This window comes from Haliotis cracherodii, unplaced genomic scaffold, assembly GCF_022045235.1.
Source record: "Haliotis cracherodii isolate W230 unplaced genomic scaffold, xgHalCrac1.p SCAF_1, whole genome shotgun sequence".
Classification (NCBI taxonomy): Eukaryota; Metazoa; Mollusca; class Gastropoda; order Lepetellida; family Haliotidae; genus Haliotis; species Haliotis cracherodii.
Genome location: NW_027266264.1, coordinates 70,945,808 through 71,064,268, shown reverse-complemented (window position 1 = coordinate 71,064,268; position 118,461 = coordinate 70,945,808). Strand labels below are relative to the sequence as shown.

General features: G+C 40.8%; 5 protein-coding genes and 1 pseudogene across 6 annotated transcripts; 3 read left to right on the top strand and 3 right to left on the bottom strand.

Moving 5' to 3' along the window:
• Positions 1 to 4,036: 4,036 nt before the first annotated feature.
• On the bottom strand, positions 4,037 to 12,037 carry LOC139467411 (neuronal acetylcholine receptor subunit alpha-10-like). The gene is made up of 7 exons (XM_071248997.1): positions 11,998 to 12,037; positions 10,615 to 10,754; positions 9,454 to 9,498; positions 6,120 to 6,229; positions 5,407 to 5,942; positions 4,820 to 5,049; positions 4,037 to 4,294 (listed from the first exon to the last, which is right to left on the bottom strand). Exons 1-7 carry the CDS (start codon positions 12,035 to 12,037, stop codon positions 4,037 to 4,039), a joined length of 1,359 nt encoding a protein of 452 aa, XP_071105098.1.
• Positions 12,038 to 19,006: 6,969 nt separating this feature from the next.
• LOC139457306 (uncharacterized) lies at positions 19,007 to 19,747 on the top strand. The gene is made up of 2 exons (XM_071238717.1): positions 19,007 to 19,342; positions 19,427 to 19,747. The coding sequence occupies exons 1-2, from the start codon at positions 19,007 to 19,009 to the stop codon at positions 19,745 to 19,747; spliced, it is 657 nt and encodes a 218-aa protein (XP_071094818.1).
• Positions 19,748 to 25,577: 5,830 nt separating this feature from the next.
• On the bottom strand, positions 25,578 to 49,437 carry LOC139467610 (neuronal acetylcholine receptor subunit alpha-10-like). Its single transcript, XM_071249162.1, has 7 exons — positions 49,350 to 49,437; positions 39,532 to 39,671; positions 38,383 to 38,427; positions 32,421 to 32,530; positions 31,010 to 31,545; positions 28,304 to 28,533; positions 25,578 to 27,048 (listed from the first exon to the last, which is right to left on the bottom strand). Exons 1-7 carry the CDS (start codon positions 49,408 to 49,410, stop codon positions 26,761 to 26,763), a joined length of 1,410 nt encoding a protein of 469 aa, XP_071105263.1. The 5' UTR covers positions 49,411 to 49,437; the 3' UTR covers positions 25,578 to 26,760.
• Positions 49,438 to 63,596: 14,159 nt separating this feature from the next.
• LOC139467182 (neuronal acetylcholine receptor subunit alpha-10-like) lies at positions 63,597 to 86,159 on the bottom strand. Of its 2 annotated transcripts, none has more exons than XM_071248919.1 (8): positions 86,100 to 86,159; positions 73,356 to 73,661; positions 73,000 to 73,145; positions 72,591 to 72,635; positions 69,931 to 70,037; positions 69,156 to 69,688; positions 65,831 to 66,027; positions 63,597 to 64,785 (listed from the first exon to the last, which is right to left on the bottom strand). In XM_071248919.1, the coding sequence occupies exons 2-8, from the start codon at positions 73,420 to 73,422 to the stop codon at positions 64,411 to 64,413; spliced, it is 1,470 nt and encodes a 489-aa protein (XP_071105020.1). In that variant the 5' UTR covers positions 73,423 to 73,661; positions 86,100 to 86,159; the 3' UTR covers positions 63,597 to 64,410. The 2 variants fall into 2 exon arrangements, with proteins under 2 accessions (XP_071105020.1, XP_071105027.1); XM_071248926.1 differs by having other exon boundaries at positions 69,156 to 69,685.
• Positions 86,160 to 95,276: 9,117 nt separating this feature from the next.
• LOC139467509 (uncharacterized) lies at positions 95,277 to 96,039 on the top strand (annotated as a pseudogene).
• A 2,264-nt stretch (positions 96,040 to 98,303) lies between these two features.
• On the top strand, positions 98,304 to 108,206 carry LOC139467080 (neuronal acetylcholine receptor subunit beta-3-like). The gene is made up of 6 exons (XM_071248835.1): positions 98,304 to 98,412; positions 101,402 to 101,538; positions 102,744 to 102,788; positions 104,444 to 104,553; positions 105,578 to 106,125; positions 107,395 to 108,206. The coding sequence occupies exons 1-6, from the start codon at positions 98,334 to 98,336 to the stop codon at positions 108,027 to 108,029; spliced, it is 1,554 nt and encodes a 517-aa protein (XP_071104936.1). The 5' UTR covers positions 98,304 to 98,333; the 3' UTR covers positions 108,030 to 108,206.
• The last annotated feature ends 10,255 nt before the right edge of the window (positions 108,207 to 118,461 follow it).

The following is a 118,461-nucleotide window of genomic DNA, read 5'->3' as shown; positions in this document are numbered from 1 at the left end:
AATGGCTCGCAGACGCTCATTTTCGGACAGGCGTGGCATTTCGTAATGTTGGATAATTGCGTCATTTCGTTGTTGTTCTGAGTGGTTATTGTTGGCACGATGCTAAACAATGCATATGGAAACCCGTTAACGCACATGTTTTTATACCCATTCTTGGGTAGTGAAATGTATGGGGCTTGGATAAAAGTCAACTTTTGCATGGCATGCATGCTTTTCTGTAGCAGTTGCGTTTTTGTGACTTGATTCCATACATGTACTACAATATTATATGATACAAGGATCACAATATATATATCATACTAATTTATTTGTGTATTTATCTTGTATTTTATATGGATCTAACCAGTATTATTATTATTTTATTAACGATGACAAAGGCAACGCGGGACACGTTGATAACTCTCTCGTGTCATTTTTGCGCATTAAGAATCCAGGTGGTCTGTATGGCGATTCGACAATAACTTCAATCAATTTTATCATTTTCAGATCTGTTTCGTCAGACTGGTTCTTGTCTGGCGTTGACGTTATATGGTTAGAATTGATGTAAATTTGTGCATTTATATGTATTTCCAAACCCGAACGGGGCAAGATTTTCAAGCAGTGATGTATATATATATATATATATATATATATATATATATATATATATATATATATATATATATATATATATATATATATACCTCATCATATACAGCTCCAGAACAGCCTTTCACTTACCTAACATTCCAACGAATATGACAAATCCTACAAGCGCCATTTCAGTGCACCTTCCAAAAGGTCCCCTCTCACAGAACGCCAGATGTATAATGTATCTGTTCCCCTTCTTTTACCTCAACTTGTTCAATGTTATGCTCTAAAAGTCTCCAATTAAGATACGCATGGAGCGGTTTACACGCACTATGCACACAGATAACATAAGATCTGGTTATTACATTGCTATGATTTCTTCTGCTTTGAGCTAGGGCGGTGGGGTAGAACAGTGGTTAAAGCGTCCGCTCGTCACGCCGAAGACCCGGGTTCGATTACTCAGAAGGGTACATTGTGCGAGGCCCATTTCTGCCGTTCAGAGCCGTGATAGTGCTGAAAGCTGCGTAAAGCAACATGCAATCAATCACTCTGCTTAGAGTTATTGAAATAGCCCCAAACATAATCTTTCTGATCACTATCTGTGAAATAAATTATGGGTGTGTAACAATCACAATACTATAAAACATCACAATGGAATACACAAATAATGCTGTGCGGTTGCCTCCTGGTGATGTTATACAGACCGTAGCATATTTGGCCTACAGTCTTATAACACCCATTCAGAAGACTATTGGTGTGTAGGCTGCAGTCAAACAAAACTAGAGTCGACTGGAGCCCACACACAAGAGCTTGTTATCAATGAACCTGCCCACTTGGAAGTAGTTTTACTTTCTAACTATGGCTCAGAAGACGGAGAGATAGGGATAAGCCTATGTATAATGCCAGCTCTCTGAGATACCTTGCCGCGGTTTAACATGAATCCCCAATCCAGGCATAGTATACTGACTCCGAGATGACGAGTCCTTGTTTGAACCCCTTAATGCAGAGCGGGTAACAAGAAGTACTATCTTTTAACGTCTTTTGGTATTACGTGTCCGGGGATCGAACCCCGGACCTTCCGCTCTCCGGGCAGACGCTCTACCACTGGTTATATATATAGTCCAGTGGTAGAGCGTCTGTCCTGAGAGCATATATTTATACTGCCCTCCGTAGTCCAGTGGTAGAGCGTCTGCCCGGAGAGCATATATTTATACTGCCTCCGTAGCCCAGTGGTAGAGCGTCTGCCCGGAGAGCATATATATATACTGCCTCCTTAGTCAAATGGTAGAGCGTCTGCCCGGAGAGCATATATTTATACTGCCACCGTAGTCCAGTGGTAGAGCGTCTGCCCGGGGAGCATATATTTATACTGCCACCGTAGTCCAGTGGTAGAGCTCCGTAGTCCAGTGGTAGAGCGTCTGCCCGGGGAGCATATATTTATACTGCCTCCGTAGTCCAGTGGTAGAGCTCCGTAGTCCAGTGGTAGAGCTCCGTAGTCCAGTGGTAGAGCTCCGTAGTCCAGTGGTAGAGCGTCTGCCCGGAGAGCATATATATATACTGCCTCCGTAGTCCAGTGGTAGAGCTCCGTAGTCCAGTGGTAGAGTGTCTGCCCAGAGAGCATATATTTATACTGCTTCCGTAGTCCAGTGGTAGAGCGTCTGCCCGGAGAGCATATATATATATGCTCTCTATATATACCACAACTGCTTCAAGACGCCTCCACATTCTTTGGATCAATGTCCGGATTTGATACCGAGGAATTCTGTCCCATTCTGTCCCATTTTAGGCCGTCGTGTTTGACAAAGAGAACACACCTGTACATACGCTCAATGAGTTGACTGCTGCTTTGCATGAGAAATTGGACAGCATTTCTCAGAATCAAATCCAGGGATTGATCCAAAGAGTGAAGAGGCGTCTTGAAGAAGGTGTTCGAGTTCAGGGAGGTTACACAAGATACTGATAGAAAGTCAGTATTTGGACTTGCAGGAAGTTGTTCTTCAATTGCGTGAAGCAGATGTGTGCATGGTACTGACAATTAATTCTGTGCAACAAAAGTGACATTCGTAAGTTTTTGGATGAAATTAAGTCATTTTCCAAATCTGTAACATCTCCAAAGAAAACTCACATTATTTCATGGTAATCCTCCTCAACCCTTTCTTTTCACTAAATAATTTATTTGGTATGGAAATCCTTTACACATTTCCTGCGCTAGTTCATTAAAGTTGCCCGGTCTGAGAATATGCGGGTGTTGCTTAATGTCCATGTGAATATATGCAGATTTACTAAAGGATACGGAAATTAATACACCCATATCTCGGCGTGAAGTGCCAAAACAAAGATACTTGCTCATTGTTATCTAACTCAGTGAATGCTTTTAAAGAACCGTGGAACTCATGAAAGTAGTTGTCACGTGGGCCAATCACGTTGTCTCAGTTGGCCAATGGGACTGGACACCTATGTGAAACACCTGAAACTAACTTCTGTAACTAGATAAGAATCCAACACGAATTAAAATGTCCCGAAACGTTATAAATACATATTTTAAATTATTAGATTGTTATAAAGACACATGACATCTCCAAATGTACATTAAATTTGGTTTTCTATTAATCCTATTATTTTCAGTCACTGAGTGATGAAATTATACATCATAATGTTTCAAACTCGTTATCATCATAAAATAAATGGACAAATTTGCCAGTCAATTTTTACAAAAAGTGAAATATTTAGGCGTTTTATAAACTGCCTTAGTGAAAATATCAGTCATTTTACACATTGACTGTAGCGTACTGACATACACAAATTTATTCAGCAATAAAGACCAACTGCCCACAATACAAAACATTTGTAATATAGATACTATTAGTTTTATTGTAACCTGCATATAAGGGTATTTATATCAAATAAGTGCTTCTGATTTCTCATTGCAAAGGTTTTAACCAAATATTGCTATGTGTACCAAGTCTCTCAGTGTCTCTCGATTTAAAATAATTTTCATTTTTTAAGTTGTTTGACTGGAACATATACACACAATAAAATGAGCAATGCTCATGTGAAATCATTTGTTAGTGTTACAAGTAAAAATAGTGTAAGCTACAATCGCAGAATACCAAGAAAGTGAATTATCAAAACTTCGTAACCATTACCGATGCGACCCCCAAAGATGCCTGCCATACCTAATTCTAAGAAAAAAATGCATTTCACTTTGTTGATCAATGTGGCGATATACATTGAAAAAAAGCGACAAATGCACTTGCGACTGGCGCGGCACATTTTGCGATTTAGTCGATATGTCTGGAATATTATCCACGTAAAAAAATAACAAAAGCAACATCACGTACCGGAGAATTGAGGAAATTGAGATCTGTGTCCCTTTAAGCTTTCACGCCGTGATATAACTGGAAAACTGTTCAAAGCGGCGTTCAACCCAACTCACTTACTTACTGTCAGCGAGTTTGTCATAAACTTATCCACTTGCAACAATGCACTGCAGCAAAATACCTAAAGTACAAAGCACAGACAAAGTGGAGAACAAGACAAGGCATAATCTGTCCATCACGACTGCCACTTTCTTCCACTCGTCCTCAAGGGCTGCGGCTTCATCCTTCTCTGCGTGCCGATGGTTGATCTCTTTAAGAACCGCCAGCTGTTCTTTCATTACTTTGTTCAAAGGAAGCAGGTCGTTCATTTCGGTGTCATGATGTTTTCCCTTTTTGAAATCACCCTGAAACAATTGGAAACATATGAGCTTGACGAAGTGGCTACATATATGGATTTATACCATAGGTGCTTAACTGATTTTATGTTTTATCATAACGAAAAGTCATTTTCAATCAGTAATGTATAATCATCATTTTCCCTCTGTGCTTTTCATAATTAATGAATTTTGTATAGTCTCTTTTGCAGGTTCTTCTCCCGCACTTAGATTTGTGTTTTAAAATGAAGTAGAATTTTTTTAACTTTTAACGTGAAGTAGAAAGTGTCTTTACTGGAACACGTGACAATTACCACATGACCCTCGAGGCGAAGGTCAGGGTTGCATCTAATGAACTAAATACTTATAAAGACTTTGGTGTAAAACGTATTTGATTATTAAAGTACAACCTTCAAAGTTCAATCATATTGCATCTGGTCCTAGCGACATAAACCGGTGAAAGTATTTTGTCTGTAATAGGAGAGGTACCAGTTTAATATTACAAATAAAAGGTACAGTTAATGTTATTGTAACGATCGGCTTGACCTTTCTTACCATACAATCTTGGACGTGAAGGTCACTGTCATCGCGGATCGGTGTCTTGATTGGGTGGACTGGCGTTTCTTTCCTGACACAAAGGAGCTTTGCAAGTATCCCAAGAACCAGACTCCTCACCCATCGAGGCACAGCGATGCCATGTTGACCTTTGAAGTGTACGTTCAGAACGAACACAGTGAGGATCGTAGAGACGGTCACCAGCATCAGGGAGAGACAGAAGTAGATTCCTGTGGAGGGCAAAGGCGTTACATAGGAAAACCACTGAGGATGTCAGCTGGTATTGGTTTGTCAGGTAGATTCTTGTGGGGGACAAGGGCGTGTACTGGACACATAAGGGTATCACAGGAGGATTGGCTGCATCCTAACGTAAAAGCAGGTTATCGAGTCATCCTTACATTTATAAAGTCTTAAACTGGTATTAAAGTTGGATCATGTCCAACTCTCAGATCGTCCAGTTGAACATAATATTCATTCATGGTGTCGTTTGTTTTATACTATCCCCGTCAGGAATGATTTTACAAATTTAACACACTGATTTCAAAGTTATGAATAACGTAAGAACGAACGTGGGTTATAGCACGTACCTATAAACGGAAAGGTTTCCGACGTTGGCGGTAAGGTGTCAGACACAACTAGCATGAACACTGATAGAGACAGCAACACGGTGATCTCCAGCGACACCTTCTCCCCGGCGTCTGGAGGCAGCAGGAAGCCAAGAATACCCACAGCGGAGATCAGTATACAGGGAAACAGAAGGTTCACTACGTAGTAGATACTCTTGCGCTTCAGAATGACGTAGAAGGTTACATCAGGAAAAGGTTCTGGGCAGCAACCGTAGTACAGCTCATGTCGTTCGACGGGAAATCTCACCAGGTCCCACTCGCTGTTGACTTTGAAACTGGACATGTCCCCGGCGCTGGCCTTGTTGGTAACATTGAGCTGGAGTCCATGGTAGGCCCAAGAGCTGAACTTTAACTCACACGTTTGAGTGTCGAAGGGGAAGTAGGTGACGTCGACTTTGCAGAGGCTTTTTAAGATGGTGGGGAAGTTGTAGATGGCAGAACCGTCTGAAGAGACGACATGGCGGTTTTCCTTGAGGCCAACAAGTGTTTCACCAGCACTATGCAATAAAGTATCTTTTTCAGGAAAAATCAGCAAAGCCTTACAGATAATGTAGTGTGATTGTTGTGAATCTGTATTTATACACATATGAAAGGTAACCTGAATCATTAAGGAACAAGGATAAGTTTTCATATAGTTAAATTAGATTAAAGCAAACATAATCCATGCAGCTCACTTGTCAAATAGGGTAATGTCCGGTGTCCATAATTTCTCATAAGGGAGGATAAGCTGTGAGATGCCCCCATATTCAGTGGCGTTCCATGTCATCTGACAGTCGAACCACTTCTACAACACAAACAGACGGTCTTATATGGAAATACAATTATGTAACAGGTACATTACAGTTACTGTATTCTGGTGGAAATATTGATGTGGAATACCAGAACGGCAACAGAAGCTCGTTATTTTAATAAATAATTAAGAAATGACCTTCACTTGATGTGAGTTTATCGTAGTGTGAGCCTTGCGACCACGTTCATACAATGTTTGGCCCTCACAATGAAGGCTCACACTCCAATGAACTCACATAAAGTGAAAGTCAATTCTTATGATTTAATATGTGACTATCATTTTACCTCCAGGTATGTAGATCTATTAACAACTTTATTCAGTAATTGTGAATTCATATTAACACTGACAGACATACACCAACCAGCTGTATCGAGGAATGAAGTAGTTACCCAGAGATGTGGCATGACCCTGTGTATGCTCGCAACGTTCTTCAGTGACATGTTTTGTAGCTTGTTTACAACAAACGTATTCATATAAGGTAAGGCATGTTAAGAATTAACCCAGTGAGTCGGTCACAATGACAGCGCGTCGTAATACATGTACATCGCGTACAAGACGTCAAAATGGCCGGATCATTGATATACCCGAGATAAGATAAGATAAGATAAAGTGATTGATTAGATTAACAGTATTCGGTATGTAAGTCTGAAATTATGGATCAACAGTGTTTCACAATCAATAAAACAAACTAAAACAACCCTCATTCAATACCAGTCAATCAATATAGCACTAGGCACTACCAGAGGCATCCCTTTACTGGCGGTTTGAGCCCTAACTGGAGGTCTTCACCTCGAGTGAGTGAGTGAGTGAGTGAGTGAGCGAGCGAGCGAGTATGGATTTACACCGCTTTTTGGCAATCTTCAAGCAATATCGCGTCGGGGTACATCAGAAATGGGCTTCACACATTGTACTCATGTTGGAAATCGAAGCCGGGTCTTCGACGTGACGAGCGAATGCTTTAACAACTAGGCTACCCCACCGTCCCTCTTTCCCTCGAGCTCCGAATGGACCAGTTCTCTTTAAATTACTGGCCGGGCTCCAGCCACAATACACTGATGCAACGACTTAGATATAATCAGCACAACCTAAGTCCACGTATCGAAAAGTTCATCAAAGTAGCTAAACGTAAGGTCAACAATCAGGCGTTAGCTTTAATCAAATATACAAACTAGGCCTTAGAGTAGTACACTTCCGGTCAAAAGGCCCCATACCCCAGCTACCTATTTCAATCACAAACATGAATCGTATTAACTTCACAAGCAAAAATGGGTTTCCATCTCCCAACAATACATTGGGCACCAAATGTGTCCTGAACACAAGCTAGTAGCTGACAAAGTATGCTTAGGAACCAACTACTCAAATCCTAATGCATCAAACCTCATAAGGATTAAGATGGTTAATCAATCCTCACGGCGGACCCGTTGGCTTTCTGCATCGCCCTGTATATTGCACTAAAAACAAAATTAATGATTTTCTCAGTAGCATACAAACACTCAAAACGATCTCCCATATAATGAGGCATCTTACAGGCAAAATACTTCCAACTCTAGATACAATACAAAATACAGGAAAATGTCAAGTTGGCTTGTGTTCCAGCCCAAATAGGGAGGCAAAGGTGGCCCAGTCGTCTAAGGCGCAGCGATTCGCTGTGTAGAGTTGCGTCCATTGGGCACGCCAGAAACCTATGGTTGTGGGTTCGATCCCGGTTCTCCCCGATTATGTTTCTAGGTTTGTCAGCACCATACCCGTGCTCGTGGGTTTCACCGAAGTGGTAAACGTTTGAGACCTGCATCACTTGGGGCTTTCCTCCCCCATTAAGCTGACACGCTGTGATATAACTGGAATACTGTTAAAAGCGGCGTTAAACCCAACTCACTCACTCACTCCAGCCCAAATAGGAATATTTGGAAAAGGAGAAGCCGATGAAGCTGCTGAATCACAGGATACCTATAAACACAATTACACTTTATATAATTCGACAAATTCTTTCCATCATCAAAAGAAAGTTCTTCTGAATGCAGAGTCCATTGTACGATTCCGATTATACAATAACCATGTGTTTATGAATAACTATCAAATATGGATGATACCAGGTGTTCGCGAAACAATCAAACGGTCAGTGCTAAAACTGGCTAAAGAGGAGACACGCATATTGGGATAACAGTGCACACAAACTGTGGAAGAATCGTACAGGTCACTGCTCTTACTGTCGTACAGAGAATATGAACCCGGTAATATTCCAATGCAAACACTGCCAATAAAACACCACAACAACCTCTCAAGCAAATATCTTAACAAAACCAAATTAACGTTAGAACGGTAAATCACCCCACCCCATAAAAGCGTGAGGCACAAAAACGTATTATGTTCAGCAAAGACTTTCCTCCCCTAACGCCAATGTTTTTCATGGGTTATTTTAGAGAGCATGTTGTTAACATCCAATCATATTGTTAACATGCAATCACCTAGAGTGTACCGCCTCTGTGGTCAGGTGGCTAGCGTGTTTGCCCAAAGAGCGGAAGCCGGTGGTTCGATCCTCTGCAGCGTCATACCAAAATACGTTAAGACTTCTGTTCTCTTCTGCCTTCTCAAAGTCAGTATAAAGTACCTGAGCGGGGCATCCCTGTCAACTGAAGCGTGGCAAATATGTGGGCTAGCACTAAATAACTGTCATATGTCCGGATCAGAACAAACAGGCACACACACACACACACACACACACACACACACACACACACACACACACACACGTGCATGCACATCGCTTTATTAAAGTGAAATACTCTTGAACACTGCGTCGAACCCCATTTCAATTCAACTCGCTCGTTATGACCAAGGGTTTATCCCCAGTGCGAATCGGTTCAGCTTGTTAAATCTTCAAAACATGATCACCATAAAACTTGTAATGTCACAGGCAATTGTGACCAGAACATGTATATGGAAGCTACAACAATCTAGGTGGTGAGTTGAGGTTAAATGCGGTTCAACGTCGTGTTCAAAACTATTGCATTTACATTGCGATGTGCATGCACGTGTGTTGGCACCAGTACACCAAGTACCATCTTTAGCGTCGTTTCGTATGACGCTTATGTGATCTGGGACAATGGTGGCAATTGCAATAAGATATTGTCGGGACAGGTGAAAAGGGACTTGTTTCCCCTATGAAAACCTTTTTTTATTAATGTCATTGATTATGTAAAGGGTTCAGCAGCACCTACCAATCGAATCCAGGCGTTGACAGTCACTATTTGGTTGGGTTCATCCTGGAAAAGAACAGAAACATAAGTGGTTAACTTAACATGTTAACATATTAGCGACAATTGCATTGTAAGGTTGATGTATCGCCAGTTTGTTTGGCTGTAGGATTGCTGGGAATAGTGAGTGAGTATGGTTTTACCCCGCTTTTAGCAATATTCCAGCAATATCACGGCGGGGGACACCAGAAATGGGCTTCACACATTCTACCCATGTCGGTAATCGAACCCGGGTCTTCGGCGTGACGAGCGAAGGCTTTAACCACTAGGCTACCCGACCGCCCCTTGCTGGGAAGAGAAACTGGTGGTTATACACGGAGTGTTCACGTATTCATGTATGCTTGTTTGTGCGCTGTGGATGACGTGATTCATTGGCGCCTTGATCTTTAACTTTGGGATTAAAGTGGCAGCACTCGCTGATGAATGAGCAAGTGAGTTTAGTTTAACGTCGCTGTGAGCAGTAGTTCTCATTTACGAGGGGATATCAAAAGGTTTTGAGCCTCACACAGTATTCCTGGTCGAATGGTACAATGCGCTACACCTGATGTACATGAATGTCTTAGCTACTGTGTTAGCTCCATGTAGGAGGAAAACCTGAAGTAATATCGTTGACGTTTTCACACTTTGGTGCAACCCATGCTGACAAACCTAGCAACATAACATAGAGCAGTATGAGGAAGATATGTAACCTTTAGTTGAACCTACTGTCCACTGTCCTATTATTTCGTGTGCTATTGTTCTCTACATTTTGTCCATCCTTCTTCACATTTTAAATACTAGTACCCCCTTCGTGGTCAAGTGGAAGGGCGTCCGCCCGGACAGCGGAAGGTACGGAGTTCGATCCCCGGTCGCGTCATACCAAAAGATGTTTAAAGATGGCCTCTTCATTAGCGGCTAAAACAAGGACTGGTCGGCTCGGAGTCAGTATACTGTGTCTGAGTGGAGTATTCATGCTAAACTGTGGCATGGTATCTCAGTGGGCTGGCACTGTAAATCGACATCAGTCCGGACTAGTACAAGCAGCCACACACATGCATGCGCGTCGCTATACAAGTGCAATAAAAAGTTTAATCTGACATAAATATATATTTTTGACACGTGTGACGCATATGATAGGACTCTCACCAGTTCGATGACCTGTCGGATAGCCATGCCGATTTTCACCTCTATTGGAACGTCCGCTCCACAGATTGGCCGGACGTCGCTGATATAATTGGCAAACAGATTGCTCAACAGTGCTGACTGGTTGCCATGGACACAGGTCACTGTACGAAAAGAGAATAAACACAAGTACATAGATTACTGAAGGTGTGACAATGTTTCCTCTGTAGGCAGCAACACATTGACGACTTCTTTTGCCGTCCAGATTCAAAAATATATGATGGGGTGGTTGATAAGTTAATGAACATTCTGTTGCGAAATTAGCAATATTCCAACCTTATCCGTGCGACAAGTTCAAACAAGCGACACCTCCCTTTCCATAATAATAAGAACTTTCTGCTATAATTGTGCGATTCCGGATGTATCGTAAGCATGTTTCTGAATCACTATACAGTCGGAATCGTATAATGGAAATTTCTTATGATTATGGAATATGTTTTGCCGCATTTATTCCACCACATATATTTCTAACGATCCAGGAACGCAGCAGTACTGTACATCATGTTAACCTGACCGAATCGACTTCCATGCATAGTTTACTATGTAAACTTACGTTGAATATGTGTATCTCTTTATCTGATTTGCTACCTGTCCAAGGTATGGATCATGCCATGATAACATATAATACATTCTGTATTGTGATCTTTGACAAGGTGCATTGCCCCGAGGCGTGCTTTTAACGTCCATCATTTCGTGACTTCATAAACAACTGTTCACTGTACATGTGCACAAATAGACTCATTATACTCTCTTTAAAAGGGCGCAGATGAAAGTGCGCATGCCTCTAACTTTAGCAACATATCTTTAATTATATAGACGCTGAAAAGGTGATAAAGTCTGGGGATGAAGGACGTTGATTACTTGATAAACGTACGTCATCTGTACCGAAGCGTCGTATTCAAAAGGTAAAAACAGTCGAAAGTTAACCTGGTGTACAATGAACTCTGCTTTTAGTAGGAATTTCTTATGGTTATGGAACATTTTTGTCGGAAATTATTCAACACACAACAAGGTCATAGAGAGAGGAACGTAAGTTTGTCTGTTAACAGACGTACATGCTCAGAGACCCGTGAAGATTCGGGTTAGAATTGAACTTCAGCAACCCATGCTTGTCATAAGAGGCGACTATGCTTGTAAGAGGTGACTAACGAAATCGTTGGACAGGCTCGCTATCTTGGTCGATGTCATCGTATCCCAACTGCGTGGATCGATGCTCCTTTTGTCAGTCACTGGATTGTCTAGTTCAAACTCGATTATTTACAGACCGCCGTAATATAGCTGGAATATTGTTGAGTGCGGCGTTAAACAACAAGTAAACAAACAAACATTCTCAGAGGGGCCACTTACCCAACATGCCCACAAGGATGACAATTCCTACATTCGCCATTTCAGTGAACTTCCACAGAACGTTACATATGCCAATGCCTTAGCGAAGCTCCGTTCCTACCATGTGTATGGTTCAGAAAAGACTGAAACGAATCATAATGTTTCACAGCAAAGGGATGTAGGTTTATGGACGGATTATTGTGTCTCAGAACTTTTTGTAAATAATAAAGCATGGGGTATAAGGCTCCGAGGGGAAAGTATTAGTTAATCGGCTTTGTAAATCGTATTAGCCTGTAGGTTCTACCAAATATGTTTGTAACTTCGTATTATCATCACAAGCTTAAGGATTGATACAATGCAGAAATAATAAGCATTAGCGAGTGGAACCTAAGCTTAAGTCAACCAGCAAACCGGCCTTGTATTGGTTTTAGGACATGATTTCCTGTTTACGGAAAGGACACATCCTATTCGTCAGGGATGATGTCAATAGGCGCCCTAGAACACACTATGCCGGTGTTACGTGCCGACTAACGGTCAGGCTAGATGGCTTTTGAGAAGTTGCTCATATTATAAAACTCTGGTTTGACTGGCCGCCGAGTATTTACACGCCACCGTCTAGCGTTCAACAACAACATATATTTCTATATATGACGCGCAGATATGCTGTGATATAACGGGAATAGTGTTTAAAGTGACGTAAACCCAATTAACTGACTGACTTATGACATACTGAATATGTCGCTCTGGACACGCTGATGGGTCCTTTTGACAACTGATCCTAAAGTTATGTCACATAGCAAGGTAATTGGGTGGTGGTGGTGTGTGCGTGCGTGCGTGCGTGCGTGCGTGCGTGCGTGCGTGCGTGCGTGCGTGCGTGCGTGGTCCAGTCGTCTTATGCGACGCATTTCGCGATGTCCGTGCATACCAGAACCCTATGATCTTGGGGTTCTAATTATGGTTCTAGGTCTGTCAGCACCATATCTTTGCTTGTGGAAATCACCAAAGTGGTAAACGTCATAGACCTGTTTCACTTTGGGCTTTCCCCCAACATCAAGCTGACACGCTTTGATATAACTGAAATAGTGTTCAAAGCTGCGTTTAACCAAACTCACCTAATCGTCTATTCATCGTCTAATGAAACTTTCGACGCACTGTGTTGATTGTAGGCCTTCCAAGTACATTGTACTGGTTCGTTATTCTCTGTTCGTACCCCACACAATAATTGTGTTTGAACGTCACGAGTGTGTCACATGGTACGTGTATACGTTAAACAAATTAATGACGACCTCTATAGAGCCCAAAATATATTGATTGATTGATAATAAAAAAAGCCCCTACAGTCGCAATCGCCTGTGTAAGTCATACGTGTTAGTTGTTAATAGTAAGTTATCATTTGTTTGTTCGTTTGTTTGTTGTTTAACGCCGCGGTTTATAAATAATCGAGTCTGGACCAGACAATCCAGTGATTGACATCATGAGCATCGAGCCGCCCAATTAGGATACGATAGCACGCATCAACTATGTCAGCGGGCCTGATCACCCGATCCCGTTAATCGCCTCTTACGACAAGCATTATCGCCGTTTACGGCAAACATGGGATACTTACATAATTTCAAATAGTAATGATCTGCTTACTACAATCGTATATAATATTATCATACAATGGAAAGTGTGATCTGATTAGTATAAAGTAACATATTAATATCATAAATGGATAGAGTTATCTGCTTACTATATCGTTATATGTCAATATCATAAAATCGGTAATGTTATCTGCTTACAATAAAGTTATATATAATTATAATAAAATGGATCGTGTTATCTGTTTACTATAAAGTTATATATTATTATTACAAAATGTAAAGTGTTGTCGATGCGATAAACAAATCAGATATAATTGTCACGATTCAATAAATATGCAAATGAGGGTAATCTAGCAAGAACTACTGTTAATAAACCCGAACTCTAAAGTTTCTTTGATGGGACGAGAAAAATCGTAAACTTTTTGGAAAGAGATCATATGAAAGATTAAATTTATACACAAGAGACTATTAGCCGACTGTATTTTCGTATCGTAAATGGCATATATATATACTCAGCGCCAATAGAAACGATAACCATAAAAACATATAGAGAAGTATGTACGTTAAGAATATATGTTTCCAATGTGTATCACTTAATGACATAACTAACAGTTAGTTCAGTGTTACTACATTGTCTTTATTCTTATCACGATATGCTGCACGTGATTTCCAAACTTAATACGCTAACCCTGCACGAGACAAATGGTGCATCTCGAATCATAGATCTATGACGTCACATATGATGCGTTCATGAGCGTCGATTCACACAAATACCAGAATGTTCGTTTGTGATTCGAACCAATCTAATATGTCTTGCATATGAGTAATTCTTCATATATTTAGCAAATGGTACGGTATTTGCGCTGCTTTTGTCGGTGATGATATATAAATATCTTTGAAGTGTAACAGATGGAAACCGCCGTTCTCTAATAAGTTATTGCTTTTTGTTATAGAAAATCAATCTCAGCAGTAATCCATCCGTATTTCGTCCGTGATTAAAAAACAATTAAGCCGGAACAAGTGATTGGTATTATGAGCAATGTCCCATGACGTCGTTGTACAATAACACGCAATCAACCATGTAAACGAACCTGACTACCCGATCCAATTCGTCGCTTCGAACGACACACAGGTTGTTGGAGGTCTATTTTAACCCGAACTCCCCACTGGGGAATTAAACATTTGTTCAGTATGCGAATATCTGCGCGTTTACAATCGCATAACAACAGAAACGACCGCATTAGGATTTTACTCGACCATTCATTCATGTATGTCTCTTCAGTGTATGCGTGTTTTCTATGTTGATGAACGATTTCGTTTTTGATTAAAGCCCAAATCTCATAAAGGATAGGATAAATAAATGTGACATCCTCTAATACCGCACACTGTTCATAAAGAACCAACACCCGATGGCTGGATTTTGAAATCAGTGCACAGTTATGGTCTATCGTCTTGCCGATTTAGAGATTTTGTCTGAGATGTTGGCTTTGCGATATGATACTGCGATGTTGTTGTGCTGGATGTAAATAATAACGTAGCTGTAGTAATGAAAGATAATCCAGTAATTAAACACTTACAGAACAATACATCATTAATGTCAATTATACAATGTATGCTATTTCTCATGTCACTTTCAATACATTGTAATTTGTATATGTATCATGTTTGGGAGAGGCATTCATATAAGCAAAATTTGCTTGTTTGCCAATCCCTCCACTTTATGGAAATAAATATGTTTATATCATACTGGTATTGAAAATGGATACGTGAATGTTTTCTAAAAACATTGTTTCAACATTGGAAAGTAGAAATATAGAAGTGCATCGAAAATCATTTCGGGCGCTGATGCGTCAAATTTGGAAATGTCCTCATCATGTCTGCCATAAAACGTTTTGAAGCTTAACTGAGGCCTTGAGACTCGTGAAGATCCGGGATAGAATACATCCTCAGCAAGTCATGCTTGACGTAAAAGGCGACTATGCTTGTCGTAAAAGGCGAATAACGGGGTCGGGTTCTCAGGTCGATGCATGTCATCGATCCCAATTGCGTGTATCGATGCTCATGCTGTCAATCACTGGATTGTCTAGTTCAGACTCGATTATTTACAGACCGCCGTCATATAGCTGGAATACTGCTGAGTGCGGCGTAAGACAACAAACAAACAAACAAAATAAGGCCTTGAAAGTTGTTACTTGATGAAGTAACTCCTGAGCAGGAGTTGTATGGCGCTCTTCGAAATCTTCATAGAAAGAGCATGCTCGATTGTACCTCAACAATTTGAAATGTGAACACCAAAGGCTGGAGCTACTGGAACATATTGCTACACATAGGAGTCACGATGACGATTGGAAAATCTAGTGGCATAGATCTAAATATGAAGCAGGTGAGGCGGTTTCACTGGTCTCTTTTATGTCTAGATTAGGAGCAAAATCAGTGAATGGATGATGACGTTAATTGATAATCGATATACCTGAAACTTATGGTAAACTTAAGTCCAATTGTTCAGCACAAAGAAATAGATCACCGTTGGTACCCATGGGCAAACTTACTTCTTGCCTAAATGTCCTTTTGTTGAGGACGACCAGCAACGTATTGGAGAAGTATGTTTAATGACCTCTCTGTGACGTAAAAAGAGTGAAGAGTTAGTGAGTATGGTTTTACGAGGCTTTTCGCAATATTCCAGCAATATCACGGCGAGGGACACCAGAAATGGGCCCCAAAGCATTAAAATAAATGAATACACAGTGGAATGTAAAATGCTTACAATAGTATACAGATGTTTTCCAAACTATAACAGATGGTTGTGTAATTATTCTGTTTGTTTGTTTGTTATTTATGCAACAATATTCCAGCTATATCACAGCGATCTATAAACAATCGAGCCTTGCACAGAGAATCCAATTGTTAAAATTTTGGGTAACGTCCCGCGCCGTGGGTATATGATGACAATCAACAAGTCACCGAGCCTGACCACCCGATGCTGTATCGTCCAATGATGACCAGGAACCCCTGCGGGCACAAGGCAGATTGGAGATGTTTGGTAAGACTACGCGTCTAAGTGAAATCATTTCCTTGGTGGCCGCTACTGTAAAGAATTGTAAATAATGTCGTTATGATCATGGTCATGGAGGGGCAAGGGTAGCCTAGTGGTTAAAGCGTTCGCTCGTCACGCCGAAGACCGGGTTCGTTTCCCGACATGGGTACAATGTGTGAAGCCCATTTCTGGTGTCCCCCGCCGTGATATTGCTGGAATATTGCTAAAAGCGGCGTAAAACAATACTCACTCACTCACTCATGGTCATTGACATAATTTTGTCACCTTATTACTATTCGCTATTCAAGTCCACACTTGACAAGGAAAACGCTTTACTGTAATTGAAAACGTGTATTTCTTCAGTAAATTCACTGTTATGCTACTAGATTTTCCGGCCTAGCCCGTAATTGTCAGGTTATTTACAGGCCACAGTCGGCTGACTGTGTGGCGTCAGACAACAAACACTTCCTTTTTTATGTAAATGTTTTAGTGAGTGAGTTAAGATTTATAGTCACATTGGCAATATAGGTAAACTGTGTGACTAGGCGGATACTACTGGTAGGGCATTACATGCTTACCCTTTACACGAACACCTGGTGTCATCGCTGATTTTCAGTAAACCATTCATATCATTTTCATCACTATTTTGCCTTTTACTCCCAATGAAATATCTTTCGTTGGATAATCGAGACTAGTTATTCTCCCACGTTGACGTTTTTTTATTTCTTTAACCAAACCCCGCAGGTGGGTCAATTGCGGATTGAACCGGAAATACAATGTTTGCTTTCTGTGACGTTTTGATTTGTCATGTCAGAATAAGAGCTGATCACCAAGACCATCAATAAACGTAATTCGAAAACCATGGCGCTGGTTATTTGTTGATCTTGTACACACAGCATGAATGGCATCATTATTAGATGTGGTTTCATGGAAACAGTTTATTGACAATAATTCATTTTGATAGTGCTGTGTAGCGGAAACGGTTATTATCATCAATCATTCCGAGAGAGTTTACAGATTCGGAACAAATCCCAAATAGTGGCAAGTAGTGGTGAATTTATACGAATGAATCCCTTGAAATCATTGACGAAAACAGGTGTTCGTGAAAAGGGTCAGTGTGTCCTGACCTCATATAATTTGCACAAAAACGTGTGTGTTCATGTTAATCATCAAACAGGTGACATTAGTTGGAACATACGCTTTGACACAGTACATAATAATATACAAGGGACGAATAACAGCAGCAGCTAATCATTACATACGGTCACCACAGACGCTGAAATCCAATCGTGTTTGACGCATCAGTGACCAAAATGATGTCCGTTAAAAGTCCCTTTTTGTACTTGTACTATATGTTCCCGTGTTTTCGCAGTGTTGCAGGATATCCTCAACCTTTCACGAACTACTGGTGTCATCATTATTTGATAGTAAATCATAAACACATGCTCATGAAAAAATCGTAATCGTACACTGGAATCTCCTTTTAGCAGAAATTTCCTATGTTTTTTTCATTTATTGTATATTTTGCATGCTATTTAGTTTACTATTATGTTTTCTATCACACACAAAGGACTAATGTTCAGAAACGGAGCAATATGATTGTTTGCCATGCCAACACAATTAGTCATACACATTGTCTAAGCCCAGAGATTAATGAAACATGAAAAGAGTTTCGGCATCTAATTTAAGAACTGGAGACACATCATTATTTCTTTCTAGTTGTTAATGTGCATCTACAGTGTCGTAATATACAATTGAACAAATTCTGGTTCCTTAAATGCGAATGTTAGAATGCAGTCAGAATATTTAGAATGCACTTCGAATGCCAAACGAGTGCAGTTCGATTGCTACCCGAATACCGCCCGAAGTCTGGTTAGAAGGTGCCTCGAATGCTGTACGAGTTCACCTCGAATGCAGCCAGTACGCTCCCGGAATGGCCGCCATATATGGTTTGAACGTACAAAAATTCAAACAGAATGCAGCTCGAATACTTAGAATTTACTTAGAATGTACTTAAAATGTAACACGAATGGTCTGGGTGTATCAATAATGTATCAAGTATATAACTCTACCGAATCTAGCATTTTCATTAGTCTCAGCGCAACCATCATAGAGCATGGACCCCCTGGACCATGTTGCTTTGCTCCTTTATTTCTGTCCTCCAACAAGACCTGCTTGAAAGAGACATGGAGGAGGTCAGGAGAAGAAACAGGAGGACAAGATCCAGAAGATATCAAACCCGACCATGGCTGGCAGAGGAGAGGAGGAGGCTGTATCGACACTAGTCCAGACTGATGGAGGAGCTCAGAGTAGAAGACCCACAGTCCTTCTGCAACTCCCTCAGGGTGGAGCATGCCATGTGTAATGAATTGGTGCAGAGAGTGGGCCAAGGAGTGAGAAGCAGGATACCAAGATGAAGAAGGCTCTACCCCCAGGCTTGAAGCTTGTCATCACTGTGAGGTTCCTGGCTTCATGTGACAAGTACCCCAGTCTCATGTACAGCTTCCGTGTGACAGGGAACACCATCAGCCTCATCATCCCTGAAGTCTGCCAAGCCATTGTGGAGGAATACAAGGATGAGGTCATCATCTACCCCACCACTCCAGATGCATGGACACCTACTGGAGAGGTCTTCGGAAACAGGTGGAATGTTCCTCATGCTGTGGGAGCTCTAGATGGCAAGCATGTGGGCACCGGGAAACCTGGCAAGAGCGACTCCTTGTACCACAACTACAAAGGCTTCTTCTCTGTAGTCCTCACGGCCCTTGTTGATGGAGACTACAAGTTCCTGTAGGTGGACATCAGTGCATATGGAAGTGTGTCTGATGCTCAGATCTTCAACGAGCTCAAGGTCTGCCTTGAAGACGGGAGCATAGGATTTCCTGAGACATCCCCCATACCCCAAGATGACGAGCCTATGCCATACGTTATCCTGGGAGATGATGCCTTTGGAATAAGGACCTTCTTGGTGAAGCCATATGGTCACATGAATCTCCAGAGGGACGAGGGATTCTGCAACTACAGGATCTCCAGGGGCCGACGTGTGGTGGACAATGCATTTGGAATCCTGGCCCAGAGATGGCAAATCCTCCTCACCACCATGCAGCCATGGCCGTCCATTGCGCAGGACATCGTGTCTGCCAGCACAACTTGATGAGGATCCGTTATCCTGCTCTCCACAAACAGTATGGTGGATAAGGAAGGTGACAAGCTGAACGTGGTGCCAGGAGCCTGGAGACAATTTTCGCAGCTTGAAAATGTGCAGCGTGTTGCAGGGGGAAATATAGACATCTAGGCTGGAAAGAGGCAGCGGGAGATCCTCAAGCATTACTTCAACAACCCAGTAGGAATCTAGCCATGGCAGAACAGCATGATTGATGGATAAGAGACAGATATGATGATGACATATGACATATGGACACTGGATTTGTTGTTTTGACAATAATGTTATCATTAATAAAAGTACTAATTGCTTTTTGTTTCTTATTTAGTTATGACACAATAATTTTGTTGTGTTATTATTATGACATATTCAGCTGTAAAAGGGAGAGAAATAAATTAAATGTTACATTTGTTCTCAAATATCTGTTTACCAATTTCCAGGGTCATTAAACTTTTATTAGCTATGCTATCTGTATTTCTAAAACATATTACAGTTTCAATTCAATTCAATTTAATGCAGACTGACGTTCCAGCGGCAGCTGGTCGCATTTTCATGCGATTCGGCGAGGTTCTGAATTACGTCCGGACTCATTCAAGGGCCAATCGGGACGTTCCAACTGCATTCGAGCCGCATTGAGCGGCAATCGAAATATTCTAACGGCATTCGAGTGAGTGAGTTGGGTTTAACGCCGCTTTTAACATTATTCCAGTTATATCAAGGCGTGTCAGCTTAATGTGGGAGGAAAGCCCGAAGTGATGCAGGTCTTAGACGTTTACCACTTCGGTGAAACCCACGAGCACGGGTATGGTGCTCACAAACCTAGAAACATAATCAGGGTGAACCGGGATTCGAACCCACAACCATAGGTTTCTGGCGTGTCCAGGGGACGCAGCTCTGCACAGCGAATCGCGGCGCCTTAGACGACTGGGCCACCCGTGCCCCCTAACGGCATTCGAAGTGCATTCCAGCTGAATGCTTTTAATATCGAAATAGATTCCGTCAGCAATCGAGATGCATTCTAGGTGCATTCTGGCTCATTCGAGGCGCATTCCGGCTCATTCGAGGCGCATTCTGCAAGTATTGATAGAGCTTACCGCGAAGTATACTCTCCAAGAAACGAAACGCAAAGCTAGATTTGTGTGAGGTAGGAAAATACTTTAATACGAGGAACCGTACAAGGTATTGATCCAAAATGTTGTGGAGAGAACACTTGGTGATTGTAGTCATGTCAGTTATCGGTACATAGGAAAAGTCCAAGGTGAAGGTCAGCTACCATCAATAACACGTATGTCTCCCGTTCGAATCGATAGCGTCCTGACATCTCCTGCCCATGGAAGAGACGAGTATGCGAATCACATCCAGGGGAATGGTAGCACACTCGGCCTGCATCGCAAAAGTCAACCGCTGCAACGTCTGGGGTTGTGATTGACGTCGGCGGAGCCGTCTATCCAATTCATCCCACTGGTGCTCTATCGGGTTCAAATCCAGAGATCTGGCTTCGTTTTGGAGGACGTGTGGTAGGAGAATTTCGTTGATGTATCGTGATGCCGTAAGATTGCCCTGGATATGGACCAAACCTGTTCTGCCAAGATGAGAGATAGCCGCCCACATCATAACGCTACCCCCACCAAACATGTCCACTTCCTGTACGCAGTTTCCGGCGTAACGTTCTCCCTGACATCTGTAGACCCGTGCTCTTCCATGCTCTCGACGGAGGAGACATCTCCCCATCGCAGTTGAGGACATAGCCTTTGTTGACGACACCAATGCAGTCGTTGTTGACGATGTTGGCGACTTAATATGACGCGTCGAACAGGACGTCTTGCTCGTAGACCTGCTGCTCTAAAACGGTTTCCTACTGTCTGGTCGGAAATTCTGCGCAGTCCGGGTACTTTGGCGTATTTGGATGTAGCGATCTCGGGCGGGGGTGGTTATTCTTGGTCGTCCCGACCTTGACCCATGCTGTTGAAACCGGTCCCATAGCCTTGTGATGGTGCTGGTCGCTACATCGAAAACCCTGGCTACAGCTGATCGGGATTCCCCTGTTTCTTTGCACTTCTGTAAATTTTGGCATGTTGTTGAACAGTCACTGTTCGAGTGACGCAGATGCCAGGTAATCAAATACCCTGCACTTTAATACCGTTCATAGAGTTGCTGCGCGTGCAGCGCGTGCCGTGCGTGCAGTGCGCGCAGTGAGTGCAACTCCATGGCCATTTCGTTAATGCACTGGGTGCGTTTTCCCGAATCGTTAGTGTTTCCCGACTAATGGTTTGCATGTCCTTGTTGTGATCATTTTAATCCGGGAAATTTGTCACTGACGCTATAACACCTCTTCATTTTGCACCTCTTGGTCCGCTAATTTTGCTTTTATGGTCAAAGATATCCGTATTCCGTATTGAGTATTATATATTCCTTGACGTATTCCTTCTTGGACGTTCAAACAGTTTTGCCCCTCAGTCCATGCAGGTTCATACTTCAATGAACTCACACAAAGTGAAAGTTAGTTTTGAAGTGCAAAGCAAGTTTATAGGTTTTTCCTTTGTTTAACTCGCGACTTCTTTGTTAAGAACCCAATAATGACTTTCTGCTTAGAATTCGCGTTTGTCACATCACATAGAACAAGATAGAAACCATAACACATTAAGGAAAGGGTTACCGGTTATTACTAAGTTAAATTGTAGTTTGAATATATGTAAATATGTAACGAGATCTCGCGAGAGATAGACTTTATTCAAGACGCAAATGATTGCGTTCTATATCACCAAGTTAACTGTGTAAATGTCGGTGTGATTGGGTATGCGACGCCAATGCGGTCGGTTGCTTAATGAAGATTTGGGTTCCGCTGTAGTCAGGTTCTGCGACTTGGTTGATGCATGTCACCATATCCCAATTACGTAGATCGATGCTCATGACGCCAACCACTGGATTGGCTGGTCAAGATTCGATTATTTACAGACCGCCCTAACATAGCTGGAATACACGCTTAAAAAAGAGAGGTGCACACGTAGAATTTTAGTAACTTTATTGTACCTAATAAAGTCGACATATTTAATATTTATATAATATCATAGTTTTAATTATGAAATTTTGGAGATCGATAGTCACATGTTGTCATTGTACAAAGGCATTGAAAACTGTTCATTGTCATGTCACATAAGGCGTCAAGGTTCCGTTTAACTCAGTACCTTGTGTTACCTCCCCGAGCAGGAATCACGGCTCTACATCTGCTCGGCACTCACTGGATAAGTATACGAATTCTGTCCTGTGGAATTCTGCGCCATTCCGCTTGTAACGCGTTGGCCAGTTATGGGAGTGTCTGCGGCGTGTTCTGACGTTGACGTACACGCCAATCGAGTTCATCCCCGAGGTGTGTCATTCTGGAGATCTCGACGACCAGGGCAAGCCGTTGATGTTGGCATTATGAAGATAGTCTACCGTGACACGAGCTGTTGGTGGTAGAGTTGTCCTGTTGAAGCAGTTTCCTCTGGCGGTCAATGATTGGGAGAAGGTGAAGGTGCTGTCAAATTTCCCTGAACCACAACCAAGTCAGATCAAGTGGTGTAGGATACACCATGACACTACCGCCACCGCATTTGTCGAATTCACGTACACAATGTGGGGCAAAACGCTCATTTCTACAATGATAAACACGTTGTCTTCCATCTCGCCGGTGAAGAAGAAATCGTGATTCATCGCTAAACCACACTCGTCTCCAGTTTCTCAAATTCCAAGGCTGTAAGGTATGGCACCAACGCAAGCGTCGCTGTCGATGGATCTGTTGCAAAACAGGGACGATAATTGGTCGTCTTGGTTGGATTCCAGGCTCGCGAAGGTTCTAGACAGTCTGGTCCACTATCCTTCTCAAATCAGGGATGCGTCCTGCAGTCTCCGTAGCTGTGGCTTTGCGATGACGTAGGTGGAACAGTCGAATGTAGCCATCCTGTGCAGGAATGGTAACTCTTGGTCGGCCGGTTCTCGGACAGTCTGCGGTGGAATTGAACTGTGTGTATAGGTCCCAAAGGCGGCAAATGGTGCCGTGGTGGACGTTGAAGTGACGTGAAAAAGAAGACTGCGATTCCCCTCTTTGGATACGTCCTGTGTCGATGTTCCGATCGGCAGCGCTGAGTCTCGGCATTTTCGAACTTGATAAATGTTGACAATTGAATGTCAAATTATAAGTTTATGCCTACCCTTTTATAGCCACTACCACGATTTAGGACGTGCATTTTGCTTTACTGTTTCCCTCCATGACTTTTTTTAACAAGTGTGAAAACAATGCCATTTAAGACATTTCAAATCGACAATGGTTGCGTTTTGACGCATCGTTTGTCGAATATCAGGCCACCAACATTTTCCAAAAAAGTATATCCAATGTATATACTGGATTTTTGGTGTAGTCGGGTCCAATGAACTACGTACCTACTACCTATGCGTTTCCTTTTTTTGAAGAGTGTTATGGTGAGTTTGGCGTTAAACAACAAACAAACAGAATAAACAAGGATGCATGAGAGAGTGAATGAGTATGGTTTTACGCCGCTTTATTATTATTATGGGCTTCACGCATTGTACTCATATGGGGATTCGAACCAGGGTCTTCGGCATTACGAGCGAGCGCTTTAACCACTACCCGTAAAATCCTGTTCCTCCTTTGACTGAAAACATTTCAACAGTATGTGTGTGTATGCGTGCGTGCGAGCGTGCATAATACTCTTCGGCCATCTTTTTTATAAAGAAGAAAAATAACTCTTAAAATAGTAGCTTTTATTCTATATTCATACAATTAAAAATATTGGTGTCACAGTCACCATTTTCGTGTACTCAAATTATATCCAGTTACGTTTTTTCCAACGCGCTTATAATACACCGCGATAGCCCTTTTGGAGGTCTAAAACTGAACTCGTACAAGACTAACAGAATCTGTATGACTCTGAGAGTTATATACCAAAAAGTCTTAACTGATAATATTTATGAAAATGTACACCAGTGCATATTTTTCACGACATTATGTTATAAGTGACCAACTATCAAATATAACGTAACAGACAAACGAGCGTACAGTGGCACCAACGCTTTGAACATCACAACAAGTAAAGACATCAGATGTTTTGCTTCTTTGTTGTTTAACGCCCCACTCAGCAATATTCCAGCTACATGACGGCGGTCTGTAAATAATCGAGTCACGACCAGACAATCCAGTGATTGACATCATAAGCATCGATCCACGCAATTGGGACACGATGATATGCATCAAACCAAGTCAGATCTTCACGGGTATGGTTTTAACTCGATTGATATGTGTGGTACTATTTATAGTTCGAGACAAGCAGAGAGTACCGGGACTTGGTCACTTGGTCTTAAATGGTAACTAGATGCCACATGAATCACAGAAGTGTCGAAAAAACAAACATGGGCTGAACATTCAATGATATGCAGCACTTGTTAAACAAATGTATATAAACACATCAATGTACACACATATTGCCAGCACAAACTACCATCGACTATTGTTCAAATAGATTATTGACACTCAGACTTTCTATATTTCTCAACAAACCTGTTCGATGTCAAAAATAATAATTTCCATGACAAGCTTGTGGTTTCACATATAAAATACAAAACTACTCCGTCATCAATGAGCTTAGACGGAGTAAAATCGTCACTCACCACAATATCATTTCCTACCCTTTGTTCGACTGAAAGGTTGATCAAAATGTCTATCATGGCTGTCCTCGCTACAACATTTTCACATATATACACTGTCTGCTACCGTCAACTCGAACATCATTAAACTGGACAAACAGAAAATGTTTCTTTATCTGCCTTGAACAGATTGTCAAGAACTTGTTAAACTTGTATGGTTTATCTTACCATGAAACAGACCTCTGTCGATACAGTCACATATATTAGCGTATGGCTTAGAGTATACGAATATAAGTACATACACTAGTGTACGATCTACATGGTCAGACACGGTATGTAGGAATATATCCGTACATATGTATCCCTCCCGTCATCGTCTATTCCAACCAGATAGCTTAAGGGCCTTTGTTTCTCATCACATCTCTTATGGCAGACATCTAGAAATATCGCAATACACATTAATTGGGCTAACTACATTTCCGGGAAGTATACACTTGAAAAAACATCGGATTTGACCTCAAAATTACAACGTTATTGAAACGTTACTGTGCTGAAAACAGTTGGCGAAACATCGCAAACACAAGGTCCAAAATACAACTATGACACCCGTATCAAATACTTGACTATCGAATAACTATTTTTAAAAACAAAAACAAACAAAATAAAACAAAACAACAACATTTTTTACAATGCAAGAACCCTGAACAGTTTTAATATTTGAAAAATTCTAACTGGTTTGGGACATGAGTGACAAGGACGCTTTAGTAAGATGCAATTCAGTTTCACAACTATCGTTAAAAATTGCTCAAGTATCAGCTTACACCTTCCTTTTAACTCATGCTACTCGAAGGCTAGGGATCCTGATCACAGATAGTTCCAAGTGTGGCATGTTTATCCATGGCGCTTACTGGTAGCGATTTCGTTGACACGCTCTCTTGTTTATCGCTACTGGCTCCGATTTTCAAAACCAACCAGTAATCAACAGTGAATGTTCCTTTTACAATATATATTTTTTAATAAATGCATCCAAATATTGATATTTTTTTTCTAGAATATTTAAAAATGTCGTCCAAAATCATTTTCATATGGAGATGTCGATGGCGATAGATTCAGACTGAGGGAGGCGGTTTATCAGATGGGTGAGGCTCACTGATACAGGGAGTCTACATATGACATGGAGACCCTGCTGCTACCATATCTACCCAGGAACACGTTGAGTGTGTTACATCGTGAATGGACAGCTGTCCGGGAATATCAATGTTGTAATATGTCCGTCTATAGGGTGTAAAGTCCCATTCGCTCATGTGTTGACGGCACGTGTGACATGCATTGTTTGTACTGTGTGCTGCTGGTCATCGTAGCTGTCACCCACTGTTAACACACTGAAGCAAAATACCCAAAGTAACAATCACAGACAGTAGGAAAAATACCACCAGGAACAATCTGTCCATCACGATTGCGACTTTTTTCCACTCCTCCCCAATAGCTTCAATTTTATGCTTCTCGGCGTACCGAGTGTTGATCTTCTTTAGAACCGCCAGTTGTTCTTTCATCACCTTTTGCAAGGGAGACGACTGGCGAAGTTCCTGCACCTCAGTCTCGCGAGAGTCGAAACGATTTACTCCATTTTGATTTGTCTTGTTCAAATCATCCTGAAATGAATGGGTGATACATAAGTCAGATGAAGTTAGTGAGGGAATGAGTAATTTGGGTTTAACGCCGATTTGAACTGTAATCCAGTTATTTCACGGCGTGTCAGCTTAATGTAGGAGGAAATCTCGCAAGTGATGCAGGTCTCAGACGTTAAAAAACACGGGTATGGTACTGACAAACCTAGAAACATGGCGAACTGGGATTTGAACCCACCATTATAGGCCTGCACAGCGAATATATATATATATATAAATAGACGGGGATACATAGATGACTGGGCCACTCGCGCCCATATATATATATATATATATATATATATATATATATATATATATATATATGTGTGTGTGTGTGTGTGTATATATATATATATATATATATATATATATTTATATATATATGTGTGTGTATATATATATATATATATATATATATATATATATATATATATATATATATATATATATATATATATATATATATATATATATGGAGGTCATAGTGTACAGTTATAACACCTTTATCTGGTGTTGCGATAGATAAGTGGATGCTTGATTAACGCTGGAGATATGCCCACATTGACACAGGTCGTACACATTCATCACTTCGAGAGCGGTAGGATGGCCTCGTGTTTAACACATTGGCTCGTCCAGGTTCAATTCCCCTCACGTGTACAATGTGTGAAGTCCATAATCTGTGTCCCCGCTATTTGTGGCTTTAAGACTGATATATCAGTGGATTTCTCGGGGCACCGATGTGGTATTAGAACTCAGCAAATTTTGCATCAAACAGACGGCAAACGTGTTGCACATTTAGGAATACAAATACTAAGAAACACTACAAATGTCGGATTGAGGTGATAGAAGTTTATATATTTAGGTGATATACAACATACGGTTGTATCTTGGTTGTATCTTCACGCAACTACGTAACAACTTGGAACTAAAAGCAAAACATCCGTTATAAACACAACAAGAACTATCTTTAATGGATTGGAGAATCATGAAACGTAACATCTAGATGCTAGATAAATGCAGACAATGTATAAAAAGGTTAAAAGAAATATGGTGATAATGTTAGAATTTTACCTGATCATCACGACATAAACTTTGAAGGTATTTTGTCTGTAATGAAATAGGACCCGGTTGTGAGCAATTCATATTAAATTACACATATCACAAATGAATAGTATGTTTTAATGACTAATGCCTAATTCTTAATGATTGATTAAGAATTCTGCCCTAAATCTCTTACCGCATGATCTTGGAGAAAAAGGTCAAGGTCACCATTGACCGCTATCTTGATTGGGTGGACTGCCATTTCTTTCTTGACACAAAGGAGCGGCGCAATCGTCTCAAGGAACAGACTCTTCACCCACCGTGGCACACCGATGCCATGTTGACCTTTGAAGTGCACGTTCAGCACGAGCACTGTGAGGACCGTGGAGAAGGTCACCAGCATCATAGACAGGCAGAAGTAGATTCCTGTGGACGGTATTTAGTGGTCTCATAGTAGTTACAAAGGTATTTTGTGTGAACATCTCTGTTTTATGGTAGACATGTGGAGGACATTTCCAAATTTGACGCATCAGTGACAAAATGATGTCCGATGTTATTCCCTATTTTGACTTGTGTCATATGTTCCCGTGCTTTTTCCAAAACAAATTGACTAGCCTGTGCCTGTGTTCGTGACGGGTGTCTCCGGTTGGGCAGGGTACTCTCACCTTTTAGCGAACACCTGGTATTATCACTTTTTGATAGTGATTCATAAACACATGCTCCTAATATAGTCGGATTCGTACAGTCGAATGAATATGGAAAAGGTTTTGTCGCTCTTATTTAGGATACCCACTGGTATGTTTTTGTGAGGCCGATTCCTGTGACGGTTAAGGGTATTCATAAAGATATGACGTCTCAAGATCACTCAGGATGTCAGCTAGTATGTTTTTGTCATGCAGACATAGATTTCTATGGAGGACAATGAGATTGGTTATTCTCTGGCGTTCACACTTCGTATTTAGCATTGTATTGGTAATGCTTCCAACGATGTCAAATTGCCAAACTAGTTATTAATACATTTACGTTTACAAAACAACAAAAGTCATATATGTTCAATCTCGTATGTATCAACTAGACAAAACAAAGGTATCTGTTGCTTCAGAAGATATATTTTTGTCGGTCAGTGTACAGCATTAAAGAAACCAAAAGACCCACCTTACATAGAGGATACTACCCATGCTACTGTCAACTTCACACGCCCCTCTATGTTTCAGCCATGCACATTAATGGTCTCATTACATGCAGAGTGAGTGGATTCTACACCGCTTTTGGCAATATTAGTCACGGCGGGACCACCAGAAATGGGCTTCACATAGTATACGAATGTTAGAGACGAACGTTTAACCACTAGGCTACCTCAACACCCCCAATATGCAATGACTAATTTAAATATATCATAAATTTGTCGTGAAAATATCATACATTTTTCGTGAGTGTTAAATGTGGGTTTTATGTACAGGATGAATTGGTAGTCTCTTGTTGTGGCTGTCGATCCTGATGCTGTACATTAACAGTAGAATGCAACAACGATTCTCTTCCTAAAACACTTGCCTTCAAATATGTGTACTAATGTTTTCGACCCTAAAACATTGTATGTACATATCGGGGTACACTATCGCGAGGGTACGGATTTGGCGGATAAAAAAATCTGGTTTCCGATAAGTAAATATATCGTTGTACGATCTAGGATGTAAGTATTCGTATTTAAAAACAAGTGTCTTTGGAAGTGGATCAAGTTGCATTTGTCGTTAGATCCAGTTGCTTTCACTTTGCGGAAGAATATAAAGTGCGATGTAGATTTGGATCGGGGATCTATTAGCAAAACACGATGTGCAGCGACTAGTCAATATCAAAATCGTTTATAGGGGACAGCAGAGAGATACGGTTCCGCGATCATAAGCGAAATCTGACAAGATTTTCTTTTTTGATGTGAGTGAGTGAGTGAGTGTTCTTAACGCAACAGTCAGCATTATTAGGCGGTCTGTAAATAATCGAAACTGGGTCACGCTGAACGAGAGGCTTAAATGTGGTGAGGTGAAGGGGAAAAGGGTTTAACGTCGCGTTCAAGATTATTGCATTTATAAAGCGAACTGCATGCACGTGTGTGTGTGTGTGTGTGTGTGTGTGTGTGTGTGTGTGTGTGTGTGTGTGTGTGTGTGTGTGTGTGTGTGTGTGTGTGTGTGTGTGTGTGTGTGTGTGTGTGTGACTGTTTGTACTAGTCCGGGCTAATACAAGTTTTATATTGCTAGCTTACTGAGGTGCCACGCCGCAGTTTAACACGAACACCGCACGCAGACACAGTAAACAGACTCCGAACCGAAGTACTTGTTTTATCCCTGAATACCGAGGACCGCCTCCGTGGTCTAGTGGTAGAGCGTCCGCCTGGAGAGCGGAAGGTCCGGCGTTCGATGTTGTTGTTACCCTTTGGCATTAAGGGGCTAAAACAAAGGACTGGTCGGCTCGGAGTCAGTATACTGTGTCTGAGTGGGGTATTCATGTTAAACTGCGGCATGGTATCTCAGTGAGCTAGCACTATAAATCGGCATCAGTCCGGACTAGTACAAGCAGCCACACACACACACACATACATGCACGTCGCTATATAAGTGCAATAATTTTGGACGCGACGTTAAACCCCATTTCACCTCACCTTAATACCGAGAGGCAGGGTAACAACAAGTATCATCGTTTTAATCTTTTGGTAAGATTCGGTTGGAGCTATACAGACGCTCTATCCTCTAGACCAGGCATATGATCGGCGTAATTATGAGCCACGATACATGACAGTTTGCTCTTACACGTGAGGTTACAGGGAGTGGAATCCTAACAGACCTTGTGCGAATGTCAAATCCAAATGTGGCATAGGGTAAAACGTAGCAAGAGGTTGGTTTTTAGAACGTACCTATCAAAGGGAAGTTTTCTGACGTTGGCGGTAACGTCTCAGACACCACCAGCAGAAACACAGCCAGAGACAGCAACACGGTGATCTCCAGCGACACCTTCTCTCCGGAGTCTGGAGGCAGCAGGAAACCCAGCAGAGCCACGGTTGTGATCAGTATACAGGGAAACAGCAGGTTCAACGTGTAGAACAGCGGCTTGCGTCTTAGATTGACGTAGAACGTCACGTCAGGATAGGGTTCCGGGCAGCAACCGTAGTACACTACATGTCGTTCCACGGGAACACTCACCAGGTCCCACTCGGTGTTGACTTTGAAGTTGGACATGTCCCCCGCACTGGCCCTATTGGTTGAGTTGACCTGGAGTCCGTGGTAGGCCCAAGAGCCGAACTTGAGAGCACACGTTTGAATGTCGAAGGGGAAGTAGGTGACGTCGACTTTGCAGAGGCTTTGTATGATGGTTGGGAAGTTGTAGCTGGCAGAGCCGTCTGAGTTGATGAGAGGGCGGTAGTCCTTGAGTCCAGCAAGTTCATCCCCGGCGCTGGGTGATGACGTCCAGGAGAAATAATTAGAGCAGTACAGGTCATGCAAGAGCGAGACAGAAGCAGGGGGTGAGGGTCTGATGACATTATTACGATGAGACGTACGTTTGAAGAAGTGAACAAGTGTCAGTTTGAGAGCACATGTGAAAGGGAGGGCACCCGTGAAAGCGACGACATGCCATACGTATATTGTAACATGTGGATATACATTCACAGCACGACATCTCTACTACGTTGCTTGTTTTTTTTTTAAGATAGGATACCTTGAGTCAGTGTTACGTAATGCAGTTCTCAGCAATATTTCAGCTATAACTGTGGTCTGTACATGGACCAGACAAGGCAGCGATTGACATCAATAGCGTCGATCTACAGCATTGGGGTATGATGACATGCATCAACCATGTCAGAGAGCCTGACCACCCGTCCCGTTAGTCGCCTCTTACGACAAGCATAGGTTTCTGAAGACCAATTTTAATCCCAACCTTCAAGAAGATCTACAACTACTGCATAAACATGATATATATATTTATATATATGAATGAGGAATTGTAAGATGAGGACAGAAAAGTGTACATGCTGAGAAAGAAACTAAAACAAAAACGCCAATGAAAGCACAAAATTGGTACTGCTGTAGACATATTAAGGTATATAATTCAAGCACACGCTGGACAATAAAACCATAGAATTGGTGAAACTGGTACATTTGGATATAACGTGTTATCGAAACGTTGCATTAATAGAGGAACGTCTATTTTGACAATTTAGATCATAACATGAGTCTTTAAACAAACGATGGCGATCATATCACTTTTACTGAATGGAATTTTAACACTGAGGGTTGAGCCACAAACACACTTGCGTATAGCCTACTCACTTGTCATAAAGGGTTATATCCGGTGTCCAAACTTTGGCATAGGGGAGGATAAGTGATGAGATGCCGCCATACTCAGTGGCGTTCCACGTGAACTGACAGTCGTACCAGTTCTACAAAGAAATATGTCAGTTAACGTTCATTTAAATTATTAATAATAAATTGTAATAAATAATACAATTGTTTTTTATGGGACAGGCTTTCAATTCACGTCATGATCCCCGCGATCATGAAGAACATTTGGATTATATTGCTCAAATGTGAACATTCTGTTGGTATAATTTTTGAAAACAGTAAATAGTGACACTGTTCCGGAGGGGTGGATACATTTGGTAGTAGAGGGCGGGCAGGTGTTTTTGTGATGAATAAGTTGGCCTCCGATAGTCGTCTCCCACAACAACACTGTCCGGAGACTCGGTAGATGCAAATCACGAAACCTGTCTCTCACGTCAACGTTTTTACCGGAGACACGGTACATGTGAATCATGTGATCTGTGACTCATGACAACGCACCTACCGAAGACACGGTACATGTGAATCACGATACCTATCACTCATGACAACGCACTGACTGAAGAGACGGTACATGTGAATCACGATACCTGTCACTCATGACAACGCACTGACTGAAGACACGGTACATGTGAATCACGGTACCTGTCACTCATGAAAACGCACTGACCGAAGACACGGTACATGTGAATCACAGTACCTGTCACTCATGCCAACCCACTGACCGAAGACGCGGTACATGTGAATTATAAAAGCTGTCGCTCATGACAACGCACTGACCGAAGACACGGTACATGTGAATCACAGTACCTGTCACTCATGACAACGCACTGACTGAAGACACGGTACATGTGAATCACGGTACCTGTCACTCATGAAAACGCACTGACCGAAGACACGGTACATGTGAATCACAGTACCTGTCACTCATGCCAACCCACTGACCGAAGACGCGGTACATGTGAATTATAAAAGCTGTCGCTCATGACAACGCACTGACCGAAGACACGGTACATGTGAATCACAGTACCTGTCACTCATGACAACGCACTGACCGAAGACACGGTACATGTGAATCACGATACCTATCACTCATGACAACGCACTGACCGAAGACATGGCACATGTGAATTATAAAACCTGTCACTCATGATAACGCACTGACCGAAGACACGGTACATGTGAATCACGGTACCTGTCACTCATGATAACGCACTGACTGAAGACACGGTACATGTGAATCACGGTACCTGTCACTCATGACAACGCACTGACCGAAGACACGGTACATGTGAATCACGGTACCTGTCACTCATGATAACGCACTGACTGAAGACACGGTACATGTGAATCACGGTACCTGTCACTCATTACAACGCACTGACCGAAGACACGGTACATGTGAATTATAAAACCTGTCACTCATGACAACGCACTGACCGAAGACACGATACATGTGAATAATGTGATCTGTGACTCATGGCAACGCACCTACCGAAGACACGGTACATGTGAATCACGATACCCGTTACTCATGACAACGCACTGACCGAAGACACGGTACTGACCGAATACAAGATACCCGTACCTCATGACAATGCACTGACCGAAGACACGTACATGTGAATCACGATACCCGTTACTCATTACAACACACTGGCCGAAGACACGGGACATGTGAATCACGATACCTGTCACTCATGACAATGCTCTGACCTGAGCTTTGGTTGCCTTGGTTAATAATTGAGTCTGGACTAGAATACCAATGACAAAACAATTATGTGCCACGTCGCGCGCCATAGGGAACGGTGAACCAAGTCACCGGGTATGTCTCCAGGGACCACCTGTGATCCCACAGTGACGTCCAAATAGCTTAATGGTATAAATGTACTTATACACTTGAACATCACATTCGTGAAAGCGGTTGTAAGGTCGTTTATGAATATATAGTGTAAATAATAATAAGTATTCGCAAAGGGACAGACCTGATATTAGTGTGGTGAACCTTTGCCTGATCATTGTCATTTTGGTCTGGATTCAAAATTATCTTTGAACCAAATAACCTTATCTGGGACCGTCTCAATAGATACATGTCTCCCCGTGGGGCCCCGGGGTAGAATGTGTCCCCAGCACCCCATTGCTGGTCGTAAGAGGCGACCGAATCGGGCAACCTGTTTGCGGTGGGTTACGTCCCTGTGGCGGCAGAGGAAGGTGAGGGTGCTGGACCCTGCAATAGTGTTCCTTAGTCCAACACAACACTTCGACCCTAACTTTGCCTAGACGGGCGGTAGAATGTCATGCCTTGTGCATACAATATTTCGCACAAACGTTTGTTATTTACAAATAAAATTATTCTGAATGTCTTTTATATATGTATCAATCTATAAACTTTCCCTATCTGGTGATGCTGGGCCAATCTGGTGATGCTGACCACCGAATTCTTTGTCATGTGCCTCCAATTGATTGTAGTGTTCCGAAGAGACTCTACAGCTAAAGCAGCTCTTGACAAACCGTTATCTCCACTACTTATCCCGTACAGCGATTTCGAACCAACTATCAAGAGTTATACTCTCGGTCATACCTACTTGGGTTGCCAGTAAAGACATGATGAGGTCGTTTTGCGACGATGTCGCATTGGCCACAGTCGGTTTACCCACGCATATCTGCTTACAACAGACTAGACGAACCTCCTAAGTGTATCCCTTGTGATAGAAGGCTCACCATCAAGAATATATTGCTTGACTCATTGCTGAGTATTGTTTAATATTGGCTAGTATAGTTCACAATCACTAGTGGCTAAAGTGATGACGTAGATCCTGCTTGGGTAACTTGCAGGAAGCTGATGCATCGAAAGTCCCCACGATCCCCAGCGATATGGCCTAGCTTTGCTTATTGATGGCTTATAGCCCGTGTTTTAAACAGTTATAGATAATATTATAATGCCTAACTATGTTTGATAAATTTGTTTTTAAATGTAAATTTGTATTCATGACTAAATTGTGAATATATCAACTTGTTCTCGTCGGTATGTGGCTGAAATAATGCACATGCGACGTTAAATGTTAACTCGCTCACATAAACTCTTCAAAAAAAAAAGAAACGCACAGGAAGATGTAGTTCATTGAACCTGACTACACAAAAAAATCCGGTATGTAAATTGGATAAATGTTATTGGAAAATGCTGGTGGCCTGATATTCGAAAAACGGTGCGTCAAAACGCAGCCATTGTCGATTTGAAAAGTCTTAAAGAGCATTGTTTTCACTCTTGTTAAAAAAAGTCATGGAGGGAAACAGTAAAGCAAAAGCACGTTCAAGTTATGGCATTCGTAACTCGGGGTAGTGGCTATAAAAGGGCAAGCATAAACTAATAATTTGTCTTTCAATTTTCAACATTATTCAAGTTCGAAAATGCCGAGACTCAACGCTGCCGATCGGAACATCGCCACAGGACGTATCCAAAGAGGGGAATCGCAGTCTTCTTTTTCATGTCACTTCAACGTCCACCACGGCACCATTTGCCGCCTTTGGGACCTATACACACAGTTCAATTCCACCGCAGACCGTCCGAGAACCGGCCAACCAAGAGTTACCACCCCTGCACAGGATCGCTACATTCGACTGTTCCACCTACGTCAACGCAATGCCACAGCTACGGAGACTGCAGGACGCATCCCTGGTTTGAGGAGGATAGTGGACCAGACTGTCTAGAACCATCTTCGCGAGGCTGGAATCGAACCAAGACGACCAATTATCGTCCCTGTTTTACAACAGATCCATCGACAGCGACGCTTGCGTTGGTGCCATACCTTACAGCCATGGAATTTGAGAAACAGGAGACTAGTGTGGTTTAGCGATGAATCACGATTTCTTCTTCACCGGCGAGAGGGAAGACAACGTGTTTATCGTCGTCGAAATGAGCGTTTTGCCCCACCTTGTGTACGTGAATGCGGCAATTTCGGTGGCGGTGGTGTCATGGTGTGGGGGGCCATATCCTACACCACGAGATCTGACTTGGCTGTGGTTCAGGGCAATTTGACAGCAAATCGCTACAGGAATCAAAGCTCGTGTCACGGTAGACTACCGTCATAATGCAAACATCAACGCTTGCCCTGGCCGTCGAGATCTCCAGATCTCAACCCAATCGAACACCTCTGGAATGAACTCGATTGGCGTGTACGTCAACGTCTGAAGACGCCGCAGACACTCCACAACCGGCTAACGGGTTACAAGCAGAATGGCGCAGAATTCCGCAGGACAAAATTCGTACACTTATCAAGTCAGTGCCGAGGAGATGCAGAGCCGTGATTGCTGCCCAGAGTTCAGAGCAAGCTTGTGGCCTTATGTGACATGACAATGAACAGTTTTCAATGCCTTTGTACAACGACAACATGTGACTATCGAGCTCAAAATTTGATATTTGTATCTATGACATAAATATATCAAATATATCGACTTTATTAGGTACAATAAATTTACTAAAAATCTACCTGCGTTCCTTTTTTTGAAGAGTGTATATGTCTAATCTCCCAAGAGATATAATAACTCATTTGTTTCAAACGAAAACGACGTACATGGATGTCCCTTGTCGATTCAGACTGAATGATACGTACGAGGGGTTTTCCTCAGTGGGAATAAAATAGATTAACACTAATCAACCTGAATAAACACACTTGCCGTTAATTTTCAGAGCAGGAAGCAAAGGCTCGCGGACCAGTAACTTGTGATGAATTAATGTGATTATTGAATGATTTATGTATTAATAATGATGATAGTTTCGTGTGTGTAAAATTATTTCTCAGCCCTTATTTATTTGCAGTTTATACACTGCAAATTCATTAATATGCAGATAATGCACATTCAGTCTTCGAAAAAGTTCATGTTGATCATCAGCTGACATTAGTTGGAACATACGCTTTGATACGGTACAGAATAATAATACAAGGGACGAATAACAGCCGCTTGTTATTACTCACGGTCACTGGTGTTGCTGAAATCCATACGGTTTGGGGGGCGGTTGGGTAGCCTAGTGGTTAAAGCGTTCGCTAGTCACGCTGAAGACCCGGGTTCGAATCCAGACATGGGTACAATGTGTGAAGCCCATTTCTGGTGTCCCCCGCCGTGATATTGCTGGAATATTGCTAATAGTGGCGTAAAACCAAACCCACTCACTCCCTCACCATGCGGATTGAAATCATATTTGACGCACCAGAGACCAAACTGATGTCCGATGCAATTCCCTATTCCCGTGTTTATTCATTGGGGCAGAACGCCCTTACCTTTTCACGAACTACCCGTATCATCACTATTTGAGAGTGATTCATAAACACATGATCAAGACATAGTCGGAATCGTACAAAGGACCCTGCTTTTAGTAATGATTTCTTATGTTTATGGAAATGGTTTTAGTCGCTTTAATTTTGTTAACATTAAAATATATCAATAAACCTTCAATTTCAACACGTGGTGTACGAAGAAATTCAAACACAGATTCATTCACGTACCCCACGGTTTGTCAATACGGTATGACACAGGCTTGTCAGAAGATTACATCGAAACCTCTACCGATAAGGGAATGCCAATATTCATCCCACATGTTTTATTCAAAAACCATTGTTACCAAACCCATTTAACAAACACTCGTCATCTTAATTGAGATAAAGCGCAGTTTATGTGTGTTCAGTATCCACGATTCAACCATCCCGTTGTCAATCACTGTTCTTTCGTCCGCACCTATGGCACCTCTAGCACCTTTGGAATTCAAATATTATATAGAGTACCAGAGCAATCGTTCGTCATTTCACACTAAACAAACGACCAGAATGTTCAGAAAGCAATGTCATCCCGGGCAGTTAGAACAATGGTAACAGAAACAGTTGTGCGAGGGTATTGGGTTTCTATTTGGAAACCTTAGTATAAACGTGAATGATTCAATAACGGATGCAGCCGCACTTACCAATCGAAGCCAGGCGTTGATTGTCAATATTTGTTTTGGTTCATCCTGGAAAGAAGGAGAAATATTTGGCATACAGAGGTTAATGCAATAGCGTCAAGTTTTCCTTTCAAAGGAATCAGGTAAAGTACAGCAAATGTTCATATAAATTAGAAACCTGACATTACGCCCCCCAGTATTTGACGTTGTTCGGAGTCATGGTTCTTTGGAGTTTATTGTTCAAATGTCGCCATTGTCATTTTCAATTGTTATGAAATAATTTTGCATTGGACATACCACTTAAAGACTACTGAAACATTCTGATACATCATTTTATCATCCAAAACTGGCTCCCACAGGAGATATCGCTTGGATGAGATCAAACGATATCTACACTGTAGATATCGCTGCAATGAAATTACATCACAATGCTTTGCAGACCATTGTGACGTCACTGGTTACCATGACGTCACAATCAAATGACATCACTAATGGCTCTGCTACTGAAGCTGTTTGCAGTACTTTTTACACTGAAGACACTGCTAATTACTGTCTACAAATGGAAAAAGTTGAAAGAATGATATGTTGGATGATAAATAAAATCTCACCCTCGTGTCTTTTGATATCAAATATATCAACACTCGTTGATAAAAGTGGCAAAAATCCTCGGCAAGCCTCGGAATTTTTCCACTTTTATCAACTCGTGTTGATATATGTGATATCAAAAGACACTTTGGTGAGATTCTCTATATCTCACCTTATGCACGTGTGCCTGTTATGGGCACTGACATTTAACAGAGGTTTGAAGACCTTTTGTATGTTATGCGAAACGCACCTGCTGTATAAGTTCAAAATAATCACACGTTTTCTGACATGTCACCCCATTTGCACATCGATGAAGATCAGATTGTGAATTTTGAAGTAAACTAGATTCCACCCGGGGCCTTATTGAATAACGTGTGTTCCCCCATATTTGTCCAACTGTATATGTACATGTAAATATAAGCTGTCAATGCAAGAGAATAATCAGTCTTGATTGGATAACAGAAAATCAGTGATGACACCTGTCAACATGTTCGGCCCTACACAATAAGAATAATAACAACTACAGATAAACTATATACAGTTGGAGAAATCCTACATTTTAAAATAATAAATTTTCTTTACACTCACAAGTTCAATGACCTGTCTGATCGCGATGCCGATTTTGACCTCAACAGGCGCATCTGTCCCGCAGATCGGCCGCACATCGCTGTGGTAATTGGTGAACACCTTGTCCAGCAACGCTGTCTGGTTACCCAGGACTCCTGTAACTGATGGGAAAGGTACATATTCTGAATTAGGGGGAAACTTTTGTGTCTAAAATGATATATTCATCTCTCATGAGGTATTGTTAAAAGCATCATTAAGAAAAAACAACATACAAATCAACAGAAAAGATTCCATCCGAAATAGTTATCATAGAAATCGGCACCTCTCATAAATAAAATGCAGAGAAAAACGAAATTGTTTGTTGTGGCTTCGAATCTAATACAGAAATGTCGTAAAGTATAAATATAATACTGAATCATGTCTAGCAAGTGATTGATAAAATATTATTAAATATTTTAAAATTATATTATAAAAATACTCTGAGTATATAACAGTTAGACTATGGTGAGAAACATAACTGGACACAACATTTATAGAACACCAGTTAACCTTATAATCGCTGCATAATGAAATATGGTTTCAATGTACCAAAGACTACAGATAGTAACACTATGTTAATCGAAAACAATGAGGCTATAGAACGTGGCTATAGCATTACGTCAACAGCGAGATGTGATCACCGGGCACAGCGACACCTGGTATACTGTTCTAAGCGACTAAATATGACCAACATTATTTATCTGTTAACTGTGGAACTCGATATTCGTGCCTTTGTTAATAATGTACCGTTGATATAATCCTTTACAGCCGTTTCCCCTTTCAGCTGTATAAAGATTAATGTGATACACTACCATAGTGCCAGGACAATATAGGGTATCACAAAAAATGGTATTTTGGTGATTGAATAAGCGCCTCGTGGAATAATACAGAACTTTGTTTGTTGTTTAGCGCCGCATTATTCCTCTTGTATGACGGCGGTCTGAAAATATTTGAGTCTGGATCAGACAATCCAGTTATTAACATCATGAGTATCGATCTACGCAATTGGTGAGGTGAAATAAGGTTTAACGTCGCGTCCAAGATTATTGCACTTATATAACGACGTGCCTGCACGTGTGTGTATCTTCTTGTACTAGCCCGGACTGATGCCGATTTATAGTGCTAGCCAACTGAGATACCATGCAGCAGTTTAACATGAATACCCCACTGAGACACAGTATACTGACTGAGCCGACCATTCCTTGTTTTAGCCCCTTAATGCCGAGCGCCAAACAGGGTAACAGCAAGTACCATCTTTGAACGTCTTTTGGTATGACGCGGCCGGGGGTCGAACCCCGGATCTTCCGCTCTCCGGCGGATGCTCTACCACTAGACCACGGAGGCGGTCTCTACGCATTGGGATACGATGACATGTATGAGCCAAATCAGCGAATCTGAGCACCCTATCCGTTTGTTGCGACAAGCATGGGTTACCGAAGACCTATTCTAACCCGGATCGCCACAGATCAACACTGCAGCAAAATCATATTATGTTTCTCTGGGAGCGAGAAGCTTGTTATCTTTCTCCGTGTGATGTAGTTATTTCGTGACGGCGGAACTGATGAAGTGACGGACCGGTTATTTATCTCTGTGAGAAAACAGTGATACCTTTAGTTAATACACCAGTCGGTGTTGTATTCTTCATTCATCGTAATTATACCAGCATTTAGAGCGGAAATTAATACAAAAAGTGAAAGTAGAAGATCAAATGAGGTTCTTCTGTCGGATCAAATTTGACAATGAGCTTTTTAAACTCTAATAGAAAAGTGCATAATTAAGGCGTTGTTCCACTTAGAAACCGATTCTTGTCGAAGAGGCGTGATTTACTATCGAATTTTTTTTGTAGAATAACAAGTGGATTACTCTGTGCTGATCAATTACGACCCGGGTTCGATTCCCGACACAGGTGCAATGTGTGAAGCCCATTTCTGATGTTTCCGGCCGTGATATTGCTGGAATATTGCTAAAAACGGCGTAAAACCATACAAACTCACTCACTCTGATCAATTACATTGATCTGAAACGAAACATTTTCGAGCCTTACTGCAAGTTATTTAACTGTACGTTTGACGAAAGTATGGAGTTCAAACAAAACTGAAAGAGCCAATATTTGCTTCCACATGCGTATGCCTCATAGATGAGTGCTTTCTAAACGTTCTCTTGCACTGTTTCTCAATGTAAATACAGTGTCATGCTCTGGGATGATATGAAAGAAAACAGGATTAATCCTACAAGTATGTCGAATGGCACTATCAACGTTGACTGATATAAATACTTTAGAAATGGACAATGAAACAATGCAGTGAACTAACATGATAACGTCATCTTACATAGCAGACACTGTAAAACTAAAGTAAGAGTGAGTGAGTGAGTACGGTTTAACGCCGCTTTTAACAGTATTCCAGTTATATCACGGCATGTCAGCTTAATGTGGGAGGAAAGCCCGAAGTGATGCAGGTCTAAGACGTTTACCACTTCGGTGAAACCCACGAGCACGGGTATGGTGCTGACAAACCTAGAAACAGAATTGGGGCGAACCGGGATTCGAACCCACAATCATAGGTTTCTGGCGTGCCAAAGGGACGCAACTCTGCACAGCGAATCGCGGCGCCTTAGACGACTAGGCCACCCGTGCCTCCCCACTAAAGTAAGATCATTTTCACATATCTTCCCTTTATACGCACCGTCAAACTGATCACGATATGTAGATTTCTTCGATTACGGTCACATTGAATTATTCCGAATTGACACCTGAATATGCTGAGCAAACTAGGTAAGGAATAGCATGCATTGTTTTATAGTACATAATATAATTCCGTCATGACTACGTGTTATTTATTATTCTAACCATGATAATTAGTAATCTTTGTTAAATTTCATTCCGACTATATCATATCACTAACGCCTGAACAACTGTTTTAAGCCCATTTTATGGAGTAACGAGTCTTGATATTGCTTGCTTATTGCTGAAAGCGGCGTAAAACGATATTCACGCATTCAATATGTGGACAAAGTATGTTACAGTTCTTGCTATGACTCACGCCTTTGGGACCACTGGAGCTTCTGAAAATTGCCTAACAAAAGTACTGAAACCCACTGAAGGTTTAAAGGAATACTACACAGTGCTGTCCCATGAACGATAAGTGATACGACATTGTACGTTATCAACCTATCTTTATCTGTTTAACCTGATTTAGTTTCTATCGATGCCACAAACAAACAAATATATCAAAATAAATTTATTTCGAAGTAACTGACCATTTTGTTGAGATTATCTATGTATTGTCTTGTCGAGGTTTGGTACATGCCATTAGCAGATCAGATGTCATCGTGGCAGTTAATTGCATTTCGCGGCGATGTTGCATTACAGTCAAGCATTCTATGTTGACATAAACCAAGTTCTCTGTCCAGACGAAAGGAGTGACCAAGAGTCCACAGCACATTGTCACGCCACCAGAGGATATATCAGCGGTCGCATGACATTTTAACACTCTCCTTAAAAGGGCACGATGAAAGTATTCATGGCGTTGTTCTAGATATTTAACATGGCGATCAGAAGAGTTTGGGTGAAAAAGCATCACGTGAGATATGGATAATGTTGTAAAGGAATTTATTAAAAAATCCGTTTCACAATTATGCAGCATCCTCTCTATCTTCAGGGCACGCATTTCGGTAAACCAATTAAACTTAGAGATAAAGGAAACGGTGGAGGGACTTGCCACCGCCAGTTTTAATGGACATGAAGACATCCTTACCTGAAAATATATTTTTGAGGACTTTCTTATGCGTGCGGGCAGTTTTGATGAATTCCTCGCAAACTCTGTCATGATTAATAAGTCTGGCCGCCATGTTGTTGACATTGCCGACCTAACCCTGCATTGAGGCTGGTTTGAAACTCGCATTCTGATTGGTTCGCTAGAATGAGTAATTGTATTACATATGCGAATTCATTGCTGAAAAATTCTCTTTCCCCCCGTTATGGCTAGAATGAGTAGCGTAGCCAATGAAAATGGCCAAAAGAAATCAAGGGCGGGTAATTGAGATCGAGAGAACGACCGGACTCGATCCAGGGGTTAGTGTAAGTTTACCAAAATGCAAGACCTTGAGATACAGAGGATGAATTAGCAGCAATAACGAGGAATGCATACACAAGAGATTCCGGGTTAGAATAAGCCCTCAGCACAGATTCGACCATATGGATTGGTGGTCAGGCTCGTTGACTTGCACACCGTGATATAACTGGAATAATGTTAAAAGCGGCGTTAAACCCAACTCACTCACTCACTCGTTGACTTGCGTGTCATCGTACCCCGACATCGTGGATCGTTGCTCATAATATCGACCACTGCATTGTCTGGTTAAGAATCGGCTATTTACAGTTCGCCGTCCTCCAGCCGGAATATCGCTGAGTGCGGCAATTGACAGGTAAATAAACTAAACAAATATTATTTTGCTCACACCTCTCTTCTTCAATGATTACATGCTGCAATGTTCTAAAGTTTGTCAGTTACATTAACAACATTACAAAGCCAATATATACCTAACACTCCAACTCGTACTGAACTTTTTGTCTCAAAATGGTGAGCGTGACACTGCCCAAGGCGGAAGTCAGGAATGACACGTGACTTTGATCCGAAAACTGAAATAGGATACCCCTTCTCTTCACCACTGCCGACAAGGCTACAATGCTGTCCTTTCTACAAGGCAGGATGGTATATTCGCTGTTTACTAACCTTCTGACCGTGGTTTCATATTAGGCAGAGCTCAGTAGACTCGTTTCTCAGTGTGGTGACTATTTGTCTGAATATGTGATTATACAAGGTGTCACATATGTGGACATACAATCACTTCTTAATAATTTAATGGACATAAGAGTTGTGTATATATGCATTATAGTCTTATTACCCCTTAATAGGTACTGAATACCTAATGCTGTATATTCCCTTGTTAATCACAAAATAGTCAATTTCACGTTGGGCCTAACATTGATTTACTTGGTTGACGAATCCGTCGACGTTAGTTATGAGTACATTTTAATTTTTCTTATTATACTTTAAAAACTTTATTCAGGTTCCTCATATCAAAGACGTATATATACTTTGCTCATATACAAATGTCATATATATTATATACATACTTATATTTTACATACAACTCGTTTTTTCAGATGAACTTCATGATCATGTTTTCAAGGCATGGCATGTAGATATGTACTTGACAAAAAGGTATAACATGCAATGTCTAATTTGAGAACATATCATGTGTTGGTGTATTCAGTATCAAATAGTTCTTAGAGAGTATTCATATACAAGATTCGCTGTCATAAACTTACTGAAGTGAGGTGAGGTGAGGTGAGGTGAGGTGAGGTGAAATTGGGTTTAACGTCGCGTCCAAAATTATTGCACTTATATAGCGACGTGCATGTACGTGTTTGTGTGGCTGCTTGTACTAGTCCGGACTGATGCCGATTTATAGTGCTAGCAGTTTAACATGAATACTCCACTGAGACACAGTATACTGACTCTGAGCCTACCAGTCCTTGTTTTAGCCCCTTAATGTCGAGCGCCAGTAGGGTAACAACAAGTACCATCTTTTAACGTCTTTTGGTATGACGCGGCAGGGGATCGAACCCCGGACCTTCCGCTCTCCGGGCGGACGCTCTACCACAAGACCACGTAGGCGGCACATAAACTTACTGAGGATAGGAAGACCAACATAATTTGTTTTAAATGAGGAATAAGATCAATATTTGTTTTAGTGGAAGGCATTCGGTATTTCCTGCCGTATACAATCGAAGGTAGGTACAATATCGGAACATTGTCAATTAAAATCTTGACCATAAGGGTAATGAACATATGCAGTTTAGCCTTATCAACCTTTTCTGGCTTTGAATACCTAAATATATTACCATTAGAGTCAATAACTAATAAATTTCACTTTAAGCCCTATATTGTTTATCTTGGTTTACGAATGAATGTATTTAAAAAATGTTTATAAATTTTGTTTAGGTATCTCATACACGAATCTCATATATATTAATTATTCATTATATATACGTAAATATAGTCTACATACGAATCTTTGTCAAATACAATTCATGAACACGTCTTTAAAGGCATGGCATTTGTACAATGCAGATATGTATCTGACAAAAAGTATAATACGCATTGTATGATTTGATGACGTGTAATGTATAATGTATTGGTGTATTTAGTAACAATTTGTTCTCAGAGCGTATAAATATACAAGATTTTCTCATTTCATAAAATAACTGAGGACAGGAATACCAACAGCTCATAATTGTGTTAAGCGAGGAATAACCTGATAGTGGAAGGCCTTCAATATTTCCTGTCCTATATTATCAAACAAGGAACCATATCGGAGGATTTTCTTTTAAAATACTCTATTTAGTAAGATTATTTAAGATTTAAGAATTAGTACAACATCGTTCCTTCTTTCTGACACCCAAATAGAACCGGCTCCCTTGTTATATCTATTTTAATTCCTGTTTTATCTTGAAACAAGAGTGCCAGTTCATTCCTAATTGTTCTTACATATGCGAATTCATAGCTGAATAAGTGTCTCTTTTCCCCCTTTATGGCTATTTTCAACATATCCCAATGTGCAAAGCAGATCATTTATAAATAGAAATATATATATATAATGCAATTATCTTGAAACCACGTAAACTTTGTGCTGGATCGAACCCTAGAGGGTACGTACCTTGTCAACGATTTTAATTTTTTCATACTTTATAGCAGCATAACACAGAAATGTGTGTCATATGTCGACCTACCCACCATGTTTTCCCTTAATACAATCGGAAATATGGCCTGATTACACAGACTATCGGTGTAATGAGAAGCAAACACAGACATCCTTTGAAGAGGGCCAGCTGTGCCCTACCGTAAATATACAGAGGACAACTATTTTACTGGGTTGAGTGCATATATGATGTTTCTTCATTTGTTGGACACTGTAGGGCTGGGACGGGTAACTCGGGTACACGGGTCGGGTGGGTACTGAGTAGGACCCGGGTACCCACAGGACTACCCGGACCCATGGTTATGTGATATATAGTTTAATGACAAAAATTATCTAGAACTCTATGGTTACACTATAAGTCACTAATGTTCGCATTTCTTTCTGACTATGCACCCATTCCTTCTGACATGGTTGAATAAAGATATAACTTAAGTCAATTTCAGTGTATGCATGACCAGATCGTTTAATACATGTATCTAAATACGTTTTGCAAGTGCTGTGGAAAAAAAATTCCCAATCGGACATTTTGTATCTCTTGAGACCTACAGTGGGTACCCGGGTAGGGTCGGGTAATAGGGGGTTGGTACCCGGGTAGTAAATTGGACTCGTCGCAGTAAATGTAGGCTCTTTGTCTTTCATTGTAGCTTGAGCGGCATGAGTAGAACAATGGGAAGGATTCCCAACAGATGTTTCTGATGTACGTTAATTGGTCATGAAATATTCAGTTGCAACTCTAATCTGTGCATAACATTTGTAGTATTTGAAACACCCACATTACTGAGCACTTCTTCAGCTACGTGTATGTCATTGCATCATTTCCCCCATGTTTAACTCTCTATCGCTATTGCTCATGCACTGAAGCTACACAGATCACTTCAACGATAACGTGACATGTTTTGTTTTGCAATGTTTTCTATGAGAATGTGTTTTTTTAAGTACACGTTGTAGGAACTGAACGTAAATACAACCCATAACTATATAAAATCACAGTATGTTGGAACACGTGAACATCCGGGTTAAATAGGTCTTCAGCAACACATGCCTGCCGTAAAAGGCAACTGTGCTTGTCGAAAGATCGCGACTAACGGGATCGGGTGGTCAGGCTCGCTGACTTTGTTGATGCATGTCATCGTATCCCAGTTGTTTAGATCTATGCTCATGATGTTAATCTGGTCGTGACTCGATTATTTACAGACGTCCGTCATGTACAACAAACAAACAATATGGGGGAGTCATCTTAACAATTCTAATGTTCATACGTTCAGCAAATGATGAATGATACGAATTGAAAAATATTAAAGCAACCCCCCCCCCCCCCCCCCCACACACACACACACACCCCACACCCCATGGATACAATGTGTAATAACTCATTTCTGTTGTTCCCCGCATTGATACTGCTGGAAAATTGTAAAGAAAACAGGCGTAAAATTATAGTCACTCACTCAGATATCAGATCAGTTCTTAGATGAAGGAAAATTCACTGCCTTCAGCCCGATACTTACGAATGGAAAACCTCATATACGCAGGGTTAAAAGAAAAGTATTCATATGCAGTGAAAAATTTGTAAGATTTCCGTGATCCAAAACCATTTAACAAAGTTTCGCAACAGGTCAGATAGCAGCACGCACGTTTAATCAGTCATTGTTAAACATTCTCATATGGCAACAAAACCTGGTTTCAGTAAAGAACACCAGGCTAGAACCCTCATGCATATTTCTCTTATTCTCAAAATATCTCAACATCCATGATCAGATCATGTGAAATACACTTAAAGTTACTTTGAGTTCCCTTTTGGTTTTAAATATCTCCCAACAACTGCGGCCTTGGATGGAGCAAACTAGCCGAAGTCATCAAAACATCGTCAACGCTGCATTTTAGTGTCAGCTGAAAACTTACCTTTCTAAACAGCATGTGGAGCGAAAATTCTGCAAAATGTAACTGACGTTCATGCCGGGTTTGTTTGACTGTGGTGCTATGAGCACGTGTGTGAAGTTTGACGCAATGATTATGAGTATGATTGTTCTTATCGTCGTCGTCGTCATCATCATCACCATCAACATTATTAGTATTAAGCATGGAAGCATTCATTAACACACACGCCGGCAGATATACCATGTCAGTCTGTTGTATAATTGCATAGTCTCACGTGGAAGCATTCATTAAGACACACGCCGGCAGATATACCATGGCAATTTGTTATATAATAATTTTTACAAAGTCTCACATGGAAGCATTCATTAAGACACAGGCCGGCAGATATACCATGGCAATATGTTGTATAATTACATAGTCTCACATGGAAGCATTCATTAAGACACAGGCCGGCAGATATACCATGTCAATCTGTTATATAATTTCATAGTCTCACATTGAAGCATTCATTAAGACACAGGCCGGCAGATATATCATCATGTCAGTCTGTTGTATAATTACATAGTCTCACATTGAAGCATTCATTAAGACACAGGCCGGCAGATATACCATGTCAATCTGTTATATAATTTCATAGTCTCACATTGAAGCATTCATTAAGACACAGGCCGGCAGATATATCATCATGTCAGTCTGTTGTATAATTACATAGTCTCACATGGAAGCATTCATTAAGACACAGACCGGCAGATACACCATGTCAATATGTTGTATATTACAGTTTTTCACGTGGAAGCATTCATTAACATACGCCAAGGCACATATAGTATGTCAATCTGTTGTATAATTACACAGCTTCACATTGAAGCATTCATTAACACACACGCCGGGAGATATACCATGTCAATCTGTTGTCATTACATACTTGTACATGGAAGCATCCATTAGCACACACCCAGGCGCATAAAGCATTTCACTCTCTGGTATAATTACACATCCTTACAAGGAACCATTCATTAATTACTCCTGGAATCAAACTAAATACAAATTCAACTGTCCAATATAGTTAACAGCTGTTGAGCAGAGATAATCTTGTGTTAAGACTCTCGCATCTCGTGTACAGCTTATAATCAGAAATAGATAATTTGAAGTTAACTTACCTAACATTCCTACGAGCATGACAAGTGCAACACCTGCCATCAGCGTACCTCCATAAACCATCGCGTATAATAAATCTGAGTGAACTTCTTCCTTACCACGTGGATTGTCAAGAAACTTTAGAGACAATCCAAATCGATGGTATTTGAGGTTTGCAGGCGGCTTGTAGCACACTATTATGGTCAGATGGTGTGCGCGCACTGGCACTGATGTCCGTACAGCTAATATGACAAAGACCGTTAATATTTGATTGTTGAGAATGAGACTGAAGGCGCATTATCAACAGCGACTGTCGGAGTCCAGTCCCAGTGCGTACGGCAAATGGACGCAGGGTGCTGGGGGGTATTCTCACGAGGCAATGCATATTACTATAGCAACGCTGTCAACAATATTTGACTATCAAACAGATGGTGTCTAATGTGATGTGTGAAAGCCTTGTCGTGAAACATTTAAACAGATTTGTTGTTTCTCCATGTTGAGCCACTGAGGTAGGAGAGCTCATTTTAATACGGATTGGGAAACAACTACGGGCAGTGAAAATCGATCTTTTTTTGATTTCATATAAATGCAACATATCACTGCAGGTAATTTCGTTTAATTGTATATATCCATGGTTCACATTAGATCGTTTCTTAAGGATGGAGGTGTAGCATAGGAATGTGTTGTCTAAATAATTAGTATACAGTAAACTACAGTTATAACGAACTCAAAGGGACCACTAATGTTATATATTTAAATGAGGTAAATGTTCATTCGGTGTACATGTAATATATAAAACAATGATAAAGTCCACGTTAGTCCAACATCTTCTTTATATCAGTTTCAACTGAGAAGATGTTGGACTGACGTGGACTTTAATATTTTATATAAATATTAATCTAATATTAATGGGTAATTGAATAATATTGATTTTGTATTGAGTTTATTCTTTTCCTAAGCAGATTCATTATTTAATATATCAATGTAGCGAGTAAGGAAGGGCACAGTTGTTTATATACTGAAGTGTATGTTTGAAAAGGAAATCTCTACTTGTATCGCCCTCTACAAATAAATAGTGAATACTGATCTTTATGGCATTCTTGCAGGATTGGGAATGTCATTATTGTCCTGATGTGTAAAACTGACAGACCCACAGCGTTTTATTTCACAGTATCAGCCGACCATTAACAATGCTATTAGTTCATTTGTATTTCGTTATTTCCATCCAGGATATCATGCGCAAACCACACCATTATTCGCGGTCAGAGGACTCGGTGTGCACTCGATTTCATTCTCATCAACTTCTTGAGTATACAACCCAAGCTGCCCCCGTGGCTAGAAATTTAACAGTCACATCATCCACCCAAATACCCTTCGCAACCAACGTTGCTAATCTTCACTCGTGACCTGCGCTCTCTGCATAGGACCACGTGCCACCACCTCGCTAACAGATGTTAATATAATACAGTGAGCATCTGGAGTGTCTGTATTTACGTACTTCATAAATATGTAAATCATGTTGTCAAAAATCGGTCTCGGTAAGGAGCAGTATTGGTGAAAACGCCCCTTCAATAACACATGACTAGGTATTGACCTCGATCCTGTTGGACAGCACCATCTTACCATACCTTTATGGTGACTATGAAGTGGCCTTTTGGGGTGTGATCCTGATCACGGCGGTATTTCACGTGCAGCTTTTTAAACATCAGATCCATATTGTATACCACATGACTCACGTCCCAGGTGTCACCAAATGACACGGCGTGAACAGTATGTTGTGGACTGGATAAATATCGAAAATCTTTAACTTTTCTGTAGTAATTCACCAGTCAGTTCACATGTAAATTGTCTGGCGGATCAAATTATACGTAAAGGTTAAAAAATGCATATCAAATCTGACACAGGCACGCCAAATCCTAAAAATCCATTTCACTGAGGGTCAATGTGACATCTTGGTGTCAATTAGAGTGTGTGAGTGAGTATGGTTTCACGCCGCTTTTAGCAATATTCCATCAAAATCATGTTGGGGGACACCAGAAATAGGCTTCACACATCGTACCCATGTCGGGAATCGAAACCGGGTCTCTGGCGTGACGAGCGAACGCTTTAACCACTAGGCTACCCGACCGCCAGTTAATTAGACACGCACCTCATTAGAGATAGACCTTATATCATCACTGCTTCATAGTGATTCATAAACCTCATGCGAAACGTACAATCGACTCTGCTTTTAGCAGACATTTCTTACGAATATGGGGGCGGTCGGGTAGCCTAGTGGTTTAAGCGTTCGCTCGTCACGCTGAAGACCCGGGTTCGATTCCCAACATGGGTACAATGTGTGAAGCCCATTTCTGGCGTCCCCCGCTGTGATATTGCTGGAATATTGCTAAAATCGGCGTAAAACCATACTCACTCACTCACTCTTATGAATAATGACAGGAGCTCTTTGACAGGCATTTAGTTTTAAGAACATGTCAACATGATACTTTTCTATAGACCAATAAAAGAAGTTGTTATTCATAAAAAAAGTGTCATGTAGTCAATATGAAAAGGGCTTTTTCGCTTTTTATTTAATATATAGAAATACGTCGGATCCACTTACTGCAAATAGGTTATGTGATTTGTAGATTGGGAGTCGTTTGTTCGACTAATGTCACTCAAAGTGTAGACACATTTTAATATTGATTAGGCAGAACATTATTGTATCGGGCAAATGTCAGATTGAGTATCAGCAGGAAACGAACCGGAACGATTGCCCATTGTTTATGATTATTAACGTGTTAGCTACACGATGAATGTCCCACTTCCAGCACCTCACCGGGATTTCTCGTGTCTCTACGTTCAGTTACCTGAATCATAAATATTTAACAAGGAAACACATACTCGGTATCACGGCACGATCAAAATTGGTAACATGAGAATTCTCAGGTGGACATAAGAGCCTAATGAAATTCCTCGATTGCGGAAATGCGCGTGGACATCCCTTAATTGTAATCACAATAAGTATTGAATACCTGCTCCATTTCAATATCGTGTGTTGGCGTTGCGTTGTATTATGTGGGCGTGGTATGACTGTAGGATGTCGATATCGTGTTCATCAATCACGAGAAAGCCATAACGGCCCATTAATGTGTCAGATTGCTTTTCAATCATGTCTAATCTCTCGTATGGTCAAATGGTGACACTAGATATGAGTTATGCTTTAACGTCAAGTCGCCAGTATTGCAATCATATGGTAACGAGTACCAGATATAAGAGTAACGATGGCGACGTTGACATCGCTTTGTTTGTGTGTGCGTGCGTGTGCGTGTGCGTGTGCGTGGGTGTGTCTGTTTTGGTGCGTGTGTCTGTGTGTATAACCATGTGTAACATGAAGGAAACTTCTATTTCAAACGGGCGGTCGGGTAGCCTGGTGGTTAAAGCGTTCGCTCGTCACGCTGAAGACCCGGGTTCGATTCCCGACATGGGTACAATGTGTGAAGCCCATTTTTCTGTGTCCCCCGCTATGATCTTGCTGGAATATTGCTAAAAGCGGCGTAAAACCATACTCACTCACTCACTCTATTTCAAACATAAAGTTGTATTTGGAAACATTACTAACTCAATGCTCAGAAGAGTTTGAAGACATTTTTCTTTCTTACATGCGGTCATTTCTTCATGCAGCACAAAAAATTTCAAAACCAATCCTATTTTGATGACTGATCCTAAATTACTACCCTTTGAAGATTTATCTTGTCAAACTAAAACGTCATCTGTCAGGCATTATTTATATATATTGGAGAGACATTGCGAGTCAGCCATCATAGATGGGGCATCAGCTGAATTTTTTGCAATTGCGTGTGTAACATGTTGCACTATAACATGTTGATGACCACATTTACACAAGCTTGTGGTGTATATGATACCCGCCATACCTTTTGCATGACATTGTATAGCACGAAACATATGTTACACGCTTTAATAACGGCTAGAGTTCAAATGTGTAGGAAACCGATACTGGTATTGTTGTTGGAAGTTTTCTGGTAATTTTTGTCATTTTTTGTTTATTTTTTATAATTTAATATAATATTTCCATAATCACATTTAACTGTGACAAACGTAATAGTTTCATTAGGAATCGTGTGTTAACAAACAATCAGGAATTATGTCGCAGTGACTTAAACCTACGCACATGGGCATTGAGTTGTTTTAGCATATTATTGCGTTGATTCGGTGACTATGTACTAGTATATAACATAAGCTTTCTTAACATTAGCACAAGAAAACGACGATCACCCGGATTGATTTTTGACATCATGATCATTCTTGTATCCACCTAAATTATTACAAAACCTCATTATTTACTTTGTTCCAGTTGCAATATTTAGATAGTGTTACATATGCGGTATTTATATCATCAAATCCAACGAAAAGGAGGGAACTCCATGTTTTAAACTGAAAACTAGTATCACTGTATATCCTATTCGACAGTGTCTTAATGATAAATGAATGCTTGTTTGTTCAGGGCAGTCAGTAAAGAACAGCATATGGGTTAATGTAATCAATACAATAGAACATGTGATTACTTACTTTTTCCCTATTGTGTTGTGAAGCTGTCCATACTTTACAAAACTCACTTATAGTGAAGTTCGTTTCTCATCGAATTGAACTGTATATTAACATATATCAATAAAACACACCTTGTGCGGTAATAATATTTAATAATAGAACAAATGGATCCATATATCAGACATCTAATAGTCTTTACTTGTATTGAAATATAATCAGGTGACTCGGGTTTTACACGGTTAGCAATTACAGTAAACTACGGTTATAACGAACTCTAAGGGACCACTAATTTTAGTTCGTTATAACCGTAGTTCGTTATAGGTTTATGTATACAGCATATATACAGCAAATGGACTAAAAATAAGTTCGTTATATCCGTCGGTTCGTTACAAGCGTGTTCGCTATAAACGTATTTTACTGTATTTGTGTTTATCGTAATGACCACTAAGATGGGAAGCAATATCTACATATTTCAGTGAATCATGTTAGATCTGTGCAGACATGTATCTGGCGTACAAGGTCTCTAAGTATCTGGATTACCAACTGTTGGCTACCACAGCCAAATCACAGCTCATATTTAATCTACCCAACTGTCCTCAATACGTCACTTTCATATTTGATGTGGGCCCTGACTCGGGACAAGTTTGGCAGTCGTAGCAAAATTGAATCAGTTAATTCAATACCCACGTTGTTTGTGTGCAAGCTAATGTGTTTCGTTGTATATCGATCTCAAAATTAATGGGTACACAAATAACATAATGTAACCATGTGTTACTATGATACAATGTCACAGATGGAAATAATTATATGGTCTGTATAAGTTGTTATTTATAAAAAAACACCTCTTCTGGAAATCAATAGAGAGCTATAGTTATTAACGACTATGGCCATTGATACCGAACGACCTCTTCAGAAGGAACCTGTGTTTGCTTCTTGTTGCAGAAATAGACACTCTAATTACGTGAATTTAAATGATGTTTAATGATGCACAAAAGGATATAAAACATTTGGCTATTCAATACTACAAGTTTTGAATAATACAATATTGCACACATACATTTCCCGACTTGTCAACAAAATCATTACGAATGGTTTTCATATCCGGATATATATCAAGACCTGACGTGTTTGTGTGTAGGCTGATATGTTTCCTTTATGGCGATCTTAATTAATGGGTACACTAATTACACACTGTAACACTGTGTAACAATGGTACAATGTTTAAATTTCACCGATGGAAATAATTATATGGCCTGTTCCAAGCGTTGAAATGGGTCACATGCCGTGATGTATAATTTCTCTTAAAGGTGCATCAAATTCACCATGGTATAATCTAACGTCGCAGAAAATACAATCATACATTGACAGTAAACCCGTAGAAAATATAAAGAAATACTTACTCCATCCAAAGACAACCATAACGATCACAAACCAATTCTTCTTTCTACATGGATTCATGGTGACAGCTTTGTCTGTCGTTCTCACCGTCACTGCTACACCTCGGATCATGTAGCGCCACACAACGATAAACTATTTACCGAACCTTCACAAAAATGCTGTTGAACAGGATATGGAAAAAAATGCGGTCGTAATGTAGACGCAAATACATTGATGCCTCATGTGTAATACTAGATGTTGTCTAGTCTGCATCCGAGGAAGTATCGATTTTTTATAGACAGGTTAGACTGTCGAAATTTGTACATTGACCAATTCGTCCCCAGACTGTGATAAATGACAAATGAATAGTTATCACTAATCTCTCGTTCCTTGTATATTTTGTGTCAGTTTGTTTACTCACATATGTTGCGCTATACTTATGCTTCACTTAAATGGTTTGGCTATGCTGCCTTTGAATACATTGTGTGTTTACGTGGGCGTAGAAAGAGTGATTCAACATTGACTGATCACTGTGAGGAACTTGTTCGTTTTGGAAAAGTGACTACAGTTTATCCTCATCGGCGAATTCAAATTTGTCAACGTGGTTAGCAAAGAAGACATGTTACCAACACTCTCAAATAACTTGAAATAACTCTTCAATGTTTAAAATGAATGATTGTACTCGTGGTTAATATCATGCTAATGTTTGTGCCAAACATTTGGACGTTATGCTTTCATGACTAGGTTTAATGATATTGCCCATTTCTTTTATTTGATGTCGAGTTCAATGGGGTCATTGTTGACTGTTCTCTTACAATCTGATTGTTATAAACTGAACAACTCAATTACTTTGTGTCATTTAGTACATTTTTATTGATGACAGCATTAGACTTGGTAAGTTGTTTTCATAACTAAATGCAGGCCGAGATAAAAAACAACATGTGATGTTATGAAGTTGTGCATTTTTCCTGTTACATGTATGTGTAAGTATTTGTATACATTCCTATAATGCTCTACCAACATCCTCCCTTATTCACGTACTATTCTTCTTCTGTAAGAAGTGAGCTTTTCACGAAAAAACATCAGAGAAACATTTAGTTTGTTTGTTTGTTTGTTTTGCTTGCCTGTTGTTTAACGCCGGACTCAGCAATATTCCAGCTATATTACGGCGGTCCGTTAATAATCGAGCGTGGACCAGACAGTCCAGTGATTGACACCATGAGCATCGATCCATTCAATTGGGATACGCTGACATGCATCAACAAAGACAGCGAGCCTGACCACCCGATCCCGTCAGTCGCCTCTTACCACAAGCATAGTCGCCTTTTTCGGGTACCTAGGGTTGCTGAAGACCTATTCTACCCCGGATATCTACGGGTCAGAATCGTTTTGTAGGATGTAGAAATTTCAAAAAAATATTCCGAATGGAGGTAGAGGTGCAGAGAAAATCTGAATGTCATACATCAACGTAGATATCTTATGTTTGAAACGTCATTGCACATACATGTCGACGTTACATGTTCACACACACACACACACACACACACACACACACACACACACACACACACACACACACACACACACACACACACACACACACACACACACTCTCTATCTCTCACACACACACTAACACAAACTCTCTCTCTCTCTCTCACACACACAGCATATGTCAAGATTAAACATGTATTCATATAAACATATAACATATATGTGTAGGTGTGTGCATCATATACACATGCATGTAACACACACAGTACCATATGTACATGACTGTGTATATTACATATACAAGACAGACACAGATACCTCTAACATACACATAAAAGATACATGGTGTCATACAGTAACCTAAGGCGGCGCAATATTCGCTCTACAGAGTTGTACCACATGGGCAAGCCAGAATCCCATGATTGTGGGTTCGAATCTCGGTTCGCCCCGATTGCTTGTTTAGATTTTTCAGCACCATACCCTTGCTCTTTGGTTTCACTGAAGTGGTAAACGTCTGAGACCTGCACCACTTCGGCTTTCCTCCCACATCGAGCTGATACGCCGTGGTGTGATCAGAATACAGAGTGTTAAAATGGCGTTGATCCAACCTCACTCCCTTCGAAAGATACATCGCCATTTGGTAACTGAATTGAAGAAGGAGTTTTATCTAATATATGATATGACCATGTCCTTGCACCTATATTGTGAAACGTACAGTTTCTTCTTAGTCTTCTTCAAGTATCGTTGGTATTTTATGCAATTGAATAACAATCCATGTCATATAATGAATAAATTAATAATAATAAAAAATTATTTTTTTTAAGTTGATATTGCCAAATATTCAAAGAATATATAATTATTCGGAACATATGGAAATAAAAAAAGAACTTTTTTTTTTAACTCTTTTCCGAGTCGAATATCGAATAATGCACCGAAAATGAATATTTATAAAACAAACATCAAAACACAGCAAAATAATTATCGGATACAAATTACAAAATATAACAAATATTCTATCACATTCAGAAAAAAACATGTAGGGATACTAAACTCACTAATATAAGACCATTAAAAATACATAAAACCGTTCTATTGAATCCTTACTTTTCCACAGGGGATTGACTGTTCGACTACGCCAAAGAATAGGTACAGCATATATAACAGGAATACATGTAAACATATACACAAAGCAACGAACCATTGTGAGCGACCAATGTTCCCGTTGATGAATACCATCACAATCATATTATCTAAATCCTTTCAGATTCCCTAATGCTGTCTATTTTCAGCGATACAAACTTGTAAAGCAACAGATTATTAATTATCTAGTAACCTAGAAGTTGTAAGTGTTATTTACAACAAACACCTCTTCTGGAAATCAATAGAGAGCTATAGTTATTAACGACTATGGCCATTGATACCGAACGACCTCTTCAGAAGGAACCTGTGTTTGCTTCTCGTTGCAGAAATAGACACTCTAATTACGTGAAATTAAATCATGTTTAATGATGCACAAAAGGATATAAAATATTTGGCTATTCAATACTACAAGTAGTAATATTACAATACTGCACACATACATTTCCCGACTTGTCAACAAACTCATTACGAAAGGTTTTCATATCCGAATATATGACACCTGAGAGTTTCAGATATATGCTTGTCAGCATTTTACCGTGTCACAATCATTTAAGAAACTGTACTGTACAAGTTGGTATACCAGAGTAATATGATTCCTCTTGATAATGATTTATCATGCAATGAACAGAAACTAGCAAATAGTCATGTTCAGAGGAGAGAGCAGATTCCAGCTTTTCCGAGCAGATGGAAGACGAGGAGAACGAACATTGCGTTCAAGATGTCGAACCGTTTGGAGGTGGCAAAATCACCCAATGCCGTCAATTAGCCATCATTGACCCTGTCAATGCGGCATCATTAGCCCCGTCAATGCGGCATCTTTAGCAAAAGTTAAGACAGATCTGGTGATGTTGGAAGAAAACATCACTGGACAGCGATACATTTACCAAACTCTCCACCCTGTTTCAGCAACTTGGCCGGCACAATCACCTGATTTATCACATATGGCCAAGGCTTCCTGATCATCTCTCGGTCCAAGCCACTAAAGACACTGTCAAAGGAGCGTCCACTGCCTAACATCTTCAACTTGTACACAATACTCACAGTGTTGTCTCAGTTTGCTGTACATTTTAGTAGTTTAGTCTATTTAGCTGGGGAGGCGCATCGACACGATGCAGCAAGAAAAGAAGATTGGTAAATGTATCGTTGTCCAGTGATGTTCACATATGGAACACTTGTGGGATCGCCTTTGCACGGGATCAGTCAAGGATCAGTTAGCACAGTCAGGCACTCTGAAAAGAATGGCTTTGAATCCCATTTCCCTTCCACTGATTTACCCACCTGAACTAAAAATAAAGGAAACCAATGAGACCGCCTTATCTGTTTCATATCTAGATCTATGCATAAAGATTCAGATTGACAAAACACTCTCCACAAGACTGTATGGCAAGAGGGCATGCTCTTTCTACCAAGATTTCAAGAAGCGTCATGCGACTCTTGTTCAGAAGTCGTTTGATCAAGGTTACAACATTCAAGGCCTAAGTGAAGCTTTCAAAACGTATTATCGTAGACATTTCCAAATTTGACGCATCAGTGACAAAAATGATGTCCGATGCAATTTCCTATTTTGACTTGTACCATATGATCCCGTGTTTTTCAGATGGGCAATTGACTTGCCTTTGCATGTGTTTGTGACGGGTGCCACTGGTAGCGCAGGATACGCTCACCTTTTCGCGAACACCTGGTATCCTTACTATTTGATAGTGATTTATAAACACATGCTCATGATATAGTCGGAATCGTACAATCGACTATGCTTTATGCAGAGATTTCTTTGGGCTATGGAAAGGGTTTGTCGCTTTATGCAATTAATTATTGTGATAATAGGTCTCACATCTTCTGCACATTGCCGAGTTTGGACGTACATTGATGCCCATAGTGGGTATACACAATACTGACTGACAATTGTGACATTTTAATGGATTAAAGAAGTTTCATATGCTGATTTCAGTTTTGATTGTTGATCGAATAGTGAACAACTGACCCCCTCCTCCAAAGTTCGGACACATTACCTTCAATTTTGTTCTCATTTACGGCATAACTTGTAATGATGTTGATGCTTCATGTCTTTTGACAAAACAAGTATCATCCTTGATATTGGTACTGTTTTTAGGAATGTTGGTTGTTAACGTGCCCAAACGCTTTACAATCGACCAGGGTCCCGAATGCTTTCTGTGAAAATCAAAATTCCTTGTGCCTTTTCTGGTAAACGGCACCCCGATACTAGCGCGATGTCAAGACTTGCGAAGAATCAGAGAAAGCAGGCTTTATGACGACTGCGTGCTGACAGGAAGCTCGGACGGTTGATCTTAATGTTCACGTGAGAACCATCTACAGATTACTGCAACGATACTAGGTCACCAAAAGCATGCCGTCGTCATAAAGACTGGTTTCCCTTATTCTTCGTAACTCTAGGCACAATTTACCATTTCATGGAATAGAAAATACAATAAATGTATAAATTAAGGGAACGTGAATGGGCATTTCACGTCAGAGTCAAGAACTGTTGCTATCATATCACAGCAGGACAAGTGGAGTCATCAACCCTGTCCAAGGATACACAGTGACTTGCAAGATAGGGCCTCTTGAAATGGAAGATTACTAACAAATAAGTGTTACAGGCATACTGTCTTTCATGTTCATGTCAACGATTATGGCTTTGCTAATAAACTACTCTGTATGAAGAGGTCATATTGCAGTCTTACTTTATTGTATATACTCTTACTATAGATCTTAATTGTACAGGAGGCGGTCGGGTAGCCTAGTGGTTAAAGCGTTTGCTAGTCACGCCGAAGACTCGGGTTCGATTCCTGACATGGGTACAATGTGTGAGGCCAATTTCTGCTGTCCTCCGTGAGAGCCATGATATTGCTGGAATATTGCTAAAAGCGGCGTTAAACCATACTCACTCACTCACTTAATTGTACAGGCGTCCTCCGAAAACGAACTGTACGACATGTTGCGTTATTAGAACTGGTCAGGATATTGTGAACGGACGAAGTGAACGTTATTGTATTCCATTACTCGCAAATAATAAAACGTTTGGCCAAATAATAATATAAAAATAGTTTTTGGTCAAGTAAAATGGCGTTTTAGAAACAAAATATCCAAACATTTGATAATAACCTGCGACAGTATTGTATGGCAAGTTGTTTGAACTGTCTTTCACAAAGGCACTTTCTGCTCATAACTACGCAATTATTTACCACGCCGCGCCTGTGTCGTCCTGTGCAATTAATTTTGTTTTATGTTTTCAATTTAGAAATCTATATTAGGTTTGACGTTAAGTCATTTGAAATAGAACCCAACATGATTGTGATCGATCGTGGAAGGCTATCATGTTAGTGTATTTGTATCCCTTGTTTGTTCAGGTTACAGGCTCTTCCTAACGTTTCACGTTTACAAAAGACAAGGGAAATCCTTGTGTAAGTCACTATGGCATTTAGGAGTTGTGCTGAACAAGGACAATTTCCTATGGTTCAATAACTTCCGGATTGCATACTACAACTGAGGTGACGTGACTGTATAGTTTCAAAAGACCACTGTACAATAACAAGTGCCCATGTGTTATTTGCATGCACATAAACAACATCGCATTGTTGATTTAAATTGACACACTGTCAGCATTTTCAGCCAATGATGTCAAGCTGTAACCGCAACACTCCACCCCGTCGGGGTATGTGGACAGCCATGTCACCAAGCCTGACCATCGATCCGTTATGTCGGTCGTACGACCAGCATAGGTGGCATATTCTTACCCGCATTCCTATATCAGAGAAGCATGACTGTGCTATCAAGAACCTTAACATAACCTCGTTCGATGCCTGAGAACCATGGAACCACGAGTGACAGAAAGAAATTTGATATTCCCGCACCATATATGTCACAAAAACCTTGGGCAACCATCAGTTTTAGTATTCCATGCATTGTACGGGGACTGGTCAAAACGTTCTAAGCCTTACTAACTTTCAACTATGGCCCACAACAAAAGTGAATTAGTCAATGTAGTACATTGTTTGAGTAGTTCATTGCAAGTGTATTTGGTCGTATGTATAGTTGTGACAGCCAGATGAACGTGATAGGGATCCAAATGAACACAGAAACGGAAAAGAACGACTACCGATCAGTCATCAAGTTCTTTTTACTTTAGTACTCCTCAAGAAATTCATGACCGCATGTCACATGTGTATAGGGATTAGTGCCCTTGGTATTCCACTGTTCAACTTTGGGCAGCTATGTTTAAGGCTGGGAGAACAAGCCGTGGTGATGGACCTTGGTCTGGACGTCCCTCAACTTCCATCAATAAAGACTTCATCAAGGAGACTAAAAAACTTATACTGTCAGATAAACGTATTACCATTGCTGAACTTGAGGGACACACAGGTATGAGCCACGGATCCATTGAAACTGTCATTCATGTACTTTACAGATGGATATATTATCGGCTCGTTGGGTGCCAAAGTTTCTACATTCTGATCTTCAGGAAAAAAACCTGACATTGCAAGAGAAAATTTAGAGCTAACCGAGGAGGATTTTCGCCAAATTCAAAAAGGGATTAGTAACAGGTGATGAAACATGGGTCTACCACTATGATCCCGAGTCAAAACGTCAATCCATGGAAAGACACCATTTTACTTCTCCGACACAATAGAAATTTAAGTAATCAAGATCAGTGAATCAGTGATCAGTGAATCAGTGATCAGTGAAGAAAGTTATGGCCACTGTATTCCGGGATGCAAAGGGCGTGATTCTTGTTGATAACTTAGAAAGTCAAAAGACAATTACCAGTGCCTACTATGCTGACTTGCTTCATCGCGTGAGAGAGTCTATCAAAGAAAAGAGGCGAGAAATGTTGACTGCTGGAGTTCTACTTGTTCATGACAATGCCTCTTCTCACACCTCTCTCGCAAAGGCTGCTGTGCGACAATGTGGTTCGAAGAGCTTCCTCACCCTCCATACTCGCCAGACCTGGCACAGCCGATTTCCACCTGTTTCCTAAACTGAAAGAAAACCTTCGTGGAAAGCGCTATGACGACAACGATGACCGTTGAATTGGTTTTTCAGGGTGACTTCAGAAAACCTCCTCTGACTGGAATTGAAAAGCTTCACTATCGATATGAGATGTGTATTGAAAAGCAAGGAGATTATGTTGAAATATAAAATTAAAAACACTTTCACAATTGTTTGTTTTGTTTGTTAGGTTAAGAACCTTTTGACCAGCCCTGAGAAAAGCCGAGGACCACGAACCTGACACAGTTACGCTCGCAAGCTCGTGAATGCCATGTGGCCTTGGAGTGGTGAGGTGAGGTGAAATTGGGTTTAACGTCGCGTCCAAGATTATTGCACTTATATAGCGACGTGCATGTACGTGTATGTGTTTGTGTGGCTGCTTGTACTAGTCCGGACTGATGTCGATTTATAGTGCTAGCTCACTGAGATACTATGCCGCAGTTTAACATGAATACCCCTCTCAGACACAGTATACTGACCCCGAGCCGACCAGTCCTTGTTTTAGCCCCTTAACGCCGAGCGCCAGAGAGGGTAACAACAAGTACCATCTTTTAACGTCTTTTGGTATGACGCGGCCGGGGATCGAACCCCGGACCTTCCGCTCTCCGGGCGGACGCTCTACCACTAGAACACGGAGGCGGTCGGCCTTGGAGAACACATAGGAGTGAGTGAGTTGGGTTTAACGCTGCTTTGAATAGTGCAATTTCATTCCTTCATTTGACAATCACAGCACTAATCACACGAGTAGCAACCCTGGCAGAAATGTGGACTGTGGATCAAATGTTAACGCTTGTTAATCAATTTTAGTTACAGGTAAATCAACACGTCCGAGTGCCATATAACCAGTTTGATTTACGGTAGGTACATTAAGAACATACAACATACAACATAAGGAATCATCCGTAATGTATAGCTGGGAAGTGTTACAGCTTTCCCGCAGTATTATCTTCATCTTCACCATCATCATCCCCATCACCATCAACTTCATCTTCAGGGCCATCAACCTCATCTTCGCCATCAGCGTCGTGGTCAGTAGCAGCAGCGACATGTCGTCATCGTCTTCTTTTTCTTCTTCTTCATCATCATCATCATCATCATCATCATCATCATCATCACCCCCTTCGTCTTCTTTTTCTTCATCATCATGATCATCATCACCTTCTTCGTCATCATTATCATCATGATATTCGTCATTGAATTGTAAGTTCGAAAGGGGCACAAAAGCAGACTGTAAGGTAGTTACCGATTTGTTAAACTGATTTCAGCAACTGATTTACATTTGCATTCCACATGGGGCATCCAGGATTGTCCAAACAAGGAATAGTCCATAATCATGATTTGGTTAAAAGGCAAATTATGCGCAGAATTAAAACAAACTAAACCAAAATTCACGTTCAGTCGAGAGGGAGATCCTTGCTATGTTGAAATCGATCTCCTTCTTTCTGATGTCATGAGTTGGTCTGACTGAATACCAGGATCTCAGTACCAGAGGGACTTCATTTCACACCGGTCCCCCACTTACTCTGTCTGGAATATTATTATGAAAATCAGCAAAATTAAACAGGAGAGGAAGCCATAGAGCAGGAGAAAGGCTCTGTCCAGGACGAGAGCCATAAGCTCCCACTCCTCACACATGGCCTTGTCACTCTTCCTGTCACCCAGGCGGGTCACCATATCACTCAGACTGGCATTGATCCGATTAAAGTGTTTTAGAAGAAGGCTTGTTGCAGGTGAGAGGGAAGTGTCTGCGTCTATGGCGCTGACGTTGTCTATGGCGCTGACGTTGTCTATGGCGCTGACGTTGTCTATGGCGCTGACGTTGTCTATGGCGCTGACGTTGTTCAGAGGTTTCACAGTGGTCTTCCGTCGTTCAAACCGAAGACCTTGAACAACCTGGAATGATAGGTGCATTTCACGAATATGAGTCAGTGAGTGCATTGAACAGTATTTCTGGTAACTAATAGACACTAGAACCCACGCATCCTTCATTTTGTTTGGGCGGTCAAAATTTATTCTAGGTTCGTCTGAGGCATTCATCTATGGAAGTGTACCGAGAACATGACATGACGATAAACCCACAAACATCGGCATGTTTCAACAAATACAGGATCAGGCGACTCTGGGATTCGAACCAATTATCAGCTGATTCTTGTGCACACTATAGGATGCATGGAATTGCTTATCACTTATATCACTGAGCAACCCGAACTCATAGGTTTCATTAAACGCGATCGTAGTGTTGCGCTTTGTGAAACGGGACCCTGATGCTAAGCTGCAATACATCATGAAAATATGATACAATGTGATAATGATAAACGGATTTAAAGGTCCTTTATGTCCAAAATCAAATCAGACCGCCTCCGTGGTCTAGTGGTAGAGCGTCCGCCCGGAGAGCGGAAGGTCCTGGGTTCGATCCTCGACCGCGTCATACCAAAAGACGTTAAAATATGGTACTTGTTGTTACCCTGTCTGGCGCTCGGCATAAAGGGGCTAAAACAAGGACTGGTCGGCTCGGAGTCAGTATACTGTGTCTGAGTCGGGTATTCATGTTAAACTGCGGCATAGTATCTCAGTGAGCTAGTACTATAAATCGGCATCAGTCCGGACTAGTACAAGCAACCACACACGTACATGCACGTCGCTATATAAGTGCAATAATCTTGGACGCGACGTAAAACCCCACATCACCTCACCTCCAAAATCGAATCACTTATCTTTACAACTCAAGTTTAGGTTATAGCTCACATCCGGATACAGCTAACAATGGTCCAGCGAACGTAAACATTATTTACGATGCAAACTCTATTTGAATTGACATGTTAATTTCATTTTTACCCCAACCTGTGAAGGCTAATAAAGATAAAATTATAATCTTGCAAACATAAACCAATATTTAAAAATAAAATTTTCATGGAATAAAACTGAGGTCTGAACTCACGTCATTAGCGGGATGCTTCTTCCGCCCTTTATGGTTTGGTCTCACACACAGTAACCTGCCCAATCCCTCGATGATGATAGTTTTGCCGATCTTCGGAACTGGCCAACCCTGGGAGCCCTTGAAATGGACGTTCAGAACAACGACTGTCATGAGACATGACAGTCCAACCAAGACCATGGTCGAGGCAAAGTATATACCTGTGGGTGAATAAGATAGCATTCAGTGACGTATCATATCAAAACACACGTTAATAAGATTGAAACGAAATTACCATAGGCGTTTATAAACGCAACATAAATCAGGCACGAATAAAACAAATATCCTTTTTGATAAATCCCAAATGTATTCAATCAAGTTTCAAGCACGAAATAAGGTGTCAAACTGTTTGCATTGTTAGGTTAACGTAAATAAAATTGACAAAACCCATTCCATATTCATAAGAAATTTCTGCCAAAAGAAAGGTCGATCATACGTCACGAGCATGTGTTCAAGGCGTCAGTAAAGTTTTCAAAAAGTTTATGGTAGACATGGTATGGCATTTCCAAATTTGACGCATCAGTGACAAAAATGATGTCAGATGCAATTCCCTATTTTGACTTGTACTATATGTTCCCATGTTTTTTTTTTTGGTAAACAGTTGACTTGCCTTTGCATGTGTTTGTGACGGGTGCCAACGTTGGGACAGGATACGCTCCCCTTATCGCGAACTTCTTGTATAGGTGAACCGTGCCATACCAAAAGACGTTAAAAGATGGCATTAAGGGGCCAAAACAAGGACTGGTCGGATCGGAGTCAGTACACTGTGTCTCAGTGGGGTATTCATGTTAAACTGCGTCATGGTATCTCAGTGAGCTAGCACTATAAATCGACATCAGTCCGGACTAGAACAAGCAGCCACACACACACACACGTACATGCACGTCGCAATAATAGAAGTGCAATAATCTTGGACGCGACGTTAAACCCCATTTCACTGATTAATGTACATAATGTCGGGGCCAGCAGGAGCGAACCTGTTTTCAGTATTCCAAGACTTCCATGACAAAAGGACAAGTATGGACCTGACACACTGCTCCCATTTGGAGAATAGAACATATATGGGGCGGTCGGGTAGCCGAGTGGTAAAGCGTTCGCTCTTCACGCTGAAGACCCGGGTTCGATCCCCGACATGGGTACAATCTGTGAAGCCCATTTCTGGTGTCCCCCGCCGTGATATTGCTGGAATATTGCTTAAAGCGGCGTAAAACCATACTCACTTACTCGCGAGGGACTCAATAACCCCTTGGGTACCCCACCTTCCAGCGAACATAAAGACATACTATGTATGAGTGTAAATATAACACATGAACGTTGGTCGTTCTGTGACATAGTGTCTAATATTGTCATTGGCTGGTATATTATAATGTCAAGTATATGTATATTCTGCTTCTTTTAACGCCACTTTATCATTAATCAATGTCAGCAAAGATTTGTTGTGAATGCACAAAGAATTATCCATTATATTGCCTCCAACGTAAAATATCAATGACCTTAACTATGAGAGAATTTTATGACGTTTTCAAGAAAAGCCAATTTCAGGATCGTCTGAGTATGTTAAACCGTCTACGATCCTGGCTAATAGTTTCAAATGCTGTATTCTAGCCAAGTGGATTAAGGAAGCATCAAAGACACAGACCCAAACGTCGTGGAAATAATGAGGATATAAGAAACAAATAGATCATAGTTTCACATATTGAAACGACTTTTGTCTCTCCTCGGCAGTCCTACGTTCGATATTTGAAATTGCATCATCGCAAGGTAAGCATTAACCAATGGTGATTAAAACATGAGCCGATGTCTGTTACCATCAGTATGCATGGGACGTGACGTTGCATCTGAATCAGACGTCTGAATACTTTCTATTTAATTTCCTCTAGTCAGGACATATGCGTATCCTATAACTGCGTTATACAAAACACTAATTAACCAACATGAAGGAAAGAAATTCCTTCGCAATTGTATGCAACTGATATTTTTACCATGTACTTATTGCAAATAACGGCAGGCAATTAATATCATATATCTCCATAAAACGTTTGTTTGGACCGAAATGTTTATACATATTAACCTGTCTTGGACTATATTTAGCCATATCAGCGCTTTGCAGCATTATTGACGCATACCGTAGACGTTAGGAACTTGTGAATCACAAAATCACGGACATGGTGCTGACAAGACAAGGGTCATTGTCAGTCTTAAACAGCGGAGAGAGCCACGACAAAGGCACGCAACTCTGCCCAACCATTTTATTGCCTAAGACAATCAACTACCCGTCCACCTCATTTGCAGTTCGAAGAATAAATGCACGTCACAAATGTTTAAATATAACGAAGGGGGAGTGAGTGAGGTTTAACGCCGTTTTTAACAGTATTCCAATTATATGACGACGTGTCACCTTAATGTGGGAGGAAAGCCCGAAGTGATGCAGGTCTCAGACGCTTACCACTTTCGTGAAGCCCACGAGCAAGAGTATGGTGCTGACAAATCTAAAAACGCAATCGGGCGAACCGGGATTCGAACCCACAATCAACGCGCAAATCAATCTACAATAATTAGGCTCCAGGATCGAGTGTGTGACCTGACCTATCGTATGTCACATTGACCCGATGACATAGCTCGTGGACATAGAACGTGTTTATTGGGCCATAAAAGAACATTTCATCACCATTTCATCCCTACAATGATTGGTCATTCGATCCCAGTGTATGACAGAAATGTGCACGTATCCCAACGGGTATTAATATCAGCAATATAACCACCTTCTTTGCAACATCTCGAAATCAATTCATACTTAGCAGTACTGTCTGTTTCAAAATGAATCCGTAAATGGAGGTAATACTCAGGAAAATGTTAGACTCATCAAATTTTATTGAAGTCATTTAAACAGTTCACGTTTTCGCGGTACGATGGTATATGATCCGGCAAGATCACACATTGTAAATCCTCGATCATGAGTTAATAAAATCATAGGACACTGACAGCCTACTCCACCATGGCTCCCAAGAATGTTTTGTTTGTTTGTTGTTTAACGCCGTTGTTTATTCCAGCTATATGACAGCGGTCTGTAAATAATCGAATCTGGACCAGACAATCCAGTGATCATGAGCATCTATCCACGCAATTGGGATACGATGACATTGATCAACCAAGTCAGCGAGCCTGACCACCCGTTCCCGTTAGTCGTCTCTTACGACAAGCATTGTCGCCTTTTACGGCAAGCATTGGTTCCTGAAAACCATTTCTACCCCGGATCTTCAGGGGTCGACCCCAAAGAATGAGTACTCACTGATAAACGGTAACGTCTCCGAGTTGGGCGGCATCATCTCCAGGACAATGAGTTGGAACACAGCCAGCGACAGGAGAACCGTCACTTCCAAGTTGACCTTTTCCCCTGCATCTGGAGGCAGCATGAAACCCAGGATAGCCACCATTGAGATGAGGACACAGGGGAAGAAGAGATTCAGAATAAAGAACAGAGGTTTCCTTCTCAACTTCAGATCGTATACCAATGATGGATAGGGAATGTCTTCAAAATAGATAACACTACGTTCAACGTTCATGCTGAGCACGGTCCATTCTACGTGACCTTGATATGACGTCAAATCGGCATCGTCTCTGATATTTGTGAAGTTAACTTCCAGACCACTGTAGGCCCACATCCCAAATTTGAGATGGCATGATTGTCTGTCAAATGGGAAGTATGTTGTGTCTATGGTGCACAGGCTTGTGAGGACAATGGGTATCTGGTGACGTGTTTCCCCCTCGCTTGTTACGCTGACACGGTATTCCTTGGCGGCTTTCATTCCTTCATCTGCGCTACTTTGAACAATAATATTAAAAACAGAGTTGTGATATGCAATATAATCAATCATTAAGTTACCATCATAATATGAAAAACTATTCTTACACAAGCATCACTTCGGGGAAGACTAAAATACGTTTCAAAGCTGCTTTATGCCCGTAAAGATCTGGGTTAGAACTGGTCTTCAGTATATATCTTACACCAAATGAAGTAACCTTTTGACTATTTTGTTGATTGCTACTGTATCAAAAGCACATACTTGTCATATAATGTGATGTCAGGAATCCACATAAACGACTCAGGAAGAATAAGGTTGTCAACGCCCGTTTCAGTTTTGTTCCAGGTTAAACGGCAGTCTTTCCAAAACTACAATACAGAAAATACATAGTTAGGGAATACAATAATAATTATGCTATCCATTTATCCCTAAATACAACTATGGATCCGTGAAGATTCGGATTAGAATACTTCTTCGGCAAACCCATGCTTGTCGTAAGAGGCGACTAACAGGAACGGGGATGTTAGGCTCGCTAACTTGGTTGATGCATGTCATCGTATCCCAATTGCGTGGATCGATGCTCATGACATCAATCACTGGATTGTCTGGTCACCACTCGATTATTTACAGACAGCCGTCATAAAGCTGGAATATTGCTGAGTGTGGCGTTAAACAACAAACAAACAAATATAAAAACTATGATAACAATATAGGTTAATCTCCTAGTCGAGAGTGACATGGACTCGCAGAGCGTGAGCAACAGATTTACACTACGTGCAACCTCGGAGCGTTTCACGTGCTGGGTCGTTACTAACGACGGGTATTCTGCTAGAGCTAGCCTGAGGGTTACACCTTCTCATTTTTTGTGTCTGGGCCAAAATTTATATATCCAAGGTCATCTGACATTAATTTAATCATAAACAAACAACGGAATTAATGTGAAGTGTTGAACATGGATGCACAGCTCGTCCAGGATGGCTGAAGTCAATGTACAATACAGATCATCAGTTTCTGGCACGCCCAGGGTACGCAACTCCGCAAAGCGAAGTGCGGCCCCTTGTGATTGCACAGGAACTCATTACCAGTCCCTGACCAATAACGAATTCCTGTGCTGCATGTAGACCGTAAATATAGAAATAATGAAACTATAGCGAAACGAATACACACATGTTCAATACGAACACTCGCAAGTTGCCCGGTCTTCACGAGTTATATGTGCAGAAACTCTGAACAATCAATCAATGTATGTTTGTGTGTCGTTTTCCCACCTTCCCTGTTTTTATCTTCATTGACACAGTTTTCACACAAAGTCAAATTATAATAAGTTTGATTAAAATTAAAAATGCTGCCCGATTTACTAATTATTCATTTTTAAATTTCATATTTTTTTAAAGAGGGGGAGGTGTGTGTGTGTGTGTGTGTGTGTGTGTGTGTGTGTGTGTGTGTGACTATAACTGGAACAATGTTCAAAGCGGAGTTAAATCTAGCGAACTCACACATGCACGCACGCAATCACTCACTAAAAAAAGGACAATTAGTGTGAACGTTAGCCATTTACGCATTAATGCATTACTTACTTCAGAAAAAAACTAATTATTGGATGAAATGTCCTTAGAATGTTGCTTATCACATATTCTACTGTGAGTTTGAAAAATACACAATAACTCTATTCTGATTGTACCATGAGAGGTTTCAAAGTAAAATAACCACCTCTGATTGAAACAACTTATTTGATTGCCGCATCACCGCTGAAACTTTGTTTATGGAAAGGCTCTGCTTTCTGAATCATTGTCGGTAGGCGTTGCAGTTTGGTGGGGTGACACGTTTTAAGTAGTGAACACTCGAGACATCGACCGACAGCGTGTATTGAAAATGCCGCTGCGCATGGCAATTATTATAGATTAACAGATTCCATGTCCAATCAGCTGGAAGAGGGCACCTCGACTCGTGTAGTTGCAAAGATTTGTGTGACAGCTTTCGCAAACTCATCATGAATATTTTTAATTACACCAACTACTCTATGTTGCATAGTAATGCCTAACTGACATTTCCAGACAGGGTCTTGCAATATTGATACAGCATTTGATAGAAAATCCATACTACTGACTAGGGTGCTGCTTCTTGTCATTACTGAAATTATTTTCAAAGTAGGAAATACGAAGTTCTAGCTGTCGTTTATATAGCACAGCATGAACAATGAATGAAATCATAAAATGAAAAGTCACTGTAATCAGGGCATTAAATTCTCACAATGACGGGGAGATTATATAAATAAATTACCAAATGGCTTTAGTCCCCGGAGAGAGTAAATCATTATGAGCTGCATATTAATAATGCATTTTAATTCAAAATGCATGAGAATGCTTGACATAGTGGTCACAGTTTCGATTCCACCCATTTCTGACCATTGGTCAGCCAGCACTGTGCTCTTGGGTTCCAGACAAATGGCAAACGTTTATGTCAACGTTTATGAGTCTTCCTCCCACATGATGCTTACATTGTCAGAAATACACGGGCTCAATCAATCAAGATGCGGGCTCAATCATTGACTAAAACCATCGTGTAAATATAATTAGTTTTCAGTAACATTTTTGGTGTATTAAACTAAAATGATGAAGCACTATTCCCCTGAAAAGTACATTAACGCTTAAAAGTAATTGCTTGGTTAGATTTCCAACTTCTTTTCTAAATAACACATGGCAGATCATGGCGAGTGTGCTTACTGTTAAACATCATTCTCAGCTGCTACAAGACAAACAAGGAAGTACAACTAAACAAATATATCAACAGATGGTGCGACATCTGAAGTACGTGATTTATGTTTCAGGATCTCGGATATTAGGGGTGCAACAAATGATAAATTACAATTAACGATTTCTGACATTCTGAATGTAGTTCGTGCTCCATAACCATTGACGTACCGCTCGTAACCACACATTTGTTTGCAGAAACTGTTTCGGCTCGTTCTGAAAAGAGGAAAATGTACATGGCAGAAAGCGAATATGTATTCTTGGCACCGACATGTAGAACACGCCGAGGATAGATATGTAACATAAATGAAACCTCACAAAGTGTGTTCGTTAAACAATCTCAAACATACATCTGTTATGCCCATTGGCATCAGATAAAATCGCCAACAAGGCATCATTGTAAGCATAATCTCAGGGAATAAACAAAAACTGATGTGCTCAATAAATATGGAATGTCATTACAATTTGCCAATTTGAAGTAAGACTGTTATATTATGTTGCCGGGCTTTTATTGGGCACATGACAACATGTAGTTTATCTTAATAGCTGTATATCGAGGCAACATTATAATTATTCCTACCAGTTCAATAATTTGTCTGAGCGCCAAATCCAGAGTGACATCAACTGCCGTAACACCCGGACATCGAGGCCGCACTTCCTTTCGGTAACCGTTGGCTAGTATTCTTTTAATGATGTTGTCAGATACGAACTCAACACACATCGAATCTGGAAAACAGAAACACGGAGACAAATAGACTGATTACAAATTAAGGCGAAGATTTACGGTTGTTTTGCGACAATGTTCTCACAAAGGTTTGTCGTTTGTCATAAAAGGAAATAGTACATACTCGTAAGAGTGACAATATAATTTGAATTTAGTGTCAAATTAGCGTCAATGTTATATATTTGCATTAATTACGCGACCCTAGCGCTCACCTTGCAATGCAATGATGCAGAGCAAAGACACCAATTCGATCTTCGAAAGACTCATCCGAAAATACATGTCTGGCGTTAACCCTTCCGGCAGCGGCGGAATGTATCCGTGAACTATCTATTGAAGATCACCGGAAACTCTTGATCTGAAATTGTGTTCCATAGACAGATTCTTGGAACTGTCATAACAGTATTGTCTACTTATTGACGATACTGCTTCCCTGACTGCAGACGATCGTCAGCTAACCACGACACGGGACATATGTTCCACTATGGACTCTTCAACATCCAGTTCTTTTAGAGGACAATCTGCAAGAAAATGAAATGAAACATGATGTAAATGTACCCATATTTCTCAGAGGACTTTCATGGGGTATCAGTCACCTAAGTTGGCAGTTCTGTTTCTTAGACAGCTGTGTCCCATTTAGGGCTTGGACGGGTAACTCGGGGAACCCGGGTCGGGTGGGTACTGAGTAGGACCCGGGTACCCACAGGACTACCCGGACCCGTGGTTAGTCATGTGATATATAGTTCAATGACAAAAAGTATCTAGAACTCTATGGTTACACTACAAGTCACTAATGTTCGCATTTCTTTCTGACTATGCACCCATTCCTTTTGACTTTTCATATGGTTGAATAAAGATATAACTTAAGTCAACTTCAGTGTATGCATAACCAGATCGTTTAATACATGTATCTAAATACGTTTTGCAAGTGCTGTGGTAAAAAAAATTCCCAATCGGACATTTTGTATCTTTTAAAACCTACAGTGGGTACCGGGTAGGGTCGGGTAATAGGGGGTGGGTACCCGGGTCGTAACTTTGGACTCTATTGATGATGACTAAACACTGGACCTGAGGGCAAGTAGGACATCAGTTCTCACTGGCCCTACATGGCGACGGTCTGTAGCCATGCTCCCGGCCACAGCTTCAGTCCCGACCACCTGGCAGGCTGGCTCTGTATTACACATATGACCATCTGATACTGCAAATGAGCTCATTTCAAGAAAACACAGTGCACACATATGCAGGGGCTAATTTGGTGCATATTCCACTGAACACGGTGACCATAGATATAGTTACATCTCAAACACTTCAAGACAACTGTAAAATATAATTGAAAGCAGTTTTTACTGAGAGATAGCATCTACGTGAAAGTTGGGGATAGGAAACCCTAGCAAGAAGTAGGCAAGTCTTTTGGCACCAATTGTGCCCCAAACCCCCTTCTTGCTGATTTGTTTCTTTATGCAAAGGAGTCAGAGATCCTGCTCGGATTGGCAATTTTGCCCAGATGTTTAACCTTAGCTTCAGGTGTATCAAATAGCCATTTCCCCACAAGACAGGGGGAATGACTTCAACATTCCAAGAGTCAACTTTCCCTTTACGTCAAGCAGTTCCAGCAGCTCCAGTCTTTGGTGTTAACATTCTAAACATTTAAAGAGCGTCATACGACAAAAAGTTGTTCAAAAATTGTTTCATCAAAGTTACAACATTCAAGGCTTAAGTAAAGCTCTCCCAAAGTTTTATGGCAGACATGTGGAGGACATTTCTTTGTGACGTGTCCACCGGTGGGGCAGGATACGCCCACCTTTTAGCGAACACCTGTTACCTGGTATTTGATAGTGGTTCTTAAACACATGCTTACGGTACAGTTGGAACCGTACAATCTGCTTTTAGCAGAGTTCTTTTGAATATGGAAGGATTTTTGTCACTTTTATTTATAAGGGGTAATGAGGTCACATAATAAACATTATCAATATTTTGCTATTTACACAAACCAGATGTTGAGAAACTCGATATATTGACTCATGCTTCCACTAATTTTATCTGCTGAGGATGTTGAGGCGATGTAAATAGTAGCTTGTGTGACATGCCCAAGTTGTCATGCCACATAGCCTTGGCTGTCAGAGGCATGGGTGGCCCAGTCGTCTAAGGCGCCGCGATTCGCTGTGCAGAGTTGCGTCCCTTGGGCACGCCAGAAACCTATGATCGTGGGTTCGAATCCCGGTTCGCCCCGAATAAGTTTCTAGGTTTGTCAGCACCATACCCGTGCTCGTGGGTTTCACCGAAGTGGTAAACGTCCAAGACCTGCATCACTTCGGGCTTTCCTCCCACATTAAGCTGACACGCCGTGATATAACTGGAATACTGTTAAAAGCGGCGTTAAACCCGACTCACTCACTCACTCACTCACTTTGGCTGTCATCATACACCTGCCTCTTTCGTATGCAATAGTAGTATTCCATACTACTTACTACACACACGGTACTGCAAGAACAGGTATCATAACACACTATTTATGAACAACGCGTGTATGTAATGTGATTGGTTGATACTTCTTCCTGGCTGGTCCTGCCTTTAAAATGTTTCTTTAAATTGAAAGGTTTACTGGGGCATTTAAGGTGACGCTCTTGGAAATATTCCGAGAAAGAGAATGCTCGATTTTACCTGAAATGTTGGGATATTTTGAGGCCAAAGGCTAAGCTGCTGGAATATTGGACGACATAAAGGGAAAGTTGGCAGTTGGAAAGTTGAAGTTGAAGGTAGAGATCGGATAGTGGTGGACAGTTGGATGACGTTTCCAAACGTGATGCATCAGCGACCAAAATGATATCTGGTGCAGTTTTGACTTGTTCCATATGTTCCCGTGGTTTCTTCAGATGAGCAATTGACTTGCTTTTGCCTGTGTTTGTGACGGGTTCAACCGGAGGGGCTTGATGTGCTGACCTTTTTGTAAAAAACTGGTATCATCACTATTGATTCTTCAACAAATGCTTATGATCTGGTCGGAATCGTACAATTGACCTTTGATGGAGGTAACTTATGATTATGCATGCATGATGATGCTGAATTATGTTAGCATAAAGCGCCGTAAAAAGGGTGGGTGATTTCAAACATTTGATGCTTCATAAAGCATGTCATGAATCAATATTTCACACATATATTTCTGATACAAAATACACATTATTTTATCAAAATATTCTGACACGTTCACACATAGAGAGGTTAAGACCAAAGCGAACTTAAGATTTGTACATTTTCTTGAACTTACCAGAATTACGTGATTGAATGTGGCATGCTTTTCATGTTAGGTACCTGTATAGATTGTTTGCCGGAATTTAACTGATTTACCTAATGTGCAATCTTATTGAACAATGTATATAAATACGAGTAGGTGGATCAGCTATAAAGTATACAACCTCTACTCAAATTAATCATTCATTATTGACAAACCCGTTATGTTGAATACATAGCTATAGCGAACCAGACACCAATCACTGATACAGTAAATGACACCCGTGTTTCTATCCTATCATGTCACATGTCATTTGATTTGATTGATTGTGCTGTTTTCCTACACGTGCTGGCGGCTATTTAACATTCGTAACATTCCCAGTCGAATAGGATTTCCTCTTACCACATACAAGTGACAGTGCAGCTCCACAGATCAGTGTACATTATTTAGAGGTTAATAACAATGATCATAAGCACAGATGGACCACGGGTTTGAAAAGAGCCGTTTCAAAAGGTTGCCGTGAATTAAACATTACGTAGCTAACAGATTAAAAGGGTTAATGCTGAGCAATAATGTATGACTAGCATGTCCTTCACCATGAATTACTTTCAAGGGGCGAAACAATGGAAATGTGTTATGGCAATGTGTCAACCAAATTTACAGTCAGGCTTAAACGTTTCTTTGTTAATGTGGTCGGTTTCGGCTTTGTACAACTGAACTGATTTTATATAATACATTTATACCACATGGGTATTTCGGATCGGCATATGTCCCCGAGTACCTTATGCATGACAAGCGTGTCTGTACGTGGACTGTGCCTGAAGGTGCAAGTGACTAGTGTACGTACGTGTGTAATTAATTGTAATTAAACATAATTCTGTCAGGGCCTCTGTGTAAGTGCGATACGAATATGAATACCCATACGAAATGGACGCTTTTATGAATATGCTACACGTTTCTCTTTAATGAATTAAATTTGGTCGAACATGTTATGTATGTTGACAAAGGTAATTGTGATGAGTGCATACTGCAAGATTTGCTTCGTATTTCTGTCAGAGATGAAATTGATTATCTGTAATTAACTTGATATTCGGGGTATCATGTCCTAATCGGTCCTTTCATGAGATATTGCGATATACGTACAAACGTTAATAACTAACTTTCATAATATGTGAAGCTTGAAGATCCGGGGTAAAATAGGTCTTTAGCAATCCATGCTTGCCACACACACAACTATGCTTGTCATAACAGGCGACTAACGGGGTCGGGTGGTCAGGCTCGCTGACTTGGTTGATGCATGTCATCGTATCCGAATTATGTGGATCGATGCTCATGATGTCAATCACTTGATTGTCTGGTCCAGACTCGATTATTTACAGACCGCCGTTATATAAATGGAATATTTCTGATTGTGGCGTTAAACAACAAACAAACAAATATAATATAACGACAATGGAAGTTCTAACAAATAGTTTCTAATTGAAGACATACTGTTTGTATTAAATGTTATTTCACATAATCATAGGAAACAAATAGATTGATGTGCGTAACAGCTTAATGTCAGTTTAGTAAGAGTCTAATGTCACATACATTATTCTTCTCTACTGCTGTGCGTGTTACAAATACATGGGCATGTTTCTAGAAATGAGTGTATTAGATTGTTTTCACAAAGAAGTGTAGGATATAGTCCTAAAAGTCACGATTATTTTTGCGCGTGGGGTCAGTTCGAGGCCGTCAGACCGAGAACTTGCCCCACGTGCAAAAATAATCGTGACTTTAAGGGCCATATCCAACTTAAAACAAAGTCCCATTCAAAATACATGTTAAACCAATGCCCGCCCAATATGCACGTGCATATATAATGGAGGGTCGTTCTTGTTTATGCTGAATCAATAGGAACTACGCGCATGAACGCGCTAAAGTTCGAGCAAAACTATTGGAAGTCTCGTCTTATATGAGCGCGGAAAAGCACGTGCGATTTCTCATTTAGCTTTCAGTCTCTTTCGTGATGAACATTCATTACACAAAGTCATTTTACGAGCTCGTACCAGGCAGCAATTAACTCAGATATTTGAAAGACTCATTTATGCTCATATTGAAATACTTGACGTGGCTGTACCAGATTTTGATGTGGGTAAAAGTGATATCTTGGATTTGGTGATACAGATTTGGTGGAACTCTCTCAACACGTAGAAGCAAGTATTCCCCAGGCCATACAAATTCCCGTTACAACTCATAACATTGATGACGCAGATAGTATTTGGAATTCCTAACCGTTTAGCAAGCCTGTGTCAGAGCAAGATCTTCAAAGTCTTAAATGTAATTCGGCTTTTTCTCAGAACACAGAAAACAAGAGTAGATAGGCCGTCAACATCTTCTAAGCGCGGGTCAAGGAAAGACAATCCCATGGGTTACGTAATGACGTCGTGTTAAACCCCGACAGTATTGCTCTTTCGCATCGTGAAACAGATATTAATAAAAAATATCATGCGTTTCTTGATGGAAGTACGAAACCTAAAGGGCGAAAAATATCGGGGAAATACGTTATATGAACTGATCGCGATCGCCTCATCGCAATACTATCGCCGAAGACATGATATCGAGATTAACATTAACGAGTCTCCTTATTTCAAGGGGATGAGAAACGTCATGGATGCTCGCATGAAGTCATTAGCTAAGCAGGGTATTGGCATTTAGAAAAGACAGGCAAATGTTGTTTCTGTCAGAAGTCATGGTAGTTTTAAAGTGTTAACACAAATACAGGACGGTTCCTGTATTTGGGGTTTAGTGCCCTTTTTGGATCTGCCGCCTCTGGTCCTGCTATCTCAACTGCGAAAAAGCTGACATCCACTGCCTCTACATCGGCAATGTTGACACCTACAGCGGTGACCCGTGAAGATCCGGGGTAGTATAGGTCTTCAGCAACCCATGCTTGCTGTAAAAGGCGACTATGCTTATCGTAAAAGGCGACTAACGGGATCGGGTTGTCAGGATATCAATCACTGGATCGTCTGGTCCAGACTCGATTATTTTCAGACCGCCCTCATATAGCTGGAATATTGCTGAGTGCGGCGTAAAACAACAAACAAACAAACCTACAGCGGTTCTGGATGAAACTTCAACTCTCGCAGTAACTGAAACAACTACAGCCGAGAGTGCAGCACAAAAATCCATGAAACTCGTATTACCAGATGGGGCAACTTTGCCGTCGTTTTTCTGAAATAAATTTATTTCTAATGTGTCGCCATTTCATTTACCTCAGATGTCAGAAATCATGGTAGTTTTATAGTGTTAACACATATACAGGTCGGTTCTTGTTTTGGGAGTCAAGCGCCCTTTTTAAATACAGAATTTCAGTGATATCACGACGGCATATTTCATTTCAGAAGAAAAGCCTGCAAAACTAGGCTATGTGTTGCAGGGTAACGTGCGAACGTCGACTGGTACATGCAAACCAATGGTGAGCGTAGTTCCTTAACTGATGGAGCGGGTGCGTTTCTACGTTTTGTCTATCAAAGATCACAAACACGGTTCGACTGACATGATCGGGTAATGGGGTTTAGAACTATTGGAGGTTGAACATTAGTTGATAACTATTGGAGGGTGAACATTCGTTGATAACTATTGGAGGGTGAAATTAGTTGATAACTATTGGAGGGTGAACATTAGTTGATAACTATTGGAGGGTGAACATTAGTTGTTAACTATTGGAGGGTGAACATTAGTTGTTAACTATTGGAGGGTGAACATTAGTTGATAACTATTGAAGGGTTACATTAGTTGATAACTATTGGAGGGTGAACATTCGTTGATAACTACTGGAGGGTGAACATTAGTTGATAACTATTGGAGGGTGAACATTAGTTGATAACTATTGGAGGGTGAACATTAGTTGATAACTATTGGAGGGTGAACATTAGTTGATAACTATTGGAGGGTGAACATTAGTTGTTAACTATTGGAGGGTGAACATTAGTTGATAACTATTGAAGGGTTACATTAGTTGATAACTATTGGAGGGTGAACATTCGTTGATAACTACTGGAGGGTGAACATTAGTTGATAACTATTGGAGGGTGAACATTAGTTGATAACTATTGGAGGGTGAACATTCGTTGATAACTACTGGAGGGTGAACATTAGTTGATAACTATTGGAGGGTGAACATTCGTTGATAACTACTGGAGGGTGAACATTAGTTGATAACTATTGGAGGGTGAACATTCGTTGATAACTATTGGAGGGTGAACATTAGTTGATAACTATTGGAGGGTGAACATTAGTTGTTAAGTATTGGAGGGTGAACATTAGTTGATAACTATTGGAGGGTGAACATTAGTTGTTAACTATTGGAGAGTTTATCTGCAATACACCGACTACTGGAGGATTACAGCATGAATGTGCATGACCCAGTTCACACAAACATTCATGTGACTTTGTTTTAAATTGAAATAACCCCACAGCAACATGTTCTTGTCGTGAGAGGTGACTAAATGCATCGTGGAACGCACACGTATACCCGTGAAGATCCGGGGTAGAACAGGTCTTCAGCAACCCATGCTTGCCGTAAAAGGGGACTATATGCTTGTCGTAAGAGGCGATTAACGGGATCGGGTGGTCAGGTTCGCTGACTTGGTTGATGCATGTCATCGGTCCCAATTGCGTGGATCGATGCTCATGATGTCAATCACTGGATTGTCGGTCCAGACTCGGTTATTTACAGACCGCCCTCATATAGCTGGAAAATTTCTGAGTGCGGCGTTAAACAACAAACAAACAAACAAAAGCACTCGTTTATCTGGTTGGTAGCGTGTTGCTGTATCGCGACGGCGTGATATATTGACTGAATCTTTTTTATAATATCGATCACTTCTTTGTCTGGTCCAGAAACGATTGATTATAACACCGCGGCCATAAAGTTGGAATTGTCGACTGTAGTATTAAACAACAATAAACAAAACGCTCTTGCTAAAAGAGTTTACAGAACATTTCTTGCATCCTCTTCATATGCTTTTGCAGTGTTATATATTGTGTGAGATCGTTGATGTCATTGCGAAACGAATATGGATACCCAAAAGGCATTTGCGTTTGTATAAACATGTGTTCAACGTGTATCTATTATCAGTTCTATTTGCTCGCACGTATTGTACATATTGACAAAGGTGATTTGTTCTTGTCTTAACTGTGTCTGGCAATGGACATGAATATCAATGTGATGCATGAATTGTGTACCGACATACTGGAAGCTTTCCCGCATATTACTTTTGTTTGTTTGTTGTTTAACGCCGCCCACACCAATATTCCAGCTACATTACGGCGGTCTGTAAATAATCGAGTCTGGACCAGACAATCCAGTGATTGACATCATGAGCAACGATCCACCGTGTGTTACTGTCCGATGTGACGTTATTTCATCGGTGAAGAGTTCTCTGAGGACTTTGTGTCTGTATTAGCTGATCTGGCATGAGATACCTTTGACTTATGGATAGTCGTTGATAACAAACGCTGATTTTGTCTTCTGTTCTTTACGGTAATCTTGTTTCCAACCCTGAGCGGGGACTAGAAACATGCAGTTGAACCCAAATCACTTCTATGTGTCACCATGCCTCTCAGGAAAGTTATTAAATCTCACTGTCACTACACCACTTTTGTGGCAATTGCGTTTATGTACCTATAGTGAATGAGTATGGTTTTACGCCGCTTTTAGCACTATTCCAGCAATATCACGGCGGGGGACACCAGAAATGGGCTTTACAGATTGTACCCATGTCGGGGATCGAACCCGGGTCACCGGCGTGACGAGCGAACGCTGTAACCACCAGGCTACCCGACCGCCCCATTGTACCTATAGTACCTGTACAAACCGACGTGGAGGCTGACATGCATGCAGCAAGAATGTTTGAAACAGATTATGTCATTGTTTTCAGACAATGGTCTGTTGTTACCCAACCACCATCACCACATGGCCGTGCTTACGGTCACACAATTATATGATTATAATGAAATTATCATTATCAACTTTAGTCGCGTGATTGTGTGTAATGGAAAATAATTGAGAAAAAACGGGAGCCAAAATGATGGTAGACGGACTATATATTGAACTGCATCTTATCATGGGAACAAAAGGCCAACTTTAAATAAGATTATAAAAGAATCTTGAAACTCGATTATCATCACACCGCTTTTTGTATAAATCAATACAAATTGTCTCTAAGCGGATGGAAATGAAATATGCTTGTCCTATCAAGTGTGGTTGATGGGGAAGGGACGGCGGACAACACAGGATGAACGTTACTCCCATTGACCATATTGAAATGAACAGTTATGTTATTAAAAGTCATACATTTCTACCTTAATAGTTAATGGGATGGAATAGGAACTCACCGGAGATCATACATCTCCCTGGTAGCAGCTTCCTCATAACTTTGTGTCGCAGATAAATAGCTGAATCATTTATGATGAAGATATTGAATGACAAGACGTTAACTGTGTTTGGCATGAAACCGTAAGTGCTCTGAACAAAGAAAACAAAGAACACCGGATTGGAAGCAGAAAATAATACACACACACTTGATATTTCCTGAACTTGGAACGTTGCAAGCAGACAAATCGACCGCAATTGTCTGTTAATTTAACATTTGGATGTATCATTTTTGTATTTAATTCATGTTTTGTATGATTGGTTTGGTTTGTTGTTTTACGCAGCACTCAGCAATATTCCAGCTATATGACGGCGGTCTGTAAATAATCGAGTCTGGACCAGACAATCCAGTGATTGACATCATGAGCATCGATCGACGCAATTGGGATTGATGACATGCTTCAACCAAGTCAGCGAGTCTGACCACCCGATCCCGTTAGTCGCCTTTTACGACAAGCATAGTCGCCTTTTATGACAAGCATGGGTTGCTGAAAACCTATTCTACCCCGGATCTTCACGGGTCTGTTTTGTATGATGTTACATGTATTCCAGTATACATCCATTGTGATTTTTAGTATCGTTAAGTCACAAATGAATCGATTAATCTTTCCTGTCGCTTATACTGTACAGATTTTGCAGTTTTATCAAATTATATTCGCATAAACTGCGATAAAATATCAAATTTGTACAAAAAGAGGAAGACTTTTGAAAAAGCCTATTTTGGACTTGTAATAACAGGTATAGCCACACTGTGTCGCGAAAGTTGATTTTAGATGTTGTCATTGCGTGTTTTTCTAATATTTGAACATGATATATAGGGGAAACCTGTTGAGACAGATGAAGAAACACTCATCTAGTGTCACGGAGTTGCTCATTGTTGAATGTGCCCCTTTTACACTCATCTAAGCCATACCTTATTTGGTCATCTGATTTGTCTAAAAGTGAAACAATGAAATGCATTCGCCAGTCACGTGTAAGGAACTTTAAAGACCATTTCAAGACCACTTCACAGTGTTAATGCTCAAGAGACACATTTGTATTTTTTACGAACAATTCTGAGTGAGTGAGTGAGTGAGTGAGTATGGTTTTACGCCGCTTTTAGCAATATTCCAACAATATCACGGCGGGGGACACCAGAAATGGGCTTCACACATTGTACCCATGTCGGGAATCGAACCCGGGTATTCGGCGTGACGAGCGAACGCTTTAACCACTAGGCTACCCGACCGCCCCGAACAATTCTGAAATACTGACAACATCCTACGTACGTATGTAACGATGCCAAAACGAAACATATTAATACAAAAATCTAAGAAAATTGAGTGAGTGAGTGAATGTTCTTTAGTGCCGCATCCAGCATTAATGCAGATAAATCAGTCACTGAAAGCATAAATACCGCTCTCAAGCTGGCTCCATCACAAGGACTGGATACTGCGGACAACAGGGCACTTAAAAACACTAAAAGACACCAAGAGAGATAAGAAAAAGAGTATACGGGTACATAAGCTTATCTAATAATGACAAATTGAAAACAAGCCATTCCGCAGATAAGGAATATTACTTTAGTGAGTGAGTGAGTTGGGTTTAACGCCGCTTTGGACAGTCTTCCAGTTATATCGTGGCGTGTCAGCTTAATGAGGGAGGAAGGCCCAAAGTGATGCAGGTCTCAGACGTTTACCACTTCGGTGAAACCCACGAGCACGGGTATGGTGCTGACAAACCTTGAAACATAATCGGGGATCGAACCCACAATTATAGATTTCTGGTAAGCCCAAGGGACGCAACTCTGCACAGCGAATCGCGGCGCCTTAGACGACTGGGCCACCCGTGCTCCCGAACATTACTTTAAGTTACAAGAATGACAACAAGTGCAAAGTGCTCTTTTCATGAAATTTCAATTTTCTGTGCGATAAACATCATCACTGAGTTTTTATCACGTTTGATCACAACAGCACTCCTGCATGCGACGGCGGTAAAACAATCTGGTCTTGACAAAATGATAGCATTGTAAATTTAGCACGACTAAGGGAGGGAACTCTGCTTAGTGGTTTGCTTCGTCTAAGAAAAATTCTCCGCGTTTCCCCGAGAATAAAAGACGTGAAAGACAACAAATACAATATATGTTAATCATTTAGTCACAGTGGTAATATAATTCAAATCAATTTCAACTCCTAGAATCTTACATGGCTTTATATAATGTAGAACAACAGATTGAAATGAGTCAAATGCAATAACGGAACCGTGGAAGCCAAGCAAACTTTTCAAAGACAACTATACCCCAACTCACCCGTGTCAATTAAGAAAATACCCAAGTACTAGTCCTTAGTAAATGGCAGAAAATTCAAGATTTTCTGAAGAAAAAGGGTGTGTGTCAAATTACTGGATCTAATACGGCAGGTGGAAAAATATATGATATGGGACTTAACGTTGCGTTTAAGATTATTGCACGTATTTAGCTATGCTATGTATGTGTGTGTGTGCGTGTGCGTCTGCACGTGTGTGCGTGACAGAGAGTCCGCACTTAAGCCGGTTTTATAGTGCTAGCTCACGGAGATACCATGCCTCAGTTTAACATTGATACCCCACTTAGACACAGAAAACTGACCCAGAGCCGACCATTCCTTGTTTTATCCCTTAGTGCCCAGTGTCAGGCAGATACAACAAGTACCATCACTTAAGGGTATGTAAAAAGGTATAAGATAATAAGGCAAGATACAGGTAAAGACAATAAAGTACGTGACTTGTGATAAAACGTTTTGAAAAACATGGCACCTTTTGTGTGTGTTATGCTATGCTAAGGCACAAACATACTTCCATGATTTCAGAGATTGATCAACAAAATGTCCTTATCAACAATACTGTGAGAAACATGCTAATCAACTGACACCAGTCTTAATGTATCGGTGATGATTCCAGATAGGCATATACATCAATAATGCATTGATACAAAGTATTTGAGAACATTGATGGCCAGTCAGCGTATACTTACGACAAATATAATGCTGTAATCATTCAGTATCATCGCCAGAATATCAACATACAACCGTTCAATATTCGCTGGTTATAGGTTAATAAAAACATTTACGAATACCTCGCCTGTGATGAGCTTTGCGTTCACGATAATACAAGGTAAATTATACATATAACAACTCCCATGAACGTCTTTATTGTCTACCTGTTCATCAATCGGCACTCTATTGTTAATAACATATATACCATTGATACCGATCAACATACAAATTTAAATAATATGAACAAAACCAAATGGTTCTTGACATGGAACTAATGTAGGACAGTTTCCATCCTTACCTTTCTACCTGTAGCCGCATCTTCACGACTGTTTATTCCTCCCTGTGACATCATACGACAACACACATTCAGGTACAGTTAGCTAAGGGCAACACGTCGGCCGCGGCCTGCATCGAGTATTGATTGGTAGCAGCAGTCAAAGACTGGTCTCTAACTGGGTGTGGGACAGATGGGCTTGTTCACGATGATTATGTAAATATGACATATGTAAACGTCTCGTGGACGTTTGTAATAGGGTAGACATCAATTCACTGTTTAGCTGCTGATGAGGGTTCCAGGTGCTGGTGTTGCTTCATATTAAAGACATTCCATTGTTGAGGCCCGGAGCGTGATTCATCACTGCGATGTTGTACGACAGTAATGTGTTTCCAGTGCGTTGTTTCTGTTTTATGGCATCCATATTTCATATTTATCTTTATATAATTACAACATGAGAAAATTGGCTCTGTTAATTGAAGCAGAACTGCACTTGGTTTAAACATATTTATATTTCATCACATTGCATGAAATGTGGATTGGTAAACAAGCAACAATGCTTTTATTAATACCGTTCCTGATGATTACATATATACAATGGCAGTTTTAATACATAAATAAAAAATATATCAAAAATACAAATATCATGTAACAATATAATAGAAGGGTATAATTAATGTACAGCTCATGGTTGGCATTACGATAAGTAAAGGGTTACTTCCTTAAACACTTTCGCGGGGGCACGCGATTCGCTGTGCAGAGTTGTGTCCCTTGGGCACGCCAGAAACCTATGATTGTGGGTTCGAATCCCGATTATGTTTCTAGGTTTGTCAGCACCATACCCTTGTTCCTGGGTTTCACCCAAGTGGTAAACATCTGAGACCTGCTTCACTTTGGGCTTTCATCCCACATGAAGCTGACACGCCGTGATATAACTGGAATGCTGTTAAAAGCGGCGTTAAACTCAACTCACTCACTTAACACTTTCGCACTTAACATACACTTTGTTATAGAACACTGTATAAATGGGTAATCGAGTTCAAATCTGTTAGATTTAGTAATAATCATATAAACGGATTCAATGATGTTAGTGTTAGTCAACTTATTTAGATTTTGGTTACCATAAAGAACTGTTTGCAAGTTATATCCACGCTACTAAAAATGCATATCGTGACTAATATTTGCATAATTTTTACACGTGAACAGATAGTGAGTAGCATCTATGTCTATTAACCTTGTCAGCGTTTAAATCACTACACCCAAGCCTGAGGCGACAATGGATAACTTGGCACATTCGAAATCAAAGATTCAGATCGAAGTGAATGTCGGAAACTATTTGGACTTTTGTCTTAAATTCATTTAGAGAGCGAGCATTTTTGTATTCCTCTGGTAACGAATACCAAAATCTTGACCGTGTCGGGTAAAAAGGATTTAGCATAGTTATATGTCCTGCAAATTATCACAGTTTCTGGGACTGCAACTACTAACATCAGACACTGTTCCAGTTATTAGCTCCGAAAGATATTCAGGTACATGTTGATAATACATTTAAAAAAAATTACCAATTTAAAATACTTTCTTCTTTCTGCCAAAGGTCGAAAGCCAGTTTCCTGATAAATTGTTTCATGAGTCGTACCGCGAACAGCGCCGCATTTGGTTCTCAACGCATCTTGTTCCCTTATTTCAAGTAAAAGTGCCTGTTGGTTCGTACAGTTGTCCCTAAACATGGCAACAATTATCGAAATTTGGACTTATCAAGGAATTATACATATTTTCTACTTTTTCCCTTGACAGGCGATATTTAAAACCTCTCAGTTTCACATTGGGCAATCGTTTTGAAGTATTACACCAAGATGTGATTTTGGACTTCTTGGATTGGAATACCATCGATATATAACGTCGTTTTATCTCCGTCGGTTTATCTCTGTCGTTTTTTCTCAGTTTTGTGAGGAGTAAACTTGACCTGTCACCTGTTTGCCCAATTTGATATTAAACACAAGTCATGAAACAGTTTCATTATGATCATCAACAATAACATAATAATTATACATAAGTATCGTCAGCAAACATTACTATGAATGCCTTCAACAATATCATTGATGTGAAAAGGGAACAGCAACGGTCCAAGTTGTGAGCCCTGGGGAACTCCAGCTCAAACTGATTCTTAATTTGAATAACAGTCTTTCATGACTACGCTCTGGGTTTGGTCCCCTAAATAATTTTGAAACCAATCTAACAGGTTTCCATGAATACCATATGAGATGAAGTTACAAATTATTCCTTTGTGTCAGACTTTATCAAAGGCTTTACTGATATCACAAAAGACACCTCGGATTTCCTTTCCTTTATCTAAAGCCTTAGCAGTGAAACTATATTGTTAACTGATTAGAAGTACGTTACAGCTTTTGTAATGTTTAACATCATGGAAGTGATGTTTGTTTGTTGTTTAACACCCACTCAGCAATGTTCCAGCTTCATGATGCCGGCTTGTAAATGATCGAGTCTTAATCAGACAATCGAGGGACAACGTCCCAAGTCATCGTACGATTGACACTTAATCAACAATGTAACGGAGACCACCCATTCCATTTAGTCGCTGTCTGTGAAGATCCGGGGTAGAATAGGTCTTTGGCAACCAATGCTTGCCGTAAAAGGCGACTATACTTGTCGTAAGGGGCGACTAACGGGATCGGATGGTCAGGCTCGCTGACTTGGTTGATGTCATCGATCCCAATTCCTTAGATCGATGTTCATGATATCAATCAGTGAATTGTCTGGTCCAGACTCGATTGTATACAGACCGCCGTCATATAGCCGGAATATTGCTGAGTGCGACGTTAAACAATATACCAACCAACCAACCAACCAACATTTAGTCGCCCTTCACTACAAGCATGTATCACTTCTAACCCGGAGTCCCCACGAGGTCATCGGTTCCCCGTGAGACCTTGGTAATCTGGAAACCTCGACAACCGTTGGGAACATCTGTATACAATTAAAGGTATAATTATTAGCACATTATTTACATCAATCAAGAAATACAATAATACGGACGATTGCACAAGGAACTGTATCCTGTCTGGATTTAGGAGATTTGACGACAATAATAGCTAGTGATTCCGTGGCACTTCATTGGCTAACCAAGCAATGTTTTTTGCGTTCCATAAACCAAAATATAATATTAGGTCATGCTCACAAACGGACTATAGTTTCCTGATCATAGAATGGTCGGGGTTTGGGGTGCATTATGCGCTGATGGATGTCACTGATTTCGTACTGTTGTCTTCATTTTTGTGTGTTAATGGATAAATAAGCAGTCCGTGAAGCTACTATTGATGACATATTTGTTTGTTAGAAATTACTTCAATATGTTATTACGTTCACACACCGGTATTTACGTTTATACGTCTAGGAATAAACAAATATAAAGTCAAATCATTAGTAAATGCGATCTTTAGTTTTTCTCTCAATTACAACAGTACATCAAGATAACCACTATGATAATAATACTATTTCGTAGTTCATGTGATTGAGAAGTTTTGTTTGGTTTGTTGTTTAACGCCGCACTCAGATAATGGCCCTGTCACACAACAACGTGAACAGTAAGGTGTGGCAACGTATGAGAATATTTGCCAAAACACCGGCAAGGCTGAAACACGCTATGAATAAGTTAGGTGTAAGTTGTATACGTTAAAAGCCCGCTGGTATTTTCATGATTCGAATGAAACTGTTTTCTATAACAGGATCTTGAGAGGCTGCACCTAGAAAAAATACCCATTCTCCATCAGTATGACATCCTCCAATTGACACTTTACCAGATCTTGCTCGGCCCCTGACAAGTTTCTTTTCTAGGCATCTTGATGATGTTGACAGAGCGAAGACTACTGCTTGAATGAAGTAATTTGATGAATGGGTGTACACTACAAGTTATACTACCGCGGGACCCGTTTTAGGCACCTTTCCCCTACGCTGAGCGCCCTAGTCATACGTTACTCATACGCTGGGCATACGCTGAGCGCGCTAGTCATACGTTACTCATACGCGGGGCATACGCTGGCCATACGTTGTACACACCAGACACACGCTACCAATACGCTTTTATACGCAGTCATGAGTTATGTATAAGTCAGTGATACGCTACTAATACGTTTGACATGCGTTACATATACGGTGAACTCGTTATGTAAACGCTATGGATACGCCAAAATCATGCTCGACGTATGACAGCATAGTCTAAAATGTTGTAGTGTGACAGGGACATTATTCCAGCTGTAAATAATCGAGTCTGGACCAGACAATCCAGTGATTGACATCATGAACATCGATCCACGCAATTAGGATCGATGACATGCATCTACCGAGTCAGCGAGCCTGACCTCCCGATCCCGTTAGTCGCCTCTTACGACAAGCATTTTCGCCTTTTACGACAAAGTTGAGAAGTAACCGGTTGAAATAACAGTAACCAGTTGGCGCTCTAACCACCATGTTGGGATCTAGCTGTTTTCATCTCCTGTATATGAGCATGTTCATGACCATCGCCTATGTTCTGCAATGAGTTTCAACAGGTTAACCGCAGGTGTCGAAAGCATTTGTTTGAAATTGACAACCCATAATTCTTTTCCTGTGCAATATAGATTTCATCTTGCGAGGTGTTTATTGTGTTACCTGCTGTCGCATGTTCTGAAAGGTCGCTTATATCAAACCAACGATCATTTATCGAGATACAATTTGTATTTTCCTGAAAGGCAGCGTGTACAATTGACCAATTAATCTTCTGTGACATCTGTTCGGTCAAGGAATCTTGAAACAGGTTGTGTGTCGTTTAACATGAGACATGAAGGTTTAGTCAGAGATGGTGAAATTCCTATTTCATTGAGTGAGTGAGTTGGGTTTAACGCAACTTTTAACAGTATTCCAGTTATATCACGGCGTGTCAGCTTGATGTGGGAGGATAGCCCGAAGTGATGCAGGTCTCAGACGTTTACCACTTCGGTGAAACCCACGAGAACGGGTATGGTGCTGACAAACCTTGAAACATAATCGGGGCGAACCGGGATTCGAACCCACAATCATAGGTTTCCGGCGTGCCCAAGGGACGCAACTCTGCACAGCGAATCGCGGCACCTTAGACGCCTGGTCCCCCCGTGTCCCCCTATTTCATTGGAATTGTCAGTGTCTTTTGCTGTGGTTCTGCCAGAACAGGGGCCGTAGGGTAGCTTGGTAGGTAAAACGTTCGCACGTCAGGCCAAAGACCCGGGTCCGTTTACCGACATTGTTACCATGTGTGAAGCCCATTTCTAGTGTCGTGATATTGCTGAAATATTACTAAAGGCGGTGTAAAACCATACACACTCACTCTGCATTAAGAATTATTCTGTTTGGTGAAATCCGCTGTGGTTCGTTTGACCAAAGAGTTCTAATGTCGCGCAAAGCATGTATCATTATCATCATCATCATCATCATCATCATCATCTTATTTATAATATAAGTATTTTAGATGCACATATACCACATCGTATGCTTGAAAATGACCTGTATTTATACTAAAGATAAACCATAAAGGGTTTCTTAAGGTTTGCATGTTAATTTAATTTTTTCCGCTTAAAAGTACAAAAGTTGAAATTTACATAATGATTCTAGCTGTGTCAGGTTATGTTCACCATCCTCCAGCTCTGGACTGGATTACTGACAGACCGCCGTCGTGAAGCTGAATATTGTGGCGTTAAACAAGAAACCAACAAAACAAAATTGTTCCTGTCGTGTAGTGTGCACAACGTTCGATGATAATCAATATACAAGACCAAAAAGTCCATATCAAGATTATTATTGATTTTCAGTTATGATGACAGTTACGTTCTATTGTTAAAAGATCACATATCCATTTCCCTGCTGTGAAGGGAATCCCTAGGAGATTCCACACGCACCTAAAATAACCGGAAAAACAGGTATATTTTAACAAAAAAATACGTCCTTCCATGCATTTATTTTGTTCAGACGAATGAATTTAATTTTAAATGTTGTCAAAAATTTGACAATGCTTCTGTGTTCATGACCACATAACGACCTCGTCGTAGTCTTCAAAACAGTGACGGAATATGAATGTGCACTAATCTACCGTCCACATGGAAATGTCCACGAGTAATACTTCAAAAATTGATTTGCGTTAATCCTATATTTGACTTGTTCTGACGAACATGCAATGTGTATGCTGAACATGCAATGCGTCATTCGATATGACACAAACATTAATCAAATGCACTGGGCACTTCAGTTAGTTACGTAGGTTTTATCGCTTAAGACATGCTTTGTGTACCTCCACACGACTTCAAGTGCATTATCATTAATCTTATCAGGAAATGACATTTCGATTTAATTTGATAGTGATTCATACGAGTTGTAATGATATCGTTATTGACATAACTGATTGACAAAACGAGCGTTATACTCACATAACTAATTGTGATACAAACATCTGGCTTATTTACATCTTATTTTATAAGTAAACATTATAATAAAGATTGCCTTCAATAAACTGTCACATGTGCCAAAGTTGAATCAGTAATTGTCTCAATATTTGTGCGATATCGACAACATCTGTGCACTGTTTTCCGTGCACTTTACGACCGCCGGCGTGGTCTAGTGGTAGAGCGTCCACCCGGAGAGCGGAAGGTCCGGGGTTCGATCCCCGGCCGCGTCATACCAAAAGACGGTAAAAGATGGTACTTGCTGTTACCCTGTTTGGCGCTCGGGGTCAGTATACTGTGTCTGAGTGGGGTATTCATGTTAAACTGCGGCATGGTATCTCAGTGGGCTAGCACTATAAATCGGCAGGAGTCCGGGCTAGTATAAGTACACACACACGCGTGCATGCAGGTCGCTATAGAAGTGCAGTAATCGTGGACGCTAAATAGGGTGTGCCTCGCTGTGTTGGCTGGTGGTCAAGCCCCAGTGCGCTCATGGCCGATTCATTGCGGGGCACATTCGTCACCACTCGCCCCCATCCGTTACCTGCAAGAATACTCGTTCCCCTCCCTATCCATGAACATTATGTGCAAAAATACCTCAAACCAGTCAGAATGCGCGTATTACTTCAAGTGCTTCGGTCAAAGAATCCATCAGGAATAATGTTTGATTTCACAAATGTCTTGCATCTAAAATATACCCTAGATAAAGTTAAATGTGTTCAATAAAATAGCATCTGGAATATAGGTGATATGGCGGAAATATACGGGCATCATTACGCAACGAGTTGACAATTCTTTCAACTATGCCCGTTTGCGCCCAGGCGGAACCCAGTCGCAAGAATGTCCACAGGGTGGGGGTGAGGGTGGGGGGTTGGGGGGGTTGGTGGGTGGGGGTGTACGAGTCGCTGTTCGGCTTGTCTCGGAAATAACACCAGTTGGTCACGAATGTGTGGGACATCCATATTTTCTCTTCCTTTTGTGAATCACTTCTAAATGCCTTTCAAAGACCTAATATCAGTACATATAATTGATTTTGGTTTATTTTGGTGTTTTTTTTATATAGGTTGGCGAAGCCACAATGTATTATAAAAAACTGGGATCCGCACCCAACCGTTTTTTGTTGTTGCAAGAATTACAAGAGGAAGTTTCGTGGTGGACTCCGGATATCTTTTCAGAATGTGTTTACTGCAAGATGATATTGGAAATGAATACAAAGTGTCGCGTTGTCTGACTGTAGACAGGATATATGATCTTAATATCACCGGGAGTGACAATGTAGACAGGATCTCATTGGAGTTTGTGATTGACAATTTCCAAGTGAGCATGCTGTGCATTGGTGCTTGAATTGGGGACAACAGTGGTAACAGTTTTAATTGGAAGTGAATGTTTAATACCGTGTTTTTAATCATCTCGTCATCTCCATGTTTTACCAAGTATAGAATAAACAATGGTATCGGATAGCCAAATTCTATGTCAAAGAAAATCTGTAACAGTTTCTAGCTGGTGACATTTTAGTGAACTTGACAAGTAATCATGGATTTTAATATTCATTTCATAACACATGTAGTTTGTCAAATTGTAAATAAGACTGTGACTTTCATCATTTCAATGTGGAGAAATGTCACACACTCGTTAGGAATCCAAAGGATCACGAAATAATTAAAAAAAACCTGTACTCTAAACGACGACCATAATATGAGTATTAACTTCAGAAATATTCCAAATTTTGAATTTCGGGATGATGACAAAGTTGTTTTTGCAGGAACAGAATGCTGTATGGACGGCCATCGCCGAGAAAGCCAAAGAACAACGTAAAAGACGATGCAATCCTTTGGAAACCACAGGAGCACGAAATAATTTTTAAAATACAAAACAAACTCTAAACGACCATAATGTGAGCTTAAACTGCACAAATACTCCAAATTTGGAACGTAGGGAAGTGTGACAAAATTGTTTTTACACGAAGATAATACCATGTGTTTGAACTCTGAGATGGCCGAAGTTGATGACAAATCACTTCAATTGTAAAGAAAGAAATTGCTTGACAGCTGCTAAATTCATATGTCACAAAACGAAAGAATGTAAAAGTCACCGGTTCTGTCTAGAAAGGTTAGCGTATCCTGCCCCATTGGTGACAACACCTGTTCACAGAGAACAGAAATATAAATGGCGATAAAGACCAAGAAAAAAACACGAATAATTATGTATAGGATAAAGCACGACTCCGAGGTTATGCTTGGGGATGTAAAACCCGAGGCGACAGGGGAAAGGAAATGTAAGACCGAGGGCGAAGCCCCGAGGTCTTACATTTCCGATCCCCGATCGCCGAGTGTTTTACATCCCCAAGCATAACCGAGGAGAAGTGTTTTATCTAGCTTAGAAACCGTGGAGAAACTTCTTTTTTTTGCAATAAAATGTCAAAATTTGCTTTATATTGTCCTGAAAAATTCGAGTGTATGAGAATACGTTTTGATTCGCTGTAATGACATCAGATCATGCATGTGCTGATTATCACGCACTGCACATGCAGATTGCTGGTACTTGGGAGAGGTTTTACAATTGTCATGTCACGTGACTAGGACGTAACCAAACATATCCTAGCTGACCGGATCATCACGTACTGCACGTGCAGAATGCCGATACTTGTGAGAGGTTTTACAATTGTCATGTCACGTGACCAGCTTTTTTTTAAACTTGCGCATCCCCACAGTAACCACACACTTTTACCGCGAACACGATGAGCGACGAGGGCATCTTTCTAACCCATGCTCAGAAAATGGACGCTTTCTACTACTCACCATTAGTGAAATCCAAGGCAGACAGATGGTTCAGCAATTTCCCTATAGGACACAACACGCTTCAAGGCATAATCAAGAGACTGTGTCAGAATGCAGGAATCGAGGGAAACCGAACAAATCACTCTCTCAGGGCAACATCCGCCACCAGACTATACAGAGCCAACGTTGATGGGCAACTTATTTGCGACCAGACAAGTAAAGCAACATTTTACGGATTGAAGTTTTAACAATATTTTTACTTCCAAATTGATGGCAAAGATAAAATATAAATTATTAGTGGGCAACTATTTTGGAGTAGTGTTATCATTTGAAAGGCACAGTTGATAGCATGTATGTTTCAGGCCATCGAAGCGAAATTGTGCGCACTCATAAACGGACATCCGAAACTGCTGGTGTCGGACATCATCTATGGTGGGGGAAAGCAGAAAAAGTCTGTTACTGCCACTGCCACGATACCATCTCCAGATGATGCTACTGCTATTCCGTCATAAGCAGCACCGCCACCAGCCGTTTCCAGTGAAATTGCCTCTGATCACGACTTGCGAGAGAAAACCAATATATTTGTGTCACATTCAACTTCAGCTGAACTGTAAATGGCATGGTTTATGGCATCTCAGAATAAATATTGAAACGTGTGTGTTGATTTATTTTAAAGAACTAATCTGCTACCTCACGCCTGGTTTGCGCCATGGGTCAGGTTAATAAATCTGTTGGTAAAACCTCAAGTGAGGGGCAGGTCAATAAATCTCTTGTTAAAACCTCTCCAGTGACGGACAGGTCAACAAACAACTTGAACAACTCTACCAGAAAGGGACAAGTTAATAAATCTTCAGTATGGACCTCCCTCTGATCAGCAAGTATACTTGTTGGATAATCAGTAGTGAGCGGTACATGCAGACTGGCGGTCATTCCACGATAGCAATGCACCCACGAAACAATAGACATAATTTACCCTAGGTTTCTAAGTGACTGTATGCCACGTGTATGCCATGGGGGTAATTACGTTAGATCCCGTCAAGGCAATAACTTGAAGTCTCATCCTCAAGTACGCAGGAGGTGAACTTTGTGGGTGTTATGTATTTGCACATATATTTTGGCGTTTAACATGAATTCCCTACTCCGACACAGTATAATGACCCCGAGCCGACCAGTCATTGTTTTAGCCCCTTAATGCCGAGCACCAGAGCACGTCTATGTTCACTCTGTAACTCACCAGCAATAGCAGATGAATTCCATTATATATTTCGATGTCCAGCTTTTGATAATAAAAGACTTGCACTTATTCCTAGAAGATATTTAACTTGGTCAAATGTGTTTTCTTTAAGAAGCCTATTTTCGACGACCAAACTAAACGAGCTAAAACGTCTATCAAAATATGTATTATTTGTATTTAACACTTTGAATGCTAAATCTAAATGCACACAGCCGTCTTGATGTACATATTATATTTATCTCTCTACTTTATGCATGCTCATGTACCACCGTCGGTGGTCTATGGAGAATAAAGAATCTGAATTTTTCGTATTACGCGACTGGGGATCGAACCTCGGAACTTTGCTCTCCGTGCGGACGCTCTATCACTAACAACAGAGATGGTCCTTTTTTATATGTAGCCTTATAACCCGATGAGGGGCGGTCGGGTAGCCTAGTGGTTAAAGCGTTCGCTCGTCACGCAGAAGACCCGGGTTCGATTCCCGACATGGGTACAATGTGTGAAGCCCATTTCTGGTGTCCCTCGCCGTGATATTGCTGGAATATTGCTAAAAGCGGCGTAAAACCATACTCACTCACTCACTATAACCCGATGATGAGGGAAACCAGTACTCATTTCATTTTCCGCCTGAATGATACAACAATACTGTCATGTCACAGGTGCGCACATGTGGTTTTTTGTTGTGCGTGTGATTGGCCATTACATGTGTGCTACGTACATAAATTACACGCATGTGTGGGCTTGCATATTGCAGGCACACGTCACGTTTTCAGCGCAGTGTAAACATGCTATGAATATACAAATGTTATGTTCAATTAAGATTGTGAATGTGTAAGTAATAATGAACCAAACTGCACGTGATTTATACAACACTTCGATGACAAATCACGTTTTTCACGTGCAGTAACCTCCGAAGTGGGTAGCATTGTGTCAATGACTCTGATGACCGATTTTACAATTGCAAGGCACTCACGAATATTGTAAGGACGCTTCATGTATCTTACCGGCCATTGTTCAGCCACTGGATTTATGTGTTCTTTCAAAACTGTGAAATGAGATACAGCGTTTCCCTGCATGTAATATGTCAGTTTTGTATATAAATGTTAAAAACTAATTCTTGTTTAATTATATTCTTTTAATGTATTCACACTCACAATATTAGAATACATATACATACATGATAGGAAGATAGTACAAATATAAAATGCTGTATTGATTATGCTCCAACTAAATGTAATAAAATTATTAATATAATGAAAAAATAACATTTCACATTTAAATCTGTCCAAGGGGACGCGACACACAGTGAAACTCCTATGGAAAATAATTGAGTTATGATAATGTCTGGCAGAAACAAGCCAAAAGATCGATATGTGAACAAAAATAGTTTGATAAAAATGGCAAATTAAGGTAAATAACATTAACAGAATTTAATTAAACATTAGTCTTCAAACTTTGAGAATTATTTGTCGGAAGGTATGTTATATGTCATGATGACTTTATTCAAATCTATAAACGTACTTTCTTTGTGACAATCCAACAACATTCTGCCCAGTACATTATTGATACTTTTAAACTCACACATTAACCACTTTCAGAGTTAAATAACATAGCCCGTGGTTTTAAATCAAATGCAGCTGCCGAATCAATATCCTCCATAAATAATCCGCCGTGTGGAATATCCTGCCTCAGCCGCTGATAACTTATCGATATTCTACAGACTTGGCACTGGCACAAGGTCAAGGTCGTATAACAAAATGGCGGCCGTCTGTTTATAGATAAGATGCTAAGCATCCTGCTCTCAAAGATGAACGGGGCAGTTGTGCTGCTGACATTGGCGCTAATAATTCACGGAAGTCACGGTATTGTATTAGTCGCCCGTATGCCTGTATATATGTGTGTGTGTTGTACGTTTAATTGTTACATTTACAGGACGGTAAAAGGCTAACATTTCAAAACATCATGCATTGTGGTATTGAAATATTTCAGCCCTGTGTATGTTTGTGGAGGCAGGCAGAATAACAACGCGGATTCGTATTTACATGGAAATCTACAGTATTGCCTTTCCAAAGAGTCTGACTTATGATGTATATGAAGCACTGCGCTACATTTACTTCTGACACCCAGCACATAGATCTACTTGTATTTGTCTACTACTAACATAAGTACCATACGATTAGGTGCTACATACAGAACTACTACAAGTATATAATACGCGAAACATCATTAATGAAAGGCGTTATATGTACAAAGCCTCACTACACCGTTACTGTATTTGAATTAAAAGATTCGAATAATTTTGTAAAACTTGGCGTCCATTAGTTACACTTTGTTAACCGGCCTTAATGTCGAGCTCATCTTTCTCTGTTGCCATGGTACTGTAAGTTTCCATCACTTTTGACGGAGGCCATCGCCGCTCATCAACGATGGTGTTTATAAATAAACGGCCGAAGCCAATTAGATGGGATGGCGTCAGATAGACGGATAGCTGTGTCCTGATGGGGTATTTGATGATGCAGTTTACATCAGTTGGTTTGGTTTTATAACGCAGGGCACAGATCGAGGAGAGATAATTCAGAATGCCCCAAAACCTAGATTAATTACTTCAGTATATGTGTCAGTTTTCGTATTTAGATGACTAGATATCTTGTAAGATAAGACTGGCGATTGCAAAGTTTTGACTACAGATAGAGCGGTCGCTCTTCCCAGTTCCCTATCGTTGGCACGGTTGGCCCTGTCGTCTAAGGCGCCGCGATTAGCTATGCAGAGTTGCGTCCCATTAATACATAAATAAAAAATGTATCAAAAATACAAATATCATGTAACAATATAATAGAAAGGTATAATTAATGTACGGTTCATAAACCATCAACACAGTTGGCCTTACGATAAGAGACTAAGTACTTCCGACTAAGGGTTACTTCCAAAAACACTTTCGCGGGAGCACGGGTGGCCAAGTCGTCCAAGGCACCGCGATTGATTTGCGTCCGTTGGGCACGCCAGAAACCTATAATTGTGGTTCGAAACCCGATTCGCCCCTATTATGTTTCAAGGTTTGTCAGCACCATACCCATGCTCGTGGGTTCAGCGAAGTGGTAAACGTCTGAGACCTGCATCACTTCGGGCTTTCTTCACACATTAAACTGACACCGCGATATAACTGGAATACTGTTAAAAGCAGCGTTAAACCGAACTCACTCACGTTGTGTTATTCTCACTACATATGCAGGTACACACGGAAGGATGCTATTGGAATGAACGGAACAGTGTTAAATAAACGTGGTCGCATGATTAGACCACGGGAATACGTAGCTGTACAAACAATAAATAAACAATTTCGACCCGTCTATCCCATGAGGCCGAACAAATATAACAGTCTCACGTCCATATTTGAGTGGCCACCGAGCTGAGTTTCGTAGGACGCATACTATTTTATATATAGTTTTTTCTACAACTACGTATTCCTGTGGATACACGGACGTATGATGTAGAGACAGTGTGTACGGAACTCTGATAGGATCGCCACACTGGCTGTTTGAGTGTTCTGGACAATGCTTGCTGACGATACAGGTTGATGTAGGTTTTGTTTGTTTGCTTGTTTGTGTTTTACGCCACACTCAGCCATATTCCAGCTAAATGTTGGCGGTCTGTAAGTTATAATCGAGTCTGGACCAGACAATGCAGTGATTGACATCATGAGCATCGATCTACGCAATTGGGATAGGATGACATGCATGAACCAAGTCTGAGAGCCTTGACCACCCGATCCTCTTTGTCGCCTCTTACGACAAGCATGGGTTTCTGAAGACCAATTCTAACCAGGAATCTTCATGGGTTATATTTTGTACAAATCGATAATGGCAACGTACACTTCCAGCTACAGCTAGTTAATGATTCAGCTCTTTTTAACTCTAAAACACACACATAACTTGAGTTTCCTCGAAATATGCAGTTCGTGATAATTTGTCAAATAGATCCAATAGCACTATATTTTGGTTGGTTTGTCGTTTAACGCCGTACTTAGCAATATTCCAATTGTATATATTAGAGAGGCCTGTAAATGAGTCTGAACCAGACAAACCAGTCATTAATGTTGTGAGCAACGATCCACGCCGTCGGGGTACGATGACACGCAATCAACCAAGTCACCAAGCATAATCATCCGATCCTTTCGGGCGCCCATAACGACCAGCATAGGTTGCTGGTGACTAGTTCTAACTCGGAATCCTCAGTGGGGGTTGACGCTGTATTCAACATCACACATCACACATCACACATCCACCGTACAACAGAGTCAGTCTGCCGCCATTGAGTAGATGCAGGCGCGTTGCGGAAGCAGGTTGTAGAGAGATGACATGAAATTAGACAGTCCTGTATAAATTTAATATCGTTTCCTCTTTAACTGGAATTCATATGGTGATAAGTATACCCGTGTAACAGTCGGTAAACTATTTATTGAGTGAGTGGAAGTTTGTTCACTATTTTGGCGAAAAGCCTTAACACGGGCATGGTACTGACAAACCAAGGATCATGATCACGACGAATAGGATTCGAACCTACGAATAGGGTCTTGGCTTACCTAAGGACCGCAACTCCGCACAGCTAATTATGGCGCACGAGATAAGGGGCACCATTGCGCTCTTTATTGAAGTAAATACATATAATTAGTAATACTTTAATATATCCCTGTAGTTTTAATAAACAACCAATCAATATCAGTAATCAATAAGGCAAGGCGCAATAGCCTTGTGGTTAGAACGTTCGCTCTGAATAGCGAAAATCCTGGTTCAAATCCGGTACAGTGTGTGCAGTTCCTACAATGTTAGCAGTCTGTTTGTGTATACATTACAGGCCGCCGTGTTGGTACAGAGCAGCGGCTGTACGGGGATCTATTCCAGTCCTACAACCCCGAATCCCGCCCCGTGGAGAACGCCAGTAAACCAGTCATCGTCAGCTTCGGCATCGCTCTCAATCAACTCCTGGATCTGGTGAGTTGGAGGCGTGCGGGGAAAGTAGGAAGGACGGCGTGACCTCTCTTCTCCAGCCTCGTTAGAATGTCACAGTGGACACCGTCATTAATAACCATTGGCCTCAACATAGTCTGTCTCCAAAACTCTAGAGATAAATTAAAAAAACAAGCCCAGGATGATTGGGCAAGGCAAGGTGTCCTTGCTCCGGAAATTAAGCATTGTTCCGGGTTCCATTCGGATTTTTATTTTGTTTTGTAGATATGGATTTAAAAGTAAGATTACAGAGCTCCAGATAAAATGCGTATCTGCGTGAAATACGCATCAGAAATACAGAAAGACGCATTAAAATAAAATCCAAGCGTATCAAATACGCAACGAACATTACAGATACACTACAAAAATAAAACGTGTGCGGATCATCAAAATATTGTGAAGTAACCCTGCGTATTCGATTAGCAAATCAGCAACTTATTTTGAAATTATAAACGGGCATTCCGTCAACCTTGCCAAACTCCACGATGACAGTTACATCATGATCATTTGCCATCACACTTTCTTGTGGAAGTATCGTGGTATTTTTGAGTCCTGTAAAGCTCTCGAATCCACACGACACCAGTTTGCAGGGACTAGATGAATAGTGTTTAAATATTTAACTTAAATACCCACATGTGAAAAAACTAGTGGGTAACAGAAATTTGAATACCCAGATAGAATTACTGATACCCAATGATTTTAAAATGCATGGGTTAAATACCCACAACACCAAAAGCTTATCTGGAGCTTTTAAGATATAAGCCTCCGAAGCAAATCAGTTAGTGATATTATTTATTCCAGGAGGCAACTGTAGGGTATCAGTAGATGCAGCGCTTGTCGGACTGTTTTGGAAGCTGGGTGGAAAAATGCCTGCTGTATTAAAAACATAGAATAAGTGCGTTCTGTCTTGTTTCTATAGCATACAAACAGCAGATATTTCTGTCAGGGCGGAGGGCTGGTGCTATGTGGTCCGTTACAAGATAACTTACGGGCGTCTGGTGTGAATGAAAACAACTGCACATTGGTAGACCAAGTTAAAGGCATCATTTGGCCAAAGCTAAATTTACAATGCGGCACTTACCATGACTCTAAGGTAACTTAAACTGGACCTAATCCCTAGATGTTGTGAATTATGAATACAATTATATGCCCGAATTTGACTGTTGTCATATTTCTCTTGTAATTAACAGGATGAGAAGAACCAAGTTCTGACCACGGCTGTTTGGGTACACGAGGTGGGTACATGGTTAGATTTTACGTGCGCTCCAATAGTAGACGGTAAACCAACTTTACCACGAGTTGACACACAGGGTACACTTGTAACATACCACCTTACAACGTAAAACCATACTGACATCTACTAGTAGCAGAGCACGTATATCCACTAGTTACAGATCTAGACCACTTTACAACGTAGAACAATGCTGACATCCACTAGTAACTGACCACTTTACAGCGTACAACCATCCTGACATCCTCTAGTAACAGATCACTTTACAACGTACAACCATGCTGACATCCACAAGTAACAGACCACTTTACAACGTACAACTATGCTGACATTCACTTGTAACAGACCACTTTTAAAACGTACAACCATGCTGACATCCACTAGTAACAGACCACTTTACAGCGTACAACCATGCTGACACCCACTTGTAACAGACCACTTTACAACGTACAACCATGCTGACATCAACAAGTAACAGACCACTTTACAACGTACAGCTATGCTGACATCCACTAGTAACAGACCACTTTACAACGTACAACCATGCTGACATTCACTACTAACAGATCACTTTACAACGTACAACCATGCTGACATCCACAAGTAACAGACCACTTTACAACGTACAACTATGCTGACATCCACTTGTAACAGACCACTTTACAACGTACAACCATGCTGACATCCATAAGTAACAGACCACTTTTACAACGTACAACCATGCTGACATCCTCTGGTAACAGACCATTTTACAACGTACAACCAAGCTGACATCCACAAGTAACAGACCACTTTTACAACGTACAACCATGCTGACATCCTCTAGTAACAGACCATTTTACAACGTACAAGCATGCTGACATCCAGATGCGCTTCGAACATTATGCAAAATAAATCACCGTTACTTTTTTGAAAACCCCAATAGTATCACAACACACTGCGTAATTACCAAATGTATGCTTGTCACACGCCACCTATAGTACTTTACACATACTGATCGCATGCTGGCGTCTCATATTAACAAACTCTAATCTCCTGTGTATAATGCATGAACAAGGCATGGGTCTCGCTTATTTTTAATGAAACATGTATATTGCTGATTTTGATTTATGCGATATGTTACACGCACGCACGCACGCACGCACGTACGCACGCACGCACAATGTGAATGAGAACTTGTTAATATATACTCAATAGCCCAAAACAATGACCCCTCCCTGAGACACTAGACGTGATCAGGCTCGCGTGGCCTTGTCATCTTGTGTTGTGTCACGCCAGAAATCTATCATTGTGGGTTTGAATCTCGGTTCGCCCAGATTATGTTTCTAGGTTTGTCAGCACCGTGCCCGTGGGTTTCACCAAAGTGGTAAACGTCCGAGACCTGTATCTCGTCGGGCTTACCTCCCATATTAAGCCGACGCGCATATATATAACTGAAATACTGTTAAAAACGGCGTTAAACCCAACCCAACTGACTCACTCACTCACTCCAAGGCGCGATCTTGTTCATACAGATTCGTGAACAAATATGCTTTTGGTAATCTCCAAATCAGGACTCACAATGCGGTAATAGTTTACTCTGAGTATTCCCGACCATCTGTAAATATTGGAAATGTATTATGTTAAATCTCTTTATATTAAACCTAACTCTATATCCAGGAGTGGACCGACGAGAACCTGAGATGGGACCCCGAGGACTACGATGGCCTAGACACGCTTATGATTCCCTCTACCAACGTGTGGGTGCCTGACATGTTCCTCTTCAACAAGTAAGTTTACCTAACATCAGCAATGTGACGCACTTCGCTGTTACCTCCCTTAGCTATACAAGGATCTCGTGATCACAGCTCAAACCCCATTATTCCTAGTCAGGAAGCAGCATACCCTTGGGTGCATCGGTTGACGTCTACGGCCTGCATCACCTTTGACTTTCACCTTACACACAACACTGGGATGTTTTGACTCATAGGTGGTTACCTCCCGTAATTACAGAATTCATAAACTCCGTTGGAACCCGGTGGAATAAGCGCGGTTGACTATTCCGATGACGGGTCTCCCTTTCATTAGGGACGGTGAGGTACCCTTTTGGCTAAAGCGCTCGCTTGTCGCGCAGAAAACCCAGGTTCGATTCCCCACATGGACAAACTGTGTGTAGCCCATTTCGCGGTGATATTGCTGGAATATTGCTAAGAGCGTCGTAAACCCATACTCACTCACTCACACCCTTTCATTATTGTGACACATTTTCTATTATTAATTTAAGGGTTTCGTTAAAAAAAGACTGAACAATTAACGACACAACGGAATGTGTAAAACACATGTACCAAACATGAATTGTCACAGACAGTTGGAGTGATTGAGTGAGTATGGTTTTACGCCGCTTTTAGCAATATTCCAGCAATATCACGGCGGGGGACACCAGAAATGGGCTTCACACATTGTACCCATGTGGGGAATCGAACCCGGGTCTTCGGCGTGACGAGCGAACGATTTAACCACTGGGCTACCTGACCGCCCCCAGACGGTTGGAGACAAAATAAGAAATGCATGAATTTCCTGTGCAATTACCCATAAACCCCCATGTTCCCACGGAATTTTAACACAACTATTGCAGTTAGACCAATAAGTATGCCTCCTTTTGAGAACTCTCAGGTTCTCTCGTAATACCGGACTCCAATGTGAGGAAAGCTATTTCCTTGTTAGGTCTGTGCAGACTGCAGCATTAAGCAATATTCATCTATTCATGAGGCTGGCAGCCATAGACTAGTAAATGGAATATTGGCTTACTTCCAGGGCTGGTGACAACGCCGATGGCTTTGTCAACGTGACCGGCAGCAAGGTGAAGATTGGGAACGATGGTCTGGTCAGGTGGATGGTGCCTATTATGGTTAAAAGTTCCTGCGTTGTCGACGTCACCTACTTCCCCTACGACGACCAGAAATGTCACCTCCGGTTCGGTTCGTGGATTTATGACGTTACCCAAGTTGACATGCGCCTCAATGCAGACAAACCAGACCTTGGTCATTATGTCCAGAACAGCGAATATGACCTCACAGCCGTTAGTGTGAGCCGAAGTCTGGTAGACAGCAACTGCTGTCCTGGCGATGGCTCGCACGCCATGGTCGACTGTCACATCAGCGTCAAGCGGAAGTCGCTGTATTATGATTATATTGTCATCGCTCCAACCATAATGCTTTGCATCCTGACATTGGTCAGTTTTCTACTCCCCTGCCACAAGGGAGAGAAGATCAATATTGGGTTGACCGTGTTTCTCACCTTGTACGTGCTGCAGTTGCTGATTGCTGAGAACGTCCCTGACACCAACTCCACGCCAGTGCTAGGTGAGATATGAATCAGAACTGAGTTGTCTCCCCTTGGGGATTCCCAGGTAGATCCTACAGTCGGACATGTTTGTAACTGGCAACTTTAATGAACATGGTGGTCTGGTAGTCCAGACAACTTTGAGGTGAGGTGAGATGAAATTGGGGTTAACGTCGCATTCAATATTTTTGTACTTATATAGCGAAGCGCATGCCTGTGTGTTTGTTTGTGTGTGCACTTTCGTGCGTGTGAGCCCGGAAGAATACGGGTTAATCGTGCATTCCACGCGGCAGTTCTATATGGATACTCCACTCAGACACAGTACACGGACCCCGAGCCGACGAGTCCTTCTTTTATCCCCCTGTTACCCTTGTTGCAGGCAGGGTAACATTAGGTACATTATTTTAACGTCTTTTGGTATGATGCGGCCGAAGATCGAACCACTAGACCCGAAGGTGATAGAGTTGTTGTTGATGTAATTTATTTATAAGCATCTGAATTTCAAATTTGACCAGGGTCCCGAGACGGTGGCCAAGTAGTCCAGTAGTCAGAGGTGCTGCATTTCGCTGTTCTGAATTGCTTGCTTTGTTAGTTTGCTTTGTTTGTTGCTTAACGCCGAGTCTGGACCAGACAATCCAGTGATCGATGTCATGAACATCGATTCACGCAATTGGGATACGATGACCTGCATCAACCATGTCAGCGAGCCTGACCACCCGATCCTGTTAGTCGCCTCTTACGACAAGCGTAGTCGTCTTTTACGGCAAGCATGGGTTTCTGAAGACCTATTCTACCCACGGGTCGAATTGCTTGCAGGAGTTTTCCCGATCATAGGTACGATTTATGATCCTTGGTTTGTCAACGCCGTACCTCGGCTCGTTGTTTCACCGTGATATAACGGAGATACTGTTCAAGGCTTCGATAATTCACGGAAATGTGTATCACGTTGTTCGAAGAGTCGGGAGAGATAAATCCATATCTATTTCCATATCTGACAAAGGTTCAATGAGACAACAAGGCTTATATGCTACAAGTCTACAATCAGGAAGTAGTTGTGTATTTCGTGTGTTTGCTGTTTAACGCCACACTTGGCATCGATCTACGCAAGTGGAATACGGCAAAATGCATCAACCAAATCACCGAGCCTGACCACCCGATCCCGTTAGTCGCTTCTTTCGACCAGCATGGGTTGCTGAAGATCAATTCTAAGCCGTAGGTAGTTATGTATTTCACAAATGTATATTGACATTCCATCCTTGTCTCATTCACGTCTTATTCATTTTCTCCAGGTATCTTCCTGTTCATGGTCATGACCTTCAACTGCGTCTCCCTCATCATGGCCACCCTGGTGATGAACATCAAGAAGCGAGGAGAGGACAAACAGTCACCCGCCATTCCAAAATGGCTGTTTTGGCTGTGTCGCGTCATCCTCAGCAAAATTGTCCTCACTAAGTACGCTTGGGAACAACCCGACCCAAATGATCAGCACGAATTCGAGACTGACCCATCAAATAAAATTGAAGTCACCTTAAATGGAGGCCAGCCTTCCGAAACTATCCTTCAGCCGGCATGTGATGAAACCGACCAATCACCAGACGAGGCGACTTGTACGACAGAGTTACTTCCCGCTAGAACAACAACCGATCTTTTGTTCCCGAGATCCCGCAGTGACCGGAAGATCTGTAACGATGGCCACATCGAGGCTATGAACAGAGGCGCGATTGGTGAAGTAGGAAGCACCCGGAAGCCGGATGGTCGATTTAGTGTTACAAGCGTTCATTACCATTCGATTCAGATTAAGCGACAGTGGTTCTTTGTGGCTGAGGTTGTCGATAAATTTCTCTTTCTTATTTATCTCATCTCGATGACAATATCCATTGGTATGATTCTTGTCATAATTCCGAGTTATAAACTGTACTCGTGAAATCTGAACGCACACACACGCGCACAGCTCACACGCCGACACACACACACCCACACCCACACACACACACACACCCACACCCACACACATACCACCTCCACACACACACGCCCACACACACGCACACAGCACACACGCCGACACACACACACACACACACAAACCACCTCCACAAGCGCACAGCACACATGCTCCCCCCCCCCCCCCAACACACACACGCGCACAGCACACACGCCCACCCACCCACACACACACACACACACACACACATACACACACACACACACACACACTCCCACACCACCACCTACCACCTCCACACACAAGTCTGTTCTTCCATATATATTAGTATTAGGGCCATACCATTTAATGCGATGTCCTCAAGAAATGTGTTGTGAACAAAATAAAGAATAGATTTACCTCCCTTGCTTCGATGAAATAAATTACGTCATGACCGAAAGATACACATTTGTCAAACCCCAGACCATACCCCCACCTCTCTCTCTCTCTCTCTCTCTCTCTCACACACACACACACACACACACGTCCACACTCCAACACACACCACCCTGATTGTAAAATGGGCCATCACTTACGTCAGCTGTCGGGTAAATGTAACGGTGTTAGTAGAGTTACCGACTCGGGGGGACTAACTAGTTTTTGCTTTGACGATAGTGTGGATTTGAAACATGTCCCATGTACAAGTGTTTCCTTTGTACGCTTTGCATGTAAAATATATTTATTATCGTATATGAATATAGCAGGTGTATCATTTCCGATGGGCTAAACTCGTCTCGTTTTCGGAATGACACAGCTCCTGTCAATCCGAATCAAGAGGACAATACTCGTGTTATCTTGAAGGAAGGAAGACCACGCTTTGGTTATCCCGAATCAGGAGATCCCTCTTGTCAGAAAGTGGACAGACATATTTCATGGCGAGATTACGAAACAAAGAACATTACTCTGAGTGATACAGTACGAAACGCAGGCTAATGTCAAACGACTTGTGTGTTGTAGCAATTTGTATTCTGAGCACAAAATATTTTGGGGGATATAATTTTGAAATAGTGTTCACTTAAAGAAACCATCCCCCGAAATATTCAGGATCCAATACTTGTTGTGTTCATTACTATATTATTTATTTTTAGTCCTCGTGTACTTTACCGTACTTGTAAATATCATGACGTCACCTTATATGATAGTAAAGCGTCCGCATTATTTATTGCTGAATATTCATTTATGTAGTTCAGAATAAAGTACATTAATGACAAGCTATGTGTTTGTGTTTGAAAACTTTGACAGACATGATATTTGGAAAAATGCCATTGAATACTTACGCGTGATTTAAGGCAACCCTTCATATTTAGATTAAAACATCAATAAAATACTGTTTGGTTGGAAACTAGTAATTATCTGAGCTGTACACCTTGTTCCTGAATCACTTTGATAATATGCACAATGTTTGGTTTATTACTAGGAAAACGAGTTCCAACTTTGTGTCGACAGTAGATTATGTTTTGAACCTTTGGTGTCAAAATGAAGGCATCACGACACGTAGGCAACTGCAAGTCCGGCGAGAGGGAGAAATGGGGTAGAATCAATAATTACAGTCAACTACGTTTATAACGAACACGCTTATAACGAACTGACAGATATAACGAACTTATTTTTTGTCTCTAAAATTTGCTTGAGTAAAGCTGTATATATGCATATAACGAACTACGGTTATAACGAACTAAAATTAGCGGTCCCTTTGAGTTCGTTATAACAGTAGTTTGCTGTATTACATATTAGGAGCGACATGGATGACTTTTGCAGGTGAAACAATTTGAAGATGGGCGGCAGACTCGAATAAGTGCGCCATTGTTATCTCGAGTTTTATCATGGAGTCTATTTTAATTAAATTGTCTATTTTAGCATTCACATTCTAAACACGTGTCATCCAATTGGAGTCTAACACAGGGGCATTGTGACCTGAAGACTTAACGTGCAAACAAGTCCATGAGCCGTTGTTCCAACAGGTGTAATAGAATAATTAGAGTTACTTCCCCTGGATTGTTTTTTACTTGTCGCTTGCAACAGTTGTAGACTCCCTTCTTAAGCAACCCATGTTATCTGTTTTATGTTGCAGACATACACTAGGACTTGTTAATACAATGTATATTGGTGTTGGAAATGCCGATTGTATAAATATTTATTGAGTGAACAAAATACAATTTATCTTTAGTTATGGCGCCATTGGTACTGATGACACAACTTTCTTGATACAACACATTTATACTAGCCCTCCACTAGTCTTGAGAACGCTTATCCTCTTTAAATGAATACGTTAAATTGAACACTCAGTTATGGTTTTCCTATTTTATTAACATCTAAACTTAAACTGGCCTTAAATCAGTGTATTTCTATGGGATGAAATCGTCTGTCGAAGACCAAACAATCCGAATATGTGAATTGATTGTCGTCTCAGTGCTTTGGAAGTACTGTTAATGGGCAAAACTATTAACTACAAGCCTGGCAGCAACCCCGGGTACTCTCCCAATGTCAGTCAACAGATTGGGAGGTACCAAACCTAAGGCACCGAGAAGAATGGGGTGTCGGACAACTTGGGTTGCAAGCGTGACATTTCGAAAGCGAGGTCCGCCTATTTGCCATGTTTTTCCTCAATCTTGTCAAGACATTAGTGTGTCAAAGGGGACAGAAAATTCAAAGATATAAATGAATTCATTGGATTTATCGAAAAGGACAAGATCAGGTTTGTTGGCCTGGATGTCTAAGGCTGTAAATAGGCCTATTCCAAAGAATTGTGTATTTATCATTTTCCATGACGCCCTCTACATAGTCCGGGTCGTACCATGGGTGGACCTCTGTGTCAAAACCACAAGCATGGCGAAGACGGTAATAAAATGATCGAGCTACACAATCACTATAATTATTATTATTTACAGATTAAAATAAAAGATGCAGCAAAAAGGGTTAGGGTGATCCTGGCACAGTCAGGCTGGTTAGGCTTATCATCAGCTCAGGCATTGCCCCCTCCCAGGAAGCGCTGCCTAGTCAAACCCACCCAGAACTTTTCGGAGAATGCGAAGACTCCCCAATACTGCAGCCTTCTGCATTACCCAGATTGTCAGAAGGGCTGTATTCCTGGTAGCAAACCCGGGTACTCTTCCAATGTCAGTCAATAGATTGGGAGGTACCAAACCTAAGGCACCGAGAACAATGGGGAGTCGGACAACTTGGTACTTGGGATGCAAGCGTGACATTTCGAAAGCGAGGTCCGCATATTTGCCATGTTTTCCCTCAATCTTGTCAATCACATTAGTGTCAAAGGAGACAGAAAATTCAATGATTATTATTATTATTATTTTTATTATTATCATTATTTTTACAGATTTAAATAAAAAATGCAGCAAAGAGGGTTTTGGTGATCCTGGCACAGTCAGGCTGGTTAGGCTCATCATCAGCTGCCCAGACAGCGAATGGGGCTTCTCCCAGGTATTATTATTATTACACACACACTACTGTAAAGAGGCTGAAGGACACTATAGTAATATGAAAAAATAAATATACTCCTTTTTCACGAAGAAAGACCGTAGCTTATCGAGAAACTTTAACATTGGGCTAAAACTTACTAAAGAGTACGGTTCTTAAGTGTATCATCCTTGATCAGTAACTTCCATTCCCGCCAGTGCGTCATTTGTGGGCCAGTTGTTGAACCGCTAATGACATGTAAGGCGGGTATCGATCCCGGGGCGCCTTAATAGAGGGGTTGTCCCCTTGCTTCCGTCTTCTCGCATATCTCACAAGGGCATTTCTCTTCCCCAGACAAACCTTCAGCAGTCTGTGGTCAGGGCGTCCCCTCTCACGCTGCTAGACAACCTAGTTCCCAGGATAGATAACCTTGAAGTTGACGGTTCGTGTCTATCCATCACACGGATGTAACATCATACATTGTAAATTGACATCGAAAACCTTTTTGACACGGATATCAAAGACGTTAATACCTGAAGAGATGGCTTAAGAGATATTGGCAGATGATTCAATAGCTCAAAATATGTCTTGACTGTTATTTAGAAATACGGTCTCCAGCGACCCTTTGGTATCATGTTCAGCTAAAATAGTATGTGTGTGCCGGAGACGTAAATATAAAACGCCAACGCCAGTGAATAACCTTTCTCAATTATCCGACGAAACCGATTCCAATGAGTGTAAAGTACGGAAGCCTTTTAGGGCCATTTGTTTGTTAATTTTTTTTCGATACTATACTTTTAGGATACTGAGTTGAAATTTCAAGATACTAAGTTGAAATTTCAAGATACTGAGTTGAAATTTCAAGATACTTAATATCTTGAAACTTCAACTTCTGTATTTTGAAATTTCAACTTTTGTATCTTGACTTTTCAACTTAGTATCTTGAAATTTCAAAGATGGTTTAGAAAAAAATATAATCAAATGGCCCTAAAAGGCTTCCGTAGTAAAGGGCAAATAATTGAAAATTATATAAAAGGATCACTGAAAATCAGTGATGACACCAGGTGTTTGCGAAAGGGTAAACATGGCCTGTCCTACCGGTAGCACTCGTCATTCACACAAGTCAGTGTTTGTTGCCGGACGCCACACAGAAGTTCCCCTGCCATACGACGGCTGCCTGTAAACAAACTAGACAATCAATTTATGGACCAGAAAATGTATTGGCACAAACGTTCTGAGTTTTTGGAAACTAAAAGGCAATAAAAACAGTTGCAATTGAATACAAATGTAAAGATTCTGCTGATTATACGTAAAGAAAAACATACAAACCGTACCAATATCAATAAGACAAAACAATTGATTATTTTTCTTCTGGGGTTTGCTCGCAGTGAATTAGTGGGGGAATAAACGAGGCCGGCCCTGCCAAACCAGTAGCTGACCGTACGAGTAAAAACCACGCTTTCCGGCCTAATAACACTGTGAAACATTGTAACTACCCGATCCCCATAAGCGGCTATTCCTAAAAGAATGTGATACTTGGCATCTAGTCTATCCCAGAAACATCGGGGTTTATATTTTTTCCCAAAGGGTATTAAATGTCAGATACTAGTAAACACTTTTTCCCCGCATGTTTTTTCATGTTCGGCAGATAACAATGTACATGTATTATCCTGTACATGATCAAGGATAACTGCGCTCAATACATTAAAATTAATGCTTCTTTTGGACAAATGGTGGATTGGAAGAGACCCGTAGAAACACTAATTATTTTGTAGTGACGTAGTGAATGAAAGGGGCGTGAGATACATGCTGTTCAACAGGTCAGACCCAATAAAGATCCTAGCTCTATCTTTCCAAGAATAACCATCATTTTCATGAATATCTGGTGTTATTGAAATTATTAGTTCGTGAGGCTATTTCATCATGTTCGGTGCCCATTTTTTGTGTCGTTGTTATTGGCGCTTACACCAACGGGTGCATTCAAGGATAACCGTTTGGCGTTACAAATACGGAGATATATGATATTACACTGAAATGCCACCGACTATGTCATGGACTTACATGTATCGATACAACTCAGGCCATGGCCTTCTTGTGTGATGGTTGATTACATGGTCGTAATATTAGACACAACCAATTTCATATTTCTACAACAAATTTCAGAGATAATAACAAACAAATGGGCTTTAATTTTGTTCTTATGTCTTATGATTAAGTTACATTTCCCAAAGGAATGGAAAGATTTCTTTACACGGCCAGTCTCATTTTGCCATTTCCTGCCATCTCTGCAGTTCGAGTTATTTCCGTTTCTGAATTTACACCAACTATACCACGACGGTTCGCCGAACTATTTACTTGGTAGTTATGGCCGGTAGAAACGAATATATCATTGAAAGAACCAGGATTGCGTTTAATCTTTCGCTGTGCAAAAATCGTTTTTCACTTCACATTATAACTGATGCGGACATATTTTGTCACTTTGTGATAGATGACATAGCCTACTTCACAAAACCAGCATTGATAGCGTGATTAATAAGCATGGGTTTAACACTGAAAGATAGAAAATCCATACAGTCTTTTTATGCTCTGCTCCCACGGTACAATCCTTTCTTCAATCATCTACAAGGAGGTCCGATACCGCAACCCAGAAATCATAATGCTGTAAAGGAATGACGAAGCAGCACCCACATGGGAAGCCAGTTATTCTCTTGCATGATACATGGTTTCTGATAGCTTTATGTGTGGCTTCCGAGCCTGTCGTTTTAATGAAAGACAAATCCATTTATCTGCCAACCTTGCAAAGTTGTCATCGCGGAAAACATATATGAAACATGAAAAGGCCACGGGTTAGTAAAAAAGGATATGTGGAAAGATCCAAACTTGTTAAAAGTACCGCAAACCAAAAGGTATTACATGCTGTATAATTCAAAACAGTTGCAATTGGTTAAAACCAAAAATAAATATAAATAAAATTGCCATGGACCAGTGTAATGTCTTTGCGCTTTGATCTTGTGCTTAGTTTAGTGATGATGATCTGTCAATTTGTGTTTTTCTCGGTTGCTCTTCTCACTTTGATTTGTTTCGGGTTACATTAATGGATCAGCCAGGTATCCTTTCTTTACGTCAAACTAAACGTTTTGAATAGTTCTACCCCAGACCTAGCCGTCAGACACCTTCTAAAGTGTCTCATGTAAGAATTTAAAAAATCAATTTTGCGTGATAAAAGCCCATTCCACACGGAAAGAAACATTCCGATATCCTGCGAACCAAGATGGTAATGCAATGTATAGCCACAGTCCAAAAACCATTGACTACGTTCTGTATGTCCACAGTCCAAAAACCATTGACAACGTTCTGCATGTCCACAGTCCTGAAACCATTGACTACGTTCTGCGTCTCCACAGTTTATATATAATATATATAATGCTCTAAATGTGAACGTTGCAACAAGTATTATAGGTAAATTGGATAGTATTATCATAAAAATGCCCGCATGTTATCGAAATCTGTGAGCCTCTGTTATTGGAGAGAAGCTGCTATTTTTTCCATTGCTACATGACGTAATTGGTGTCATTATTTTATTGAACTATTTGAGTTTCTTTTTAAATTTTCAAAAATCAGTGTATTTTAACATTGCATTGGCCCTGATATCAGCCAAATACAAGTCACTCCAACAAAGCGATAGCATTAGTTAAATATTATGAATCGGGAAATATCATATCCGATTTCGGAAATGTTAACTGACATTTGTTGCAGACTTAGGGTCGAATATCGGCCTCTTAGCCTGTCTAGATAAATCCCTGCGTCATATGAATTATTGTCAGTGATCTACTAATATAATGTCATCACTATGTTGTGTTTTATACCACATGGAAGCTGAGACTGATTAATATCTGACATTGACGTGTGGAACGTACATTTCGTGGTGTTGCGATGAATGAGTTAAAATTAAACGTTTACAGTTTAACGTCACATCAGCATTGAATCAGTCACATAACGAAGCCACGTCATCAAAAGATTTAAACATACTGTCTGAAAGCACTCTGTGAAACATATTTTAGTATAGCAATATGAAGAGGACGGAGGCATGTCATTAGGCAGCCTCTCTCAGTTTCTCTGTTCAGTGTGAGTCGGCACTCAAAGTGCTGACATTAAGTGGCTGATAACAATATGTCGTGTCTGTATCAACACATTTTAAATGGTTTTGATGGGTCGGTTGTGATCCACCTGAGTGGTGGTTTGTTCTGACGTTGAAACGGTTTACATGTACAGCAAATAACTATGGACACTACATACACTACACCATGCACGCTACCATTTGTGTTTCACTGGCCTTAGGGTGGCGTTCAAAAAAGCTGTTGTTTAAACCATTTGGTCAAAACTTTACGATACCAAAGGACACAATCTGAAATTACATTAACACTCAAATTGCGTGGAAAGTTGAAACTACAGTATTATGGCACTGTCCGTTGAAATAACTATGACACCGTTTAATTGGCCAGATCGATCTCCTCGGCGTTGTTACTAATCCAGTAATTTCCCATATGTTTCCAGACACCATTGGCTATGCACTCACAACACTCCATCGCGAAAAGCCATTTGATCTCCGCATCTTCTGAATGCATTTGGTTGATAGGGAAGTGTGTTGGTCGAGGTGGAGAGTGTAAATTCCATTGTTCGTGTTCCGTCGGAGAGGCGTTGAAGTGGTCAGTTTATTCATATGAAACTAATGTTTTGTTGTTGCCATTAGTCTTCAGATAAATAAGGCATTATCCGCTCTTTGAAGTTGTGGCTGCTTAATTTCGTGGCACGACTAAGTATGCGCATATTGTATTAAAAAATAGTACATAAAAGCCCCCTTAGGACAAAAGCACCTGCGAATATGAGACCAACTTTGATGAGATGAATTAATGTAATTATATTTCAGAATCATTCTTGCAAGCATATGCAACGAAACATAAAACAAATCTACCCGATAACTATAAATCATTGGTTATTTGTCAAACATGACACAACAATTGAACGAATATAAATTTACCTACATCATAGTAATGCAAGAGCTTTACACCAGTGAACAAAATGTATTTATATTTCTGATGGAATCCCAAAAGTAGATAATTTTATTCGTGATTATAGTGGACAAAAAGTATTACTCTTCAGTGTTCGTCTACTCGTTATGGCAAGGACATCAACATTCTTCCTTTGGAAGCACAGCTCGCACCTGTGTGAAGTATTGCAGACGAACCGTGTGGTCACATGACGGGTTGGTGCACTGTGCCCATTTTGTTAACACAATCGAAGTTTTTTGGGCTGGAAAAGTTTGAAAATCCCGTCGTTACTGTTGTAGTCAGTATCTGAGTATGATATTTGACTCTCTGAAATTTGCTTTCGTTTTCGAGTGCTAGTGACTCCTGTCGTTGTTTCTTTTTTTTATCCCCCCGACATATAATGACGGGGGGATATAGCCATCAGTATGTCTGTCTGTCCGTCCGTCCGTCCGTATGTCCGTCCGTCTGTCCGTCTGTAATCATTGTTTGTCCGGAGCATATTTCCTAAACCGTACAACCTAGCCTCACAAAACTTGTCACACTTACCAATAAGGCTCAGTAGTAGTGCCTTTTGCTATTTAGAGATTTTTAGAATTTTATATTTTTGTCGTTTCCATGGAAATATGATGAACTTAGGAAATTTGAGGGTAGTGCTCTTATCCAGAGCATATTTTCTAAACCGTACAACCTAGCTTCCAAAACTTGGTACACTTAACAATCAGGTTCAGTAGAAGTGCCTTTTGCTATTTAGAGATTTTTAGAATTTTTTATTTTTGTCGTTTCCATGGAAATATGATGAACTTAGGAAATTTGAGGGTAGTGCTCTCGTCCGGACCATATCTCCTGAAATCGAACCATACAACTTAGCTTCTCAAACGTTTTTACACCTATCAAGTAGGTTATGTAGTGGTGCCTTTGCTATTAACAGAATTGTTTCTTTTTTTCTTTTTTTCAATTTAAACTTAAAATTCATGGAGCAGAATTATCTTCTAAACCATGCGACAGATTCACCAAACTTTATGCACATATCAATCATGTTCACAAGTAGTGCAGTTTGTTATTTATAGATTTTAATCTTTTTAATTTGTAGCCCCTGACATATAATTCTAAGGTGTACTATTTACCGATACCATATACTATATATGATGTGAGCTACATAACCTAGTACATTCTCTTTATGCCTTTGTGTCATGAGGCTACTACAGAGCTATTCATATGCGAATCTGCGAAGTTATTGTTATTACAGTTTCGTGAGATCATACAGAAAGTGAGCTACATGAACCAATATTCAATAACCTTCATTATATTTCTGGTTTTGGCATCAAGGAAAAAGATTTCCTTGACAATCTAAATACATTTGAAGGGACACACAGTTTACCGACATGCCACGTCGGGGGGATATGTCATCTTCGGATGACTCTTGTTTATGAGTAGTAGAAGAGTTTGTCTGCAAAGACACTGGTAGTTGCTCTGGATGTTGCCCTGGATGTTGCTAATTTTATCTTCAGTGATGGCCTTGCCGCTGACAATAGCACTAAGGATGAAGTGCCTCCTCCTTTTCCTGGAAAGAAGAACTTGAAGGCTTTAACGCCTAGTTGTGAATACAAATGCTGGCCTCAAAATAGTTTCAGCTGGGATACTCGAAGTGAATGATAAAATACCACACTCTGTTGTTGGGGGGAAGGGTAGCTGCGTACGCTATGCAAGCTAGAATAGACAAGGTGTTCCTATCCATTGATGTGACACGTTCCCGTATGTACTTTTGTTTCAAACCATTGTGGATTCGTTCATATGGACCAAAGCAGCCCACGTCCAGTGGACGCAGGACGTGAGACGCATGAGCTGGGAAAACAAAAGGACCGTGTTCTTGGAATGTGCTCAGTTGATAATTGGCAAGGAAATGTGACCAT

What these genes read in the sequence shown, in the direction of transcription:
- LOC139467411 (XM_071248997.1), bottom strand. Translation starts at nt 12,037, where the DNA reads ATGGCGAATGTAGGAATTGTCATCCTTGTGGGCATGTTGG. An exon ending in TCCGACAGGTCATCGAACTG is followed by an intron (nt 9,499 to 10,614) that starts GTGAGAGTCCTA and finishes GTTCTTTTCCAG; the next exon opens with GATGAACCCAACCAAATAGT. An exon ending in TCAACGCCTGGATTCGATTG is followed by an intron (nt 6,230 to 9,453) that starts GTAGGTGCTGCT and finishes TTTGTGTTGTAG; the next exon opens with AAGTGGTTCGACTGTCAGAT.
- LOC139457306 (XM_071238717.1), top strand. Translation starts at nt 19,007, where the DNA reads ATGAAGAAGGCTCTACCCCCAGGCTTGAAGCTTGTCATCACTGTGAGG. An exon ending in ACTACAAAGGCTTCTTCTCT is followed by an intron (nt 19,343 to 19,426) that starts GTAGTCCTCACG and finishes TCTGATGCTCAG; the next exon opens with ATCTTCAACGAGCTCAAGGT.
- LOC139467610 (XM_071249162.1), bottom strand. Translation starts at nt 49,410, where the DNA reads ATGGTTTATGGAGGTACGCTGATGGCAGGTGTTGCACTTGTCATGCTC. An exon ending in CATGCTCGTAGGAATGTTAG is followed by an intron (nt 39,672 to 49,349) that starts GTAAGTTAACTT and finishes CTTTCCCATCAG; the next exon opens with TTACAGGAGTCCTGGGTAAC. An exon ending in TTTTTCTCCAAGATCATGCG is followed by an intron (nt 27,049 to 28,303) that starts GTAAGAGATTTA and finishes CATTCATTTCAG; the next exon opens with GATGATTTGAACAAGACAAA.
- LOC139467182 (XM_071248919.1), bottom strand. Translation starts at nt 73,422, where the DNA reads ATGTATTTTCGGATGAGTCTTTCGAAGATCGAATTGGTGTCTTTGCTC. An exon ending in CTGCATCATTGCATTGCAAG is followed by an intron (nt 73,146 to 73,355) that starts GTGAGCGCTAGG and finishes TCTGTTTTCCAG; the next exon opens with ATTCGATGTGTGTTGAGTTC. An exon ending in GACATCACATTATATGACAA is followed by an intron (nt 69,689 to 69,930) that starts GTATGTGCTTTT and finishes TATTGTTCAAAG; the next exon opens with TAGCGCAGATGAAGGAATGA.
- LOC139467080 (XM_071248835.1), top strand. Translation starts at nt 98,334, where the DNA reads ATGCTAAGCATCCTGCTCTCAAAGATGAACGGGGCAGTTGTGCTGCTG. An exon ending in TCAATCAACTCCTGGATCTG is followed by an intron (nt 101,539 to 102,743) that starts GTGAGTTGGAGG and finishes TGTAATTAACAG; the next exon opens with GATGAGAAGAACCAAGTTCT. An exon ending in GACATGTTCCTCTTCAACAA is followed by an intron (nt 104,554 to 105,577) that starts GTAAGTTTACCT and finishes GCTTACTTCCAG; the next exon opens with GGCTGGTGACAACGCCGATG.